General features: G+C 42.4%; 2 protein-coding genes and 1 long non-coding RNA gene across 12 annotated transcripts in view; 1 reads left to right on the forward strand and 2 right to left on the reverse strand.

Moving 5' to 3' along the window:
- Positions 1-2,160: 2,160 nt before the first annotated feature.
- Positions 2,161-6,387, reverse strand: YAE1 (YAE1 maturation factor of ABCE1). Its single transcript, XM_060632219.3, has 3 exons — positions 6,190-6,387; positions 4,544-4,665; positions 2,161-2,769 (listed from the first exon to the last, which is right to left on the reverse strand). Exons 1-3 carry the CDS (start codon positions 6,316-6,318, stop codon positions 2,340-2,342), a joined length of 681 nt encoding a protein of 226 aa, XP_060488202.2. The 5' UTR covers positions 6,319-6,387; the 3' UTR covers positions 2,161-2,339.
- On the forward strand, positions 6,363-65,188 carry LOC132679052 (uncharacterized). 3 transcript variants are annotated; one of them, XR_009609946.3, is made up of 5 exons: positions 6,363-6,436; positions 12,104-12,250; positions 33,892-34,197; positions 50,813-50,891; positions 64,700-65,188. It is a non-coding gene; the product is annotated as an uncharacterized LOC132679052 (long non-coding RNA). The 3 variants fall into 3 exon arrangements; XR_013554042.2 differs by having other exon boundaries at positions 33,892-34,029; XR_013554041.2 differs by lacking the exon at positions 6,363-6,436 and adding an exon at positions 7,089-7,200.
- A 37,369-nt stretch (positions 65,189-102,557) lies between these two features.
- The window catches only part of POU6F2 (POU class 6 homeobox 2), a 493,870-nt gene continuing 452,248 nt past the window's right edge, over positions 102,558-144,179 (reverse strand). For 2 of the 8 annotated variants that reach the window (XM_060632211.3, XM_078442580.2), the window contains exons 7-10: positions 132,957-133,163; positions 120,256-120,424; positions 111,038-111,206; positions 105,580-107,493 (exon numbers count right to left, since the gene is read on the reverse strand). In XM_060632211.3, the coding sequence (XP_060488194.3) occupies positions 106,989-107,493; positions 111,038-111,206; positions 120,256-120,424; positions 132,957-133,163 (1,050 nt within the window). In that variant the 3' untranslated portion in view covers positions 105,580-106,988. Of the gene's footprint in view, positions 103,303-104,395; positions 104,627-105,579; positions 107,494-111,037; positions 111,207-120,255; positions 120,425-132,956; positions 133,164-144,179 lie in introns of those variants that run through there. The other 6 variants (XM_078442581.2, XM_060632212.3, XM_078442582.2 and 3 more) reach the window with 5 other exon arrangements.

The raw sequence follows: 144,179 nt of genomic DNA on the forward strand, positions 1-144,179 counted from the left end.
CACGTTAAGGACTATTCCTATATATATCTGCATGTCCCTCTTAGATGGGAACGTAAAGCTTTACCTTTAATTTGGAGATGGGGGAGAATCCCAACTTGGATTTGTTTCAAAGCTTTTGTTTTGATGTACAAGCAGTGCTAAGGATATAGCTGAGATAAGGATGCAGGTAGGTAACTTCAGCTGCCCACTTCCTGCTTGTGTATCACAAACATTTTGGTGGCCTCAGCAGCTCTAGCAACTGAAATGTCCAAAAAGCAGAGTATTGTGGACTCTCCCTCCCATTAAAACAAACAAAAAAGCTCTGGGTATTTCAGCATCTAGAAATTATTTAAGGCGAAAATCCTGTTTGTAAGGAAGCCACACCACTCAGGCCTAATGTATGGGTTTTGGGCCTTGAGTGTCAGGCTGTGCCCACTCTGGGGCAGTCTTGCTTTACCATTATGGTTGGCTAGGGTCCTTCATGACAAAAACTGGCAGGCCTATAGCAGAGGTGTCAAAGCAAAACACATAATGCGAGCAAGGTTTCTTTCCCTTACTCACGTTCATTGAACACAGGTATAATAAGCATACCATTAATACTCCTCTGCAGTCCACAAACTTGTCTTTAAAAGGCAAAGCAATTTTAAGAGATGTTTTTGACCAACAGCCCCATCCACTCAGCTAATTCTCTTGATTTTCTTCTTTATGAACATCTGCACAAAAACACCATATTATCAATGGTGGCAAGGGGTGTTATCTTCAGAGAACCTTAGCAGGGTGAGCCCAGGTAAAATCTCAAGGTTTATTGCACTTGTGAAATTTTCACTCAGGGTGAGTTTCTTGAGAGGCATCATTAGGGATGGACATTTCATATCTAATATGCAGGGCAGAACAACACTTTCAGACTTAGAGACTGCTTATAATATTCCATGTGGATTTGAGATTTTGGCTGTATCCATAAACACAGAAAAGAATATGTAACAAGACAAATTAGTAAATCTCTGAAATAGTGTTTAATCTAGAGAGATATAAGCATTTTTTTTTAAAGGTGATGTCAAATGGCACTTATCATTTTTTTTTAAAGGTGATGTCAAATGGCACTTATCTTTAGCATGTTTTAGAAATCCTAAAACAGTATACGGTCTTTTTATTTTTAACTTACTATTATTATTTTTAAAAGATTTTAAGTAATCTCTACACCCAGTGTGGGGCTTGAACTCACCATCCCTAGGTCAAGAATCACATGCTCCTCTGAGCCAGCCAGACACCCCAGTATATGGTCTTCTGACTTCAAATTTGTTGCTTTAATTTCTCATGTTCTATGAACTTTCAGGAGGTGGTAAGATTTCAATAGAATATTTTATTAATCTCTTGAAAGATGTTGGATTCTCCATCTTAGTATGCCTGTCTTTTAGAGTAGATGCTAAATATAAATACTGCTGAAAAAGCAATTGAGGCCATTGACAAAGGGCAATTATTTGGATACCTTTGACGGCAGGCACCTCACACAACTTTGTGTTTTAGGCCAAGGAAGTGCTGAAAATTCCTTTCCTGATTTTATATGCTTAGGTCCTAGAGCAAAAGCTTGATCTAATTTTGTCTATGCTAGACAAAGAATATTGCTACGAGGTAATACAGAAGTCAGTGGTTTCAGTGTTTTACTACTATGTGAATATGTAAGACGAACTGCAGTTTAGAAATAATCTGGCACATTGCTGGATAACACAACTCCTAACTCATTAATACTTGGAAAAACTAAGTAGGTACTTTGAACGTGAAATGTATTTTGTATTTTCCATAGAATTGTACGTCCTTGCCTTTAACACAAAACTAAAATGAATTTTAGTAGTTTTTAAATCATCAGTATAAACATTTCTTCAGTTTCTTATACTTATAGCCTCTTAATTTCAATATATATATTTCTATACACCTATGTGTGGCTATTTACAGTGTTATCCACCAGGTTATTTAATGGTAACTTTGGTCTAATTAATTGGTGATACTGTCCTAATCACCTCATAGTGACAAGAGGAGAAAGAGCTAGGTCCTTACAAAATGCATTTGATTGTTGTTCACTTTTGCTAATGAGTCTGAAAATGCCTGATTTTGATCAGAAACTTGTTGCAACTAGAGTTTCTGAGTGTACCTTAAAGTACATAAAAATTACCAGTGACAAAGAAAAAAAGCTGTTATTACATTTAATAGTGTTAATTTTGAAGACATTTCAAACTTCCATGAAGGATAACCTACAAGTGATGTGTTCCATGTAGAAACCACTACAAATTTTGGTTAGTTTAAGAAACAAAGTGTTCCAACAAATGTTCTCAACATTACTTTCATTAGAAACACGAAGAGAATTTTTATAATTGTTTGAGGTGCTGTAATACGTCAAGTGATACTCCCAGCTGTTTGACCAAACTGGCTGTCTGTTCTAAAATCCATGTGAGGCTTGGGTTTTCAGAATGTGGCTGCTCTTGTATTCTACAACATTCTAGAGATGAACAATCTGCCTCACTAAGACTCTTGCCACAGTTTTTGTGAAGCTCAGCATTATTTTCACAGAGTCTTTCATCTTTACCTTCATCCATCTTTTTCTCAGCTGGAGCTACATGACCAAGGTCCATATCCTGAATAGAGTCCAACAAATCTACCACATGGGGCTGAGACGTGATTGATTTCAGATGTTTGAGCACATACTCTTCACACTGGCCAACTGCATCCAGAAGACTATGTATTTTACTGATCAGAGCCGAACCATTATCATGAAGGTGACACCAGGAGAGCAAAGCACTGAATGAAAATATAAACAAGAGTTAAACAGGAAAAAAAATGAACCAATCAGAGGCTTTTTGAATTTCTGATGCTAAACCCTACATGCTTCTTTTCCATATAACACCATGCAAAAAGAAATCAATAATGATGCAAGTCAGAATCAGGAAAGTAATGGTAAAATGGATTTTAAAATATATAAAGATATTATCTTTTGATAAAAATTAAACAACTGGGAGTAACCATTTAGAGTGCTTATAATTCCTAAGACCTCTTTCACAATTCCATCCACTTTTCTTGATTTTAGGTTTTCTCTTTGTGACTGTGTAGCTTCCACTTAAAAGGGATGCAACTCAGAGAAGAGATCACAAAACTTAGTTTCTCCTTTAAGGACATCCAACAGTTTCTGGACTAGTGATTCTCAGACTTGGATATCCATTAGAATCACCTGGGGGGCTCTTAAAACTGTCAAGGTCTAGGTCACATCCAAGACGAATGAAATCAGAGTCTCAAGCTTCCCAACTGATATCAAGGTGCAGCCAAGTTTGAAAACAATTGTTCCAACCATATAGGTGCTTCCCATCAAAACACTGCGGCGCAGGAAAAAAGTTCTGAGGCAACTTCTCTTTCCCAACTTTGTTATAGAATAGACCCTGTTTGTTGAGCTAACAACTTTCTTGAAGAAGGTTAAGAATTCTAGTCCTAACAAATATTTTTCTTTATTTTTCTAGTACAGACAGTACTTTTTGTTTTCTGAGATTTCAGATTGTTCAGGTAATCATGACATAAAATAATGGTTGTTGTGAAAAGTAGTCATGTTTTAAAAATGTAATCAATTGATGCAAAAGATTTAGCAATAAGTTTTCTGAGATTATAAAAGATTTAACTTGATGTAAAATGAGTACTTGATCATTTTCCCACCGTAGTAGACTCTAAATTCTGATATCTGATAGTTGAATTTTCTAAAAGCTCAAAAAATGAAATTTTTGTTTTGATGACTTATTTTCTACTCTTTTTAATTTTTTTTTTTTTTTTTTAAGAGAGAGAGCGGGGAGGGGCAGAGGGAGACAGAATCTTCAGCAGGCTCCATGCTCACTCCTGAACCTGATGTGGAGCTAGATCTCATGAGAGATCTTGACCTGAGCCAAAATCAAGAGTTGGCTGCTTAACCGACTGAGCCACCCAGGGGCCCCATTTTCTGCTCTTTTAAAAATTAGTGATTCTTTGAAAATTTTATGTTTTTTTTTTTTTTTTTTTTTCTATAGAGGACAATTTAAAAGGTATACAACGTCAGAGAAGACAAGCCTATCATGCTCCTAGCTCCATGTGCCATCTGACTACCTGGCCCTGACATATGCCATTATTACTATGGAATCGTGACAGGTATCCAATGCTCAGCACTAAGATAAACGGAATTATTTCCCTCTCTATTGCCAGTTATAATTCTCATCATGTAATTCTAGTCTAGAAGTCTGTCATATTGTGTTCTGCCACATGTGAAGATCTTTTAAATTGAGATACAGTTTAGTGGAAGTTCAGTAGCAAAAAATATCCACCTTCCTATCATTTCCTTGCAATAAAGGACCACACCTGACTCACATACTACAGTGGATGAAGTGATGATTTTTGACTTTTTGAAGGCAATATTATTCTATACTCTGCAGTACTCTTTTGTGGATTTAACACTAGGAAAAACACTTCAGTTCAAATACTTTATTTTTACCTACGACTTTTCAAAAGTCCTCCAGGAGTATTGAGGCTAAACTGACTCTCAGCATTTAAGTTACAAAATTACCTCAATGTTCCTCTGAGTTGCCCGTAGTTTATAATGACTTCTGCACCTTCCTTATAACCTTGATTGAAGCCTTGTTGAAGAGTAACTGCTTTGCCCGCATCTATTCCATCTCTGTAACCTTCCTAAAAATAAATAACGAAGAACTGTGGCTGTGATTAACACCACGTGAACCACTATAGGTTTCTCTAGAAAGTCATAGGACCAATTTAGAAAACTGATGAAACAGGCCTTCACTATTTACTATTTAACATAATGGTTCCACAACAAATGACACAGTCACACAACCAAAGCAGACAATGCTTCTCATAAAAGTTTATTATTGGCCTATCTCACTGCTGAAGTCTAGACTTACTTGGCACATTTAAAAATAATGATTCCTACACAGTTAAAAAAAAAAAAAAAACAAAACCCTATTAAAAATGGCTTCACAGGGGCGCCTGGGTGGCTCAGTCGGTTAAGCGTCCGACTTCAGCTCAGGTCACAATCTCGCGGTGAGTTCAAGCCCCGCGTCGAGCTCTGTGCTGACAGCTCAGAGCCTGGAGCCTGTTTCAGATTCTGTGTCTCCCTCTCTCTCTGACCCTCCCCCATTCATGCTCTGTCTCTCTCTGTCTCAAAAATAAATAATCGTTAAAAAAAAAAATTAAGAAAAAAAATGGCTTCACAGAAAGGAAACTGAGAGAGTTACATGTCTGACCCCTAGGCAGCCTTGACTGATGTGACAAGGCAGGGCGGTAAAGAAGTTATCAAAGGTCTTCAACAATGAACTCAACTGGGTTCGCAAAAAAATGAAAAGTGTGATTTTAGAAATTTTTCTTGATACCTAAATTCAAATAAACTGCAAACTCTCTGTGGGCAGGGATTTTGTCCAGCATCTTCAATGGTGCCACAGCGCTCAAAAGATGATCACGACTGACTGGTCCAGCCCACGCCTCACATAAAGCATTTCTGAAACTGGTAACAAGGTTGTTGGGCTAAGCAAACATTTTCCTGATACATTAAGGGCAGATCAGGGCGATTTAATGGTTGGCAATGATATTAGGTGGAAATCAAACTCGCCATGTGAACTAAGCTCTGAGTGCTCCAACTGGAAATTGGGGATGTGGTATTAAGCTTAGTTTCAGTGAATAATGAGGCAAATGAGATACGGGTAATTCACACCTAACAAATAAGAAACCAACTTCAGTATTCCCTCACCTAGCCACCAGTAGCTTCCCTTCATCGCTCTTAGTTATTCTTAAGTTCACTTTTTCCATATGTCTTGATTAATACCACTCCTAACTTTACGCTCTTCACCCCTTCAAGCAACCCAGGTAAAAAATGTCCTTTGACAGCCATAATTAGCAATAGTCAGTGTATACGTTTCTCCCCCACCTTCTCTGTGATCCTCATCAAAGTCCAGACCAAGTTTATTTTGGTCTGTTTCCAGCGTCTAACGCGCCCGGTGGTTTCACACGGCTTCAAGTAACCCCACTGGAAAATCCTAGCAGGACGCGGGCCGGAGTGGAAGGCAAGGGGGTGTGGAGGGCAGCGCCGGGCCAGGCTGCGACCACCGTGCCTCTACTCTCGAGACCCTGACTCCTGACAACTCCGCGCCCGTCTCCCCCACAACCCGGCACAGCTTCCCCGCTCCCGCCACGCAGCTTTACTTTGACTCGTCTCAGCATGTGGCTCTGCCATTCCCGCTGCACCAGGAGCGACTCGTCCGCTTCCTCGTCAAACACGTCCCCCTCTTCTCCGGGACCCTGGACCAAGGGAGTACTTTGAACCCACGACATCACCGAGGCAACCACCGCCGGAAGCGCCAGCAACTCCTTCCGGTCCGAGGGACCGGGCGAAGGCTGCGGGTCGTGCCTCAGCTGCTGCGCATGCGTGTGTGGTGTTGGGTGATGTCGGGTGAGTCCCGGTTGCCGCTTGTGCGTTTTGCGCTTGGGAGCTGGGGACTCCAGTGGACCCAGAGTGTCGGCGAGCGCCTGTGGTGGGCGAGGCAGATTCCTGCCTCGCGGGACCCGTCCGCTCTTGGCCTGTGCGGAGGGCAGCCAGGACGCTCAGTGAAACACTGGGTTCCCACTGCGGTCCCGACGGCGTTGTGGGTTTTGGAGCCCCGCGCGTCGGTAAAACCCTTGGAGGTGATTACTGGCCAAGGACTCTCTCACTTTCAGAAGCCTCCTCAGTACGTTGTAGGGATTTGACAGCCCAACGGTTTTTGTTAGAAGCAAAGGACAATAAGGGCCGAAAAATTAGCTAGTGCGGCCATTTTGGGATCATTACATATAAAGAGTACATTTATGAGACGAATACATCTCTCATGGATTCACGGTATCCTTCACTGGCTCGCGTTCCGTCTCGCGTGCCCTATTGGCTGGGTGAGGACGGAGACTTGTTTACGTAAACCCAGCACTGGCACGGTTCTGACACGTGGTAGATGGTGAAGCATCTAAGATGTTCGTGAATGAATGGGACACCAGTAGTTTTGTTTTTTGCGTGGCGATGTGGCACGATCATTTATTTAACGTATTGTGTGTGTGTGTGTGTGTGTGTGTGTGTGCGTGTGTGTGCGCCAGGCACCGTTGTACCTTTTGGGATACATCAGTGAACGATAGACAAAACTTTCCAGCTCTCGTCCGCCTTACATTCATGTAGAATGGACAGGATAAACAGTAAGCACTGTATAAGTAAATTACGTAGTTTGTTATAAGATCATAACAAAAGGAATTAAAAAAGGAATGAAAAGGAATTAAAAAAATAAGCAAAGTAAGGGGAACCATGAGCATGTGTCTGAGAGTGGGTGGTGGTTTAGGTTATAATTTGTAAATGCTCAGAATTTTGCATTTTATATATATGCATACATATATAATAATGTATAGTAATTTATATAACTTACTTGGTAGGTCCATGTATAAATATAGAATGTGTAAAAACATTCTATACTTGGCTACATAAAATACCTTAATAAACTTAAAATCCCAGACATTTTATCTGGGTCATATTATCTGATCATATTATCTGATCATAATCCAACAAAATTAGTAATAAATAATAAAAAAAAAGACTCCAAGAATTATAATAGTGGGCATTAGAAACACCTTTGTAAATAACATTTAGATCAAAGGGGAAATAAAAATTAAAATGACATACAGTAAGCAATTAAAAGCTGAACACTTCCTACCAGAAAACATAGGACCAAATGAAAGCTATACTGAAGCAATTCTATAGGCTTAAATATCTTTATTATTAAAGAAGAAAGAAAAAATACATAAATTTTGTTATATATCTTAATTAGGAACAAAACTAGTAAGAAAAGCAATTAAGATATCAGTTGGAATTAATAAAAGAGAAAATCCCCAAACTTACATAAATAAATCCTAAAGTTGGTTCTTTAAAGACACCAATAAGACAGATAACCTTTTTTTTTTAAAGTAAGCTTTACACCCAATGTGGGGCTTGAACTCACTACTTTGAGATCAAGAGTTGAATGCTCCAGGGACTGAGCCAGCCACCCACCCTCAGTAATCCTCTTTTGACCTTGATTTAAGGAAAAAAACAACAACAATACCAAAATTATACAAAAGAGAAAGGAGGCAATGATGCAGAAAGAAATTCCAGTGGTATACATTACTAACTGAAGTTCAAGAGCCACACATTTGAAAACCTAGGAGATGTTGAATGACTTTCTAATAAAAGTGACCCAGTAAGTAGAAAACAGGAAGAGACTAATTACCCTAGAAAAATTGGACATTAAACATCCGCTATAAAAAATAGCATGAAGACTTGACACACAGGCAAATGCCTTAAATCCTTTTTAATCTCTAAAGGACAATGGATAATTAAATATTTTTTACTCTCCTAGGGCAAAGAAAAAGAAATGCCCTGAATCATTTTATGAAGCCAGCCTTATAGTAACCTGATAAAGATAGTATAAAACAAAAAAACTAAAGTTCAAGTTAGCTTATGAATATTCAAAAGGGAATCCATTGCCTTATCAAAAGAATAATTCAAGATGTTTTATTCAAGAGAAGCAAACTGTTGCAATATTAGGAAATCTATAAGCATATTTCATTACATCAGTAGTTTAATGGAGAAAAGCCATATGCTATCTAAGCTGAAAAATCATTTGAAGGAATTTAACAAAATAAAATGGAAAGAAATTACATATTGACAGTTTATGAGAAATCCAACTGCTAGTCTAAACACTCAGATATTTCCTTTAAAGCAGAGAAAAGAAAGGCCATCTGGTGATCCCCATTGTTATTAATTCTTTTTTTTTTTTTATTACTTAACATTCTTTTGAAGACTAGTAAATGCAATAAGAGAGGTAAATAAAGTAACTTAAAAATGTTGGATAATAAGAGATGAAGTTATTTCTTTTTGTTGTTTATATAATTGTATACCCACAAAACCCAAAGGAATTCCATTAAAAACGACAGAATAGGGGAATTTGATAAGGCCTCTGGCTATAAGAAAAATAAACAGACCAACAGCCTCTTAATTTTCTGGCAATAACCATCTAAATGTAAATGAGATAAATATTGCACTTGCAATACTAACAAATACTGTTAGATATAGTATTTATATGTTTGCTTAGTATTTAGTACTTATTTAGTATTTATACATGCCAGGAATACATTTTACAAAATCAACTTTATATGAGGTATAATTTACATGCAGTAATATGCATACATTTTGAATGTAGAGTTTGATGAGTTTTGACAGATGTATACCCCTGTGTAACCACCACTGAATCAAGATACAGAAATTTCCATCACCCTAGGAAATTTCCTCATACTTCTTTGCAGTCAGCCCCTCACTCCTTGAGGCAACCTCTGATTAAATTTCTATCACTCCAAATTAGTTTTGCCAGTTTTGGAACTCGATAGAAATGGAATCATATATGTCCTTTTAAGTATTTGGCTCTTTGACTCAACATAGTGTTTTTGAGATTCATTCACGTGGTTACATGTACCAGTAGGTTGTTTTCATTTTATTGCCAAGTACTCTTTTCATTGTATGGATATACCAGAATTTGTTCCTTCACGTATTGTTTGGATTGTGTCCAGTTCTTGGCTATTGCGAATAAACCTGCTATGAACACTCTTGTACAAGCTCTTTTGTGTACAAGTTTTCATTTCTCCAGAGTGAGTGTGTAGAAGTGTAATTGTTGAGTCATATGGTAAATACAAATTTAACTTTATAAGAAACAACCAAACTGTTTTCCAAAGTGATTCTTCCATTTTATACTCCTACCAGCAATGTATGCAAATGTCAGTTACTCCACATCCTCTTCCTCACTTGGAATTGTCAGTCTTTTTAGCTCTTCTAATAGGTGTGTAGTGAGTGGTATCTTACTGTGCTTTTACTTCTTATTTTTCAGATGCCTTATGATATTGGACATCTCTTCATGTGCTTGTTTTCCATTTGCATATCTGTTTAAATGAAGTCTTTGTCCATCTAAAAAACAATTGGCTTGTCTTACTGTATTTCAAAGATTGTTCCATCCTTTGTCAGATACGTGAATGGCGAATATGTTCTTTGCATTAGTTACATTCACCAGGAGACAGCTGTGGAGACAGAGTTAGGAGTTCATGAAATGTACTGGGGGATAGGGAACACACTGCCCATGAAAGGTAAAAAGTGGAGGAGCCATGATTAGGCAGAGAAAGCCGATGCAAGGGGAGGCTGATCTGATCCCTGTGATAGGAAGGTCCCTAGGTAGATCTCACAGAGGTCTGGACAACATAAAAGGGAGTCAGGAGCAGAGGGCAAAGAGGAGTCTTTTGTTCGGTGCATAGGACCAGGCTTTGATACACCTGCCATGCTCAGTTATTGGCTGGGGGATGCCCTGGCAGAGTGTGACCTTGGCTGGAAGTCTGAGACATATGCTGTAGGTGCTTACTAACAGCTGGACGGTGACAGCTGTACTCCTTTGTCAAGAACCAGATGATCTTTCAAGGTCCTTTCAAGTGTGTGATTCAATTTTTTCAAAAATAGCTATTCCTTTTCTTTCTTTCTTTCTTTCTTTTTTTTAATGAACTGTAAATAACAATGACACCTCCTGCATAAATTTTGGTGTCACGATGTGAACTTACTCAAAGTATTTAGCAAACTTATCTTGCAGCTCCGTATCTCTTATATAAATACTCTGTGATGAGGTCAACCTCTAGGATTCACTCTATTCTTTTCCTGTTCTTTCTGCTTATCGTTCATCCTTGTCTTTTCTTTCAAAGCCTTCAACAATTCTTTTTTATGTCCTTCTATTTCTCATCTCTTGCTAAGTTTCATTCTTTATCTCAGTCTCCCACACTTTATTTGTGCCTTTGCAAACTGCTATTTTGTAGTTAGTGTAATAAACTTGTAAGAGGGCACAGACCTTTTCTCAGTTCCTCTTCCAAGTTTCTAGCATGCTGGCTTTCATCATGAAGTCTCTAGCAGCCAGCCAGCAGAACTCCTAATTTCCATATGCCTAGTGAAGTAGTTTTCCGCTTTTTCTTGTCCTTTCTAAACTTTTCATATGTTCTGCTATTCTCAGTGGTATTAAGTCCTTGGGTGCTGTCTTTTAATTGCTTATGTCAGGTTTGCTCTAAGGTGTATAATATGAAATAATATATTTAATAGTAATATGCAAAATCAAGTTGTTGTTAGTGGTGAAAATGATACGAGAGCATTCAATATATGGCTCCTAAAGAGAGAGCCTTGAATAAGGATAGTAGGGTAGTAGGTAGATCTGGGCAGAGTTGCCTTCTTTATTTCATTTACTTTATTTTATTTTTTTATAATGTTTATTTTGAGAGAGAGAGAGAGAGAGCGAGAGCAAGCAGGGGAGGGGCAGAGACAGAGGGAGACACAGGATCAGAAGCAGGCTCCAGGCTCTGACCTGTCAGCACAGAGCCTGACACGGGGCTTGAACCCATGAACCATGAGATCATGACCTGAGCCAAAGTTGGACCCCTAACCAACTGAGCCACCCAAGCGCTCCTCCTTTATTTTAAAGTATTGTGTCTATAGAAGACCCCAGTTATAATATAGCTGTTAAAGCTAAGAGGAAAATAATTTGTCCGATATAGAATGTTTGCTGAATATTACAAAGGATGAAGTGGAGATGTCAGACAGGAAACCTGATTGATCTTTCAAATGGCCTGTTGGTGGACAGCTATGTCTAATAGCATTTAAACATGTTCAAGTCAGTCTTATCTTTAAAAAAAGATCCTTTCTCAACTCCATACTGTCCTCTAGCTACTGCTCTATGCTTCCTTTTCCCTTTGAACTAAGTTTCTTGAGTCGGTGTCTCCACCTCTGCACCTTCCACTTGTGAACCCACTGCAATGTGGCTTCCAACCCCAGTGTTCCATTTAAAATGGGAGTAGGTGGGTAGGGGCAACTTCCACAATATTTTTACTGGTGACCCAAATCTCTCCTTCCAGCCCAGCTGTTCTCTACACGTCAGACCCATGTCTTCAACTGCCTGCAGGAGGCTACCTCCACTTAAATTTACTGTATTCATTTCAGTGCATTACATCTGAATTTATCTTTTTTTTTTTTTTTTTTTTTTTTTTTTTTTTCTTTCAGCGTTCTTCCTCTCCTTGTGTTTTCTGGCTCCTTGATGCTCAAACTGTGCTGCAGGCACTTGTGGCATCAGCATCACCTGGGAACTATTAGAAGTGTGGAGTTCCTGGTCCCATTCCAGACCTGTTGAGCTAGAATCTGCATTCTCAGGTGATTCACACGAGGAGTCAAGCTTGAGAGGCATTGCAACTCGTTGAATGGCCACCACTTCTGCTCATTCACCGTGTCATAAATATTTGCCCATTCTTCATTCTCACTGCCGCTTCCCTGGTTGAAGCTACTATCCCATCCTACCTGGATAATCTGACAGCTTCTAACTGGTCCTCCTGCCTCATGTTGTATCCCTCTTCCAATCTGTTCTCCCTAGTTACAGCATTCTTCCTAAAGCAAAATCTGGTAGGGCTGCCCCTCACTTAATTCCCTGCAAAACTTTCTGATTTCTCTTTAGAGACATGCCAGATGCCTTCATGTAGTCGGGCTCCTACTTCCCTGCCTGGTCTCATTTCTTGCCACCCAGTTTTCAGGCCTTTGCCAAATAATTTGTCCTCTGCCTAGGTATGTAGTCCATACCTTTGTCAAAGGCAACTTCTATTAGATATCACTTCCATTTGGAAGTTTTCTCTGATCTTCTAAGTCTGGGTTAGTTGTCCCTCTTACATGTGTTATAGTCTTTACGGCCTTATAAATGCCTAATTGTCTGCATTCCCTACTAAACTGTCAGCTATTTGAGTCAGGGACTGTGTGTCCCAGTTAACTAGTTTATCCTACTGCCTAGCATAATCCTTAATAAATATTTATTAAATGAATGAATGAAATTTCATTAAAAATTCTTCAAATATTTTACTCTAAGATATTACATATTCCAGTTGTAATTAGGTAGTAATAAACTTGTCTATAAATCCAGATTAAACAAGAATTTACTGAGATTGGGTTGTTAAAGGTAGAGCAGGCTAGGGGAGATACAGAAAGTTATGATAAAAAAATCACTTCATGGATTTTTAAAGTTTTACTTTCAATTAAAAAAAATTTTTTTTAATGTTTATTTATTTTTGAGAGAGACAGAGCATGAGCGAGGGAGGAGCAGATAGAGAGGGAGACACGGAATCTGAAGCAGGCTCCAGGCTCTGAGCTGTCAGCACAGAGCCTGATGCGGGGCTCAAACTCATGGACTATGAGATCATGACCTGAGCCAAAGTTGGATGCTTAACCAACTGAGCCACCCAGGTGCCCCGGTTTTACTTTCAATTTTATAACCATGTTTTTAACAGCCATTTATTCTAAAGTCTATATATTTAATTGGATTTGAGCATGCACAGTGAACTTTATGCTTCTTAGTCTTGTCCATACTTGTGTTTCTAGTTTTAACTTACCTCTTTGAGGTCTTCAGGTTTTGAGGTCTTCAGGTTTCCCAGTGATGACTTTTTTTTCCCTTTGCAATGTGTCTTTCATTAATAAATGTTTTTCTTTCTTTCTTTCTTTCTTTCTTTCTTTCTTTCTTCCTTTTATTTCAATTTAAATCCAAGTTAGTTAATATATAGTATAATAATAATTTCAGGAATAGAATTTAGTGATTCATCACTTATATGTAACACCTAGTGCCCATCCCAACACATTTCCTCCTTAATGCCCCTCACCCCTTTAGCCCTTCCCCCCACTCAACACCACACCAGCAACCCTTAGTTTGTTCTCTGTATTTAAGAATCTCTTATGGTTTGTCTCCCTCTGTGTTTTTATATTATTTTTGCTCCCCTTCCCTTATGTTCATCTGTTTTGTATCTTAAATTCCACATATGAATGAAATCATATATTTGTCTTTCTCTGACATTTGTCTTTTTCATCCCAGTGATGACTTTTGAGTGATATATTTTCTGAGTCTTATATATCTGATGATAACCTTGTCATCCCTGTTTCCTTTTTCATTGTATTTGTGTGTATTTCATTACCTGTTAGTTTTAACTTTTGGATCACTTTATTATAAGCTTGTCCCCTGAATAGATATGTCTTATATATGTATGTGTGCAACATACTGATGCATACCCTGTGTGTGTGTGTGTTTTGATATGATCTGAGATACACATGTCCTATATATGTATGTATATATGTTGTGATATGATCTGAGTTTTAACAGTGATATTTAGCCCATAAACATTTATTCACTTAGGCCATGTAGTAGAAGTCTAAGCCATATGGAAGAGAGCTTTATTTTCTCCTTTGATGAGAGGCAGAGTTGAGGGTAATGGGGTTCAGAGGATGAGGGAGCAACTCTTTGGAAACAATAGGATTGAGGAGATTCTATAGGCTGTCAAACAGCTTCTGATTTTAAGGAGAAGCGTCAGAGGAAGACAGGGTGGTGGTGGTAGCAGGGACCTCTGGCTTCAAGGGGTGTTCGCAAGAGGTAAAAGCAACTAGGTCTGACCTTTTTGGATCCAAATAAACATCTCTGGGGATTTTTAGGCACAGAAATACAGAAAAAGTTCAGCAGGGAAAGATTGGCAGTGATTCCAGTCAGGTTCGGTTATTAATAATTGTTTTCTCCACGCTGTGCCACACATTTAATGCAATAATTACTGAGGCAATTAGCGTGGTAGGCACTGTGATAGGTACTGGGACAGAGACAGATGGGGTTCACCTTCTTGCCTTCGTCCCACCTTGGTCTTCTCTTCCTTGCTTGTGGTTTCCTCTCTCTTTGGGAGGGGCCTAGCAGAGGCAGCATCTGTGCTTCCAGTTTTCCATCAGATACGGCTACTGGGCGAGTGAGGCTGCATCGCCCTGTACCTAAGCGACACCTGGCCTGTGGGGGCCACATAGCCTATTAAGACCCCGGTCTCAGTGGGATCACATTCCCTAGGGGTGATCTCTTGAGCCAGTTCCCTGTGCGTACACCTGGGAGTGAACAATTATGTGAAGGCTCTGCCTCTGTTCAGTGGGTTTGCCTAGAGGATTCTCACTTTCCATCCCCTTTGATGTAAGTGGAAAGACTGCATTTGGAATGAATTAGAGACTGCTCCCCATAGGAAATACCAAAGATACTGCTAATACTCACTATTGCTTGCTTTTTCTTCCATTTCTGGTTACCCACAATACTACACTTCCTAAATTGTTGGCACACAGGTGGGAGCCAAACATAACTAGTAAGTGGCAATGATACTCTTCACCCCCCAACTTAAGCTGTGTAAGCTCCTGCCTGAGCTGCAGCTCTTTCTTCCCCTGATGCAGCAATCATTAGTGCTTATGGATCAAGGTGGTGGAGAGGGAGGGAGCTTCCCTAGAGAACCGTTGGACCTATAGTAGACTCCGTGTATAGGGGAAGTGAACTTTAATTTGTTAAACTGCTAAGATTTAGGGGTGAGTTTTATGCCATGATAATTATATTTCAATTAAAAAGATTAACAATGGGGAAGAATGAAACTAAAAAAAATAGATAACACTTCTAAGTAAAACAGGAGATTGAAGGTCAGTTTTGAAGACAGTCTTTTATTGCATACATTTCACTTAAAGAATAAAACACATCATCAGTGTTTGGAGAGCATGGTGTCTCCAATAATGATATAACATTAGTGTTTATACCTTGCAACCAAGTTCAGCCATAAAGTTTATACTAAACAATGTCATTTCCAGATGACTAGCAGAATGAAAATGGAGACAGGGAGAAAAGTTTTAAAAGTGTGTTAAGTCGAAGCATGTACAAATGTAAGATTACAAACTGCTTCATACAAGTTAGGACATCAGAAATATTTTGTGGAATGTCATTTAAAGTTATATTCACTTGTACAGTTATTTATTATATAATTAAAGTCCAGTTGGTTAAAAAAAAGTATGGGTTCTGGTGTTATGGTGCCTAGGGCCAGGAAAGATCAGCTCTTACACTTTTTAGCTATATGGCCTTGGACTTCACTTTCTTATGCTGTATTTTTCTCATCCATAAAATTGTAAAATGTGCCATTCTTAGATACCACGAAAAAACAAATGCTGTGATCCAAACCACAGTGAGATACCACAAAATACCCACTAGATGACTATGATAAAAAAGTAACTGGGAGCAGAGTCGGATGAGCGTCCGGTGACGTCACGACCTGAACCAAAATCAAGAGTCAGATGTTTAATTGACTGAGCCACCCAGGTGCCCCCAGATTCTTAATTTAAGAGAACAAATGATGGTTACCAGAGGGGAGAGAATTGGGATGGGTTAAATAGGTGATGGGGGATTAAGGAATGCACATGTTGTGATGAGCACAGGGTGATGCATGGAATTGTTGAATCACTATATGGTACACCTGAAACTGATATAACACTGTATGTTAACTAACTGGAATTAAAATAAAAAAATATTTTTAAAAAATGGGCCGCTATAATTCAGGATGTTGACAGTAGTAGAGGTGGGGGCTGGCAGGAGCCATATTGGAAATCTCTGTACCTGCTGCTCAATTTTGGTGTGAACCTAAAACTACTCTAAAAAAAAAATATTATTATAAAAACCCGAGCAGCTTCTTACAAAAAGATTTAATTTTTAAGAGCATGGGAGGGGAGAGAAAAGAGGTGAAAACTTTTCCTTTTGATATGACCTTGTGCCTCAACTTTTGCTGGCCATTATAAAAACATGCAGTACAGAAGATTAGAACACTTAACCAAAGAAGATATACAAATGAAAAGATGCTCAGCATCATTAATCACTTGGGAAATGCAAATAAAAATCACAGTAAGACACCACCTTATTAGAATGGCTAATATTTACAACACTTAACATACAAAGTGCTGGTGAGACTGTGAAGGAACTGGAAGTCTTGAATGTTCCTGAATGATGTGAAGTGCTATAAAATTTTACAGCCGCTTAGTGAAACAGTTTGGCAGCTTTTAAAAAACTATCATATAACCCAGGCATTTCACTCCTAGATGCTTATGCAATAGAAATTAAAGCATATGTCTACACAAACACTTATAGATGAATGGTAATAGCAGGGTTTTTTTTTAAGTTTATTTATTTTGAGGGAGAGAGAGAGCATGTGTACAAGCAGGGGAGGGGCAGAGAGAAAGGGAGAGGGAGAATCTGAAGGAGGCTCTGCACTATCAGTGCAGAGCCAGATGCAGGCTCCATTTCAGGAACACTAAGATCGTGACCTGAACCGAAGTTCGACATTGAGTTGACTGAGCCACCAAGGTGCCCCAATAAGCTTTATTTCTTAGAGTAGTTTTAAGTTCACACCAAAATTGAGCAGAGGTACAGAAAATTCCTGTATAGCTCCTGCACCCCCCCCCCCCCCCCCCCCCCACCGCCAGCACCTCCACTATCAACCTTCTGAGCTGTAGTGGTATGTTTGTTATAACTGATGAATCTACATGAATGCATTATCACCCAGAATCCATATTTTACTTTGGGGTTCACTCTTGGTGTTGCAAATTATACGAATTTGGACAAATGTATGACGAGCATCCACTATGATAAAATAACATACAGGGTAGTTTCATACAATTAATCTCTGTTCTACCTGTTCATCCCTCCCTCTCTCTCTACTGGTCTGTTTACTATCTCTGTATGTGAGTCTTTTCCAGAATGTCATAAATTTGGAATCTATATATATAGCCTTTTCAGAGTGGCCTCTTTCACTTAGTTTCCTCCATGTCCTTTCATGGCTTTGTGGTTCATTTCTTTTGAGCACTGAATAATATTCCATTGCCTGGATGTACCAGGGTTTATTTACTCATTCACTTGCTGAAAGACATCTTGGTTGCTTCCAGTTTTTGACTATTATGAATAAAGCTGCTATAAACACCTGCATGCAGGTTTTGTGTGGAAATAGGTTTTTAATCATTTGGGCAAATCAAGGAGCATGATTGCCGGATCATATGGAAAGAGTATATTTAATTTCATGAGAAACCGTCAGTCTTCCAAAGTGGCTGAATCATTTTGAATTCCCACCAGCAATGAATGAGAGTTCCTGTTGCTCCACATCCTTGCCAGCATTTGGTGTTGTCAGTGTTTTGGATTTTTGTCATTCTAATAGATGTACAGTGGTTTCTCATTGTTGTTTCAATTTGCATTTCTTTGATGAAGATGTGGAACATCTTTTTGCATGTTTATTTGCCATTTGTATATTTCTTCTTTGGTATGGTGTCTATTCAGGTCTTCGCCCATTTTAAAAATCAGGTAATATGTTTTCTTACTGTTGGGTTTAAGAGTTCTTTGTATATTTTGAATAACAGTCCTTTAACAGATGTGTCTTTTGCAAATATTCTCTCCCAGTCTGTGTCTTATCTTCTCATTGTCTTGTCTGTATCTTTCTCAGAGTAGAAGTTTTTTTTAATGTATAATTTTTTATGTTTTAATTTTAATTCCAGTTAGTTAACATTCAGTGTTAGTTTCAGATGTATAATACAGTGATTCAACACTTCCATACTGCACCCTGTGCTCATCACAAGTGCACTCCTTAATCCCTGTCACCTATTTAACCCAACCCCTTACTCCCTCCCCTCTGGTAACTATCAGTTTGTTCTCTATAATTAAGAGTCTTATTTTTCCCCTTTGCTTATTTTGTTTCTTGAATTCCACATAGGAATGAGATCATATGGTATTTGTCTTCCTCTGACTGACTCATTTCGCTTAGCGTTATACTCTGTAACTCCAGCCGTCTCGTTGCGAATGGCAAGATTTCATTCTTTTTTACGACCGAGTATATATATACTTCTTTAGTTCATCAATTGATGGACATTTGGGCTGCTTCCGTATCTTGGCTATTATAAATAATGCTGCAATGTACATAGGGGTGCATGAATTAGTGTTCTTTTATTCTTTGGGTAAATACCCAGTAGTGTGATTGCTGGATCATAAGGTAGTTCTATTTTTAACTTTTTGAGGAAACTCCATACTGTTTTCTAGAATGGCCGCACTAGTTTGCACCTCCACCAACAGTGCACAAGTGTTCCTTTTCCTCCACATCCTCACCAAGACGAGTGGTTGTTGATTTTAGCCATTCTGACAGGTGTGAGGTGGTAACTCATTGTAGTTTTGACTTGTATTTCCCTGATAAGTGATGTTGAGCATCTTTTCATGTGTCTGTTAGGTGTCTTCTTTGAAGAAATGTCTATTTATGTCTTCTGCCCATTTTTAATTGGATTATTTGATTTTTGGGTGTTGAGTTTTATAAGTTCTTCATATATTTTGGATACTAACCTTTTATCAGATATGTCATTAGCAAATATCTTCTCCCATTCTGTAGGTTGCCTTTTAGTTTTGTTGATTCTTTCCTTAACTATGCAGAAGCTTTTATTTTGATGTAGTCCCAACAGTTTACTTTTGCTTTTGTTATCCTTGCCTCAGGAGACATATCTAGAATGAAATTGCTATGGCCAAGTCAGAGAAATTACTGCCTGTGTTCTCTTCAAGGATTTTTATGGTTTGAATTTATTTTTGTGTAAGTAAGTGGTCCAGATTCATTCTTTTGCATGTCACTGTCCAGTTTTCCCAACATCGTTTGTTGAAGAGACTATCTTTTTTCCATTGGATATTGTTTCCTGCTTTGTTGAAGATTAATTGTCCATGTAACTGTGGGTTTATTTCTGGGTTTCCAATATTGCTCTGTTGATCTGTCTATTTTTGTGCCAGTACCATACTGTTTTGATTACTGCAGCTTTAGAATTGAGATGCCTCCAGCTTTCCTTTTCAAGATTGGTTTAGCTATTCAGGGTCCTTTGTGGTTCTATGCAAACTTTAGGATTGTTTGTTCTAGTTCTGTGAAAAATGCTGTTGGCATTTTGATAGGGATAACATTAAATGTGTAGATTGCTTTGGGTAGTACAGACATTGTAACAATATTTATTCTTCCAATCCATGAGCATGGACTGTCTTTCCATTTCTTTGTGTCATCTTCGATTTCTTTCATCAGTGTTTTATATTTACAGTACAGGTCTTTTGTCTCTTTGGTTAGGTTTATTCTCAGGTAGCTTATTATTTTTGGTGTAATTGTAAATGAGATTATTTTCTTAATTTCTCTTTCGAAGAGCAGAAGTTTTTAATTTTAATAAAATCTAGCTTGTCAACTATTTTGTTTATGGGATCATGCTTTTGTGTTATATCTAAGAAGTCATCACTGTTCCCAGGGTCATATAGTCTTTCCTGCATATTGTCTTCTTATAGTTTTGCATTTTATATTTATGTCTGCAATGTATTTTGAGTTAATTTTAGTAAAGGGTCTAAGATTTGTTTTTAGATTCCTTTTTTTTCCCCATGTGGATGTCCAGTTGTTTCAACACCATTTGTTGTAAAGACTATATTTTTTTATTATATAGCTTTTGCTCCTTTGTCTAAGATCAGTTGACTGTATTTCTTTTTTTTTTAATGTTAATTTATTTTTGAGAGACAGAGAGAGACCAAGCACTAGCAGGAGAGGGGCAGAGAGAGAAGGGGACACAGAATCTGAAGCAGGCTCCAGGCTCTGAGCTGTCAGCACAGAGCCTGACATGGGGCTTGAACCCATCAACTGTGAGATCATGACATGAGCCAAAGTCAGATGCTTAACTGAGCCACCCAGGTGCCCTGACTATATTTCTATGGGTCTATTTTTGGGCTCTATATTTTGTTCCATTGACCTATTTGTCTATTCTTTTGCCAATACTACACTGTCTTGATTACTGTACCTTTATGGTATGTCTTTTTTTTTTTTAGTGCAAAATTAAGGAAAACATTTAATAATAACTCTATTAAGAGGTCATTGAGTTGGAAAGTTTGATTTTAAGGAATAGTTACATGAATTATATGACAATTTTCCTTGTTTCTTCCTTTTTTGATTCAGATATTTGTTACATTTAATCCAAATTTATTAACTATCATTCACAATACTAATCAAATATATTATCAGATTGTAACTTTGAAACAGAATTTTCTTTTTTTCGATTTTCTTTTTCTTTTTCTTTTTCGTCATGATAAATGTACTCTTTATTCCCCATCCCCTATTTCCTTCATCCCCCCACCCATCTCTCCTCTGGTAATCATCAGTTTGTTCTCTGTAGTTAAAAGTCTGTTTCTTGGTTTGTTTGTCTCTCTTTTTATTCCTTTGCTCATTTGTTTTGTTTCTTAAAGTCCACATATGAGTGAGATCATATAGTATTTGTCTTTCTCTGACTGACAGAGCATTATGCTCTCTAGCTCTATCCGTATTGTTGCAAATGGCAAGATTTCATTCTTTTTTATGGCTCAATAATATTTCATTATATGTATAATGAAATAATGAAATTATATATATATGTATGTATTTATATATATATATGTATGTATATATACATATATATGTATGTATATATACACATATATGTTATATATGTTATATGTATATGTATATGTATATGTATATGTATATGTATATGTATATTTATCTATCTCACCTCTTTATCCATTCTTCTGTTGATGGACACTTGGGCTGCTTCCGTAGTTTTGCTATTGTAAATAATGACTTAATAAACCTAGGGGTGCATGTACCCATTTGAATTTGTTTTTTTGTATTTTGGGGGTAAATACCTAGTAGTGTCATTACTGGATCATAGGGTATTTCTATTTTTAACTTTTTGAGAAAGTTTTCCACAGTGGCTGCACCAATTTGCATTCCCACCCACAGAACAAGAGGGTTACTTTTCCTCCACATCCTTGCCAACACTTGTTTTGTTTTGTTTTGTTTTGTTTTGTTTTATTTTGTTAATTCTAGCTATTCTGATAGTGTGATGTGATATCTCATTGTAGTTTTGATTTGCATGTCCCTGATGATGAATGATGTTGAACATCTTTTCATGTGTCTGTTGGCTATATGTATGTCTTCTTTAGAGAAATGTCTATTCATGTCTTCTGCCCACTTTCAAAGGATTATTCATTTTGGGGAGGTTATTGAGTTGTATCAGTTCTTTATGTATTTTGGATACTAACCCTTCATGGGATATGCACATATATGCTTTTGCAAATATCTTCTCCCATTCTGTAGGTTGCTTTTTTGTTTTATTGATTGTTTCCTTTGCTGTGCAGAAACTTTTTATTTTGATGTAGTTCCTATAACTTATTTTTGCTTTTGTTTCCCTTGCCTCAGGAGACATACCCAGAAAAATGTTGGTATGGCCAATGTCAGAGAGGATACTGCTTACTGCCTATGCTATCTTCAAGCATTTTTATGGTTTCAGGTCAAATTTAGGTCTTTAACCCATTTTCAGTTTATTTTTGTGTATGGTATAAGAAAGTGGTCCAGTTTCATTCTTTGCATATGGCTGTCCAGTTTTCCCAACACCATTTGTTGAAGAGACTTTTTCCCATTGTATATTCATTCCTCCTTTGTCAAACTTAATTGACCATATAATTGTGGGTTTATTTCTGGGTTTTCTGTACTATTCCATTGATCCATGTATCTACTTTTGTGACAGTACCATCCTGTTTCAATTACTCATTTTAATTAATTCATAAATGGAATATCTCTCCATTTATTTTGTTCTTTGATATCTTTGATTAGAGTTTTGTAGTTTTCTTTGTATATTTCATATACATATTTTGTTAGATTTATACCTAAACATTTCATTTTTTGGGTGTTAATGTAAATGGTAATTTACATTACCATAATTTGTATTTTTTTTTTTTCAACTTTTTTTTTTTTTTTTTTTGGGGGAGCTGAGAGAGACAGAGCATGAACGGGGAAGGGGCAGAGAGAGAGGGAGACACAGAATCGGAAACAGGCTCCAGGCTCCGAGCCATCAGCCCAGAGCCTGACGCGGGGCTCGAACTCACAGACCGCGAGATCGTGACCTGGCTGAAGTCGGACGCTTAACCGACTGCGCCACCCAGGCGCCCCCATAATTTGTATTTTAATTTACAATTGTTCATTGCTGGTATGTAAGAAAGTGATTGACTTTTGTATATTAACCGTGTATTCTGCAACCGTGCTATAATTGCATAGTACTTCCAGGAGTATTTTTATTGATTCTCTTTGCTAATATTGTGTATTAGAGTTCCAGAAATGATTTATCTTCTAACTGCAATTTTATGCCCTTCGGTCAACGTCTTCCCCCTCCCCTCCCCCCACTCACAACTCCTGGTAACCACCACTCTACTCTGTGTTTCTACAAGTTTAGAGTTTTTAGATTCCACATATATGTGGATTCACATATATGTGAATATATATGTATATTCATATCTTCTTTATTCATTCATCCATTGATGGATACTTAGGTTGTTTTCGTATCTTGGCTATTGTGTATAATACTACAGTAAACATGGGAATGTAGATATATCTTTGATATCCTGCTTTCCTTTTATTTGTATATATACTTAGAGGTGGGATTGCAGATTCTTTTGTAGTTCTATTTTTAATTTTTTGAGGAACCTCTATGCTGTTTTCTACAGTGGCTGAACCAATTTTCATTCTCACTGACAGTGCACAAGGGTTTCCTTCTCTCCACATCCTAGCCAACATTTGTTATCTCTTGCCTTTTTGATGATAACAATTCTAACAGGAATGAGATGATAACCTTATTATGGTTTTGGTTTGCATTTCTCTGGTGGTTAGTGATGTTGAGTATCTTTTTATGTACATATTGGCCATCTGTATGTCGTCTTTGGAAAAATGTCTATTCAGTTCCTCTGTCCATTTTTAAAGTCAGATTGTGTTTTCATTATAGAGTTGTATGCATTTTTTAACATATTCTGGATATTAACCCCTGTCAGATATATGGGTTGCAAGTATTTTCTCCTATTCCATAAATTGCCTTTTCATTTTGTTTGTTGTTTCTTTTCCAGTGTAGAAGCTTTTTAGTTGGATGTAGGCCTACTATTTGTTTTGCTTTTGTTGCTTGTGCTTTCAGTTTTATATCCAAAAAAATCATTGCCAAGGCCAGTGTAGAGATTTTCCCTCATGTTTTCCCCTAGGAGCTTCATAGTTTCAGGTCTTATGTTGCAGTATTTAATCCATTTTGAGTTAGTTTTTGTGAGTGGTGTGAGCTAGGGGTCCAATTTCATTTTTCTGCATGTGGTTATCTAGGTTTTCCAACACCATTTATTGAAAAGATTATTCTTTTTCTGTTCAGTGTTATTGGATCCCTTGTCAAATATTAGTTGACCATAGATACAGGAGTTTATTTCTGGGCTGTCTATTCTCTTCCACTGGTCTATTTGTCTATTTTTATGCCAGTAACATACTATTTTGATTACTATAGTTTTGTAATATAGTTTGAAATCAAGAAGTGTAATGCCTCCAGCTTTGTTCTTTATCATGATTGTTGACTATTTGAGGACTTTTGTAGTTCCGTGGAAATTTCAGGATTTTTAAAAATTTTTGTGGAAAGTGTCATTGGAATTTTGATAGTGGTTGCCTTGAACCTATGGATGGTTTTGGATAGTATGGACATTTTAACAATATGAATTTCTGATCCATGAACATGGGATGTCTTTCTATTTGTTTGTCTTCAATTTCACGTATCAAAATCTTGTAGTTTTGACTGTACAGACCTTTAAATTTATTTATCTATAAATTTATTTATAATTTATTTAAATTTATTTAAATTTATTTATAAATTTATTTATAAATAAATGAATTTAAATTTATTCCTAAGTATTTTATTGTTTTTGATGATATTATGAATGGGATTGTTTTCTTTATTTCTTTTTCAGGTATTTCATTGTGCATAGAAATGCAACTGATTTCTGTATGTTGATTTTATATCCTGCAACTTTACTTAATTCGTTAATTATTTCTAATAGTTTTTTGGTTGCATCTTTAGGATTTTCTCTATACAAGAATATATCATCTGCAAATAAAGACAGTTTTACTTCTTCCTTTACAATTTGAATGCCTTTAATTTCTTTATTTTGCCTGATTGTTGTAGCTAGGACTCCTAGTACTGTGTTGAAAAAGAGTGGTGATAGTGGGCACCCTTGTCTTTTTCTTGATCTTAGAGGAAAAGCTTTGTACTTTTCACTGTTGAGTATGATGTTGGCTGTGAGTTTGTTGTATACAGCCTTTATTGTGTTGAGTGTGTTCCTTCTATATCTAATTTGTGGAGGGTTTTTTTTTATCATGAAAATTGTTGTATTTTGTCAAATGCTTTCTCTGCATCTATTGAGATGATTAGATGATCTTTATTTTTCATTCTATTAATATAATGTGTCACATTTACTGATTTGCATATGATCATCCATCCTTGCATCCCAGAGATAAATCTCACTTGATCATGGTCTATAATCCTTTTAGTGTGCTGTTGAATTCAGTTTTGTTAATATTTTTTGAGAGTTTTTGCATATATATTCATCAAAGATATTGGTCAACAACTTTCTTTTCTCATAGCGTCCTTATCTGGCTTTGGTATTAGGATAATGCTGACTTTGTAAAATGATCTGGAAAGAGATACCCCCTCTCCAATTTTTTGGAACAGGATTTTTTTGAAAAGGATTGGTATTAATTCTTCTTTAACCGTTTGGTAGAATTCACCCGTGAAACCACTGGGTCGTGTACTTTTCTGTGTTGGGAGGTTTTTGATTACTGATTCAATGTCCTTACTCATTAATTGTTTAGATTTTTCATTTCTTCATGATTCAGTCTTTTAAAAAATGTTTATTTACTTATTTTTGAGAGAGAGATAGAGCGAGCTAGAGAGAAGCAGAGAGAGAGAGAGAGGGAGACAGAGAATCCCAAGCAGGTTCTACACTGTAGGCACAGGTCTCGAACCCATGAACAGTGAGATCATGACCTGAGCTGAAATCAAGAGTTGAATGCTTAACTGACTGAGCCACCCAGGCACCTCTCTTCATGATTCAGTTTTGATTAAGTGTGTATTTGTAGGAACTTACCCATTTATTAGATTTATTGGCATATAATTGTTCATAGTAGTCTTTTATGATCCTATGTATTTCTGTGGCATCAGTTGCACATCTCTTTCATTTCCAGTTTTATTTGTTTAAGTATTGTCTCTTTTTTTCTTAGTCTAGCTAAAGCTTTGTCAATTTTGTTTATCCTTTCCAAAAAAACCCCCATCTCTTAGTTTTGTTGATCTCTTCTATTTTTCTAATCTCTAAGCAGAGAGTTTATGCTCTGATTTTTGTTATTTCCTTCCTTCTGCTAACTGTGGGCTTAGGTTTTTCCTTTTCTAGCTCCTTGAGTGTAAAGTTGGGTTGCTTATTTGAGATCTTTCTTTTTTTAATATATGCATTTATTGCTATAGACTTCCTTCTAAGAACTGCTTTTGCAGCATCTCATAGGTTTTGGTATATTGTGTTTTCGTTTTCATTAGTTTAGAGGTATGTTTTAATTTCCTTTTTGATTTCTTCTTTGACCCACTGGTTGTTCAGGAGTATGTTGTTTAGTTTCCATTTGTGTGTAAATCTACTTGTTTCTCATAACCTCGATAGCCCTGTGGAGTACTGGCTAGAAATCAAGTAGAATGTCCCCAATACAAGTTTGCTTAATGTTTTTCTCTTAATTAGATTACAGTTAGGTGTTTTTGTTTTTGTTTTTGAAAGAGTACCACAGGGGTGAAATGCCTTTTTTATCACATCATATCAGGGCATAAATGATATCCATATGACATTATTGGTGATGTTAACATTTAGCATATGGTTAAGGTAGTGTTTTCCAGGTTTCTCCATGGTAAAAATATTATTTATTACCTGTATTCACCATTAACATGTAAGATCTATGAGAATAGAAATGCTATGTGGTTTATTTACTGCTGTATCCCCAGTGACTAGAGAAGTACATGGTCTTAGGGACTCAACGAATCTTTGTTGAATCAATAAATGGAAGCATGGATTAGATGACCCTTAGCTTCCCATTCTACTCAACTCCTTTTAAGAAATTGTTTTGACCATATTTGTGATTAGAGAGTCTTCTGTTTTGCTAACAGCAATTATATTAGGACATTTAGTCTATATACATGAAATGTAGTACACTGCATGCCACCAGTTACCCAAAATATTTGGGCATTAGTATATATTGGTTGACAGGTGGATTACTACAGGTGGCTTACTTGTATTTAATTTTGGCTTGAAAAGCCAGGGCAAGATTATCTAGGCCAACTTTGTCCAGGTTGGGATTTAGCACGTTGCATTTGAATGAGCTTAGGTTTTGGTAAGACCTAGATTTTTCAAATCTTATTTCTGCCACTTCTTAGCATTGTGTTTCTGGGCAAGTTATCTAGCTTCTTTGAATTTTCTCATCTCTGATATGGGAATAATTGTTCTTTTCTTATAGGTTGATATTAGGATTTAGTGAAGTCACATGGCAAGTGCCTACTTAGTGCCTGGCATTTTGCTCAATAAATACTGATTTGCCTACCTTTCCACAGTCTTCTGCAGCATATGGTTGAGTTAATTCTTCTGTCCTGTGACAGTCATGTTCTACAAAAGAACATCTTTTTTAAATTTTATTTATTTATTTAGTTCATTTTTGAGAGACAGAAAAAGACAGAGCATGAGCAGGGGAAGGGCAGAGAGAGAGGGAGACACAGAATCAGAAGCAGGCTCCAGGCTCCGAACTGTCAGCACAGAACCTGATGTGGGGCTTGAACCCACGAACCGTGAGATCATGACCTGAGCTGAAATTGGGATGCTTAACTGACTGAGCCACCTCGGTGCCCGCCCCCCCCCCCCCAAAACCAGTACAGACAATTTTATCTGGAAGATCAGTGCAGACAATTCCATTTCATTAAAAAGCTGATGATTTAATAATTTGCTTAGAAATGGGCTGTGGCTTCTATTATAAAATTTATCTGGCATAATGTACAAAGAACCACTATTTCCTCTGGCAAGAAAGCTGATGGAATATAAATACTTTACAAACATGCTCAGCACAGTTTACCTTCATGCAATACCTGCACCTTGAAGAAATACCGTATGCGGCCCTGCAGTGGATGTGGCTCAACATAAAATTTGTCACTTTCCAAGCACTTGAAATATTGCCCCATTTCTCACACCCCTGCACTGCACATGCTTATTTGGTAATGTCGGTCTGCCTCCTTATTTCAGTAGCTGAAGTGACATAGTCCTGTTTTATAATTTGCCAAGTGATTGAAGGTGGCAGGCAGGTCTGTATTATCCCAGTAACGTCACTGATTCCTAGTGCTTAAAGAAGAGAGGACAGTGAGCACTTAGCTTGAGGGTGATGTGTTCTGTGGGAACGTATATTCTTGGCAAGTTGTTTATGACTCTTTTTCTTCTGTACGGCCAGAAGAGCAGAAGAACATATTTCAAATTCTCATTGGCAAGGGCTCCCCGTTCTTTTATAAGGATTTGTAAAATTCCATCCCTTTGAATCTTGTTAGCAATCTTGGATATCCTCCAGGCTTTCTTTCATAAAGCTTTCAACACACAGAGCTGAGTGGGCTGGGCAGGGAACATGCATGTAAGAGTGTGTGCTTGTATGTGTGTGCGTGTATATTTATCTGAGCCTTCTTGATTGAAGTGTCAATATATGTTGCTTTCTGCTTTGAATTTACTACAGTAATAAAATGGAAGCATCTTCCTGCCTAGTGAAGTATAGCAGATAAGTCTCACCATTTATTTAGTGGAGTCAGCTTAATGTAGATCGGTGTTTAGGTCTTCCTTTTGGTTTGTTTCGTGTTTCTCTTCTTCAGGGCGTCTCATCAGCTGTTGAGTCTAGAGGGAAAGCATTTCCCTGTAGCTGTGATAGTTCTCCATATGGAGAGAGAAAGGGATCATGCTCAGCCTTCAGGGATGATAGGTGTCGTGGAATTTGCCACATTTCATTGTTTGAAAGTGTGTACATTTTTTTTTTTTGTCACTTCTTTTGGAAAGCATGAATCACCAAAGATTGGTGAGACAGTTTTCACTTCTTCCCAAATCATCAGACATTGGAGATGTCCATTATCTGATGGACATGTTTAACCACACAAATTGGTTTGTGGTCTGCAGGTTCAAAAAAGCACTTCATAATTGCTCTTAGAATTTGGCATGGCCTGAAGCTTTTGAGGTTTAGGAACAAATTACAGAAAAGCAATAGCCATCTTGCCAGGAGGAAAAGCCTCAGCGATTTCTTTTATTCTTTGTGGGTTGATTCAGATTCCAGTTTCTTTGGTCCTGTAAACTAGGATTCCGGGCAAAAATGAATTGGGTGGTAAGTACAAACAGGTTTGATTTCCCCATGAGTCCTGTAATGATTAATTTTATTGTCAACTTGATTGGGCTAAGGGATACCATGTAGCTGGTAAAACACTATTTTTGGATGTGTCTGTGAGGGTATCTCAGGAGAAATGAGATTTTTAAAAAAAATGTTTATTTATTTATTTTGGGAGAGAGAGTGAGCACAGGAGGGGCAGAGAGATTGGGGGAGAGAGAGAATCCCAAGCAGGCTCTGTGCTGTCAGTGCAGAGCCTGACATGGGGCTTGATCCCACAACCCTGGGATCATGGCCTGAGCTGAAATCAAGAGTCAGGTGCTCAACTGACTGAGCCACTCAGGCTCCCCAAGAAGAGATGAGATTTTGAATCAGTAGACTGATTAATGAGAATTCCCCTCATCACTGTGGATAAGCATCACCCAAACCACTGAGGGCCTAAATAAAATGAAAAGGCAGAGCAAAGGTAAATTTTCTTCCTGCTTGAGCTAAGATTTTCATCTTCTCCTTCCTTCAGATATTGGTACTCCTGAGCTTTTGAACTCAGACTGTGACTTATGCCATTGTTCCCCTGATACTCCCTTTGGGCTTGAACTGAATTACATTCCCCACTCTCCTAGTCATGTGACATCTTGGTCTGCATGGTCAAGGAAGCCAATTCCTACAATAAATCTTTTCTTTAAAATTTTTTTTAATGTTTATTTCTTTTTGAGAGATAGAGACAGAGCATGAGCAGGGGAGGGGCAGAGAGAGGGAGACACAGAATCAGAAGCAGGCTCCAGGCTCCAAGCTGTCAGCACAGAACCTGATGTGGGGCTCGAACCCACAAACCGTGAGATCATGACCCGTGCTGAAGTGGGTGCTTAACCGACTGAGCTACCCAGGCGCCCCCGATAAATCTCTTCTTACATCTCTTTCTCTATATATGTTTCTTATTGGTTCTGTTTCTCTGGAGAACCCTGACTAATACAAGCCCCATGTATAGAAAGGAACAGACCTTTTACTTCACATTTTCCACATGTTCACTTAGTAATTATTCTCTTGAAGCTGGTAGGTTTCATATAGCACTTTTGAGATTGATTGACTCATTCATGAAATCATTGTCTGAATACTAAGAGCCAAACACCAAGCCAAGCTGTGAATACAAAGATAATTCAACCATGGATCACAACATATCTCTCTGACTTGACTTCAAGCTTCTTGTCAGCAAAGGGTTTATAGTTTAGTAGGGAAAATAAATGATGAACATCAGAAAACCCTAATATAAGACAGAAAATGACATGTCATTAAAGCATACAGATAAAGAGAGATAGATATTAATTGTTCCAAAAGTAAGGAAAGATAATGTTTGGTGGAGGGATGTGGTAAGACTTTAAGGAAGCATTTGAGCTGGACTTCAAATTTATTGGAAAAGAAGACAAACACTCTAGGTGGTCAAAGGCACAGACATGGAAAGGCACAGGACACAGAACACAGACATTTCTTGTGGTGGTGGGCAGGGGAGATGAGAGGAGAAATGGACAATTTCATAGTTTAGTGCTTGTTTTGGATTTAAGATTCATGGATTTCTTGGAGTACTTCTGGGGGTCCAGGGAACACAGTTAAGGATAGGTGGTCCTTGGAGTACAGGGGTTAGGGTAGGGAGTCTGGGACTGTGTGGTATTTCTCACACCACTTCTGACAACAAATATGAGTCATTTTTCCTCACCAATTCTCTAATACTCTGACACCAACTGGGTGTCCAATTCAATTCAATTTGGATACCATCTACCTGGAGTTAGTGTCAAACCTCACAAATTAAAGGGCCCAGTTCTACAAGACTGTCCCTACTTCAGATGCCAGCTGCAAGTGGGATACCCAGGTGACCCACACTTCTGCCTGGCCAACTACGTATTTGAAGATTCCTATGACCATTCCCCCCCACCAAGTTTGATAATTTATTAGATGACTCACAGAACTCAGAAAAATTCTCTACTTACTATTACATTTTATTATAAAGGGTACAACTTAAGAAGAGCCAAATGGAAGAGACACATATGGCAAAGTATGGGACAAGGCTTGTGGAACTTCTTGTGCTCTCTCCAAATGCCTCTCAGCATACTGGTGTGCCTACCAACCCAAAAAGCTCTCTGAACTCTGTCATTTAGGGTTTTAAAAAAAATTTTATTTTATTTTATTTTTTTAGTTTATATCCAAGTTAGTTAGCATATAGTGCAACAATGATTTCAGGAGTAGATTCCTTAATGCTTCTTACCCATTTAGCCCATCCCCCCTCCCGCAACCCCTCCAGTAACCCTCTGTTTGTTCTCCATATTGAAGAGTCTCTTCTGGTTTGTCCCCCTCCCTGTTTTTATATTATTTTTGCTTCCTTTCCCTTGTGTGTTCATCTGTTCTGTGTCTTAAAGTCCTTATATGAGTGAAATCATATGATATTTGTCTTTCTCTGACTGACTAATTTCGCTTACCGTAATACCCTCCAGTTCCATCCACATAGTTGCAAATGCAAGATTTCATTCTTTTTGATTGTCGAGTAATACTCCATTGTGTGTGTGTATATATATATATATATATATATATATATATATATATATATATACCACATCTTCTTTATCCAGTCATCCATCGATGGACACTTGGGCTCTTTCCATACTTTGGCTATTGTTGATAGTGCTACTATAAACATGGGGGTGCATGTGCCCCTTTGAAACAGCACACCTGTATCCCTTGGATAAATACCTAGTAGTGCAATTGCTGGGTTGTAGGGTAGTTCTATTTTTAATTTTTTGAGGAACCTCCATTCTGTTGTCCAGAGTGGCTGCACCAGTTTGCATTCCCACCAGCAGTGCCAAAGAGATCCTCTTTCTCTGCATCCTCACCAACATCTGTTGTTGCCTGAGTTGTTAATGTTAGCCATTCTGACAGGTGTGAGATGGTATCTCATGGTGGTTTTGATTTGTATTTCCCTGATGATGAGTGATGTGGAGCATTTTTTCATGTGTCAGTTGGCTATCTGGATGTCTTCTTTGGAGAAGTGTCTATTCATGTCTTTTGCCCATTTCTCCCCTGGATTATTTGTTTTTTGGGTGTTGAGTTTGGTAAGTTCTTTATAGATTTAGGATACTAACCCTGTATCTGATATATTGTTTGCAAATATCTTCTCCCATTCCGTCAGTTGCTTTTTAGTTTTGCTGATTGTTTCCTTCGCTGTGCAGAAGTTTGTTGTTTTGATGAGGTCCCAATAGTTCATTTTTGCTTTGGTTTCCCTTGCCTCTGGAGATGTGTTGAGTAAGAAGTTGCTGTGGCCGAGGTCAAAGAGGTTTTTTCCCCGTTTTCTCCTTGAGGATTTTGATGGCTTCCTGTCTTACATTTAGATCTTTCATCCATTTTGAGTTTATTTTTGTGTATGGTGTAAGAAAGTGGTCCAGGTTCATTCTTCTGTGTGTCGCTGTCCAGTTTTCCCAGCACCACTTGCTGAAGAGACTGTCTTTATTCCATTGGATATTCTTTGCTGCTTTGTCAAAGATTAGTTGGCCATACGTTTGTGGGTCCATTTCTGGGTTCTCTATTCTGTTCAATTGATCTGTTGTCTGTTTTTGTGCCATATTTTTTTTTTTAACATTTATTTTTGAGAGATAGAGCAAGACAGAGCACATGTGGGGGAGGGGCAGAGAGAGACAGGGACACAGAATCCAAAGCAGGCTCCAGGCTCTGAGCTGTCAGCACAGAGCCGGATGTGGGGCTCGAACCTGCGGGGCTCGAAACTACGGAGCCTGAACCCATGGGACCGCAAGATCATGACCTGAGCAGAGGTAGGACGCTTAACCGACTGAGCCACCCAGGTACCCCTGTCATTTAGGGGTTTTTATGGAACTTTCATTACATAGGCACAATTGATTAACTGATTGGCCATGGGTGATTGAATTTAATCTTCAGCCCTTTTCTCCTCCCTGCAGGTTGGGGGGGGGGGGGCGGGTGAAGTTGAAAGTTCTAACCCTTTCATCATGTGGTTGGTTTTTCTAGTGTCCAGCTTCCACCATGAGCCACCTCATGAGCATACAAGAGACAATAGGGGCACCTGGGTGGCTCAGTCCGTTAATAGCTGGCTTCAGCTCAGGTTATGATCTCATGGTTCATGAGTTCGAGTCCCGCATCAGGCTCTATGCTGACAGCTCAGAGCCTGGAGCCTGCTTCAGATTCTGTGTCTCCCTCTCTCTCTGCCCCTGCCCTCCTCACACTCTGTCCCTCCATCTCTCTCTCAAAAATAAATAAACATTTAAAAAATGTATTTCTTCAAAAGACAGTAAATTCCAAGGATTTTAGGAGCTCTGTGCCAGGAATCAGGGACAAAGACCAAATATTTATTTTTTTTATCATACTACAGAGGCAGAAAGCATTTATTTCACAGTCTTGCCGAGGAGGACAGTGCCTAGAGCCGGCCTGGGTGAGGGGGGTGAGGGCAGCATGGAGCTCAGGTCTGAGGTAACAACAGGTAACACAGCTTGGATCAAGCCTGAGTGTGCTGCGGCTATGCTGGGATAGGATGAGGGCTTGTGCCAAGGCTGGGTGAAGCAGGGCAGAGTTGATGAGACCTTGCTAAAGACTGTTTTACAATGTGTGGTACTGTTGGCTCTGTCTAGAGATTTCTGGCTCTAACTTAGGGCAATTTGTAGAGAAAATGACTTTATGTTTCTGTTTTTTTCTTTTTAACAGATAATTCCTGTTATTGGAGTCATGCTCTCATGGAGAAAGGAAACTGGTTCCAATTTAGTGTCAGTTCCAGGATAATCATCCAGGGTAATCACTTTCTCTGCCTGGCTGAGGATGATCCATCTTGTGAAAGATCAAAGAGTAAATATCTATGTAGAAAGATCTGAAGAACATGTTGACAAGCTGGCTTGAATCATTTAAATTATTCGCACTTCTCTGTGGCTGGCAGAAGAACTTCTGCAGGCAAGAACATAGCCGAATGGCCCTAACAGTGAAATAGAGTGACTCAGGATTCCACAAAAGCTGAAGGTTGACTTTTTTCCTTTCCTGTTACAGATAGCTAAGGGTCAGTCCATGTGACATCCTTGAATGCTCCGAGGAGTCAATCTTAGAATCTGTCTTAGTCTGTTTGGGCTGCTAGAACAAAATACCACAGACCGGTGGCCTATAAACCACAGGAATTTATATCTCACAGTTCTGGAGATGGGAAGTTCCAGATTGGGGTGCCAGTCTGGTCATGCTCTGCAACTCTTCTGAGTTGCAGACTGGCAACTTCTCATTATGTTCTCATATGGCAGAAGGTGGGCAGGCAGCTCTTGGGGGCTTCTTTATTAAAGACACTAATTCCATTAGTGAGGGCTCAGCCCTCATGATCTAATCACCTCCTGAAGACCCCACCCCTACAACCATCACATGGGGTATTAGAATTTCAACATACAATTTTGGGGAGACATGTCTATTTAAACCATAGCAGAATATATTTTGCAAAGACACCCTAATGCCTTGAAAGATACAGAGCCTGGGGTCCCCTGGGTGTTTCAGTTGGTTGAGCATCTGACTCTTGATTTAGGCTCAGGTCATGATCACTGGGTTGTGGGATCGAGCCTGGTTTGGGGCTCTGTGCTGAGCATGGAGCCTACTTGGGATTCTCCCTCTGTCTCCCTGTGTCCCTCTCCCCGAGTCATGCTCTCTGTCTTTCTCTAAAATTAAAAAAGAAAAAGAAAAAAGAAAGATACAGAGCAGGACTAGGAGCATGCTTCTGGAGTAGCACAGCAAGAATGCTAAAATGGGAGAAAAAAGTTAACATTTCAAGAGCACTCACCATATGCTGGACCCCATGCTGGCTGTTTTACCTACATGATCTCTTAATTCTCCCAACAGCTCTGTGAGGTCAGCTTTACCCACTTCTATTTACAGATAAGGAAGCTGAGGTTCAGAGAAGTTAAATAACTTGTCTAAGTTCATTTGTCTTGTCTAAGGTCAATGTGATAGTCCATTTGACCACAAGCTATGCACTTTCCATACATAACAAAATAGTTGTGGGTACTAAAGTTCCAGAGACTGATTTTAGAGTTAGGAGTAATCTTGTAGTAAGTAGACAACTGTGTTAAACAGACTTAGACTTATTTTTAAGGATTACCCACTCCCATACCTCTACCAGGTGGTCTCCTGGTTTTGGCTTTACTTCCAGTCAAGGCAGAGCCCAAAGGGGCAGCAAATTGAGGACTGACTCCAAGGTTCACCTGCAAGAATGGAAAGATGAGAAAGGGAGAAAAGTCTGAAAAGATGAATGGAAAGAGAAGGACTAATCTCGTGAGAAATTTAGAATATTGTATCTGTGCAATAATTAGTTAATGTGGCTCAAGAATAGACTCATAGATGAATGGAAGGGAATGTATTTTTAAATTTTTAAAAATTTTTATTTTTTTAAAGTTTTTTTAATGTTTATTTATTTTTGAGAGAGAGAGAGAGACAGACAGACAGACAGAGCATGAGCTGGGGAGGGGCAGAGAGAGGGAGACACAGAATCCAAAGCAGGCTCCAGACTCTGAGCTGTCAGCACAGAGCCGGACACGGGGCTGGAACTCACAAACCGCAAGATCATGACCCGAGCCAAAGTTGGACACTTAACCGACTGAGCCACCCAGGCACCCCTAGAAGGGAATATATTTCTTTAAAAGCAAACTCCAAAAGTTAGTACACAATAAAGGAAGCATTTCAAGTCACTGAGAAAGATTTAGATAGCTACATATAAAAAATTAATGCAATCATGAATTTATGTCATGTCCAAATAAATCCCAGGTGCATTAGTGAGTGCATTGTGTTTAAAGAAGTGAAAATACTAGAAGAAAATTAAGATTAACATTTATCTGATTTCTGAGTGGGAAAGGGTATTCTAAGCATAAACTCCATAGGAGAAATCACAAAAGAAAAGATGGATAGATTTGACTGTATACAAATGTATGTAAAAAATATAAATAAAAATGTAAAATAATTGATAATTTGGGGAAACATTTGCAAGAAATATGACTAAGGGTGGATATATTTAATATATAATGTGTTCACTCAAATCAATAAGAAAAAATGTTAATGCCCTAAATTTAAAATGGGCCAAGTGTATGAAGAGATAGATTACTTGAAGAGAATTTACAAGTGACTAGTTAACATATATTTAAAAAGTTCATCGTCACTAGTAATCAAAGCAAAGGAAATGAAAAATTTTACTTAATCACTGAGAATTATCAGAAGTAAGGTTTAAACTTGGTGTGGGAAAATGTGGGCTCACATACTGCTGGTAGAGAGAAATTTGTCAACCCCCTTCACCGTAGCCCTATCTCTGACATTTGGGAGCCCAGCAAGAGAATATAAATGGAAGCTCATATGCTATTTATCTAAATACTTAAGTATGTAATTGTACTCAAAGGATATACATTTGAAAATCTCTCCATTACACATGTAAATTAAGCTAAATGTAAGAAATGGAAAATTAAAGTTATGTATTATATATGTTTTTAGAGAGTTATTTTCGTCTAAAATATTCAAAATTACTTTAAAATTTAAAGGCAAATGAGAGTTATAAATAATTACTATCAGAATTTTAGATAAGACTTATTTAAATAAATTTTAGTTTAATTTTAAGTGTTTAATTAAATATTAGCGGGGCGCCTGGGTGGCTCAGTCGGTTGAGCGGCCGACTTTGGCTCAGGTCATGATCTCGCGGTCCGTGAGTTCGAGCCCCGCGTCGGGCTCTGTGCTGACAGCTCGGAGCCTGGAGCCTGTTTCAGATTCTGTGTCTCCTTCTCTCTCTGACCCTCCCCCATTCATGCTCTGTCTCTCTCTGTCCCAAAAATAAATAAAACTTTAAAAAAAAAATATTAGCAAATGTTTTTATAAACATAAAGCTATTCAAAATTGTTCAGTATCAATGTCCAATGTCCGCTAACATAAAGAACTGTTATCACGCATCATGTATGTTATATCTTTACCTCCATAGAATCAAATGTAAGAGTAATATAAATTGATTAATATTGCAAAGTGCTCCTTCTCACTGCAAAGGGAACACCAGTTCTTGAGTATGTTAGGACTATACATCTAGCATGAAGGGAAATCAGAAAGTAGGCACACACACAGTACTACTAGCAAATGGTACTTTCTTTTCTAAGAAGCTGCTGCATTTATGTTGACAGGAAGGGCTTGTCAGGTTAATTTGTCTTCTCTTACCTATGTGCTTTCTACCTCTCCAGAGAAGTGTCCATCTCTGATGTGGCAGTGGCATAACTCATAAATCTTACGGGTATTCAGATGCAGTTACTTTTGTGTTTTAAGGACATCTGGCGAGAGAGGTGAAGTTGTGTGTCCCTGGGGCTGGAATAGTCTTATTCATGAAAGTGGGTGTTTAGGGTTATGGATAATGTTGTGTCCTGGGTCCTGATTGATTCTGGTACCCATATATTCTTTAATAAATGCACTGTGTGTGTGTGTGTGTGTGTGTGTGTGTGTGTGTGTGTGTTTGTGTTTGACATCGGTGGCCTTTTGATGTGTGGGCTTATGGTGGGATTTCTTGTTATTTGGGTCCAGAGGCAATTAGTACAATATACATCAAAAGCCTTGGAACTATGAAGACACTGCCATTACATCTTTGTTAGGCTAAGTTAGGGTTGGACAAAGGAATTATATAGGCTTTAACTCAGTGATTCCATTAAAAAAAAAAACTACCGTAAATAAATAATGAGCGAATACTAGAAAGCGTGGGCAAAGATTTGTATACCAAGTTGCTTATTATGACATTACTTAAAATGTTCAAGAAGAGGGGAATAGCTAAATACATTGTGATATCTATATAATGGAATACAATGCTAGGACTTTATAAACACGTGGGAAATACTTATGACTTAATGTTAAATGACAGTGTGAATTATATAAACGCCGATCTCAGTTAAGAGAACCATATGCGTAGAAGCAAAGACAGGAAGGAAAAGCATCAACATTTTGGTAGTGCTTATGTCTCTGAGTTGTGAGAATATGGTTAATTTATCTTCTTTTTTTTAAACTAGGCTCCATGCCCAGTGTGGGGCTTGAACTCACGACCCTGTGATCAAGAGTTGCACACTCTACTGACTGAGCCGGCCACTTGCCCCAATTAATTTAACCTTTTTTTTTTTAAATATACATTTTTTAACGTTTATTTATTTTTGAGACAGAGAGAGACAGAGCATGAACGGGGGAGGGGCAGAGAGAGAGGGAGACACAGAATCGGAAGCAGGCTCCAGGCTCCGAGCCATCAGCCCAGAGCCCGACGCGGGGCTCGAACTCACGGACTGCGAGATCATGACCTGAGTCGAAGTCGGACGCCTAACTAACTGAGCCACCCAGACGCCCCTAATTTATCTTTTTAAAAATATTTGTACTAATTTTCCTGGTTTACTATTATGGGCACATTATTTCAAAATGAAAGAAATAAAGCTACTTCAAAGAGAGAGCTTTAATGTTAGCATATAGCTTCACAAGTGCTGAATGTGAGCCTTAGACGCAATGCCTAATTCATAGTAGAACATGAAACCGAGTGTTAGTTCTTGCTAAAAAGGGGGATTTGGGATTATAATAAGGATTTTTTGTTAAGATTTTATTTTTAAACAATCTCTACACCCAATGTGGGTCTCTAACTTAACAATGCTGAGACCAAGAGTTGCGAGTTCTACTGACCGAGCCAGCAGGTGCCCTGATTACAAGGCTTTCTTATATATCTCTCTGATCAAATTAGTTTGCCACATTTTGGGTAAGCATTGGTTTTAATCAGGGCACACTACTTACACTGTTGTTTCTGTTAGGCTGTTTTCTGGAAATTCCTTTAGGTCTCCCAAAAAGAAAACAGTAAAAAAGATCTTTAGTCTGATAGGAGAATAATGGGGTAGGGATGCATGCAGATGGTAGAAAAGAGCTTTTTATGTTGGTTTGAAAATAATAAGGGTCCAAAATAGTTTTAAGTTTAGTGTCTGACTGAACCTCATAATTAGCTTTATTGACAGCCCTTTGCCTGTAACCACTGGATAAATACTATGTTACAATATGCAGAGTGAACCTGAGATCACAACACTCCTTTCTCCAACCCTCACTTAGCCTGACAACGTTGTAATGGCAATGTCTTCATTGTTTGTAGTTTGGTAGTATTTTGTTTCCTTCCAGGGCAAGACTGTGGAGAGGCAGCTTAACCTAGTAGTTGAGAACATAGGATTCAAGATATGTTATATGAAAAGAGGAAGTCTTAAGAGCAATATTTATATTCTGAACAATTTTTGAAAAAGAAACCGTTACCTCTTTTGTATATTGTATTAGGCAGTTTAGGTAAGGATATGCTGCAGTAACAAACATGCCACAAATCTCATTGGCTGTCAGTAGTAAAGTGAGTGGCTTACCCATCTTACATGCTGGCTGTGGGCTGACTATAGCTCTGTTTTACGTCTTCACTCTGGGATCCAGGTTGAAGGAGTATTCCCTTTCAGGGACATCACTATTCTCATGGCAAAGGAAAAAGAAGATGGTGGAAGCACATGATGGCTCTTACAGTTTGTGCTTGGAAGTGGAGCATACCTTTGGCCAAAAAAATACAACGAAGCCTGAGGTCTATGGGGTAGGAAGTATAATCTTTCCTGTGGTTTAGAGGGAGGGGCCACACATATTTTGAACAATAATTCATCCTACGTCAAATATGTATATAATTGTGTGTGTGTGTGTGTGTGTGTGTGTGTGTGTGTGTGTAAACAGTAAGAATTAGAGCATAAATCAATAAAATTGGAAGCAGGAAATCAATAGAGAAAATCACCAGACCTGTTATTAGTTAAGGCACACTATAGCTAGCTAGTAATAGAACTCCATAAAATACTTTTTGTACAGCTTCCTAAACATAAGCTTCATCAAAAATAATCTTTAGATAATTTAGACAAATGAAATGCTTGAGGAGGGTGTAGTTTTCAAATTGAACCAGTAAATTCATTTATAAAAGTACACAGGGAATCATGTGGAATGGTCTTGGATGAGCTAAGAGAAGTCAGGACTAATACACATTGTCAGGATGAGACAGTGAGACCCAGAGCCAGAAGTTCAGGCCCTAGACTGACAGCTCTTGTCCTTGGGCAGTCCCTTCACCTTTGTCCTGCTTCAGGTTTCTCAGTGAAAGTGTCTGCTCCACCTGATAGTGAAGACCTTTTCAACATAGCAAAGATAAAAATGCCTTGTAAACCTAAAAAAGATTGTAATTTAGGTTATGATCCAACTTTTGCCTTATTATTTTAGTTGAAAGTTTTTTCTTTTCTTCCCCCCCCCTCCTGCCTTAAGTCATGTGGCTATTTGCCTCAGCTCTTTAGAACACTTGCTATCATAGTCTAAGTATGGAAAATATCTTAGCAACAGCAGCTTCCCAGAGAAATCCTATTTGGGCACCAACATCTCTTGGGAAAGCAAAAAGGAGTAAATCTGAAGATTTATGTAGCAGCAGCATACCTTTGGGAAAAAAATTATTCAAGTATTCTAAAGTATTTGATATTATACACACCTGTGCTGTCCAGTATATTAACCACTAGTGGCATGTGTCCATTTAACTTTAAATTCATTAAAATTAATGAAGTTCAGTTCCTTGGTATGATCTGCACCAGCCCTCACCCACCTCAACTTCTGTGACTCACCCTCCCTCTTGGTTTTTTAGAACACGGAATGCACAGTCCTACCTCAGGGCCTTTGCCCATGCTGTTCCCCACCCCCTGAATTCTTCCTTCAGCTATTTTTATGGCCCACTCTCTCACTTCATTCAGGTTGAGGCTCAACGTCACTTCATCTGAGGAAGACTTTGTCTTTATTTCATTACATTTATCTTATGTAAGGTAAATTTGTAAAATACATTGTATGGTAGGTAGTGATAAATGATTAGGGGCAAATCAAGCAGGTAAAGGGGGAGAGGTTTTGTTTTGTTTTGCCTTTTAACAATTTTAAAGAGTCCAGGCTAATGTGACATCTTAGTAAAGAGTTAAGAAGGGGAAGAAGCGAGCCATGTAGATATTTGGGGAAAGAACATTTCAAGCAGGGAAGGCAACACAGACAGTGACCCCGGGGCAGGAGTGGGCCAGGCCTATTGGAGAGCTGACGAGCCATTACTAGCTGTGCTAGTTGTTGATTTGCCTGTGCCCTCCCCACACCTTTGTAAATATCCAGTGTACTCTACCCAATTACTCCTCGTGAGGGTGCCATCTGTTTCCTGCAGGGCCCTGATGGATACGAGTGAATCCATCCTGTTTGGGAAGGTTGTACAGTCTATAAAAAGAAATGCTGGATGAGTTCAGAGCAGGGGAAAAATCATTGTAGGATGAAGCATGTGAATCTTTGTGTCGACCTTGAAGGAAATACTGTAGAACCAAGTTATTTCTATGACCGTGCTTCTAAATTAATGATAGCCCTTCAGCCCCATGGCCTCAGCCAGAAATCTCTCTGGGTGTTATCTCGGATTCTTCCTTCTTCTTCACCCTAACAGCTAATTGATCACTAAATCCCATCTGATTTTCTAAATCTCCTTTGAATCATTCTTTCCATGTCTTTGTTATCCACCACTGGGTGCCTGCAGTAGCCTCCCTCTCTTACCCTTTCTCCAAAGTGACCTTTAGAGAATACAAAAATACAAATGCACTATCTTTCTGCTCCTTTAAAAACCTACTCATTAGCTCTCCCTGGTGTACAGGAGAGTGTCCATGTTCGTTGGCAGGCATTCCCAACCTCATCACCCACTAGTCCTCCTTTTGCACGCAGTGTTCAAACCATACTCGGTAACGTATGGTTTTTGTATGGTCATGCTTCCAGACTTTCGCATATGCCTCACCAGATGCCAGCAATGCCACTCCCCTGCCTTTGTCTACTAACTCCCTCCTGCCCTTTGGGACTCAGCTCGTGTCACCTCCTCAGGAAGTCATCTTTCAACAAGTATTTGTTGAGCCAGTCTGTGAAGGCACTGAACTGGGTGTTTTGTGTATAAAACATACGAGATCCTTGTTTTCCTAAAGATTTTGTCTAATCATTTTTAGAGTCATTGAACAAGGCAACCATTGGACCGAAATGGCTCTAATGTCTTGGCAGCCTACACAAACAAACTGAAACCCAAGCCAGAGTCAATTTCTGTAAATGCCTTACAGTTATGAAATTGAAACTTAAGAACAATAAATCACAACTAACCAGGCTTCCCTAAATAAGGCAACTCGGATTATAACCAAGCAGGTGATTTCTTTGCTGTTTCTGTGTCTTCTCGATGCTCTAAGTCTTTCCCTTAGCTTCTGACCTCTACCCAATTTTGGTTTGGCACTGCCTGAGTCAGATCAATAGTTGTTCCAATAAACTGTTCAAAAACTTAATGTATCTCAGTTTATCTTTTAGCATACTAATTGCTAACAGCATTTGTTTGGGAAGACAAACGCTAAACAGGGAAGCACAGATAAACATATAGCAAAAATCGTGTGAGTTGCCTTGAGGGAAAATCCAGAGAACAATGAAAGTGACCTTAGGGTGGGATGGGGATCCGCTGTAATAGAAGGCTGAGGAGGTGACAGTTAAGCTGATGCCTGAAAAATGACGAGCTAGCCAGGTAAGCCAGGTGACACTGTAGGGGGTCACTGAGAGGATTCAGGGCAGCATTTTGGACTGAAGGAACAAAAGGGAAGGAGTATGTAGGAAGGCTCTGAGAGAACCTGGTGCATTGTAGGAATTGAAAGCCGGTTAGTAATGGAGCTGGAATTTGGTGAGCCATGGAGAGTGGAAGAGGTGGAGGTGCAGAGGTAGCCAGGGCTAGACCTTGCATGACTGTGCGCCCAAACAGGAAAACAAACAAAAAAAAAGTTTGGATTTTAGTTGAATGCATAGCAAGTTCCCGAAGTTTCCTAAGCAGAGAAATGACCTGATTTCACTCATGGCTTAAACGGCTCACTCTGGCTACAATCTGGAGAATGGCTTGAAGGGAGGTCAAGAGTGAAAAGAGTAATGTTTCCCTCTTTGAATTAGGGGTCCCTCCTGTATATTCCTAGAGCATCTGGTGCTTCTGTCATACAGTAAGTGTTCAATGAATGTCTGTATTAAGGAAGGAAGTATCAGATCCAACTTTTCTCTCCAAGTCTCTAGCTCTCTTATCTGAAAGGAGAAAAAAAAAAGTCTCAACTAAGGAACTGTCCAGCTATAAAATTGGGTGACCATTTGCTGGAGAAGAAAGGACATTTTGGTGAGGCATCAGAGTAAGAGGTCTGAAGGAGATTGGCCCGAACAGGGTATGTGCTGGAGGTGGGGTGTGGACGGGAGATGAAGGGAGGCCCTCTTGACCAGAGTAGATGGTTGAGTAGCCATTTTTAATTACTGGAGTTCTTCTGGATTGTGGAAAAAAGTTCTAAATGTACGGAGAAAACAGCTGAATCTCCCCACATTCATCAAGGTGGAAACAAGGCTAATGTGCTCTTGGGCAGCCCACGCTCAGAGCCCACTCTGATTGCTCTACTTACATCAAGGAGCTGGCAAGCTCTTAACGCTCCACTGTTTGTGCAATGAGAATTTATACACCAGGCACCATAGCACAGTGAGATAAAAAGTATACCAAGTGGGGTGAATGAAATTAAAGATACATATGATAAGATAAATTTGGCATTTCATAAACTCATTTTGGGGAAGGGAGAACTCATTAGGCTGTGAAAATGAATCACAGGGAGAACAGGGTCCCACTGGCAGAGCATCACTCACTGCAGGGTAATTCTCTGGTTGTCGTGGGGCTCTGCGTAGAGGGTGGATTGATGATGATCCCTTCTTTATTGAGATTTTGGGCTCACATCTCATTTATGTTTATGCCTGCCAGATGGCAGAGCCTTTATTTGTCACTGCATTTCTTAGCCATTTCTTGATCTCTGAAGCTCGAGTGCAGAGATGCTCAAAATGGTACAGTAACTATGTCTGGGAAATGCATCGGTAAATACTTAGAGAAACAAATAATGCCGAAGGAAGGGGTTTATTCCACAGGATAATAGGGATGAGGTTAGGAAAAAGAAAGATGGATGTTCAATATCAAGGCAAAATACCCTGGCCATTCGACTTTGAGAATGACTTCCCAGGGGAGGCCGTGAAAATCCTGCTACTTGAGGCATTTGAGAATAGACTGGATTCTGGAGATTATCCTGTAGGGAGTCAGATGTACTCTGATCCAGGGAGTGAATGAAAATAGCCACAAAACCTACAAAATTGTCTTTTGTGGTTATGATTCTGGCAGCCCGGTCAGGTCTTGCTTTTTTGAATCCTTTGCTATAACCAGTATGCATTTACCCAGGCTGAACTGAAGAACTACAGTTTAGAATATGAGTCTTGGTGGGCTCCCATGTTCATGACCTGGCTGGCTAAGAGGCTGTGCTGTCTTACACATTGTCCTGGTTGATGTCCTCTCCTTCCCTGTGCTGTCCCCCCCTCCCCTCCTCTCTCTTCTCCTTCCCTTCTTTGCCCTCCCCTACTCTTCCCTGCTCTTCCTTCCTCTCCTCCCCTCCCTTTTGTATTCTCTTCTCAATAAAGGACATAGATTTTGGGAGACAAAGACTTGGACACCATTCCTCTGAGTCTTTCTGGTGTGTCTTTTGGATGCCTGCCCTCTGCTGCTCGCTGCACTGTGGTTTGGTGTTTAGAGGAGACTATGGGTCTATGTCTACCAGAGAGAGTGATTGTGAGACATGGGAATTGCTGAGGTCTGCTGGCCATTCCATAGTGGACAATCCCTGCAAAGCCTGCAGAATTTCAGTTAAAATCTGCTCCCTGCTCCTGCCCCAGCCTACCTAGAGATCTGCTAGGGATCTGAGTCTTCTGTTTTATAGCTATTGTTAAGGATTTGATGGAGGCGAGGTGAAGGAGGAAGGGTTTCATTCCCTAAGGACAGACTGAACTTGTCATTCAAGTTCAGCTGTAAGAGACTCTAGAGTAAAAATGTCAAAGGCTGAATGCTCATTCTTCTTTTTTCTCCTGATCAATTGTAATTGATCTACAAATACGTGTATTTGAGGAAAGTCTCTGAAACTGGAGCTGCGACAAGTTGCTGATGTGGTCACAGAACAGGGGTAAGTATAGGGGTCCAGGCAAGTCAGCAGGCTGGTAAGAAGGTTTGAGAGACATGTCCTTGGTGAATGCCATGATTCAGTGCCTTGTCACTATAAGCCATACATAGCCCAGCCCAGCCCAGCTCAGCCTTCCTAAATGTGTGTGATCATAAAGATCTGAGGAGCAGTCAACACAACAAATTGGAACCCGTTCAACGTTGTCTATTCATCTTTTATTGTGGGCTAGGCTCTGTGCTAGGTGTTGTAAGAAATACAAATACGAATAACACCCAGTTTGGGTTCTCAAAGAAAATACAACTAATAGGAAAAAACCAACACAAATGACCATAATAAAGGGCAGTGCCAGATAACCACTCTGGGCTGTTTTGTACACCAACAACCATTCTTTGGTTCTCCAGACACCAACTTGGTGTTCAATGATTCCATTCAATTCTGATACTACTTTGCATTAGTGCAGACCCTGCAGGCTAAAGGCTCCGTCCTACAATACTGCCTCCCACTTCATGTGTCAGTCATTAGTCCTGGGCCTCCCATAATTCTCACCTACCAGCTATAAATGGGGGGGGGGTCCCATGACCCCCCCTCCTTAGGTTTGGTAATATGGTAGACTGGCTCACAGAACTCGGGAACATATTTTACTTACATTTATTGATTTATTATAAAGGATACAAATGAATAGCCAGATGAAGAGGTATATAGGATGAGGTCTGAGGGGGTCTTAAGCACAGGAGCTTCTGTTACAGGGAGTTGGGGTACACCACCAAACCAGCACAGGGATATGCTCACCAACCCACATACTCTATGAACCCTGCCATTTACGGGTTTTATGGAGGCTTCACTACATACACACAAATGATTAAATCATTGACTCAGTCTCCAGTCCCTCTCCCCTTCCTGGAGTTTGAGGGTAGGGCTGAAAGTTCCTAGCTTCTAATCAAGGCTTGGTCATTCTGGAGACTGGTCCCCATCCTGGAGTGATCCAGGGGACCCCAACAGCCAGTCCTCTTATTAGCATGCAAAAGACTCTCATTGCTTTGGAGATTCCAAGGGTTTTAGGACCCAAGTACCAGAAACTGTGACAAAGGCTCAATATTTTTTATTATGCCACACCACCGTAAGGAAATTACATGGAAAGCATGTGTGACTTCAAAGAAGAAAGATCAGATCAGTTTTTCAAAGAAATTATATTGCGATATCACATAATGTGGAAGAACTTGGGTTCTGGATTTGATTTCTGGAGCAAATCTCATAGCTGCTTTTCTGCTTCTTCACTGGTGTCCTTAATCACAAAATGGAACAATGTCAGTTCCCCTGGAAAGAGTATAAGGGAACTCAGATCTCTTCCACTATGGGAACTTCCTGTGGCAGAGTGTTATTTTGCTTGTCTGTTCGGTCCTCTATAGAGCTCAACTACATCGTCTCCCCCCCCCCCCCCAGAAATCACAATAAGATGAGGAGATTACTGCTTGAAACTTGCAATCCCATTATCTGTCAGCCTATGAAAGATAAAAAGTGCCACTAGTGTATCCAGAAAGTCATTTTTCAGTAGCCATGGGTGACAAGAATTACATTTCTTTGCTAGGAGATCTTGATGCGGTGTATCATAAATATTCAGGTTCTGTAGACTTTTAAAAAAGATGTAATATCTCCTTTTTTGTATAACACTAGCTTCAAGGTCAGATCCAGGATGACTCAAAAACAGGAACTAGGAATTCTTATGCATGAGTGAAAAGCAGCAGTTGGGGAGTGGGCCGAAGGAGGTTGAGGAAGTAGAAACTGAAAAGTGAAGTAGGGGTTGGGGTATGGGTCTGGAAATCATATGCTGGGGTGGATTACCCTTAGACCCAGGCAGGTGGGCCTCTGCTCTGGCTTTAGCTTTCATGGGACTGGCTCTGGCCCTCCTCCGTCTGTGCCTTTCCCAGGGGATGAGAGGTCCAGGAGCCCAAGTGGTGTGTCCACCTACAGTCCATGCCCCCCTACTTCAAAACCATATTCTAGGTACCAGGGACACCAGAATTCCTTGCCCCAATGCTAAGGTCAATATAAATGTCTTTCCCAGGTCTGTCCTTTTGAGTGAGGGCTAATTATACCACCTGTGTACCCAAAGGGTGGCCAAGGAGTGGTGGTTTGGCAGGGGTCAGGGGAGACAGAAATAGGCTGGGTGAGCTGGGATGTCCATATGCATACGGAAAAGGTCTTTTATGATCTGAGTAGAGCTAGCAGAGAGAAAAGAGAAATGGGCGGGTTGTGGGCCAGGGGCTTCCATGTGTACTGTTGCCCTAGGCCTGCAAATGTGAGGGGCAGGCCTGTGGAGGAGTCCAGGCTTATAACTTCCCAAGCAAAAACAATGAATTTGCAAGTAGTTCCTGATAGAATTGAGTTGGCTTGCCCTTGTCCTAGATTCAATCTTAATTGTTTTTATCTCTATCTGCCATGTTGCTAATAGGGCAACTAGTTCATGGTAATAGCACTAGGACCTTCTAGTCCACAGCTATAGTCCTTGAGAGACAGGAGTAACTTTAAGAGAAAGACTGTCTGGTCTAGAATTTACGAGAACCCCACAATGTCCACACACCAAGAGGAAGGAGGCACTGTTCCTTTTGAACCTGACTCAGGAAAACTTTCGCAGAGGCTCTGGTATCAAATGCAGTCCTGTCCTGAGATCTGGCCCAGCCCTGTGCCTCAGAAGACTCTGCTGTTTGAGTGCCTTCCTTGAACTTTTCTTATTCACTGTCCAATGCTGGAGATAGGCAGGAGTCAGCAGTGCCATCCAGGTGGGACTCCTGGACCCTGTTGCAGGACCCATGTGGGCTCTGGTGCCTATTTCTCCCCTTTAGGACTTTCTTCCATCCTCTACTGCTCGTATAGGGTTGACCAGATGCTCCAGAAGATCCGAGCCTTGTGCCTGTGACGTTGTTCCAGGATTGGGACCAGGACCCAGACCTAGTTCCAGGAGGGTGGTCTGGAGATTGTATAGCTCCTGCTGACTTGTATTTCTTTCATGGGATCACCTGAAATTGGGCCACCAGATGTGCTAGTATGAAGATTTTGGTGACTTTAATTGCTTATATATGATTGTTTATATATTTGTCTGGGCCCCACATACCCTAGGGGCAGCCATGGTCACATACTTGTACAAATATCAATCTTTTCCCCAGTTTCCCTCCTAATTCTGCTGTCTCCTAAATCCCATAACAAGAACCCACATTCTCTGAAGAGCAGAAACCCAGAGGCAGAGGAGGAAGTTCCAAGTGGTTAATTCCGGTCTTCTCTGACAGAGATGACATAGCTTCTGGACTTCCAGCTGTGTGGAGTCTTGCCCTTAGTTTCCATGTAGGACAGTGGCCTGATTGAATCCTGCAGACAGGAAGATGAAGCGTGCCTCAAAAGTATTGGGGGGTAATTGGTAGGGGCTTCAAGGAGAATAATGTCACATCCCTGGCAGTGGCTAGAGGAGGAGGTGACTTGGAAAGGTTTTCTGTCAATAACATGAAGTTCCCAACACATTCTACCAGATCCAAAATGAACCCCTTCCCCACCAAAACCTCGGTTGTGTCTGCTCTGGGAAAGGACCTGTGGAAGAGACAAGATGAATACCTGAGAGATGATACCCCAGCTGCTGCTCATCCTGTTGAGAGCAGCAACTCACATTTACTGGGCACATGATATCTAGATATAGATATCTGGTTTAATCCTAGTGACAAAGTCTGGGGGGCGGGGGTAACTGTTATTATTTCCATCGTAGATAAGGAAACAGAGGCCAGGGTGTGAAAATAATTTGCCCAAGATCAGGTAGCTGGTTAGTGGTGGAGTCAGGATTTGAACCCAGGTCTATTCCACTGCTCCAGGCCTGTTCATGCTCAGACAGCCTTACTGCTAGGGTGCAGTGAGGAAGATCTCTCCTGCAAGAGAAAATCTGGGGGCCTCCCTGGGACTCAGAAGCGAGCTCTTGGATGGGCTCTTTTAGCTGTTTTTTAAAAAACCTTGAAGTACTTTCAGTGACCAATTTTTCATTCCGAGTCAGCAGCTTTGGATTACAACACACATCAGCTGCTCTTAAAAGGTTACTGAAAAAAGGGTGTGATGAAAAAAGGGTATTGACATCCCCTCCACTCCAAAAAAAAAAATTATATTATGGTTCTTTTCACCCAAGCACTTCAAAACCTTTCTAGAACACCTTGTGGGGAGTGCTATTATCACACTTTGCAGAGTAACAACTGACCATCTGGCCATGCTCATGCAGGAAACCAATGGCAGATCAAGTGTGATTTGGAGAAATGGAGCCAGGCTTAGGTCCCTCTCACAACTCAGACCCATCAACTGGGTACTCCATCCACTGTCATTGCAATTGGGCCACCCTGATCCAGGGGAATTTGGACTCTACATTGTCAGTACATTTCTTTTTAATTAGTTTATGTTTTTTAAAGGGAGTTTTTTAAACAAATTTTAATTATTTCTTTTTTTGCAGAGATTTGCGAAGGCTTTGAAGAATACGCGAAATAGGACTGGTTAGCGTACAAACATAAGGAAAGAAGTCAAACAAGAATAGGGAACAAAATGGAGTCTGTGAATGAGGCAAAATCAAACATGGCTGAAGTTGGGAGCTTGTTCTTCAGTGAGAGGCCAGAGCGGCCACATACTCCTCTAACTGCCCCCAGGGGGCGCTGTGCTCAGTAAGGTTTCCACTTAGGAACCTCTCTTCCATCACACACATTTCTCAATTTCATACTCAGAGCCTGGAATATCTGATTCGAATCTGGTTCTGAGTTAACTGTGGCTTTTGGATATGATCTAATGTTTCCTTATCTTCAAAAAAGACCTTCTTATATTATTCTGAGGAATACATGAGGGGACAAATGTAGAATACTTAGTGCAATGGTCTGAACGTTTGTGTCCCCGCACAATTCCTATGTTGAAACCCTAACCCCTAAGGTGATGGGCATTAGGAGGTGGGGCCTTGGGAGGTCATTAGGTTATGAGGCTGGAGCCCTCATGGATGGGATTAATGCCCCTATGAAAGGGGCCCCAGGGAGTTCTCACCCCTTCCCAGCCTCCCAAACTGTAAGAAATAAATTTCGCTTGTCTATAAGCTACCCAGTCTATGGTATTTGTTACAGCAGCCCAAATGGGTTAAGACACTTAGCATAGTATTTGCATCCTGCAGGCTCTTAGCAAGGTTTATATATTTCTCTCTCTCTTTCCCTTCTTCTGTTCTTCCTTCTTTCCTCTAGTTTTCTTTTTAAAAAAAGTTTATTTTGAGAGGAGGGGAGGGGCAGAGAGAGAGAGAAAATCCCAGGCAGGCTCTGTGTTCTCAGCACTATGTGGGGATTCAGGGCTCAGTCTCACGAACCATGAGATCATGACCTGAGCTGAAATCAAGAGTCAGACGCTTAACCGACTGAACCCCCCAGGTGCCCTACAAGTTTTCTTTTGAAACGTGATATATAATCAACTCGATTTTTCTTTTGGATTTTAAGTAAGTTTAGGTTACTTAGGCTAAGTAAGTAAATAAGTTTAAGTCAAATCTTAAACTGCTTCTCTAGGAGAGTACACAGGACGAACACATTTTCTGGAGGGAGTGGTATTGGAATCCCAAGGCGCTGGGCACGGCTCCTGAGGAAGGTAAGGCCCCAGGTGGTCGGTCCACTGTGGACAAAGCACAGGGCAGGGCGGGAAGACCCTGACAGTGTGGGTTGGGGGTGTCCAAAGGAGAGGTGTGAGTGTGTGAGTGTGGGTGTAGAATCACAGGGAGAAGCCGGCCCATAGCGCAAGACTTGCTGTTCACTCTAATTAAGAGCATCCTTCTCAAAACTCCTGGTGTTTGCTGACAACCGGAGGCTTTTTCCCCCTTCTCAGAAATTCCCTGAGGGAAATGTGGATCTAAGGGGAAAGTGTAAATAAAGGCTTCTTGGAGAAAGTCCCTCTTTCTTCGGGTGTGAAGGGCTCTCTGGGGTCCTGGTGCGAGCTCAGGGACTCTCATCCTCCTCCTCGCTTACCCCCCTCCTTCTTTTCTTTACTTCCTTCCTTCATCTTTGTTCTCGCTTCCTGGGGGCTGCACCCCAGCTGGGGCCCTCTCCCCGCACGTCCCTTCCCCAGGGCTCTTTCAGGATCCTTCTCATTTCTCGTCTTCCCTGTCATTTTTCTTCTTGGCCTTTCATCCAGAATAAGGGAAGCATGGTAGAAAGCATCTCTATTTCTCTTCTACTCATATTCTCGTAAACATCTCCAAGAGCCCGAGAAACGTCTGTTTCTTGGTCTCCTGTTTCTGGAAACCATTATTTATTTAACATGTTCCTACCACTTGGTGAGGCTCCTATTCTTCTGTGGAATATTCCCGCAGACTGGATTCCAGAGTCTGCTGTTTAGAAGCACTGTTGTTTCCTTGTTTCCTGTCACCGAACAATTGCCGGCTTCCTTCATGTGAGCAGAAGTGGAGAAAAACACCAGTGTGGCAAACCCGCACCAGACCCACAACCCCCCACCCCTGGGCTTGAACCTTGGTGGCCACGATGTGAGAGTGGTTTTAAAACTTAACGAAATGTTTACCTGAGCTATTCTTTCTATTCTTGTTAGTCATAGTCTTTATTTAAACATGTGGCTCCATTTTATTTATTTATTTTTAAACGTTTATTTATTTTTGAGACAGAGACAGAACGTGAACGCGGGAGGGTCAGAGAGAGAGAGGGAGACACAGAATCCGAAGCAGGCTCCAGACTCTGAGCTGTCAGTACAGAGCCCGACGCGGGGCTCAAACTTACGAACCGCAAGATCATGACCTGAGCCGAAGTCAGACGCCCAACCGACTGAGCCACCCAGGTGCCCCGTCCATTTTAACAAATAGAAGAGGAATTAGAGTCTAACTGGTTCCCAGTAATAGGGATGGACCTAGTTTATACTTTTAAATTATTTACAGCCTGCCAGTGCCCGTGGCTTTGGGTTATTGATGCTGCAATAGTTCCAGTTGGTGACAGAAGCCCTTTCCAGAAGACAGTGGCACTGTTAGCAGCAGAACTTGTGGCTGGCTCCTTCCAGCTCCCCCAAATTTCTGGGGCACAGAGAAGCATCACGCTGCCTTCAGCACAGCTCTTCCCTGGGAGACGCTGGAGGGACAGTCTGCTGCCTTTGCCAGACTCAGGCCATACTCTGCAAGTAAGTAGCTGTGCGCTTTGAACAAGTCACTTGACCTCTCTGAACACAGTTTCCTCCTTTCTACTCTAAAACGTGGAAAGAATACTTACAGGAAAAGTTGTGAGGAATAACCAAGAATTATACTTGAATGTGGAACTCACTTCCGGCACCTAGGAAATGTTTAAGGGGCGCCTGGGTGGCTCTGTCGGTTGAGTGTGGGACTTGCATTCAGGATGTGACCTCACAGTTCGTGAGTTCCAGCCCCGCATTGGGCTCTACGCTGTCAGCACAGAGCCACTGCAGATTCTCTGTCTCCCGCTCTCTCCGCCCCTCCCCTGCTTGCACTCTCTCTCAAAAATAATAAATGAATACTTAAAAAATTGTTAAGAAAATCTTTAATAAACAGTAGTGATGCCACAGATGGAGTACATTCAAAGTCACAGCCTTCCTCCAGCCCTAGGTGATGACAAGTGTTCCTAAGATTGTAAATCACAACACAGGGTGACTTAATCTGTATAGACCTGATTTCCCCCTGTCCTTTCATCACCTGACTTAGGTCGTTCATGACCTTCTCTCCTCTTTCAAAACATCGCTTGTATTTTCTTTGTTGCACACCAGTCTTGCTTTGGCCCAAGTCCTCATCTCCCGCCTGACTTATTGTCAAAGTCTGTCCCCACAATGGAATATTGTTTAGCCGTGAAAGGAAGGACATCTTGCCATCTGGGGCAACATGGCTGACCTAGAGGGCCGGTGAAATAAGTCAGACAGAGAAAGACAAATACCGTATGATTTCGCTCATATGTGGAATCTAAAAAACAAAACAAATGGACAAACAAAAAGAAACAGACCCATAAATACAGAGAACAAACTGGTGGTTGCCGGAGGTGAGAGGATGGGCAAAATGGGTGAAAAGGTGTGGGAGGTACAGGCTTCCTGTCATGGAATGAATAAGTCACGAGAAGTGCAGCATAGGGAGCATAGAAAATGGTGCTGTAATAGTGTTGTGTGGTGACAGAAGGTGCTATGCTTATAGTGAGCATAACATAAGGTACAGAGTAGTGGATTCACTGTCATACACCTGAAATGAATGTCACCCTGTGTGTCAACTCTACTTCAGGAAAAAAGTCTTTCCCCACCCTGCCCTCCATTTAATCTAAAAAAAAATTAAAAGTAACATCAATTGCTTTTTCTCACAAAAGATTCATTATGGAAAGTTGGAAAATAAAGAGAAGTTAAAAGGAAAAAAATACAAATAATCTGTCGACCTAGAGGTAGTGATTGCCTGTGATTTTTTCCTACGTATGCATAGATATATTTTGAACAAGAAAAGGAATCATAGTGCGCACGATGTTGTGCTACTTGCTTTTTTCACTTCAGAACACAGTCATCCTTTGGAGATTCTGTAGGTTCAGTTCCAGACCACTGCAATAAAGTGATTATTGCCATAGAGCAAGTCAAATGAACTTTTTGGTTTCCCAGTGCGTATAAAAGTTAGGTGTGCACTACACTGCAGTCACTTAAGTGTGCAATACTAGCATTGTGTCTAAAAGAACAATGTACATACCTCAATTAAAAATACTTCATTGCTGGGGCACCTGGCTGGCTCAGTTGGTTGAGTGTCCGACTTTGGCTTAGGTCATGATCCCACAGTTCGTGAGTTCGAGCCCTGCGTCAGGGTCCTTGCTGTCAGTGCAGAGCCCGCTTCAGATCCTCTGTCTCCCTCTCTCTGCCCCTCACCCATGTTCTCTTTCTCTCTCTCAAAAAATAAATAAACATTAAAAAAATACTTTATTGCTGAAAAATACTAGCCACCATCTGAGCTTTCAGCAAGTTGTAATGTGATCACAGATCACCATCAGAAATATAATAAGTAATAATAATTAAAAAGTCTGAAATACTACAAGAGTTACCAAAATGTGACATAGAGACAAAGTGAGCAAACGTTGTTGGAAAAAGGGTGCTGACATATTTGCTTCATGTAGGGTTGCCAGAAACTTTCATCTTATAAAAAACATGGTATCTGTGAAGCACAATCTGTGAAGTGCAATAAAATTGGGGGTAAGCCTGTGCGTCTACTGTTGTGTAACAAATTACCCCAAAACTTAGCAGCCTACAGCAGCAAACTTAATTTATCATCTCACGTGGTGTGAAGGGCGGGGGCCCCTAGGAATGTCTCAGCTGCTGGTTCAGGCTCAGAGTATCTCATAAGATTACAGTCAAGATCTCAATCAGGGCTTCAGTCACCTGAAGGCCTGGCTCGGATGGAAAGATCTGCTTTCAAGAAAACTCCTAAGGCTATCGACTAGAGGCCTTGGTTCCCTGCCATGTGGACTTTTTCCAGCATGGCAGCAGGCTTCCCCCCAGGGGAAGGAGAGAGTGATGTCACACTATGCATAGGAAAGAGAGCAGGAGCAGGGCAGACATCACACTGTTATTGTGGGCGAAGTTAGTTCCTTGTCTTGGAACTCATCTGACTTCCAGCGAATGAGATCTGTGACTCAGTTTTCCTGGTCAGACTGTAGTGTTGCCTTTTACATCCATCCTTTTTAAAAAGATAGCTTTTTGAGATATTATTCACCTACCATACAACTCACCCATTTAAAGTATACAATTCAGTGTTTTAGGATATTCGCAGTCACTACTACCTGGTTCCAGAACTTTTCAGTACTCCAAACAGAAAGCAGTCACTCCCCATTCTCTCCTCTTCCCACTTCCCTGGCCACCACTATCACCCTTTGGTCTCTATACTTGCCTGTTGGGACATTTTGTATAAATGGAACCATACAATATGTGGCCTTTTGTGTCTGACCTCTTTCACTTGTGAAAATGTTTTCAAGGGTCATCCATGTTATAGCATTTTCTTAATATTTTCTCTGTCTCTTTTTTTTTATATGCCTCTTTATTAAAAAGCAAAAACATCCGGAACCCCACATTGTGCAGTACCCAGAACATTAAGGGGTATTTAAGAAGCAGGCCTACTGTTCTCATCTGATGTATTTTTTAAAAATGTTTATTTATTTTGAGAGACAGAAAGAGAGCCAGAGAGAGAAAGAGAGAGAGACAGAGAGAGAGAGAGAGAGAGAGAGAGAATCCCAATGAGGCTCTGTGCTATCAGTGCAGAGCCTGATGTCAGACTCCATCCCACAAACTGTGAGATCATGACCTGAGTCGAAATCAAGTGTCGGACGCTTAGCTGACTGAACCACCCAGGTACCCCATATCTGGCTTATTTTTGTTGTCAGAATCAGTCAAGGTAAGGGCTGAGTTCTCATGACTGGACAGGCTGAAACCACATCTGGATTTTTTCCCCTCTGGAGACATCCCTCCCTCTGGGTCAGTGTCAGACCCTGTGCTCAGTGAGTGGCCCCGGTGAAGGATGCCCGTGTCAGAACAGTAGCCACTTTGGTCCAGGGAGAGCTCACAGACTCCCAGTTCTGCAAGGGCGAAGTTAGTTCCTTGTCTTGGAACTCATCTGACACCCAGCGAGTGAGGCCTGTGACTCGGTTTCCCTGGTCAGAGGGTAGTGCTGCCTTTTACATCCATTATTCCAGATCCGTGACAAAGAAGCCCCAGTTGGCTTAGGCAATACAAAGCCCAATGTCTCTGGAGCCCTCTTCCCTTGGATTTTGCAGAACTTTTCCTTTATTTAGTCCTCCTCTGATAAGTTTTTTCTTTTTACTGCTGAATAATATTCATTAAATGCATAACATTTGGTTTATCCATGCATCAGATGATGGACATTGGGTTGTTTGTACTTTGGGGCTGAAAGGCTTATGCTGCTGGGAACATTTATGTACATCTTTTTGTTGCGGACATTTATTTTCACTTCTCTTGGGTATATATATGGGGGAGGAATTGCTGGGTCATATGGTAACTCTATGTTTAACATTTTGGGGAACTGCCTGTTTTCCAAAGTGGCTGCACCATTTTATATTCCCATCAGCAGTGTATGAGGGTTCCAATTTTTCATACCCTTGGGCAATACTTATGAGCTCTGGTTTTCAGTATAGCCATCCTATGGGCATGAACCAGTGGTTTTGATTTACATTTCTCTCACGATTAATGACGTTAAACAACTTTTAATGTGTGTACGGGCCATTTTTCTTGAGAAATGTATCCTCAAATTCTTTGCCCATTTATAAATTTGGGCTGTTCTTTTTGTTATTGAGTTGTATGAATTTTTTTTAAAAATAATTATATATCCTGGATACAAGTTCCTTATCAGATATATGAATTGCAAATATTTTATCCTGTTCACATTCTCTTTTTTTAAATGGATAAAATTTATTTTTTATTTTTTAAATTAATTAGTTAATTTTTAAATCTACATCCTAGTTAGTTGGCATATCATGCAACAGTGATTTCAGGAGTAGATTCCTAATGCCCCTTACCCATTTAGCCCACCCCCCTCCTACCACCCTTCCAGCAACCCTCTGTTCGTTCTCCATGTTTAAGAGTCTCTTATGTTTTGTCCCCCTCCCTGTTTTTATATTCTTTTTGCTTCCCTTCCCTTACATTCATCTGTTTTGTCTCTTAAAGTCCTCATATATCCTTTGTCCCCCTCCCTGTTTTTATATTCTTTTTGCTTCCCTTCCCTTACATTCATCTGTTTTGTCTCTTAAAGTCCTCATATATCCTATTCACATTCTTTTTTTTTTAAATTTTTTTTTCAACGTTTTTTATTTATTTTTGGGACAGAGAGAGACAGAGCATGAACAGGGGAGGGGCAGAGAGAGAGGGAGACACAGAATCGGAAGCAGGCTGCAGGCTCTGAGCCATCAGCCCAGAGCCCGACGCGGGGCTCGAACTCACGGACCGCGAGATCGTGACCTGAGCTGAAGTCGGCCGCTTAACCGACTGAGCCACCCAGGCGCCCCTATCCTATTCACATTCTTAATGGTATTGGTTGCAGCAAGAAAACTTTGAACTTTAACGTAGTCCAAGCACACTGTCTTCCAGGTAGCCGCACACCCCCCTTCTGCCATATTTTATTGGGTAGAACGAGTGAAGTCCGGCCCACACTCAAGGGAGTAGTGGGGACCACGTTCTACCTTTTGAAGAGAGGAGAATAAACGAATCTGTGGACATATTTAAAAACTACCACATATGTTAATATTCATTTAAAATTTCACATTTAGGGGCTAGAAAATAAGAATATGCAGTCAAAGTGGGTGTCAACTGTGACTTCATCGTGTAATTGCTGTGTGATTTTGGAAAGACTGTTAGTTCAATGCTTGATGCCTCAGTTCTCTTAGCTGTAAAATGGGAATGATGATGTATGCCATTCACGCATTCCTAAAAAAACCCACGTTTTGCAAAGTCATGCACTAAAAGTAACAGGGCTGATGGGCATCCCAAATAAAACCTACGGGATTCTGTAATCAGAGTGCTAATGAAAGAGTACCAATCATAATGAAAGTACTAGCATGATTCCCAAATGGATCAACATGGTGGAAAACCTAGTGGTTCTGAAGCCTCGAAACCAGGCTTCACTTGCAGTAAAGAATGGCAGTTTGATACTTCCTCCCCTTTTTTTCAAAGTCTCTATTTATTGCTAAGCCTCCTCTTTGACTGTGAGAACGTTTGTCTCTGATCACTTTAAGGTATTAGCGTGCTGGGAAGAATCAGGCGTGGGCTGGCATCATGTGTTACAAACCCCACTCTCTATCATCAATTGTGTAAGAGCTAATTTGTGACAAAGAATCACAAGAATCCATCTCATCAGGTTTGGGGAAGATCACGTGGGAGACACATGTTAAACACCGAGAACAGTGCTGGCAGGCAGGAAGTGCTCCAAAGTTGTTTGGATTACATTCATTCTTGTTCAGACGATTCCTTCTTAGCTTGCCCCCTCCAGTACAGAACAATATACCCCTGGAGGACTTTTTTTCAGATGATGTATTTCTCATTATGAAATAGACAGAGCCCTCATTAATTTCTTTCAGACCTTGAGTCCTTGGGGGCGGGTTAAATGCAAGAGTTTGCAAACATGTAGTCACTTATAAAGTAAATTTGCATGTGTAATGCAGTCTGGCTTTAATATATGCGTTTTGCCATGCATGCGCTCAATTTTAGGAAAACGTACAATGATAAAACCCGTATATCAGCTTGAAGGTACACCCTGAGTTTGGAGTAGGTGTTTATGTTTTATTTTCAGACTGATAACATCAAGGCCCTGAGGTAATTCTGAAACTATCAGAGCTTCCTTATTGTCTTTTCTCAGGGAAGGATGGCTACTAACATCCCTATTTTACAGGGGTATTCTCAACTGAGGAAAGAAACAAACTTCATATTTTGAAAGACCTTTTGTTAGGGATAAAATTCAATTAGGGAAAGCTTGCCTTTAGGATTTTACTTACTCAAGTCACCATCTCTTTAATAATAAAACTGTATTTGTTAGATTTTCAAGTAACTGTTATTTGTGGCTCATAAAAGGCAATTCATTGATAATTTTCAGGAGCTACTATATCATAGACACTACAAATTCTCTTAAACCCCCATCTTCTGGGGCGCCTGGGTGGCGCAGTCGGTTAAGCGTCCGACTTTAGCCAGGTCACGATCTCGCGGTCCGTGAGTTCGAGCCCCGCGTCAGGCTCTGGGCTGATGGCTCGGAGCCTGGAGCCTGTTTCCGATTCTGTGTCTCCCTCTCTCTCTGCCCCTCCCCTGTTCATGCTCGGTCTCTCTCTGTCCCAAAAATAAAAATAAAAAACGTTGAAAAAAAAAATTTAAAAAAAAAAAAAAAAAACCCATCTTTTGAGTTCTTTTGGTATAACAGCCATGACAAGAAAAACAAGCTTGCTCTAGTGGTTACTGGTGCCATGCCCTGTTGAGTCACCAAGTGAACAGCAATGCTAACGTCCTTTCCTCTGAGCGTTACCCACACACATGAACTTGGCGCTGTGTTCATCAGACTTTTGTGAAGTTAGCACTTTTAAAAAGAAATTTATAAAGGGATTTTTCGTTGAATTGGATAAAGAGTGATTAGAGAAGTTAACACCAGGTGGCGTTAGAGGACTGAACTTGGAACTACTCCGCGCTCTTACCTGGGACTGAGACCAGGGCCATGCTCTTCGTTTAACCGTTTAACCGGTGGGTTAAAGGAAAGAAGGGCCAGCGTTGCCCCTACTGTGTCCCGTTACCAGCTGACGCTAAGGATTGCCCCCCATCACATTGTCTAGGTCCCTTCCGTGGAGAGTTGACGCTCCCTAAAGCTACGGAGCACATGGTAACTTTCCTGAGGTCTCCAGTGGCAAAAAATATTCACAGTTTTTCTAAAGGAAAATGAAAACAAATCTCACATGAAATTGCTTTTTGGAGTGGCTTCAGTCCTGCTCTCACCATTGGAGGTACCCAGGAATGTTGATTGGGCAAGGGTAGCAAGAGAAGAAGACAAGGTCCCCTGAAACTCCTTCCCCCGGGAGCAGACTAGGCAAAAGCAGTTTCATCTCTCCGTGCCCACACATGGCAGGGTGACTGGGATCAGAATTCCCACCAGCTCGGGCTTTATTATTTCATGCAACCCTCCTTTCCTAGGAGTCCCCAACGTGCTCAGAAGTGTTTTTTGCTAGGGCCGTTACCAGGAAAATAAAATCTCAGAACAGAGACTGTAGATTTAAAAATGGGAATAAGTGCCTTCCATTGAGCTTTCGAGGGGCCGGAAAGGAGAAGAGCAGGCGGTGAAGTAAAAAAGCTGTGCTACAAGGAAATGGAAATGCCAGCAGCCTGAAAAACAGAGGCTACCAGGTTAAAGAATGACAAATATTCTGGAAGGAGTCAGGTGCACAGAAAGAAGGTGCCCTGGGAGGTCCTGGAGGGTCTGTGGGAAGTGACTTTGGGGGTGAGATGGGGAAGGAGGGAAATCTGACATCTCCACCATCAGTGCTCTCTTTTCTGAAGTCTAGTCCACAAAAAGCGCAGACCCAGAGAGAAACATGTTGCTGATGGCTTGGTTGACGTGCATCCTTGTGGCGTGGTTATGGGCAGGCACTTCCTTAAAGGAATGTGCGTGTCACCAAGGGACATTACTTTGCACATTACTTTTGAACCAAGTAATTCACCAGCTTGTCTGGCCCGATCTAGCCTGGTATCCACATACGGTGTGCAGATGCTGTCGTTTTCTGCTCAGGCTCTTCTCTGGCTCTCAGGAGGGAGGCTGAGCATCGAACCTCCCACATGGGGTGAACCCTGAATACAGTAGCACCAGGAGCAGAGTTGTTGACTTGAAATGACTTATTCTTCTCTCCCTACCACACTTCCTCCTTGTTTCAAGGTCCTCTGTGAGACAAGGGAGAGGGGAAGGTGGTGGGAAGGGAGCCCTGTCTCGGCATCTTTAACTTAATTTTATTTTTTCAATTTTTAAAAATGTTTATTTATTTTTGAGAGAGAGAGAGAGAGACAGAGAGAGAGAGAGAGAGAGTGAGAGAGCACACACAAGTGCGTTAGGGGCAGAGAGAGAGGAAGGAAGCTCCAGGCTCTGAGCTGTCAGCACAGAGCCCGACGCAGGGCTCGAACTCACGAGCTGTGAGATCATGACCTGAGCCGGAGTCCGACGCTTAACAAACTGAGCCACCCAGGTGCCCCTTTAATTTAATTTTAATTTTTTTGCTTAGTATAACCCAGACAGCAGCTCATTCCTTGGCCAACAAAGAACAGCGTTTTCTCCTGGATCTTCTGTATTGGTTCCGTTTATCTCAGCATTCTTTGGAACTGTGATTTAGACATTTTGCTGCTAATTGAATTCAGCCTCTGGAAGCAGTAGGACCAGAGAAGGAATATTATTAGCTTTTTCAGGAGTTGATTCTAAGGTAAGAAATAGGATTAAGATAAACTTCTCTTCCTAACGACAACCAATGATTCTATAGGAAAACATATTTTTAAAAAATGTTTTATGTATATTTGAGAGAGAAAGAGAGAAAGAGCATGAGCAGGGGAGTGGCAGAGAAGATCCAAAGTGGGCTCCGTGCTGACAGCAGCGAGCCCCATGTGGGACTTGAACTCATGAACCGTGAGACCATGACCGAGCTGAAGTCGGATGCTCAACTAAGCCACCCAGGTGCTCCTATAGGAAAACATATATTACTTCACACTTCTGTGGTATCTTTCACTCAAGGCCTCAAAAGGATTCTATAAACATGTGCTCAGGTAGGCTGAAGTCTAAGAGAGTTCCGCCCCATTAGTTTAATTAACAGATGGCATTGTATAAGCTTAAGGTGTACAACACAATGATTTGATATATGCATGTATTACAAAATGATTACCACACTAAGTTTAGTTACTATGATAAGATTTAAGATGGGAAAATCATATAGAAAAACAAACTGAGGGGACACCTGGGTGACTCAGTTGGTTAAGCATCTGACTCTTGATTTCAGATCCAGTTATGATCTCATGGTTCGTGAGTTTGAGCCCCGCATTGGGCTCCGCACTGACCATGCAAAGCCTGCTTGGGATTCTCTTTTTCTCCCCCTCTCTTGCTCATAGTCTCTCTCTGTCAAAATAAATAAATACACTTAAAGAAAAAAAAAGAAAAATGAACTCAGTATTTGGAAACCAAAGTATGATTCTTGGCACGAATGATTTGCTGTGGTGCAATCTCTGTGGGTATCGATATCTCATGGACAAAATGAGTGTAAGGATTCCCCTTCCCTAGTCCATACTGGTACTTCCCTTTCTGATAAAGAGGAAGATGTTCCATTCTCTGTTTGGCTCGTGTTACCCCACCTCACTGGGGCCGGTGTTGTTCGGTGCTTCTGGTCACCGCAAGAGTCCCCGTCTCTCCAGTCCTTATGGACAGGAGCCTGTGGGTCTCCTCTCAGAGTGAATTTTCGAGGACAAACAGTAGGATGGGGGGGGGGACCCTATGCTAACCATCGGGACAATAGGCAGAGACACTTCTCTCCTGGTGATGCCTCAGGCTGTTATTTTTAGCAGAGTGAGCCCTTTCACTCTTTTGCACAATGGCTTCTGTTGACACAACTTACTATCTGGTGATTACAAAGAGATGCCATTATACCAGGCGACAGGGCAGTGACAGCACCCTGTGTGCGTTCTCCAGAGGTGGGTACCACCAGCCACCTTCTCTAAGTGCACGGGCTCAATAACCACGGCGTGGGCACAGGCACGCCACCCGGTCAGCCGGGAAAGATGATGCCACCCAGGCTTGTGTGGTGTCTGGGCAAAGCCACTGCAGACGGTGTTGAAAAGAGCATCTTTTATTCTCCTTTCAGAGATGACTTCCTTGTCTGTCAGTAAACTCTGAGCTCTCCTCCCTGAGGATATTGTGGGAAAGATGTGGTATCGAATATGAATTAGTATGAGACTAATGTGGATTAGTGTTGTACTACAAAACCACCTGGGTCTGGGACGAGATTTGGGGCTGGAAATTGGGCAGCGACTTATCGACGACTCCCAGGAACATCAGCCTCCTTCCTGTCCACTCGGACTCCAACAGGGCAGAGGCCCCAGCTCCTCTCCGCACACAGTGCCCAGCAGCAGTGTGCGCTCAGGATTAGAAGGTTCTCAGAAAACATTTAAGACATTGATTACCATCGAAGGGGCATTTTGATAGTTTGTATACACCATCCGGGTCTGTTAATAACTATAAAGTCTTAGGGCGCCTAGGTGGCTCAGTAGTTTAAGGGTCGGACTCTTGGTTTTGGCTCAGGTCATGATCTCACAGTTGGTGGGTTCAGGCCCAGCATCAGGCTCTGTGCTGTCAGTGCAGAGCCTACTTGGGATTCTCTCCCTCTCTCTCTGCCCCTCCCCTGCTCACTCTCTCTCTCTTTCTCAGAATAAATAAGTAAACATTAAAAAAAAACCTGTAAAGTCTTAAACATAATGTGTTATTAAAAAAGTGTCCACATTCGGGGCGCCTGGGGTGGCTCAGTCATTAAGCATCTGACTCTTGGTTTCAGCTCAGGTCTTGATCTCACATTTGGTGAGATCGAGCCCCACATCAGGCTCTGTGCTGACAGTGCATGGAGCCTGCTTGGGATTCTCTCTCTCCCTGTCTCTCTGCCCCTCCTCTGCTTGCCTCTCTCTCTCTCTCTCTCTCTCTAAATATAAATAAATAAACATTAAAAAAAATCTTTTAAAAAATCTCCATATTCAATGCGCCTGTGTGTGCAAACACCAGTGCTCACTTACTGTCACCCTGTTCATATTTTGTTTTAATGTTTTATCTATTTTGGAGAGGGAGAGAGAGACAAAGCATGAGCGGGGAAGGGCAGAGAGAGAGGGAGACACAGAATCCGAAGCAGGCTCCAGGCTCTGAGCTGTCAGCACAGAGCCCGACGTGGCTCTGGAATCCGTAAACTGTGAGATCATGACCTGAGCCGAAATCAAGAGTTGGATGCTTGGGGCGCCTGGGTGGCTCAGTCGGTTAAGTGTCCGACTTTGGCTCTGGTCATGATCTCGGAGTTCGTGGGTTCAAGCCCCACGTTGGGCTCTGTGCTGACAGCTCACAGCCTGGAGCCTGCTTTGGATTCTGTGTTTCCCTCTCTCTCTGCTCCTCCTCCACTCATACTCTGTCTTTCAAAAATGAACAAAAATTAAAAAAGAAAAAGAGTTGGACGCTTAACCAACTGAGCCACCCAGGTGCCCTGTTGTGCTATTTGTATTTTAATGAATGTATTTGTAATGGCAGGGGTTGTATGACAGATGCATTTTTCCTTCAGTCACGGGAAGCTTTTAAGGAGTCAGAAAATTTGAACTAATAGGGATAATGTTTTATGTAGTCCCTTAGTTCATTTGTTGAACACATAGCCAAAGGAGTTCATTGAAGTAAATGCTGCCGTTGAATTTTTAACAATGGCTACATAAATATGGGGCCATCTATAATCTTTATGCCTACAGGAGCCAGGAAAGTGATCTGTATAATTAACCCCATGATTGATCTGGTCTTTCAGCCATCAGGATGAAGAGTCTGATTTCCCACATAGAGTGGGATGTACCTGAGAAACTCAAGGTAGCTGAATATTTTCGTGGAGGAAAGCTTCTTTTGAAGGACTAAATAGGCATTCCTTTGACACAAATCCTTAAATTTCTCAGTTTATGCTGAAGAGTGGGGAGGCATGGGGAAACCATCTGGGATCTCAGACTGGTGATTCTGATTCCATGGTGAGGCAGGTAGAGTTCTGAGAGGGCCCTCCAGCTTGCACCCCGTGTGTAAACCCCTGCCCTTCAGTCTAGGCAGGGCCTGTGAGTATAGTGAGATGTCACTCCCTTGACTAGGTTATGTTATATGGCAAAGGTGGTGAGACACTCATCATGATGTTACCTTATCCATGACTTTGTCTCACCAGACTGGAGAGATTCAAAGCTAGGGAGATCTCCTGCTGCCTTGAGGAGGCAAACTGCTGTGTCTGGAAAAGGCTGCCTGGCAGGGAATAGCAGACAGCTTCTACGAGTTGGAATGGCCCCCAGCTGATGGCCAGCAAGAAGGCAAGGAACTGAATCTTCCCAACAACCAGTGAACTTGGAAAAGGACTCCAAGCTTCAGGTGAGATCACAGCCCCTCACAACACCTCGATTTTAGCCTGGTGAGACCCTGAACCGGGGGACCCAGCTAACCCTACCTCCTAATCCACAAAAAACTGAGATAACACACATGTGTGGTTTGAAACTGCTTCATTGGTGGTAATTTGTTATGCAGAGTTAGAAAACCAAAGAACTAGGTCTGGGCAGGGGGCAGCTGAGAATTTGCATCTGTGTTAAGTTCTCAGGTGACGCCCAGGCTGCTGGTCCAGGACCTGTCCTTTGAGAAACACTGTCATATTTCCTCTGGCAGCGGACTTAGTGGTGTCATGAATGGACATTCACCGTACCCTTCTGGAATATAACCAAGGTTAACCAGAAGGGATTGAGCAGTCTGTTTTAAGCCACAAATAAGTATAAGCAATATGGTTCAAGCCTTTAAGAATAATTTAAATGTGGCCAGCAACAATAAATACAAAATACAGTGTTAGAAAAGCCATTAGGATCAGGGCTTAGGAAATGAGGGTAGGGAAAATAATGTAAAGTGAGGCGTGACGTCGGCATGCAAGATGCATGCATCACTATTCATTCACGCCTCTGTAGCAAGAGAGACTTAACTATTAATTCCTGTTCCTCCTTTTGAGAATCATGTCCCATCTATACTACTTGTGAATGAACTTCCTATTATAACTATACCTCAATTAAAAAGTAAGTGAAGGGGCGCCTGGGTGGCTCAGTCAGTTAGACGTCCGACTTCAGCCCAGGTCACGATCTCGTGGTCGGTGAGTTTGAGCCCCACGTTGGGCTCTGGGCTGATGGCTCAGAGCCTGGAGCCTACTTCTGATTCTGTGTCTCCCTCTCTCTCTGCCCCTCCCCCGTTCATGCTCTGTCTCTCTCTGTCTCAAAAATGAATAAACGTTAAAAAAAAAAATTAAAAAAAAAAAAAGTAAGTGAAGATGTATGACATCACACAAGCTTTCCAGTTTCCGCCGTGATAGACAGTATGAAAGTTACGGAAGTTTTACTTTTGTAACTCTAGAAAATGTTGGCACATCCTCCAGCAGTACTGGGTATGGGTGGGTAATGGGTGTCCCTCCTTACTAGGCAGATAAATGGCTTCCATGTCTCTACCTCTGTGCGTCAGCTATCTTTGATGATTTTCTAACCCCTTCTGTGGCCAACAGCTCCCCTTCTCCACCTCTGTTCCTCTCCCGTCTTCACTTGTTTTTGTTGAGCAATTTTCTGAAGTGAAGAACATTCAGCTCCACGGAGGTTTTCCTAGTGGAAAACAGCCAGAGCCTTGCTTCACCCTGAGGCTGTTACTTCTCTCCTGGTAACCGTGGTGCCCCTGGTAGGATATAGGGCTTACTGCTGTGACTCTATTAGCTGAACCATCTGGATTGTTGTTGTTGTTTTATCTGACACTGTACCTATTGCCCAAATGTGAAGGCTCTGGTGTCTCCAGGCACTTCCATAGCACAGAAGATGTTTTATGTAGCCACGTCAAGCGACTCCAAGGGAAGAGTCTGGAACTTGGTTTTGAAACTATTTTGAACGTGGCTTGGTGTGATGTCTGTCCTGCTCAGGTCTGTTGGAAGCAGGGGCGGGACGCGGGAGTGAGTGCGTACCTGTGTGTTTGGATGTGTGAGTACGAGCAAATGTGTGTGAGTATGAGGCTAAGTGAACATGAGTGTGAGCAAGCATGTGTGTATGAGTGTGAGCACAAGTGAGTGTGTGCACGTATGTGTGTGTGTGTGTGTGTGTGGTGGGGGGGGCAGGAGGGTAATAGCAATCCTGCGTGTTGGGGAGCAGGTCTGCTTAGCATCGTGGAGTTGGTCATTCCTCTCGGACATGTCCTTGTTGTCCACACTCAAAGGCCTGTTTACCTAAGATATTTCATTCGGCCCTCTTGCAATGGTAACTTTATTTTTATAACTTTTTCTTTCCTTTTGGAGATTACCAATTCTTTTCTGCAGCTCCTACAGCAGCCAGAAGGTAAGAGTCTCCAGGCCTTCACCCCACTGTGGCACCCTCTGCTAGATCCGTGTCATTAAGAAATGACTTTACACACACCAGCTGCCTTTGCAGGGGCACATGGCTCCAACTCTGTGTTAGGCTAGTAATTTCATATGGTTTTTTTTTTTTTTTTTCTGGGTAGGATAAGAGGTAGAAGAGAGAAACTTCGTGCATTTTCCTTCCATTTAACCTGCATTGTCTCCCCCCATTCGTAAAGCTTTATAAACAAATAAAAACGTTGTGTTTGGAACCACTCCTGGGGGCCGGGGAATCACATACACACTTGTGAAACATGGGTGTGCTTCTTATGTGTGGCCCCTGTGAGGCGGCCGGAGTGCTTGTGAGGCCCTAAGCTTTGTAGACTAGGAAACGGGGGTGCCGAGGGGTGGCCAGCTTTCCAAGTTAGCGATGAGGACTCTGGTCTCCACGCCTGCATCCTCTTTACACAAGATTATAACCTAGATAAGCACACAGATGAAGGACGTAGCTCGGTATTTATATTCGAATTTAAAAATATGTATCGTGTCCTGGCAAATTTATTTGTTTAGTGATAGTGATTTGAAGACAAACAGGTGGTGGTTAATAGAGACTGTAAACTCTCCGGAGAAGCTTCGGGTTCTGGTAAGTCCAGCTCTCTCAAAGATGTATTCTCTGTAGGAGTCACCTCTCTGACAATGGCTCCTTGTCAGCACCGCTCCATGTTTGCCAAACTGTTGCCATGGAAATAGGTGATCAGCTGGCTGAGAATGATAGATACCTGAGTAGTGTGTGGGCTTTGGGTATGGATCTGAAGTTTGGGATGTTTGAATCTCTTTGTGAATCGATCTCATAAATGGCCCATTTATCCACGGGCACACCCTACTTTTAACCTTCAGCCTGATGTTAAGTGATCTTGCAACATTGATCCAAGATCAGCTCTGAGAGTTTCGCTTTGAGGAGACTGTCATTGGTGTGGCTGGGACTCAACCCAGAGACACGCACCATCTAGCACACGTCAGCTCCTTCAGAATGAGTGGTGTGGAGTGGAACAAGTCAGCTCAGTGATCCCTATGTGGACGTGGATGTGGTCCAGCCTGGGCGAACCAGCTGGGAACTGAGGGGAGAGAGGTGCTTGCCAGGTACCTAGGAAAAACTGAAGCATGGAGGACAATTCACCATCACAAAACCTGTGTGGGCTTTTAGCTCATAGCCTGTGATGCTGCTAACAACGCCACTGAGGCCATGTGGGGGAAGACTATGGAGGAGAACCAGCGTCCCACAGTACTCTCTTCGGGGCCAGCTTTCCTCAGCCGTGTTATGCCAAACGTTAGGATTTCTCAATATGTCAAGACTTTTCCAAGATCAAGGAAGTGTGACAAACGCTCCATAGAATGTTCTCATTATGAAATTCATAACGTCTATCGGCATACTAAAGGTTCTAGTCAAAATCAGGAGAATAGAGACCTAGTTACGTTGCTTAATTGACCACTTACTACACTTGCCTGACCATCAAAATGCCTTTAGCTCTTAGTTGGATTCTACAGCAAGAAGACCTACAGATATTCAGTGGGTGATCCTGCCCTTCCTGGTTTAGGTTTTTAATCCTGTGGTTTTCCTCTGGTTGTTCCTAGATGATTCTGGGGGAACACAGGAGTGAGGGCTAATTTCCATGTTTAAAAGAGCCAAAATACCCAAAACATACATTAACAGTGACAGTCACTGTTGTCTCTTTACCGTTTCAAGCTTAGAATGACTTAAATTTTGATGTACCTCTTCAGGCTCCATCAATTCAGAAGATGAGTAGCTATTCCAAAATCCTGGAAACTTGGATCTTTGCTATAAAATGCTATTCGAAGGCACCTGGGTGGTTCAGCTGGTTAAGCGTCTGACTCTTGATTTTGGCTCAGGTCACAATCTCACGGTTTGTGAGATCACGCCCCGAGTAGGACTCTGCACTGACACCCCAGAGCCTGCTTAGGATTTTCTCTCTCCCTCTCTCTCTGCTCTTCCCCTTCTTATACTCTCTCTCTTTATCAAAATTTTAAAAAATGCTATTCTAAAGGCTGAATAAAAGTATCAGGAAGAAATTATAAAGACCATTGTATAGATCAAGGACGAACATTTTAGTTGGGGAAAAAGCAATTTCTTTAAACCATTACATAAAATACAATCTAAATATTCTAATAGGGTTGTCTAATGCTCACTCAGGTCTAGTTCTCTTCTTTTAGGGCACACAGATGGATATTTCCCTCCCTATAGGTAGGTGGGTCCATGTGACTGATTCTGGCTAATGCACTGTGAATAGAAGTGACTTGTGTAATTTTCCAGCCAAAGCATTTAATTGCTGATGTGAAAACCTCCAGCTTTCTCTTCCTTTTCTGCTGTTTTTTGAGGCTTTATGTTCCAGATGATGATGCCTGGATTTTTGAGTCTCTGTGTGAAGGGCAGTGGCCTTGGAGAGTCACCTGTATTCACAGCTGAATGATATATACATATATATTTTTTCATTTTTGCCAATTTGAAAGGGGAAAAGGGTATCTTGCTATTGTTTTAATCTACATTTATTCTGTTATTAAAGGTTTTCTTCCAGTTGCAGTATCTGTTTCTCCAGAATAATGATTGCTGGTTTTTTTTTTAATTAGTTGGAGAGTTTCAAACTCACAACATTGCTATGCTTCCCCTACCTGATAGATAATTCAACTTCTGTCACTAAATATTTAGTTGTGTAGCAGGGTGTATTAGTCTGAGTTCTGATGAGAAGCAGATGTCAAGACAGGATTAAAAGTAGGATGACTTACTAGGGGAATCGTGTGAGAGAGAAGGCAGGAAAGGAGCTGGTTGAAGATGAGGGAGCCGTCAGACCACAGGGAAAATCTGATCCTGTGGGAAGAAGAGAAGGAGGGATGGTTGTATGCAAATGTCCTAGACCTCCTTGCAGTCTAAGGAAAGTTTAGCTCGGCTCTGTGGGTGCCCTTGAGCCAAAGCTGTTCTTTAGGGGGTCCCTGAATCTCCTAGGAGAGGCCTACCTAGGAATTAGCTGCTGTGCTAAGTTGTCGGCTGGAGCGCCCAAGGGAAGTGTGGCCTTGGCAAACACCGTGATGGATTTCAGAGCACAGCATCTGGGTCTTTGGGTCCATATGCTCCCATAGTGGAAGATTTGGGAGGCTAAGCTCTTAGGTGCCTGAGTTCTCATCCCCTCTGGGGGTTCTCCTCTAGCGGAGTAGGCTTCCTAGAATACTATTTGTAGGAGGAACTAACAAGCCTTCTGGAAGGGATGAAACTTCCCTTGTGAGGGGGGAGCAGATCTGAGTCAGGCCTCCTGCCCGCCTCTTGGCTCTGCCTTCTGGCTCAGTCCCATGAAGGGCAAGGAGGGTGGGAAGCTACAAATAACCACAAGAGGGGTGCCTGGGTGGCTCAGCCAGTTAAGCGCCTGACTCTTGATTTTGGCTCAGGTCACGATTTCACAGTTTGAGAGATCAAGCCCCACATTGGGCTCTGTGCTGATAGCATGGAATCTGCTTGGGATTCTCTCTCTCTCTTCTCTCTCTACCCCCTTCCCTGCTTTCTCTTTCCCTCCAAATAAATAAATAAACATAAAAAAAATAACAACCACAAGAGCCAGCTCCACTAAAATTTCTAAGACACAGGTAATGCTGTTCTCAGATTCTTCTAACAGAGTAACACACAAAGAAAGAAGAGAGGTAGTCTTCTCACCTGTGTCTCAAAATCCTGAACAATAGCCAGTACAGAGACCCTGGTGAGAAGTGGTGGTGGAAATAGGGAGCTACAGTGTTCGCAGGCAGGAATGGCATCCCTCTGACAGAGGGCTGTCAGAATAACAGAGGAAGTCTTGAATGGAGTGGGGGAGACACAGAGGAAGAGAGAAAGGAAAGTAACTCATGGTAGTCTCCTCAATGAGCCACATGCAGTAGCCCCTGAGAATTCTCAGAGATATTGTGGCTGGGTATTGGGAGATGTTCTGGGAGGCCAGTTGGGTAACTACTTTTTAAAAAAATGCTTATTTATTTTTGAAAGAGGGAGAGAGAGTAGGGGAAGAGCAGAGAGAGAGGGAGAGAGAGAATCCCAAGCAGACTCCACACTCTCAGCGCAGAGCCCAACACGGGGCTCAAACCCATGAACTGTGAGATCGTGGCCTGAGCCGAAATCAACAGTCAGACGGTTAACCAACTGAGCCACCCAGGGGCCTATGGATAACTGCTTTTATTTAGAACTGGAGTAGTTTTAGGATATTTCCCAAGGACTCTGTATCAGGCTGGGCAAAATTATGCTGTAGTAACATAACCCCCCGATACAGTGATTCAAGCCACAAAGGTTCACTTCTTGCTTGTATTACTGCCATAGTGGGTTGGCCAAGGAATTTCTCTTCATCATTGCCTCCCTCATTCCAGGACCATCTAAGAGAGCTGTCATTTCCTGGAACACTGTTGGTGTCCTGGCAGGGGGGAGAGAGAAAGGATTTGATGACGTGTAATTTGGCCCTAAAATCTTTTGCCTGGAAGCTTCACACATCATCAGCCCCCAACTAGTCATGTGACCCCCACCTGAGTTCAATGGGTTGGGTAGGATAGTCCCCCTACAGGGTGGGGAAGAGAGTGTTGGTCTGCAGGTCTACTGCAGTCCCCTTTTCCAGGGACTCCACCTCAGCCGTGTTCAGGCTTCAGGGGGAGGTAATAGGCAGCTGTTCCATAAATTAGTTTTCGGCACCCCTCCCTGCCTCTGCTGCACCAGGACAATCATGCCAAGCTTATTTTCACTTTCAGGATGTTGCTCTAGTCATTGCCTTTTCTGGGAAAACATTTCTCTCTGATGTTTGCAAGACCAGCTTTCTCTTGTTGCTTAGTCCACACATCTTCGGAAATGTCTTTCCCGGCTTCCTAATCCATGTGACCCTGGTCCCTCCACCCCAAGCTCTTCTTTTCACGTTACCATCTCCTCCTTTCTTTGTGGCACTATATTAATCAAAAAACACACCGTATCTGATAGTTTTTGTTTACTGCTCATTTATTTTCTGTATATCCTCACTAGAATGTAAGCTTTATATTTGTTGCCCTATGCTGTTTTCTGTTTTTGTTTTTTGTTTTTTGCCAGCCAGCTTCACAGGCTTTTGTGATGGGGTGGAAAGAGATCAGACTGGGGTTGGGAGGGAAGGGGAAGGAGCAAAAGCCAAAGCCTGCATGGATGGGGCAGGTCCCAAGATGACTTTGGAGTTGAGACAGGGAGGTGTATAGAGTGAGTGCTTTCAAAGGGCATAGGATGTGTGAGAATAAGAGGAAAAAAGAACAGGACTTTTAAAGAAGTGCTATTGAGTGTTAATTTTCCTTGAGAGATTCAAGAAAAGGTTAAACTACTCTTTAGTTATCTCGATTGCTGTAATGTGTGTATTTGGTCATGACACCCTATAGAAAAAGTAGCCTGGATTGCCCAACCAAGAGCTAGGCATTGGTAGGCCATCATCCTCTGCTGAAATTCTGGTTGTGTGTATCACCATCCGTAAAGGAAGTGCCTAGAATAACCCAGATAACTTTTGGGTCGCTATAACTGAACCAGGGTTTGAGGATTCTGAGCAACCCCTCACTCATGCTGCTCATGGGGCCAGAACAGTGCTCAGCACATGATGGGCACTGAAGAAAATGTCAACTCCTAGAGAAGCTGTGATGGTCAGGAGTCAGGTGGGGAGAGGGTGGTATCAGAGAGATGGGCTGGTGCTCTCCTCCATTCCCTTGATATTAGGCCAATGGGGAAATACTAGAAAGAGAAAATGGGGCAGGGGGAGGAGGAGGGAAAGGGAACCCTCTTGTTTGATTAATTTAAAACATTATTCCAAGACTTGTCCTTTTGGGAGAGTACACTGAGAAGAGAACATTGTGGGAAGTGACTGTTGAAATAGGAACAGAACACCTGGAACTACTCTTTCCCTACCATTTTAACTTATAAAGTTATAGGTTAATATGCTGTCCTATGAATTGTGAGTCTACTCAGGGCATTTCAGTAGTTAAGTGAGATGCCTCAGAGTCCTGCAAATGGGATATTCAAGAGAGAGCTTGACTGCGTGGATAGATCTCAGCCTGACAGCCCAATGATGAGGAAGCTCCTGCTTTGGCAGATGGCCAGGAGAAAGGGATTCCAAGCCTGAGTGTCCTTGATAATAGCATCTCATTAGTTGAGATTAAAGTTCTAAGAATCAAAACTTCTTGGTATCTTGCATTTGTGACCCTGGTTGGGATAGGCCTAAAGAAGAGGGGCTTTGTCTAACCTCATTCAAGCCCCAGCCCACTTTTTCCCAGTGATCTTGACCATAGGCAGCACATACACACCCTCTACAGATATTGTAGACCACTTTCGGGTAAAGAAATCAGGGTGTGTGTGTGGGTGGGAGGGGGTCCAAACTCTGATATAGTTTTCATGACCAGACATGAAAATAAGAGTAACATGTTGAACAGTTGAAGGAAAATTTTATTCTAAACTCTTTTTGAATAACAGCAAATCCTCAAGACATCCCTAGAATTAAGTATTTTTTGTCAATTATTTAGTAAGTGCCTAATTTGCTCTTGCTAGGGAAGAAAATTACATGTTGTTCCTAAATTATTAAACAATATTTTGATGGCATTGACAGAGCAAGTAGCAAGGTATTGACCAGTCACCCTGCTATAGGAAAACTCCAGTGCAGCTCTGTTTTCTCTTGCGAGGTGAAATTGAAGAGAAAAAAAGTCATTAACTCCTGCGAATGACATCTGCAAAGTCTGATGGAAAGTCACATAAAGTTCATTGTCCTTTATTAGACAAAGTGGAAGAGCCCACAAACTAATTCTTTTAAGAAATGCCTAAATGAACTTCAAAACTGAAATCCGATCATTGTTCAAAGTTTTGCTGTCCTGGCTTCTTCAGGGAACTTTGGTTTGGTGGTAAGATCTTACTCAAGGTTTTCTTTGTGGAATTTCATAATCCAGCCTTCTTTGCCTTTTAAATAAATCTCGACATCTTTCTCAGTGCCTAGCATGATGAATAGATGAATGATCTTTCTGGAAAGTTTTTTCCTTCCTTGTTGCGTCCTCTAAAGAGGATGAGTCTCGGGAGAAGAGAAAGTGAAAAATGGAGATTCATGCTAAATCCTGAAATTAACTCTTTCTTGACTCAATGAATTGCTCTAGCAGTTTGGTTTGGACTGTTGTATACACTGTCAAGTTGCTCTCTTCTGGGTCAGGAAGCTTCAGTGTTAAATGAATGAAGAGAGATGATGTTTTGGAAGAAGTTTTGACCCAAGACTGGAAGACCGAATCCCATCCCTCTCTGTACTGAGGAGCAGACAGAAGCATTACCTAGACACAGCCTGTCAAAATCAAAGAACATTTATTAGGAAAAAGGTGATTCTTTTATGGAACACCTATCAAGCACCTGTAATGTGCTAGGTACTTATATGTCATTGGTTGTCACATCAACCCTGTGAGATGACTATTATTTCAACCTGGCTTGTTGAGGAAGTTGGGACTTAAGAGACCCAGTAACTTGTTCAAACTTTCACAGGTAGGGAAAGGAATGGCGGATGGGCGGGAGAGCTTGGATTTGAATGCATTATCATTCACTTCAACTCACACCAAGCTCCCTTAGAAGTGCCCAATGAGAGAAGTAGTCACTCCATTTCAGGAGCTCACCGTATGGTTGGGAGGATGTGGAGAAGGGCTCAAAGTGCAGGGGGTGGGGGGTTAGGATGTCCTGAGCATCTACCATGAAGCAGCATTCAAGTCCATCCTTTTGAATCAAGACGTCTCAGATGGCTCATGGGCCAGAAAGTTAAGCTAAGCACGCTTAGGTAACTCTTCCAGGGGTCTCCCAATCAGATCTTGATCCCAGTTCAGTTTGATTCCAAACATTAAGCCTCCCTAGTGCTTCATGCTTCCACTTCCAGCAAAGGCCTCAAGGAACAGTGTATGTCAGTGTGCCTGGTGCTATTGAGATGGAGGGAAGGGAAAGGACACTGGCAAAGGGAAAGGAGTTGAGTGAATTAGAAGAGGTAGAACTCTCTGAGTCAAAATAGAGGTTGGAGTGATGTGCCAGGATTGGGACAATGTGGAATTCAGTTCTGACATCAGTTGTGTGACTGGTTTCCACAGCTGAGAAAGCATCATAGAGTGGTGTCTGTGTGTGTGTGTGTGTGTGTGTGTGTGTGTGTGTGCGCGTGTGTGTCTGTGTGTCTATGTGTCTGTGTGTCTTGTGTAGACTGGCTGGTGCATGCACAGCGGGCTCTGTGGTAGCTCTCTGGTGGCCTCCATGATCCCCGACTATCTGAGTGTGGCCAGCAAAGGAAAGGTGGGTGGGTTGATGGGTTCTCCTCATGGAGTTTTGGCTTTGTGCTATTCTTCCTGTTCTCCCCTTTTAGAGCTTACACCTTTGTAACCCATTATAAAACAGTGCTTAACATGAAACTCCAGACCAGAAAACATGATTCAAATAAATCAGTGACTTTTCCATAGGACATATTGGGGCACTCATTACTCAAGAGTGGGCAAGGACTTTCTTAAGACACATCCTTTCACCTTGCGAGTCCTAAAACTTGCACCTTCTCACTATATACTTTGGAAAGAATTCATTCCTTTTAGAGTGATTGAGGAGACTCTTTTGAGTTAGTTGAAGATATATCTTGAATATCTTCTTTCCCTTTTGACATTTTTTTGAGACTGGTTTGGTTTAATAGAAACAAAGCATATGTGTAAGCACTGTTATTTAGGCTGCCCGCAAACATTACTAGTCAGCCGAGAAGTTTGGCATCAAGTTACCTTAGAGCTGACAAAGTCAGAGGGGATATAATCATTGTTTTAAGTGACCATTTACTTTTCAAGATTGACCACATTGGAGACCCCACAGGACTTACTTCAAACACCTCTCCCTCAATGCATATACAAATACCACATCATCAGTGTGTTTGCAGAAGGGAATACCAGGAGCTCTGAGACCATGGTCTAAAAAATCTTCCTAATCACCTGTTGTTCAGAGAAGTCCTGTATGTTGTAGAAGACTTTCGAATTCTGGAGCCAGTGGATGGCCTGACCGAAGAATTTAAGTTTTCAGATTCTTTATTCAGTCCTTACATTTTGCTGTGCTAGGGCTAGCTATGTTTCTAGAATGTGGGAAGGTGATGTTCTGGAGTAGAAATAAAAGAGAGACTCTTAAGTTTATTTATTTTGACAGAGAGAGAGAAAGAGAGAGTGAGAGAGCAAGAAAGCAGGGAAGGGGCAGAGAGAGGGAGAAAGAATCTCAAGCAGGCCCCTCGCTGTCAGAATGGAGCCCAATGTGGGGCTTGAACTCATGAACCGCAAGATCAGGACCTGAGCTGAAACCAAGAGTCAGACATGCCTGACTGAGCCACTCAGGCACCCCTAAAAGAGAGACTTTCTGAGCCCTGGTATTGAGGATCCTGTATGAAAACGAAAATACTTTGGTATAATCAGTTACAATGCCAACTTCTTCAATCTTCATTTGCTTGGGGAAAGATTTCAGAGACTATGGTCTTCACTTCTGTTGTAACTGTTCTCTCACATCCAGAGAGGCTAGATATCGAGGGTTCTCTTTTCATTTGCTCAGAAGTCTTATATTTATTTTGTGTTAGTCCTAGCATACGTGTAACTGCGCACAAGAATAAACACGATTACCATGTGCTATTAGAACACGTTGGTGTTTAATGTGACTTCCCTCTTCCCAGTTGCAAGGCAGGGGTGGGGAAATGTTCTCACGTAGCTTTGCTTAGTCATCTAGTTTATTTATTCAGCTGTAGAATCATCCCCACCTTTTTAAAGAGTGCAGATTCATGCTATCATAATTGTACCCGGGGTCACTAATTTGGGGGCCCCAAGGGCTCCGGCTGCTGTAGCAAATTGAAATATGGAAATCAGATGCCTTATGTGGGACTGCGGGCCGTGTGCCATCCGTTGGGTGCTAGCATCTGTTTGATTCTCAGAGGTCCTCTTTTTCTCTGAACAGTGAGTATTGTCAACACGGGCTGTCGTCCAGAGAGCGAGCTGTTAGGCTGGAATAACACAGCGCTCTCAGGAGCATCTGGAGGACCGGAGACAGCACAGCAGTTTTGAAGCTTTTCTTTTTTTTTTAAATGCGGGTTGCGAGACAGCCTCCCGCCATCTCTCCCTACTTCCGAATAAGAGGATTCTAATGGAGTCACCATGGGTGATGAGGCTGAGCCCCGAGGTCCTCCCCTGCCAGGACTGTTTCCGCTGCCTGGTTGTTAGCTGTGTGGCTGCCGCCTTTGTCTTTGGTTTCTGCAGGGAAAGGCGTTCAAAGAAGGAGGTGAGCTTCACCTTGGTGATTCCTCTCCCAGCAAAATGAATACAAACATCTAATGTCATGACCCCCCTCCTGTTCCACACATTCAGCATGTTTGACACCGTTAACGGCCACAGTGCGGGCCCAGGGTACATCACAAGCAGATGAAAATGTCCTTTTGCCCTGGGAGATGAGCCTGTGTCGTGAGCAGGGGCAGGGGCAGGGGCACGGAGCTTTGGTGGAGATGCCACGGACACCATCAGTCCTTCAAGGTGTGTCTGTGAATGCCGGCATTACTGACATTCTCAGTGGGCTTCGCCTTCCTTTAATTTTTCCTGTCCCATTCCAAAAACCTAGCCAAGCAGAATGGAAAGCTTTGTTGTTTGAAAGCAACCCCTTGTCTTTCTGTTGGTTTTGCAGCGATGAGCTGATGGAGGGCGCTCAAGGGGGAGGAGAGAGGTGGGTGTCTTGTAGGGAAGATGGCAGAAAGCTGGGAGGATTGGGAATCCTGATGGTAAGCCTTGGAACTCCAAGGTTGGCAAGGTTTTCTGTCTTTAAGTGAAATAGAACCACCTGCTTTCGAGGACTCTGAGGCTCTCTGTGGTGATCCGTATGGACAGAGGAACAGAAGGGTGTCCCTGCACCTTTATTCTGTCAAAGCTCCTGGAGCCTTTCATCACCCTGGGCACGGAGAGACATTTCTAATGCTGATGGCCTTGGAATCAGATTTAATTTTATGGGAGGGAAATAAAGCGAGTGATATCTATGTGTATTCGAGTCTATGGAATGAAATTCATCCCTGCCGCAGATTTAACTGCACAAGTCAGGAAAGGCCCTGAAGACCAAAGACATTAGCACAAATGAAGAGTTGGAACTTGCCTCTTGCAAAAGTTTTTAGCTGAAGAAACCTGACAGACAGGAGAGGGAGGACTGTTACTTTGTGTGTGACAAAGACATTACATTGTCATTAATATTGCAGGTCACTGCTTTTGGGGGAAAATCTTTGTTTTATTTTAAGATTCTTAGTAGGGTTTATTCTGAGACTTAGAAAACTCAGGAGAGTTGGGCCTTCCAGACAAATGCATTTGCCTTGACGAAACACATTTGCAATAGCTCTCCAACAATGGCCTGGAGACTACTCCCAATTCACACTGGACTTTAAAAAAAAATATTTTTTTACCCTGTTTTGAAAATGGACCAGGTTTGGGGCACTAATTCACATTACTACCACACCCACTCTTTCTGCCCAGAGAGTGAGGAGAATGAATGGGTCAATCAGCTGACATATTTCCATCCAATTTCAAGGATAGAATGTGTTCATTTTCTGACTAATGGCATGTCATTTTGCAGAAGCCTTTGGTTGTGAATTAATCCTGGAATCAAAACAGATTTTCCGGGGAGCAATCTTCCATCAAGTATTGATTTTTTTACACTCATGGAGTCTGTACTCCCTAATTTAACCTGACAATGATTCTGCACAATGGCCTGGGAGCACCTTGGCAGCTCACTGAAGGAAGTTTTACTGTCTTTTCTTTCTGCAAAGTAGAAGGGAAAAACCCCACACCAGCTAGCCCAGTCAGTCACTGGGGGGCATTTATGACTTGATACTTTACTTCTGGCGATTTGGAATGGGCAGAAAGCTGCCTTCTAACTTTTAAAGAAGTGTTGGGAGAGAGAGCTTTGCCTTGCTGAGACTGTTCAAAGGAACATTTTTTTTTAAGCTGCCAATATAAAAGAAATTTTTAATATATCGTTCAGTCATGGCCAGTGTTTTCAAATGATGCCATCTTGCTGTGCCCACGAAACGTGAGGAAATGAGGAAGGATTTTCTGAAGAGGGGCTTTTGCTTCTGAATTTCAATAAACTTTTCTGTTCCTTTTTTCCCCTCTGTTTTCTCAAAGGTGCATTTAGATTTCCATACTGCTCGGTCCCTATTTGATTCTTGTGAACTCAGCAAAGATTTGTGAGCTGTGCTGGGTTTATAAAAGGGGCCTTAAAGAGCTGAATATGACATAGCCCCCCTACTTCAAGGAGCTTGTGGTTTGGAAAGTGTGGAAAAACAAGCACACTCCACCTGTGGCAGAGACTATAAACTATGAAAGGCATGGATGTGGGCCTATGGGATGTTGGGAATTTGAGGAAGATCAGAAAGAACTTTGTGGAAGAGAAAACGTTTAAGTTGGGCCTTGAAGGATGGTGTGACATAGACAGTTAATAAATGCTTACTTAATGTCTGGGTACTTCTCGTCATTTTCCATATTGCCTTGCAAGTGGGTTGGGACCATGTGACCAGTTCCGACCAATGGATTATTGAGCAGAAGAGACATGAGTCACTCTTATGTGGGGGCAATCATCCCTCCTCCATATGCCCTCTTCCACTGCCATGGTGACTGGGTAGAGGAGAACTTTGCTCTCCACAACAAGGACTTGTATGAGCAAAACCTAAATTTACATTACAAACCACCAAGAAATCAGGGTTTATTTGATATCACAGCATAGGTTAGCCAAATGAATACAGATGGGTAGGAAGGATTACTTAGTGAGACATGTCAAAATCCAGAGTGATACAGTTAGGAACGTTCATTCATAGATAAGAATTTTGATGGACTCCTGCTCTGAGCTCATAATAAAAAGGAAGTGCTTAAGTAGCTCACAGAAACCAATGGCAGGTTTTAAGTGAAGTTGAGTTATCTTATTCTTACAGAGAGATTTTTTTTGGAAGAGGACACATTTATTACAGATGGAAAATATAATCAATAAACTGAATAATACATTAAGCAGTATAGTGAGTCCCTGAGTCATGGGTATCCTAATAGATTAGTGTGGTTTGAAAGTCAGAGCCTCTGTACTCCACATCTCCAACCTGAATGAGAATAAAATTATCATTGGTCCATTAATTTAGCAGGTACCTGGAGTGACAGAAGAAATAGAAGTAGAATTTTGGTCCTTGAAGAACTTAGTTCTGGTTGGGGAAGCAAGATTCCAAGCACCGGATGAAAGAGGGAAGTGAAGAGGGCTCAGCAGGGGAAATAGCAGGTCAGAGGGGGATTTTTGGAAGCTGAGAGCTGGGTCCTGGAGGAAGTGGGTTATAGATAGTGGGTTATAGATAGCGGGTTATATAAGTGGTGGAAAGAAGGTGAACAGTCCCACTGGAGTGAGTGAAGGACTGAATGGCCTAGACCTCATGGATAGTTTGTCTGAAAGCAATCCCAAGTGCCCTAATCCAAGAAGAAGGAGGGAATGTAAATAAGGGAATTGTGGGAAATTTTCACTTCCTGGCGTTTCCCCAGTATCAGTTGTTTCTCGCTGACCTGGAGATCTTATAAAATGTGACACATGGTTGGCCATGACCATGCTACTCCTTGAAGAGTGGCCATCCTGCCTATTAGATTCGAGCCTTCTTTCTTTCTCCCCATTGGTTGTTACTGCCTGTGTCAGCCATAAAATTACACTACTAGGCCGACTACACATCTTAAAGAAACCAAAAAGATGGCCTTACCAGCACATTGTGTTCCCTCTGCTGCTGTGACCCTCATGAGCATGTTTCTTCATATGTAAAGAGAGAATTAAATTAAACGGGATTATTAATATAAAGCATTTAGTAAAGTATTGGCTTAGGGTTGATTTTACTAATTGGTAACATTATTATTGATAATCTATTGTTTCCATCATAAATCAGAATGCACTTGTGATCCTAGAGAACACTCCTTTGGTTGATGATAAGAAGTGAAAATGGACTTTGCCTTTTTTTTTTAATGTTTATTTTTGAGAGAGAAAGAGTGTGAGTGGGGGAGGGGCAGAGAGAGAGGGAGAGAAAGAATCCTAAGTAGGCTCTGTACTGTCAGTGCAGAACCCGATGCATAGCTCTATCTCATGAACCGTGAGATCATGACCTGAGCTGAACCCAAAAGTTGGACTTAACCGATGGATCTATCCAGGCACCCCCAAAATGGACTTTGTCTTAAATTATTTCAGGTCATGTTTTTTTCCCTATTAGAAATCCAAATTTCCAAACTGTTGAGAAAAAGCTATCACTAATATTTATGACTTTTAGAAATTCGTTTTTTTGCTTTTTCCTTTCTTATATTATCAAAGAAGCTGTTTCCGTGTGTTCCACAAATGAGAAATAAATATATGAATTCGTATTTAATAGTTTTTTGAAAATTCTCAATTTTCAAAAATGGGCAAGATATATCAATTACTATTTTGGAAATTCTCGGAGATTCCATCTTCCTGTCTTTGTGCCTTCAGTGTGGGAGATGGTCTAGCTCTCTCACCTCTGCCTTGTCTTAACAATGAAAGAAAGTTTTAATCACTATGCCTGATACTCTTGTCTTTTTGTTTGTTTGTTTCAGTTTAGCAACACAATGTTCAACTAAAAAAATAGATCAAGGGGCACCTGGGTGGCTCATTCGGTTAAGCGTCTGACTTTGGCTCAGGTCATGATTTCGAGGTTCGTGAGTTCAAGCCCTGTGTAGGGCTCTGTGCTGGCAGCTCAGAGCCTGGAGCCTGCTTCTGATTCTGTGGTTCCCTCTCTGTCTGCCCCTTCCCTGCTCGTGATCTGTCTCTCTGTGTCTCTCAAAAATGAATAAACATTAAAAAAAAATAGATCAAATGTTATTTGAGCAAGTAAACAGTTTAGAATGAGTTTTGAGGTGGTTAAACTACAGGTTGTAACAAATGGTCACATAAAATCCCTTGTATTTGAAACAGTGGTTGAAATGGCACATTTCAACAGCTTTACACAGATGTTGTTTTAAGGAAGAATTCTTTTTCTTTCTTACAAATTAAAGAAGACTTCTGCTTGGTTGAAATAGTGGCACTTTTTTCTTCCTTTTAACTCTTTTTTTTTTTTAAATCAAAGTGGGTCTGTACATTAGTGAAGTGCTCTAACGCCCTTCACTGTGTATAATCACAGAGTGCTCTATTACACGCAAGTGCCATACGGAGAGAAACAGACCTTTCCATGACTACAAATTTCAAACTTTCTCCCTTAAAAAACAAATAAACAAACATATCAGTGATTCTACTGCAATAAAGGTATTTAGATTTGAGTGAAACCACTTTCTGATTCTCAAAAGACGGTAAACTTTTATTATATTTGTGGTTTGAGCAGTGTTTGGAATCAGTTGCCAAAACAGCGAGAATAGCTAATGATTCCTCTGAGCCTACAAGGTGGGAGTAGTGTTTTGCAGGGCTGTAAGCACTGGTTATTATTATTTTATTTCTTTTCCCTTGACTCCCAGGTATGAGTGATTGTCAGAGAACACATATGACGTGTAATCTTCATTGCCCAGGTAGACCTCCATGTTGAGAAATTCTAGAAGCTTCTGAAACTCGTAAGTTTAAGTTTTGCTCTGTGTTTCCAGTAGAATGGATGGAGACCTTACACACATGATTCTGGGAATGGAGGCCCATGTTCTCAGATGAGAAGCAGTTTAAGAATGAGTTTACAGGGGCGCCTGGGTGGCTCAGTTGGTTAAGTAGCCGACTTCACCTCAGGTCATGATGGCACGGTTCGTGAGTTTGAGCCCCGTGTTGGGCTCTGTGCTGACAGCTCAGAGCCTGGAGCCTGCTTCGGATTCTGTGTCTCCCTCCTTCTCTGCCCCTCCCACACTCATGTTCTGTCTCTCTCTCTCTCTCAAAAATAAATAAACATTAAAAAAAATTTTAAATGACTTTACAACAAATACAATGTGGATCTTTGGGGGACAGATTCTGGGCATGGACTATTAGATAGGCATGGGTTTAATTTCTACCACCGACATTTTTTTGGGTAACTTACTTAAACTTGCTAAGCTTTATTTTTCTCATCTTTATAATGGAGGTAATAAAGCTTCTTTCATTGTCGTGAAAACTAAATACCCAGAAGTGCGTGCACACGTGCACACACACACACACACACACACACGCAATCTTTTGGTGAAGTACTTAGTTCAGTTCCTGGCAGGAAGTTAATACATAACAGCTATTATTTTTTATTATAGCTTATTAGTTTTGCCAAAACTTCTATTGTGGCACACAGGAGGAGGCCTTATAATCAGATAAAATACAAAAATCCAAACAGAGAGCTATGATTGCCTAAGATGTAGGCATCTCTTAAAGTAAGATGAAGAAAAACTATATTTCAGTTCCAGTTGGCCAGATTCCTTCTGTGGGCATAGGGGGCATTTAGGACAGAGACAATTTGACTTCAAGACCTCACTCTGAACACTCGCATGAAGTGCTCCTCATTGGTCATTGGTAGAATCCTGTTGCATTTAGACCGCTAAATAAAATCAAGTAGTGCGGGGGGGGGGGGGGGGCGCCTAAGTGGCTCAGTCCGTTGAGCGTCTGACTCTTGGTTTCAGCTCGGGTCATGATTCCACAGTCATGAAATCCAGCCTTGTGTTGGGCTCTGCACTGAGCCTGCATGAGATTCTCCCTCTCTCCTCCGTCTTCCCCCGACACCCTCACTCGTGCATGAGTGCTTTCTCTCTCTCAAAAAACAAAACAAAAACCCCCAAAACTCTTCAAAATCAAGTAGGAAAAACATGACATTCTATATTAAAGTTTGGGATCAATTGGATTGTGTGTGTTTTCAATGAATATAATCTCATTGTCAGAGGAATGAGTTTAAGTTTGGGTTTTAAGATCTTAAAACCCATTTAAAGTATATCAGTACATAGAGTTGATTTACATAGCTTAGAAAAAATGAAAAAAGGAAGAATCAAAGCTTTGTATTTTATTCTGATTTGGCTATTTATTTTTATGGTTTGAAAAGAACTTTAAAATGCGTTTTCTTTTTTTCCTAAATAGCCTCAGGATCTGTTTTGTTCACTTTAAAAGATTCATCTGTGCTCACTAAGTGGTAGTTAATGATCATTTGAAATATAAAAATTTAAAATCCTATGCAAAAAATATGTAGTCACACAATCGTACCAAACATTAAAAAAATTTTGCGGATGTTTACATGGGAACAAAGAGAGACATGAGCTCAGAAAATACACTTTAAGAAAACAAAACAGAGGGACACCTGGTGGCTCACTTGGTTAAGCTTAAGTGTCCGACTTCAGCTCAGGTCATGATCTCACAGCTTGTGAGTTCCAGCTCTGTGTCCGGCCCTGTCCTGACAGCTCAGAGCCTGGAGCCTGCTTTGGACTCTGTGTCCCCCTCTCTCTCCACCCCACCCCTGCTTGTGCTCTGTCTCTTTCTGTCTTTCAAAAATGAATAAATATTAAAAACAATTTTAAGAAAACAAAAAAGAACAGACCAAAAGATCTGGTTTTCAGCTTTTCACTATGTATAAAGTCCTATAATAGTAATCACACAATAAAACACCTTGTAGTTAGCAAGCCCCTAAGGTGTTTGCATTTTAATTTGGGGATTTGGATCCTGTCTTATTAAATAAAATTTACCTAACAAAATTTGGTTGACTTGAGCAAAATTTCTGATGCGCGATGGAAACACGAGAACCTTAAACGGTTAGAAAGCAAATCATCTTTGTGGATTTAATTGCCATTGACAGAAAAAGGCCACTGGGCTGGAAAGATAATCATCGTTCAGCCAAAAGGCATGATGTAGTCTGAAATTAAGGAAAAAAATTCTATTAAGTTAAAACAGCTGGAAAATGAAATCTAATAATGAAAATATTTAATTTGCATGATTTCCTTTATTTTTTGTTTTATTTTATTTTATTTTGGTCAGTGAACTTTCTCACTGCAAATGTGACATGTATGGTTACATATCACATGTCTAGGCCAGGTATAAGCTGATATTTATTGATAAATGTCACTCTTAAGAGAAAAAGTAATGGACCCACTGCTTTTAAGTTTATTGCATTTCCATACCAAGCCTTTTTTTTTTTTTTCCTGCCATGGCTTAAGAAGAACCCTAGTTCATTTTACATCCAGGCCCAGGAAAACCACCCACTGGGAATATATTTTGATCCAACAGTTCACTCTTAAAGGGATTCAGACAAGATCACGGCAAGTAAAACACCCTCTCCCTTCCTGAGTTGGACCTCAGCTCAGATGAAGTCATCTGTCCCTTCCAAACTGAAGCTGCCACCGTGGCTTGGTTTCGTGTTTGTGGAGCTGGCTGCTTCTTCTGTTTTCCTTGCTGCTTCCTCTCCCTTTCAGCCCTCAGCCCTCACGCTAGAGGGCCATGGCAGGTATGGCTTTTCTGGGTGGGCCATGTGATTAATACATGGTGAGGTGTTGATGTGGCCACGGCTTGAATTTGAGTAAGTTTTCCTTCTCCCCAGAGTTCTGAGCCTCTGTGCTGAAGACAGACACCATCTCCTGTATCCATATTCGTGGATCCAGATGAAGTCCGTGGGCCAATATTGGTTTAGCTATGAAGTCTATCATTCTCAAATCTCTTTTCTCTAGGAGACATCAAGTCTCCATAGCTAGGGGAGTCATTAATTTATCTACTTGTTCATTCATTTATTCATCTTGCTTTTATTAGGGGTTGGGCACTTGCACCTGTCACTGGAAATACAAAGATTATTATTTATAATTTTTTAAATGCTTTATTTATTTATTTATTTTGAGAAAGAGAGAGAGAGACAGCAAACACATACAAGGGAGGCAGGGGGAGAGAGGGAGAGAATCCCAAGCAGGCTCCTTGCTGTGAGCGTGGAGCCTGACATGGGGCTTGATCCCATGAACTGTGAGATCATGACCTGAGCCGAAACCAGGGGCTAGACACTTAATCAACTGAGCCATCCAGGTGCCCCAGAAAACACAAAGATTACTGAGAAGGAACCATTTTTAAAGGAAGACAATGGTGGTTTAGAATGAGTTTGGATTTTCTTTCAGTTTCCCTGAGATCAGGCTCCCTCAACTCAGATCTGCTCACTCGACCTTTGTTCTTTTTCATCAGCACGCCCTCCAACCCCTGATGGGTGCTCTAGCCTGTTCTCTCCCTCTCATTTCTGTCATTCCTGTTGCAGGAATGCAGGTGCAGAATCTGGGCTTAGTGTTTGGAAATGAGGTAAGAAATTGTGGAAGACTATATCTCATGGCCTGTATGGAAGAGGCAAATGCAGCACCCAGAGGTGGGGTCACCTGGGTCACTCCAGCTCCACATCCCCTTTTTCATTAGACCCGGAAGCCCCTCAAAGAGCCCCACAACTATTTCAGGGGTTACAGAGCATCTTTTATGTGCTCAGGGACATGTTCACTCTGTCGGGGTTTTCTGTAATGCCCCTGGGCACCGTGGGTTTCCACCAGTGGCCCCAGCAGGTGGCTGCTGCTGTACCGCCATATTTCCCCATTTTTATTTCTTTCTTGCTTGTATACAGACAAGTATTCAGGAGCTGGCTTAAGCATACATCTGAATGATAGCCACCTCGCTGTTCTCAGAATCCCTAGAATGCTCTACTGGCTAAGGATCTGTTACTAGGTCAACATCACTGTGCCTTGAATCTTGAATTGGATCTTGAAGGCACCTGTAGATCCCACTGTCTTTCGCCTCACCCTACTGAATAGTCTCACACCCTGCCATGGACACAACCTGAGTCCCCATGTCAGCAGACCTCACAGAACCGTCTTGTCTTAGCTCCCCCAATATGTCCATGCAGCCCAGAACATGGCAGCCAGAAAATAAGACTTAAGTCAAAATCCATGCCAAGAAAATTTTAGGACAGCAGCCTAGAGGCTGGAAAACGTGCCAGACTAAGGAAAGTTGCAAAATAGCTGAAAGTTACAAAATTCCACTCATTTCTCCACGGAGACTAGAGACTTTAGATTGAAATGGTAGCATCCAGCATCTGCCTGTAATTTTTCCAGCAGCATTGGGCTGCCCAGGAAGAAAAGAAAGGTTTGAATTGAATCAGGGTTGAGGATGAGCAGGCCTGGTAGGGCGTGGTGATCCAGAGCGTGAGGGGACTGAGAAAGTTTGTGACATCGTTGTTGGAATGATGGATTGGGAAGGTCAGCAGGGTGGCACCAAGAAAGAAGGGGAATCTGGGGAGTTGGTAGGGTTATGTGTTTAGCAAGCATCTATTGATCACTGATGATGTGCCAGGCAGGTACAAGCACAAGTTCTGGGAAAGTAGCCCTTGAAAAGTTGATGGGCTTGTTGGAAAGGTAGGTCAGTATGTAGTATAGCGTGCTAACTGCTCCGATGATCCAGAAGGCAGGGGAGTACAGAGGAGACTCATTTAACTTTATTTTGGAAGATTGGTTGGAGGAAATTCCACCTACCTGGAGATGAGGTAAGCAAGAAGGAGTTAGCCACTGAGAGGAAAATGTGCTCCCAGGCAAGGGAGGAGCTCAGGTGAAGGCTGGAAGATAAGAGAGAAAGAGGGTGGCAAGATGAGTGCAGGATGGCTGGGGCATGAAAGATTGCACAAGAGTCATGATGCATGAGGTTGAGTGGTAGAGAGGACCTACATCAGGAAAGGTCATGTGGCCTCTTAGGATACTTGCAGCACTATGTACCCAGCCTGGTCCCTTCCCTTCTACCCTGACCCCCACTAAACTGCCTCACCATCATGGGTAAAGTCCAGAATCCAAGTCTGGGTGATGCTAACTGTGCTTCCTCAGCCGTAGTTGGTTAGACCACCAAGATCATAGGCTTGCATATTCACAGAGGAACATGGAAAGCTGGCTGAGAGAGAGAGAGAGAGAGAAAGAGAGACACTGAGAGATGGGGGAAGGAAGAGATTTATTGAGTAGCTAGCTGCCCGGTTTTCCAAGTGCTTGTAATAAGTAACAAAGCTTGTGCCCCTTGTAATTAATTCCCCCTTTTTGAACTCAGTATAGCTCAAATGCGTAACTGTTTCTTGAAACTAGAGGAGCTTTGGATTGGGCTCACCAGGGAGGGAATATAAAATGAGAGGAAAGGGCCCCGGGCAGAACTCTGGAACAGCAATAAGGATAGAGTTGTTTTATGTTTCAAATAGTCAATAACAGACTTTTCTTCCTTTTTTTTTTTTTTTAATTTTTTAATGTTTATTTACTTTTGAGAGAGAGAAAGAGAGACAGAGCTCGAGAGGGGAAGGGCCAGAGAGAGAGGAGGACATAGAATCTGAAGCAGGCTCCAGGCTCCGAGCTGTCAGCACAGAGCCCAATGCGGGGCTCAAACTCACCAACCGTGAGGTCATATCCTGAGCCAAAGTTGGACGGTTAACCGACTGAGCCACCCTGGTGCCCCAATAACAGACTTCTCTAATCTCAGCTGTGGTTTCCTTAGCTGTACAATGACTTCCAAGCTTACTGAGTTCAGGGGTCAGCAAACTATGGCTGATGGGCCAAGTCCAGGCCACCCCTTGTTTTTGTTAACAAAGTTTTATTGGAACAGAGACATTCACATGTTGTCTATGGCTGCTTTGACCCTACAACAGCAGAATTACATAGTTGTAACAGAGACAATATGGCCTACAAGACCGGATCTATTTCCTGTATGTCCTTTTGTGGAAGTTTGCCGACCCTTGATCTAGTTGATTCCTCTCAGTTCCATGAGCCACGCCCACAAGTCTTTTCTAGGCACACTTCTTAGATTTTCTGTAATTCTTTGCCTTTTTGTCCCCACTCCAGTTCTTTCTTTCGCTCATCCTAACAGTTCAGCCCCTTGAGTTTGTCAGGTGTGGATGGAAGATCCACACTTTGTCTCTATGGACTGAGATATTCTAACAGAAAGGATTTTCTGCACACCACACCCTTGGTTGAACCTTTCCTCTGAGATGCTTGAACCCATTCAAAGGTTGTAAAATTTTTTTAATGTTTATTTATTTTTGAGAGAGACAGAGAGACAGAGCACGAGTGGAGGAGGGGCAGAGACAGAGAGGGAGACACAGAATCTGAAACAGGCTCCAGGCTCTGAACTATCAGCACAGAGCTGGACATGGGGCTGGAACTCGGGACAGTGAGACCATGACCTGAGCTGAAGTTGGACTCCCAGCCAACTGAGCCACCCAGGTGCCTTTAAAGTTTTTGACAATGGTTCATAGTAGTGACCCTTTAAAGGGGTGCCTGGGTGGCTCAGTTGGCCGAAGTGTCCGACTTCGGCTCAGGTCATGAGGCTCAGGTCATGATCTCACGGTTCACGAGTTAGAGCCCCCCGTTGGGCTCTGTGCTGACAGCTTAGAGCCTAGCGCCTGCTTTGGATTCCATGTCTCTCTCTCTCTGCCCCTCCCCTGCTTGTGCTGTCTCTTTCTCTCTTTCAAACATTTTTGAAATGTTTATTCATTATAAACGTTAAAAAAATAATGAAAAAAAAACTTTAAAAGGCTGAGTCTTATTTGCCCTTATTAGTCAGAGGCCACCTCACTTTTCTCTTTTCCCAGTTGGGGTTGAATGGCTTTCTTCTTTCAGCCTACAAGTCCCTGAATTTCCAGACTCTTACCTGTCTCATTCTTACTGGCACCCTGCAGATACTTTCCTGAACTTATCTTTTTCTTCTGGTACCTTGTCAACAGCTGCCAGCAACAGCCAACACGTCTACTAATGCTCTGTTTTCCAGCCATCTCCCTAGAGCTGCAAGTCCATGAAGAACATTATTTACCTTCCAAGCAATCACAGGTGACATTTTACCCATGGTTCACCACCTCATGCCGTGTATCATCTTCGTAGCCTCCAATAACCGGTTCCTCAATGCACTAATTACTTATTAGCCAGTGATATATACTTTTTAAATTATAAATTTATTTGTTTATTTTGAGAGATGGAGAGAGAAAGAGGCAGAGAGAGAGGGAGAGAGAAAATCACAAGCAGGTTCTGCACCATCAGCGCAGAGCCCAATGTGGGGCTTACACTCATGGAACCGTGAGATCATGACCTGAGCCGAAACCAAGAGTCGGACGCTTAACCTACTGAGCCACTCAGGCCCCACCCCCCCCAACCAGGGGTACTTTTTAAAGTATTTATTATGGTGGCGCCTCACTTCCAGGTACTGCCAAAGCCTATCCATCAAAAGCCACCAGAAACACTCCTATAGTCTAACAAAATTCACTCCATTCCCTTGCTGCAGCAGCAGCAAGGGAAGCCGCATAGTAGGGGCACCACGGGTGGGTGTCTGGGGACGAGGAGTCAGGGGAGACTTGCTATAGGACTTGGGTTTGTGCGGAGTGATGTCAGGGAGGGTTTAAGGAAGTGAGGCTCATTCTCGATTGGGTGCTTTTGGGAAATGGGGAGCGGCAGTTCAGTGATTGAGAATCTCGCCAATTTTTATCTAGGAGATGAGAAAACAAAGTGGGGCTAAGGTTGTCACTGGCAAGGAAGCGGTGGTCACTTGTGTGCGGGAGTCTTGAGGACTGTCCATTAGGACGTCCAGGACATCCAGGAAGGACAACGGGACCCAAACAAAAAAGAGCTGCTGCTGCTGAACAGGTGCTTTCCAGGGCTGAGAAAACTTTTTCCTTTTGCTTTCTGAGCAAACCTTGTTCAGACGACCTTCAGTGCATGGCATCAAGTCTACCTTTTAATATGCATTAAAAAAAAAAAAGCCTCTTGAGTGGCAAGAGGAAACCTTTGGGACAAGGAACATCTACCTCTTTATGTTGCTTAATGTTACTGTCATAGAGGTGCCCAGAGACCTTGGCAGTGAGTGCATTTCTATAAATCTTAAAAATCAATCAGCTGATCAATATGTAGGGAGGGCTGGTAGATGTGCCCACTTAAAGCACTAAATGCCTGGTCCAGCTTGGCCTTCCACATTATTGAGGAGACATTGATAAACTGGGGATATGCAAAGGATCATAAAGATGACCCTCGTTTCTCCCTCTCCTCCCTACTCTTTTCAAAATCATGCATTTTGCAGTCAGCTGGGATCGAGGGAATTGAATATGCACATTTTGAAGGAAAGAAACCACTGATGCGTCTATAAATACTGAGGAATATAATAACGGAAGGAAAAGGGACAAGTTATTGACTGTCGTTAAAAGTACAGCAAAGAATAATGGGCCTCCTCGGAATGAGGGAAACTTTTCAGTTATGATGGATCCAACTTCTAATGTGGGGGAGTGGGGTGTGGGGAGAGGTCTGCAGACAGAGGCCCCTCTCTGGGTGTTCAGAGCCAAGCAGATGAAAACCAAAAGGGTTTAGTGAACAGATAGGGCTGTCTCCAGCAGGGACTTTCTCTGGCCCCGGTGGTTTGTTTTCTCAGCCCTAACATCTAAAATTTGGTTTTTAAAAATTTTACCTTGTGAGTCCCGTTTGTTTTTTTCCTCTTTATGTTGATCCTTTTGGTCCGTTGAATGCGTACTCGTGTTACTCATTGCGATGCCTTTCCTTGCAACTGTCTCTCACTGGTGTGGATGTCAGGTGATTTGAACACTTTGACTCCCCTAGAAAGAAATGCTTCGTTTAGTCCCTTTCTTGGACCAAGTTGCTTATCATGGTTCTTTGCAAAGCTCATGACTAAGAACAGTTGGTCAGTCATATTTTCTTTGTGCAGGAAAGATTCGAAAAAGAAATATGGCTACATTTATCCTGGGACCTTAAAAAGAGCAGCATTTATATACAAAAAACAAACGCAGCAAAAACCAGACTATCCCTCGCCATAGCCTCCTTATTCTCCTGCTGCTGCCAAAGATCAAAAACCTCTGGGCTTCTCCTTTGGAATTGTCCTTGGAGCTCATTTAGAAACCACACCAGCAAAGTGGTCTCATTACTTATTAATCGCATCTTTCTATTTGACCTAAAATTATATTACCTAACACTGTCACCCATCTTATTTCGCTCAATCTGCTTCATATAGCTTTATGTACAGGATGGCATCAGGATGATATTCAAAGTATTTTACAACGCAAGCCACTCAGAACAGAGGCTGATTATGATCCACAGTTCTACCTGCCGTGGTAGAGAGCCTCTGAATATCAATTCTGCTCTGTGTTATTCCAAAATACTTGTTGAAATAAAAATACCCTATTTATGGTGAACTTTGATATTTATCTGACTTTCCAGTGTCCAATCCTAACTGCTCAACTGGGGGGATTCCCCATGGTGTGTTGTCTTCATGGTGTAGTGTGTGGGGCCTGGCCTCTCACTCTTGATAGTAAAAAGCCTAAGGCTTTTTCTCTCCCCACCCCCTGGCTTTCAGTCATGAGGCAGAGTTCTGACCTATTAGCTACTCTCTTGAGCAAATCCAAACAAGACAAAGGTATTTTAGCGTTCATTCAAGATAGAGGCAACATCAGAGTTCTGGGTGATGACATCCAAGAATGGTGGAGAAAGTATGTTTAGAGAGGCTGGTGCTACAAAAAGATAGTTGTGCTTTCCATTTCTTAGTCCTCAAGAGACAGATCCGGTACATTTTCCTCTCCGGATCACCCAGGCACACGTCCATTCTCTGAGGTCTTAATTCCCTCTCTACGAATCCCCTCTTTTTATCTAAGAAAGCAGAGGTGATTTCTGCAACTTGTGGCCAAAGGCATCCACTTAGAATCTCCAAAAAGCTGGCCTCAGACTTTGAGAGCAAGCAAGTATTTTTGTTAAATGGCAGAATCATGGGGAGAAATACCTTGGTGGGCCGAGATGTGGGCCCAAACCAATGAGATGCAATGAAGCAGGTATGCTGGTAAAATGCTCCATTTGGATTGAAAACATAAATATTTTCACATGGTGGAAGTATTTCATTTATCGGTACATTATGTGGCAGTGTTCTGTGGTTTTATTGTAGCCTGAAGTTCAATGTGACGTGACTATCATCCTCAGGGATAAGAAGGTGGCTTTAGGAGCCTTGGATTTGGTTCTCTGCATTTTTACCTTATGAACCCAAAATAATTTTTAGAAAGTTCAATCAACTCTTCCCTTCTATTATGATTTTTCTAGCTCTAATAACCTTTATAAAATTTTTAAAAAATTTTTGAAAGAACTATTTAAATCCCTTAAGATTATTTAATACTATTATATAACCTTCCCTTTTGAAATGAAAGCAATATTACAAGGAGCATTACAAATAGAGAAGAAAACCCCTCACTTGTACATCAGACTTCTCTTCAGATAACGCAAGCAAGAAGCAAGTGGAGTGAAATATTTAAAGTGTTGGAAGACAGAGGCCACCAACCTAGAATTCTGTATCCAGTGAAATTATCTTTCAAAAGCAAAGAAGAAACACAGACTTTCTCAGACAACAAAAAATGGAGGGAGTTCGTTGTCAAGAGACCTGTGCTGAAAGAGATGTGGAAATAATTCTTCTGAGAGAAGGAATTTAATATATGTCAGAGACAAAGGTCTACATAAAGCAAGGGCATTATAGAAGGAACAAATGGTGGTAAGATGAAACATTTCATTTTTCTTATTCTTTTTTTTTTAATTTTAGAGAGAGAGAACACACACGCATACAAGCAGGGGAGGGGGAAAGGGAGAGAAAGAGAGAGAATCTTAAGAAGGTTCCACCTCAGTACAGAACCTGATGTTGGGCTTGACCTCATGACCATGAGATCATGACAAGACTTGAAATCAAGTGCCGGGCACTCAACTGACTAAGCCACCCAGGCTTACTCTTTTTTTTTTTTTTTATTTCCTTTCTTTTAAAAAATGTTTATTTATTTTTGAAAGAGAGCGAGAGAGAGAGTGAGCAAGGGAGAGGCAGAGAGAGGGGAACAGAGGACCCAAAGCAGGCTCTGTGCTGACAGCAGACAGCCTGATGTGGGGCTCAAACTCATGTACCATGAGATTGTGACCTGAGCTGAAGTCAGATGCTTAACTGATTGAGCCACCTAGGCGCCCCTGTGTTTCTTATTCTTAGTTGATCTAACAGATAATAGTTGGTTCAAAATAATAATGACAATGTATTTAGTCATTACAGCTTACATGTAAGTGAATGACAGCAATATTATAGAGAACAGCAGGGAAGGATAGGGAATATTCTGTTCGAGAATACTTGGACAGCTCCAGGAGGCAGTATGCCATCATTTGAAAGTGGACTTGGGTTAATTGTAAATGTGTACTGCAAACTCTAGGGCAACCACTAAAAAAATAAATAAAGAAGTGTAATTGATATGCTGAGACAGGGGAGAAAGGGAATCATATAAGATGCTCAAGTAAACCAGTGAAGGCAGAAAAAAAAAAAGGGGAGGGGAAGACAAGAAAAGAAACAAGGAACAAGGGCAATGAATAGAAGCCGTTACAAATATGGTAAATATTAATCTAACTACATCAATAATTCCTTTATATATGAATGGTCTAAATACACCAACAAGTGTATCAGTGTTTTCAATCCATCATAGTAAAATGTGCAGGTCCTCCCTCCTCCTTTTCTTGATAAAGACTTTATTATAAACGCTGATGGCACTGGTATTATAAAGTTGGGGAAGGAAACTGAATTAGAAGAGAATTAGGGAAGACACTGAGCTGGGCTTGAGATGCCAGGTGCTGGGAGACATCAGGTCAATACATTTCCCATATATCGCAGGCCAGTACCTTTTGTTTTCCCCGTGTAACGTGGGGGTCCCCAAGGACCATAGCCACTAAAGGATCAGCTTGGTGGTGATATTGTACTTGACCTCAGTCAATGTTCGTTGAGCACTTAGTGTATATTCAGTGTAGGTACTTGATATTAAAAAATGAATGGGGCACTGTTTCTGCAATCACAGTGTTGGGCAGGTGAACATATCACCAGATTACTTAAATAATGAGCAGCAAGTTCCCGGATTTCATAATTTATGAGTTGTCTAGTTATTATATTCAGAGGCCAAAACCCAAGAGTGTTTAGATAGATTTTGCTTGGTCCCTATATATTTAAATTAAAAAAAAAATTGTTGCTGATATTTATAAGTTAGGATAATTCACATAAAAATAAGGGCTTTCAGCTTTTCTGGAAAAACTGGAAGGACTGCCGATGCTGGCCCTGCTTTCCCACACAGTGATGAGAGGCCAGAGCTGAGGCAAGGTTATGTCCTTTAGATAAGGCACGTGTTCTCCAGCCCATCACACTCCATACCACATCGTATCATCCCTGACATTGAAGCCAAGTGTCAGTTCCTTTTTATCCTTCTTCTTATACTGTTCTCCTGGGTTCATTTTACTCATACACTTTACTTCTCAGCACTGTAAATATTTGAGTTTATGACCTCTATTATAACTGTAATTCTCGTGAAAAGCAACATATGAATGAGAACCAAATGAGTAGTATTTTGTTTAATCACCAATATTAAAGGGAAGTCTGTTCATGCCTGTTGTTCTTAACAGCATTCCCTTCAAAATGCCCCCCTGATGTGTAACCAAAGTAGACATTTATCATCAGCAGGCCTCCAAACCATCCTTCCCATCTCTCTCTGCTCAGGTCTGGAGAGGAAGGCTGGGCCATTTTGGTATGATTTATCGTAGTTTGGCTGAAAAAGTTCAACATCTGTTGGTATTTAGGGCATTCATCGTCTCTCAGGCTGGCCATGTGCCTCCTCTCTCTGAGAGGTCTGAGGTGGACACTGGTGGTGAGCATCGGGGGCTGAAGGAAGTGCACTGTCAGCCCCAGGGTTTGTTCTTGCAATGTGGGTGATCCTGCTGTGTTTTTTCACCATGAAACTGGAAGGGCAAAAAAAGACATGGTGGCAGGCATTGGGAGGGAAAATCATGCTGGGAAGAAACAGAAGTGTCACAAAAGGTATGCCCACGCATTCCATGGGCATCTAGGTTCGGGAGAACCTGAATTTTGTTGGTGGGCTTGGAGGATATTTCAGTACGGCCTTGACAAGTAGGCCTTAAAGCCTAGACAGACCTGGTCTCTTATCTTCATTGTTCCAGTGACTAGCCGTGAGACTCAGGGCTTGAGACAGCCTCTCTCTGCTTTAGTTTCCTTTTCTCCAAAAGGGAAAAACTAGTAGTATCTTATATTTGATGTGTGTGTGTTGGGGTGTGTGTTGTCAAATTAGATGGCAGGGAATGGGTTTGATGGGTTTAAGTTATCTTTCTGTGCTGTTATAGCCTAGACTGGTTCTCCATTGGGCGCGTGTGTATAATGTTTGATGTGAACGTGATATGGTCACCCAAAGTGTTGATATGGTTTGGACTTATATGGAGAGGAAACCATTTTTTTTTTTTTTTTTTTTTTTAACGTAAGGCAGAAGTTCTCAACCTAAGAAGGAATTCATGATGTTCGGCACTACAGTCCTGCTAATACCTGGGGATGCATGTCTCCATGACTAGAACCTACTTTTCTTCACTAGTACCTCTTGCCTGGTTAGTAAAGCCTGTGTGGAAACAGTCTCAGGCATCACATCTCCTGGACAACCAGGGGGCTGTTGTGTTTTCCTCTAAGGTGAGCTGTGTGATGGGTCTAACGAAAATTTTGGGAGAATAATTCCTGAGTTTGGGCGACTCATGCAGCTGTGGTGCTTCATAGAGATGGGATTTCAAGCTACATGAGTTCCATTTTTGATTTCCTGATTTGCCCTCTGTCTCTGTAGTTCAAGATAATCACATTAGGCAGCTCATAAATGTTAAAATAGACCAATAAAAAGATAAACAGTTGAACTATAATATGCTGACAATGGAAACTCTTTGTTTCTTGGGATTTTCTGATTTTTCTTCCACAAACACAGATTACTTATAAAATACAAGGTGTCAGCAAGAAAAACTGAAAGCAAAACCAAGCAAAAATGTTTCCCAATTGATCTCTCTTCCTTTGTCTGTAGTCACGATGTGGTCTAAGTGACCAGAACCACAGGATCCAAAGTAGACTCATCTGAGGCCCAGTGATCCACTTCGATGAGGCATTAGTTGGAGAGTTTAGTCAGTTGGGATGTAAGTAAGTCTTGATGGATCTTCCTCTATGAGAACATTTATTAGTAGCATAAGTAAGTGTAGGCAAGGCTGCAAATCTCAGATAAGAGGGCGCAATTTGGAAATGAGGACGTAATACATACATATAGTAGGAATCTAAGACATGCCTGTCTCCTTTCTGCTTTTATCCAGCATCATAATAAGAGCATCTGGAAGGGGCATCAGTAATATGGTTCACTACTAATGTTATTGCATGTGGGTCTCTTACTCTTTCACTGAAGTTCAGGTTTTGAAGCTACTTCAGTTCTGGATCTGTGTAATTATACTGGCTTCCTTACCATCGCCTGTGTGCAAATAGCCAAACATTCTAGAAACATCACCATATTCAGAGATAATGCCCTAATGACCTTGATAATGAAGCCCACTGACACATACAAAGGCTGCCACACAGATGCCAGACTGTACTAGTACAAATAAAGCAATGAAGAGAGTGGGCCTTGTTCCTAAATGACAACCCATCAGGTCTGCTGAAGCTAGAAGCACTTGACAGTTGGGAGCACAACCAAAATTCTTAAGGGTGACATGGGAGTATCAAAGAAAAATTCTGGAGTGGACTTGCTGGTCCAGGCCAGCTTCCTGTTTCTACGCTTATTTCATGTTCTTCACTTGCTGATGAGATTAGTCAAACAACCTGAAGGATTTAGAAACTTTCTCTTTTGCTTTTCAGTTGGTTTCAACCCATCTGCCTTTGGAACAATTGGAAGTCTGTATTTTTACGAGGAGCCCGTGACTCTTGGTGATGTTGGAATCGTATGACATATACAGTCATTTCTAACTTCCATTTATGTATCTTTTACTATTTCTGCCAAGCAGGAATCTTTCAGGCTACATTCACCTAAATCATGGTGGACTTGGTAATTAGATAATTGGAATTTATCTTCAACAGCAGCCTTTCCTGAACTATACCATATGTCAAATACTGTACTTTACACAGGCATCAGACACCATTTCACAGGAGTTCAATGTGTATCCACCTCGGTGAATACTCTAATTCCTAATATATTTAAATGCCAGCCGTACTCATGAACTCTGAGTTCTTGGTCAAGCCCATTAATTTTATGATACTTAGTTCTCATCTCTAAAATAGAAACTCCTACACGTCCAAGGGCTTATGTTAGGAGCAAATAAAAAAAAAAGTACAGTAGTCCCCTCTTATCCATGGTGTCGCTTTTCGTGGTTTCCGTTACCCATGGTTAACCAGCCTGGAAGCAGATGATCTTCCTTCTGATGTATCTTCAGAAAATCAGTAGTAGCTCAATGCTGTGTCACAATGCCTACGTCGTTCACCTCACATCATCTCATCACTAGGCATTTGATCAGGTCTCCTCATCACAAGAAGAAGGATGTGTACCGTACAGTAAGACATTTTGAGAGAGAGACCACATTCATATAACTTTTATTACAGCATATTGCTATAATTGTTCCTCTTTATTATTAGTTATCGTTACTAATCTCTTACTGTGCCTAGTTTGTACATTAAACTTTATCATCACTGTGTATTATAGGAAAAGACAGAGTATATATAGGGTTCAGTACTGTCCATAGCTTCAGGTATCCACTGGGGATCTTGGACCATCTCCCTTGTGCATAAGGGGGGGGACTGCTGTACATGAAAGAACTTTAAAAATTATACAGATATAAAATTACCGTTACAGGAACGTCTGCCACATACAAATGACAACTGGCTAAAAGAATATATTGCCAAACTCCAAGTCCACAGGTAAGCCAAATCCGTAGGTCATTCAGAGGTCTCTGGCAGTGATTTTGTAACATGTAAGTGGTGACCGATAAACATGCAAGCTCAGTACACGTACGCTGAAAGCAGCCCAGTGCCTGGCACATGGTGGAAATCCAGTAGCAATTTTGTGGAATTGAACAGAATTGAGCCTTAAAGAATGGGTAGAAGTTGGATAGGTTAACAGTGCAGTGGATGGATGTCCCAAGCAGAAGCACAGAATGTTCCTTGGGTAGCGAAGAAATTTTAGGAAGTTTGGTTTGAGAATTGATGAGAGGTGAGGCTAAAGAAGTAAATAAGGGCCAGGTCATGAAAGGGCCAGCTGTGCTGGAGTTTCGTGTTCATTCAGAAGGCAATGGTTAGCATAGGGAAGATTTTAAGAGAGAAATAGGTTCATGTTGGCCTTTTAGAATGATATCTTGGGGGGCAAGTATAGGATGGGTAGAGAGACCAGGAGGAGCATGTCAAGGTGGTCCAGGTGAGAGGTGGGCAGGTTTGAACTAAGTAGTGGCAGTAGGGGATGGAGACCAGGAGACAGAGTGTGGAAAACTGACATGACTGCAGCCATTTAAAAACAGACCAGGAGGGGCGCCTGGGTGGCGCAGTCGGTTAAGCGTCCGACTTCAGCCAGGTCACGATCTCGCGGTCCGTGAGTTCGAGCCCCGCGTCGGGCTCTGGGCTGATGGCTCAGAGCCTGGAGCCTGCTTCCGATTCTGTGTCTCCCTCTCTCTCTGCCCCTCCCCCGTTCATGCTCTGTCTCTCTCTGTCCCAAAAATAAAAAAAAAAAAAACAAAAAAAAAAACCAAAAAAACAAACCAGGAGTGGCGGCTGCAGAGAAATGGTCTTACCTGTCTTTGTTTGGACTGGGCAAAACGGCAATTGTTTATTTTTATTTTTTTATTTTTTCCAATATATGAAATTTATTGTCAAATTGGTTTCCATACAACACCAAGTGCTCATCCCAAAAGGTGCCCTCCTCAATACCCATCACCCACCCTCCCCTCCCTCCCACCCCCCATCAACCCTCAGTTTGTTTTCAGTTTTTAAGAGTCTCTTATGCTTTGGCTCTCTCCCACTCTAACCTCTTTTTTTTTTCTTCCCCTCCCCCATGGGTTTCTGTTAAGTTTCTCAGGATCCACATAAGAGTGAAAACATATGGTATCTGTCTTTCCCTGTATGGCTTATTTCACTTAGCATAACACTCTCCAGTTCCATCCACGTTGCTACAAAGGGCCATATTTCATTCTTTCTCATTGAAAACGGCAATTGTTTAAACAATTGCTTGAGAAGTCGGTGCGAGTATGGACCTCCTGATCACAAGGCTGATGGTTGTGGACTTTCTGAAGACAGAGTGTTTAACCCAGAGCAGCTTAGCCTGTTAACACCTATAGAAAAGCTTTCTCTCCCCCTCAACTCATGTAACTGTCCCTCTTCCTTCTCCTTATGATAACCCCTTGCTTCCTTCCATCCTACAAGCAGGACGCTATTTGGGTTTCCACCTGAATCTTTTCTCCCTGAATTGCAATTCTTTGATGCCAAATAAGTGCTCGTTTGCCTCTTACTGTGGCTCTTCATTTTCGGGTTAACAGAGTCAAAAGGAATTCATGAGGCACAATTGCCAGGATTTGTGGTGACTTGGAGATGTGTATGTGGGTGTGTACAGGGGTCAAGGATGACTTCTAGACCTCTGCTTTGGATCGCTGATGGGTGGAGCCATTAACAAGGATAAAGGGGCGCTTGGGTGGCTCAGTTGGTTGAGCGTCTGGCTCTTGATTTGGGCTCAGATCATGATCTCCCAAACTGTGAAATGAAGCCCCACTTCGGGCTCTGTGCTAACAGTGAAGAATCTGCTTGGGATTCTCTCTCTCCTTCTCTCTCTGCCTCTCCCCGGCTCATGTGTGAGCACACATGCTCTTTCTCTCTCTCAAAATAAATAAACAAAACAAAACAAAACAAAACAAAACAAAATAAGTGGAGATAGATGAAGATAGATGGAGAGAGCCCATAAAGAAGAATGTAAATTATGTCCACAATCCGCTTTAAGAAAACACAGTGATGTTTCATATGTTCTAGATAGATTTTCACCTAATACATAGAAAACCTCCACAGGTGTCTTCTTTTTCCCTTGGCCATGGCTTTCTCTTGGTAGTGCCGATAAGCAGAAAGGTTCTCAAGGGCTGTTTGCTTAGACTCCTTTCAAAGGGAGGAATGATGGAGAAGGAACCCAGACCTGTGTGAGTTAATGAGGAGCTGGTTTCATCTGCTTTGTGACAGCTTGCTCCTGAACTCTTTCCAACTACGGATTTTTGATTAACTTCATCAACTATTGTCCTGCTACACTTGCCGCTGAACAGATGACACGTATATGGTTGGCTTAGTGGAAAATTGTATTGGGACAGCCTTTGGAGCCTTTTAAAACAGGTATTGGTGATTGTCTTGGAACTCGGGCTATTTCTGCCCGTTCATTTACTGGTTTCAAATCAGCTTCAGAACTGTGTTTCATCATTTAGATTCTGAAATTTATTTGTGAAATATTACAACACAAGAAACCTGGAGTGATTCTAAGTTTCTTAAAGACAAGGATTCATTTTGTTTATTTCTGCGTGTCCACAACAAAAAGTTTCTGGCACATAGGAAGTGTTTAGCAGGTATTTGTGGAGTATGGAATGACTGAATGTAAGTGGTGGGGATCTTATTTTATGTTCATCTTTTTGTTTTCTATTTTATTAGATTTTATTATAAGACTTATAATAGGTAAAGTATATTAATAAAGTGATTCAGATATATAGTTACAAAGAAATTATATTTATATCAGTGGTTGTTGCCCAAATATTGTATTATTGGTGCTGGAATGTCCTTATTAAGCATGGAGACAATTATGACTTTTTAAGTTGATATTTTCCTGGTCTTTCTCTTCGGCCCAGCATGACGGTAGAACCCAACTTTGCCGAACGTGCCAATGTTGGTAGGTGGAAACTAGTAGATTTTTATTGTGACAGTTGAAATAATTGTGTCCCTTCAGTATATTAAGCATTTCTATAATGAACAAAAGACAACCCCATTTATTTTTATATCTTGGCTACTGTGAATAATGCTGTAATGAAGATGGAAGTCCAGGTACCTCTTTGACATATTTTATTTTTAATTTGAGTATAGTTGAGATTGCTATCTTTTTAAAGGTATATTATCAAACATATTTTATAATAATAGGCTTAATTATAGGCACGACCTTTGCTCAGAGTATTTTAAATGGAAAGAAAGCTTGACAACGACTATATTTTGTCTTTCACTGCCCACGAAGGCAGAAGTATCAGCATTTTTTTTGCTCCTCTTAAAAATCCATCTCGGAGCTTCCTGGCCACTTTCCTTGCCTATTTATAATGTACGGACACTCCGATTTTTGGTTCTTTTGCTTGCCCTGAAGCACTTCTATCAATCACAAGATGAAGTTGATGTATGGACCTCCATGTAGCATAAGAAATGTTTGCTGAAGGTCATTAAAGATATGCAGATTGTGATTCTAATTAAAAATATTTTTTTTAGCTGGTATTTTGACAAGATATACCCACCTTCCTTTTGATTTAGTAAATTACAAAACAACATTAATTCACGTTAAACTGAATCAGGAGCATATTCTAAATGCCAAAATTTTCTAGAACATGCACTGACAGACATTGCTTAAGAGCAGAATCCTCTATAATACGTGACACACAGCTGGGTGTTAGTAGGAGACTGGGGTGGCTGCGGGTTTTGTCTGCCTACTATATAGTTTCCGTCTTCTGTCTTCAGGGTCTTGTGGAGACTTCCTCCTTCATCCTTGGGGTCCTGCAGGGTTGTTATCACATGGACCCCCCCCCCCCCCCCCCCCCCCCGCCAATAGACAGGAAGGGTCTGTGACCCTGAGTGGCCGATTCAAGTACCTCATTCCCCAGCACAACTCCTCATTTAGAGACAGGCGCACAAGACTCAACATCTGGGGTCTCCGTCGGAGAAGGAAGCCGAGCAGGGCAAGCCGATGAGCTGCTTGGAACCACTGTATCCAGCTGTGCTCCTGGTCGGGTCAAAACAGCATGATCTCTTTTTGTTTCTGCAAGTTTAAGTTGGATTTCTGTAACCTGCAACCAACGGAGTCCTAATTTATCTAGTATTTTATTGGAAAGTTGAAACAATCATGACATTAACCGGTCTGCCTGGATTCCCTTCCTCTTCTTAACAGCTACCATTACAACACACGCTCATTTACATGCTTGCAATTTAAATGACATATCTGAGTTGAAGACACGCTTAGCCTAGAAGCTCATGTCAAACAATTCTTTATTTTTTATGGTACAAATTAAAAGTGACAGATCTGAAGCTGTTAAGAAATACACAAAGTGCAGCTTTACTGACCATACAGATATTGCTCTAGATTAAGTACAGTTTCGTCAGGTTTGTTTTTTTTTTTTTTTTTTTTTTTTTTTTTTTTTAACATTAAGCAACCTGTGCAGATAAATCAGCTTTGGTTTCAATGTCAGAGCAAGTAAGGAGCTTTTAAATATCCAGTTTGGCTTCTTGGTCACAAGTCCATCATGTCAACTTCTCATCATGATGATTTTTTCAAAACAACCCAGTCGGTTTTCCTGCCCTCCTTCCTGCTGCCTGCCCCATGCATGGAGAGGCAGCTCTCTGTGGTGCCTCATCAGTGACCCTGGTGACCAGTCTAGATCACAGCACGTAGGACAAAAACAAAAAAAAATCACTTTCTTAACAACAAATAAACAAATGTGCCTCACATAATTTCAAGTTGAAGACAAGCAAACCACGTGACGAAAAGCTCATTACAAAATGTTATCCAAACAGATTTTACAGTCAAACATTGAAATGAAAATCAATTTCCTTTTTCTCCATTTTTTTTTAAGCTTGGTCATTAACTGGGTACAAGTAGAGTGCTGAGGTAAAACATTGATGAACAGTTTGTATTTCTTTTTTTTTTTCTTAAAATAGGAACAGTTTAGTATTGCAAGATTGTCAGCAACATTTAAGCCATATCTATACAATGTGCATATACCTACAAATACTGAGCTTTGGTCCAGCGTAGAGAAGATGAGCAAAGGCATTTTGCAATTTCTTTTTGGTTATAGCTTGAGTTCTTTGATACGCCTCTACTTGGTTTTCTTTTTTCCTAGCTCCTTTTGCTGTTTTGTTCTCTCTTTTGTGGGGGGTGTGTGTGTGTGTTGTGTGTGTGTGCGTGTGTATGGTGTGATTACAACATATAGAAACCAAAACCTTGCAAATGCAATTAAAACTCTCAGCGGTTCAAAATGGTTTTTTTGGTTGAAAAAGAAGAAAAAAGCCCACAAACAAGTGTGAAATATAACATTGGTCATTTTTCGTTCTCATCAAACCATGAAGGAAATGAAGCTGACCGTGATTTAGGAATATGTAAGAAAAATATTGAAGCTTGGAATACAATCACATGTGCCTGGAGTGGCTTTTATTTTTTGTTAGTGGCAACCTTAACCTTCAGTTCATGGGAACATAAAAGACGCTTAAGTGCTGTTGGCATATGAAGTTGTTTACAAGTGGAAATAAGAAATGTCATAATAAAAATTAAGCAGTAGGTGAGGTCCCGAAGACTTACAAGTCACACAATATAATTTATATTCCTAAGAATTTGTTCAGGCACCTTTTTATGCCTTGTAGCAAAAAATTCATCTGTAAAAAATTAATATAAGAAGCATTACAACACCTTATAAATAATTTATAAAACAATACAAAATTATAAAACTATAAAAAAAATCACTGCACATGAATGGTTTTACGACTGTGGGATGAATATATTTCTTTTTTATTCCACTCTGGAAGATCACTTTTATTTTTTATTTTCACTGTCCTAGTTATCCCCTCCCAATTATAGATCTCCGAACGGAGCAGGCCTTATGCAGCAGCTGCTGGCATATGTTTACACATTTAACATCCGTTATATGTCCTCTTGTTAACTTCTCTTCCTGGGGAGCTTTTCTTGACGGAATTTGGAGCAGGTCCTAGGAGAATACAAAATCTGTTTAATTGATACGTTTTTGGATTTCTGGGTTGTTGGTGTTTGTGCGGTGGATTTGGTGGTGGCGAAATGGGTGCCGTGATGTCGTTGGCATTGAAGATCAAGTTAGCCGTGGTCCATTAGCCGTGGTCCAGTTAGCATCAGACTGGTCCAGTGGAAACACCTTCACAGGCGAATGATGCCACTGGCGGGATTTCTTTCTGAGTTTCCTTGCTGGTGGCCTCCTGACTGCTGCGTGAATCATGAGCCGTCTGGGAGGGGGGTGGGGTGGAGACGCTCATACCATTGCACTGACATCACCAGCCGAGGGGCCGACAGAAGAAACTCAAACTCCCACGGGGGAGGGAGTGTGTTAGGGAAAGAAGATAACATTTCTCTTCAGTCGGGCAACTTGAGGGTTTTTTTTTTTCTTTCATAATTTACTTCTACAGAGCACATGAGTGTGATTAGTAATTAACTATTCAGGAACATTTGCATCTATACGGTGTGCACATCGGTGGTTCTCTTTGCCAGCTCCTTTGACTGAACACATTTTGCCTATACCTGCGGGATCCGGGTGTCCACCTGTCCAGCCATCCTCGCCTCTCACCCTTTCCTTCTGGCCTACTAGGTTATTTCGGCCCACCGATCTTTTGAGTAAGTTATTTTGAAAAATGAAATAATCCCCTAGCTCTAATGGTGAAGGCTATTCTGCTGTGTTAGACAAGCCGCTTCTAGATTTTTTTCCTTCTAGTGGAGGCACTTGATTGCTACAACTTCTTTTCCCCTCAAGAACCCAGCCCCCAATTCCAATTGTTTAAATTTGTCTTCTAACTTTCCGCTCTATTTGTATATCCCAGGAACAACTGCCCCCCCCCCCCCCGAAAAGAGTCTGCCATCCCTACTGGAATGAAAATAGTAGCAGAAAAGATGGGATTTACAGGATACATGATGGCCTTTAATGATCCAGTCACGATCCCTTTCTTTTTGGCCTGTTTTCTTTGTGTGTGTGCATATGGGTGTGTGCATGCTATGTGTGTGTTTTGACTGAAATCTTGAGACATTTCTTTGGCTATCAGACCTCTGAGAGAAATTGCTTTGCACAGAAGCATAACATAGATGTAAGTATTGAACCAAATGTGCAGTTTATGTTTATATTACAAAATTGGTTTTGGTCAGGTCTCCATGTACGTGGCCAACAGACTGAGAAAAATCCCAAGCTCTGGTGTGGACAGTGAGTACAATTATAGCTTATGCCAGTGTTGACAGTTCATCGAGCAAAGCCCTCGTTATTTTGGAGTCTCTCCTGCATTTCACCGGGATCTGAGTGGAAAGGACACGGTTCCCACTCTGTGGCCCTCCAGCAGACCCTGGAGGCCACATGTGAGGGAGATGGAGAAATGGAGGAAAAATGAGAAATGCGGGCTCCATTTTCTTTTCTCAAACCCACAAGTCATAGTGAGAAGAAAGCAATGAATGCTTTGGCACACGATCCAGGATGTCGCCCCCTCCCCCCCCCCAAAAAAACCCCCACAAACAAAAAGAGAAAAGAACGCCCCACCCCCAATGAAAACCAACAGTGAGCCTCACATAATGGCTTCAACGATGGCACCCACACCACAGGTGGGGACAGAGATGGGTAAGATGGGAGAAATCAGGCTTCTTATTTTTCCTTTAAGTACAAATGTAAAAATTCCTAACGCAACTTTACACGCAGAGAAGAGTAGACCAACGATCGCGTTTGCAATGCCGTGTTTCTGACTTTGGTTAATAGGTTTCATAGTGAAATCAGCACTTAGAACCTGAAAGAATGCAGTCCCTAGTCCCTCCTCCAGGTGGCAGGCTTGTATTCGCTTTGAACAGATAAAAGTTTTTGTTGGTTTTTTTTTGTTTGTTTTTTTGTTTTTGTTTCTGTTTTTGTTTTTTTGTGGTTTTTTTTTTTTTGGTTTAGTTGTTTTTCTTTTTCCTTAAAATGTGTTCACATTTTCATAATGTACAGAAAAAGGTATGTGGTTATTTGGTTTGCTTAAAGTCCGTTAAAAAATTGGCTTTGGGGGGAGATGGGTGGGGGAGGGGACTATCCTACCGCACACACCTGCGGCGCGGTGTGTGCCTTGTTTAAAAATTTTCAAAAATTGTTTTTTTTTTCTTTTTGGAAAACCAACGGACACGTATAAACCATTCCGTCCACTTGGTAGTCTCCTTAGTCCTTTACTTACAAGGGTGATGACTGGAGCTAGTTTTCAATTTTATTTTCAATTTATTGTTATTATTATTAATTATTATTCTCAATTATGGTCTGTGGAGTCCAAAGGGTGGAGTTTCGTTTCTGTGGGTTTTGCTTCTGATTCTGGGCGGGCGTCTCTTTAGGAGTTTTCTTCCAGAGAGTCTGTTAAGGGCTCCAGAGGGACGGCCGTGGCCGGCTCGTGCTGTTTTAAGCGTTTAATTGTGTTCTTCAGGGCTTGCCTCTTATTGCAGAACCAAACTCTAACTACCTCCCGGTCATAGTTCAGCTTCTCGGCAATTTCGGTCATTTCCTGCCCAGAGGGGTGTGTGTTCTTCTCAAAGTGGGCATTGAGGATCTCAAGGGCCTGGGGTGTGAAGGAGGTGCGCCGCTTGCGCTTTTTGGACGGTTCGCTCCCGATAAACTCGGTCAGGTTCTGCATACCTGCTCGATGGCGGGCCTCAGCCTCAGCCATCCACCGCTCAAGCACCGGCTTGATCTTCTGGGCACTTTTAGGGGTGATGTCCAGCTTTTCAAACCTGGCAGGATACAAAAGGCCAGGGTTCAGTTTGGCTGTCAGACTGCTAGCTATAGTGTTCTCTTGGGCTTCCTGTGGTAGGAAAAAGTGGCTTCTCAGGATGGTGTGTCTGGGGGGAGAATTGAGAAAGAACAGTCTTACACTGAGTCCTCTGCCAGGGTGGGCCTCCTGCCTGCCTGCCTGCCTGACTGCCTGGCAGAGCGAATTCACTCCAGATTAGCAGCCAGCTCAAGTAGCCGACCCCGCTCAAGCCAGCGCGCCCCCCTCCCCGCATGCTTCATGCCCCCATGCAGCCCGCACAGCCACGCGGATGGGGGTGAGGAAGGGTGCAGACCACAGGACACACGAGCCATCATGATGGGAACAGACACAACTCGCAGATCTTTTTCCCCCCGTGCACCCTGGACAGCTGAGCTTTCACGCGGATCGTGCCGGCCGCATTTCCCCCTCCTCAGAATCCTCAAGGCAAAAATGAACACCAGGCAGCGGCATCCGAGACGACAGCTGCCGTGGCCTTCCATTTGAAATGATTCTTTTTAGGTTTCACGTTTCATTTTCCTTAAACTCCTCCCACCGACTCGGTTAGGCAAATGTTATAGCTGTTCCTTACCACAGTCGGTGATGGCAACTGGAACGCGTTTCTTTTACGGCTTTCTTTTCATCTCTGCATATGTCTTATTTTAATCTCTCTCTCTCTCTCTCTCTCTCTCTCTCTCTCTGTCTCTCCCTTCCCCTCGCCCCTTCTCTGTCTCAGGTAACCAACAATTTGCACCATATGTAAGTTAACAACATGTGCCCCTTTCAGGTGAAACACAGCCCATGGCTACTTTACTGTTGGACTCAAACAGCCGGACACCTTGTAATTGCTACGAACACCCCCCTCCCCGGATGTGCTAAGGCCACGTCGTGCCTTTTGAACGCTGTCCAGTGTAATGGTGTGCTTTTGCACCAGGGCATCAAGCTGTGTTTAATGTGGGATATCTGCACACTGTACTTGAATGATATCATTTTCTGTAAATGAGCTCTTCTATGTATCAACTGCCATCAGCACTCCTCTGCTACACTGATTTTTAAAAAATGGGAAGCATCTTGGATGAAATTATATAGAGTGTTTTAAGAGGTCATCATGGTGGCAAATCAGACTCACTCTCAATGAGAGATACCAAAGGACCACTTGCTTTTATTTGCTTGTTTGTTCTACATCCAAATTCACAGCCCTCCAGCATGACAACTTGGGATACACAGATCCTCTCTTGGATCCTCTCTGGCTACACTCTTTTTAAGTGGTCAGTGTGTTGAAAGACAACCGTCTGACTGCAGAGCCCATCTTATTACAATAGTCTGTTCTCATAGAGCTAAAATGAACCTGTGTTGGCCAGTCAGAGTATGTTCTATAAGGACGCTTGCAGAAGAAAACAAAAGGATAGTCTTCTTTTATGGGCCATAATCTTATCTTTGACAGTGAATTTTAGATATTGTGATAGCAGGCAAACAGTGTCAAGGTTTAATTGGATTTCCATAGCATGGCCTTCCATGTATGGTTCGAGGAGTTATTTATTTATTTAAAAAACAAAACAAAACAAAACAAAACAAAAAAACACCAACCAACTTCCACTACTGATCAAAGGGGGAAGAGGTACGTTTTGCTTTTAATGTAAAAGGAACTAATCATCTAATATCATTTGATGAGCTTGGCCCCTGAGGCACGCTCCCCCCTGGAGCTCCAATTGCCGTGGTAATTTGCCACATACCACATTTTACCATCATTCACCATGAAAGCCCCAGAGTTTAAACTCTTGATGGCGTGACAACAGGCTCTAGGGATAAAGCTTGCATTTGGGATGCAGGGACACACCTGGGGTGCCCAGTGTGTTGGTGGTGTTTCCTCCTCTGTGTCTCTGACCAGGAGGGGCTCATCAAAGCCATGCCTGGGAGTCAGTGTAGCTCGTGACACCTGGGTGAGCAGGCTCAAATGCAGATTCCTTCCCACCTCTTAAAATGAACCTGAATTGTTCCAATGTCAGATCATGGTCTCTTTCAAGACTTTCATTTTTTTTCTCTTGGTAGTTAGCTTCTAGAACTGGCTCACCAAAACACTAGGAGCTAGAGAAAGGCTGTAAAGTCAAGGCATCTGACATATTCTGTTATCCAGTGAATTCCAGGGGTCTCTCTCTCTCTTTTTCATCAGCCATGGCTTTCTTGGCTTCCCCTGGGGAAGACTTTAGAAATCAATGTATTTGATTGGGAATGCCCTAGGCACACTATGTGCTCTGGTGGAAAACATTAGATGGCACTTAAACCAATAAAAGGAAATCACGTTTTAGGACTAAAAATAAGCCAAAGAGGACGTTAGCAAAAATAACAAATTGCAACAACTTAAAAACCTGTAGCTGCCTTTATCGCGGGGCCGTCAAGATGAAACAAAATTAATGTTTCCCGACAGGGAGCCACAGTATTCATATCATTGATGCCGCTTGTTAGTGTTGATGTTTCTGTACATGTTGTTTGGAATAACATATACAAGCCTTGAAACAAATTTCCCAGCAGTAGTAGTATCCTTGTATAGACTGAATAAAGGTTATTTTCTACAGGGAGGTATCTTATAAGAAAAAACAGTAGGGGAGACCATAGAAGTGAGAGGATCCTATGGCGCTTTTTGTATTTAACAACAATCAATGGGTTTTATGGAAAATCATTGAGCAAAATGTGAGCTGCAAGCTACTACCCCATACTGATGTTATTTATAACCTTAGTCTTAAACTGCAGGAAAAGTACACTTCCGTCCTTTGGGGAATACATTAAAAGTATAAAGAGCAGATAAAAAGACAGCATTTCATGGATCACCAAGAACAAAATCCACTTAAATGAGTTTAGAGTTGGTTTCTTGGCTTTTCCTGATGGAGGAGGACTCATAAGGCATTGCCCAAGAGGAAAAAGCTCTTACAGAAGTGCCTTTGTTACCTCATGCATAAACATGGGATTAGCGAGACACACACATGCATGCACGGGGTCTGCTTCTGGCGGCTTGACCCAGATCAACTTGAACACAACCAAGGCTGGATGCTTGTCATTTATGTATGTATTTATTTTGGAGGGGTGGGGACAGGTGAGGCCAGATTCTCACTACCCCTGCCTGTGCCACGTAAAGCAGCGGCTTCTTTGAAAAATGTGCTTTTAGAGTTGTGTCTGGGAAGGCAATGCTACTGCATTCCTCGGCGGTCATGAGACAGTTAATTTTCTTTTTAAGGTGTATTTTCTTGGAAGAATCCTGAGAGCCATCCCTGGGCAGAAATGGTGGGAACGGCAGCTTTATGACATTCGCTCAGGACGCCTGTCTGCAGACAGGAGACCGTGGCTCTCAGCCTCACAGGAGGGTGGGGAGGTCCAGAAGGAAGCTCCTGGCCCGAGGTGGGGTACTTCCAATGAGACCGCCTTCTTTGTGAGTTGACAGGAGTTATCAAGCCAGGACCCCAAATCTGCTTCAGCACCTTCGTTTCCATCAGTGTCACCAGTTCCAACATGTAAGCGCCCCAAACTCAGTCCCCATACTCTACCCCTCCAGCTCTGCCCACCCGAAGAAGAAAAGCTGAGCCATGAGGACAAACGAGGCCCAGGCCGGCCAGGAGAGGTGACAGCATGTGGGCACGGGTTACCTGCAGATGGCCGACTGGCTGTACGCGGGGCCCTCTGTAGCACTGAGAGCCTGTCCCACCTGAGTCTGGGTCAGGCCAAGGGACAGGCGCCGGATTTTAAAAGCTTTGGCAAATTCTCGGATCTCCTCCAGATTAACCCCATCCACCTCACCCGCTGCCGTTTGAGGATCTGTGGAGATGTTTTTAAAAATAGGATCAATACGTCAACACACATCCAAGTAATATCTGTTTATCACGGCTTCTAAGAAAGTGGCTCTCTTTGATAGCAGAGTGGTGGGGAAACCAACATTGTCCAGTGTTCCCTGTGTGTCCCATGTGAGGCACCCAAGATCCCATCTTCGAGCCATCACACCTCCACAAATCATCCTTCGGATGTTTCTTGCCCGGAAAAATACCCCGGGAAGCTCACACCGCCGCTTTCACAATACAAGAGCATGCTCCCTTGGGGTTCACAAGTAACAGTCAGGGCAGGAAGGTACTAGCTATGGGATGCAACTCCATTTTGCCCATAAAGATGTTCAAATATTGTGTGAAACTATAAACATGGAAAGGCTTCAATTTGAAATGTCTTAATTGGATTCTTTAGGGCTAAAAATTGCCCTTGGAAAAAATAGTATTTTGTGTTTTTCCTTCACCGGATCACCACTGCTGTCAGGCTAACAGATGGTAATGCTGTCTAATTTCTTATGTTCACATTAGCCCCTCAGAAGACCATGCTTATGAAGCTGTGAGACGAATATTATCTTTTTTTTGTTCTCCGATAGCAGTTTACTGACATGATGCCTTTGTCCCTTAAAAGGGCACATGATAAAAAATGCCTACTGCAAGAAGACTCCTTTGGTGCCGGAGAACGCGGTCAATTTAGGACTTATCAAGGGAAATGACACAACAGCTGGAGAATGAACCCCCCCTTCCCGCTACTGATCCCCAGATAAATGATAAATGAAAGCGAACGCCAGGCTGGAGACAGCATGGGTTGGGGATAGGGGAAGATTTCAAAGTGCTGCTCGATCCTGCCTGGAGCGAAGCCGCTCTCCCCGCCAGCTGACTCTATTGTTCTCCACCTCATTCCTTGGACATAGGTGAAAAGTTTTTCTCTTCCTCTTTCTGCACAATAATCCATCAATTTCAGTAAATTCAAGCACTTGTCAAGGGACTGTGGTGGACTAGATTAGTCTTCTGGGCTCAGGGCTACAGAAACTCCTGTTCTCATGAAGAGAAATAAACATTTGCATTTCAAGGGCCAATTTTTCAAAGACTTTTAAATAAACATGCTAATATCTGCGGGGGGCTTGGAGCTTTGGGTACAGATGGTCATTACAGGGGAAATGGACTCTGTCGATAGAATCAGCAATATAGGTATGCACCGTACCTTCTTTATGTTCACATTTGAAAAACCCCTGTAGAATTTTTACGTGTTGTTCGTCATAATTTTGTTCAAGGAAAGATTGAAAAGTGGTACAAGGTACAAGCACGATGGACAGTCTCTAAGTATTTCTTAAGTGACTCCTGGGAGTCCTAATGAGTGTTAAGAGGGAGCTAGAGAAACAGGAGGGGAGTTGCGGTCTCTAAGGACTTTATAGTCTGTAGGGGGTTGGGACTTAATATTATGAATGAGAAACAATTGGAGAAAAAGACCAGGCTGAGTATAATCAAGAACTATTGGTGTGACCCCTGCCGCAGAATTTACAGAGAAGGGAGAGGTGGTAGGAGGGAGGATTCATCTGGGTCATGCCCAATGGGCAGCTTTCAGAGAATGAAGGGGCCATATTCTGGGGAGGTGGGCACAGAATGCAGGCAAGAGCATTGGCCTTTATGGGCTGGGGAGCTCGTGCTAGGAGCGGAGAACATTTTCAGTGTAGGACATTGAAGATCTATGTCCCTGGGCAGGGGCAGAGGGTGACTATACAAATCTTGCTTTTTCTCCCTGGTTAAAGAAAAGGCTTGTTTGGGTTGTCCTCGGGAGATGCTGCCCTCTGGATCTTAAGTCCCATCAGCACCGCAGCCTGGAGCGACTCCGAGGGTTTGCTAAGGACTCTGGGAAGCCAAGTCCACACACCCAGCAGCCTGGAGCCTCTTCTCTCATTTCTTCATTTAAACATTCCTAGAGCAGAAGTTGCAAATGAGCAGCTTGCACATCAAACTCAGCTTTCCTAGAGCTTACGGTTTTTTGGAATTGCCAACATTTAAACATTGGGAGATTGCTAAAGAAAAAAAAAACCACCTCTATGGTTTATGTTCATTTGAATAGAAGTTTGGCTGCTCCAGTCTCCGTTTGCACTTAACTTGGGAACAGTCAGCTAGAACTGATTCTGGCTGCCCTGAGAGCCCCTCCTCCTCATCTGCAGCCCTCCTTAGACCCGCTGCCTGGCTCAGCCGGTTTTGTGACTCTGCTGCGTTTAGAGTGTGCATTCCCAGCAGGGTGGAAATTGGTTCTGGCGTGGGGGTGGGGGGAAGGTGGAAGAGTCTTAGATTGGACAATAGTTGTGGCCGCCCCAAGGGCCGTGGTACATAAACAGAACAGATGTGCAGTATATCTGTGATATTAACGGTCCACGGAGGAAGGAGGGCAACTAGGACAGAAAAGCACAAATGCTGGAGCGGGGGGAGGTCCCTGGGTGGCTCAGTTGGTTAAGCGACCAACTTTAATTTCGGCTCAGGTCACAATCTCCTGGTTTGTGAGTTCTAGCCCCGCATGGAGCTCTCTGCTGTGAGTGCAGAGCCCATTTTGGATCCTCTGTCCCCGTCTCCGTCTGCCCCTCCCCCACTTGCAGCCCCCCCCCCCCTTCTCAAAAATAAATATTCATTTTTATATTTAAATAGGGTGGGAAGTGAAGGTTCAAAACCAAGGGTGGAAAATAGGAAGCTGGAAACTTTCCTTGTAACAATGTGACCTTTAGGATGGTGCTTTTCTTAAAAGGTGACTAGGGGTCACCTGATGGGGCCCAGGACATGCATGTTGAACAAGTACCACAGGTGATTCTGATGCAGGGGATCCACGGAGCCCACAGACAGGGGCCTTCTCTCTGTTTCTGGCCTGCCCGCATCTGGGCATCTTGCCCTCTGCACACAGCTATCTTCTCTTGACCCCTTTACCATCATTATTCACCAGATGCCACTACCTTCCCACCTGTGTAAGAGTGACCAGCCACAAAAGCCCTGTGAGGGGGGGCCCCTGGGTAGGTGCCCCATCCTCGCGCTCCCCTGACACCCCCCCCCCCCCCACCATTTAGTGTAGTCTGGAGTTAGAGAGAAGAGTTTTCCCCTGAGCAAAGCTAAGTAGTCCTTGTGGGAAGTATATTTGTTGCCCTATATTGGCTCCATCTTTAGATGGACAGGAATCAATGGAGTGAGGCAGCACGTGAGGGGCGGGCCTTTAACCGGCAAGAGTATGGAGCTTCAGCCCCTGGCCCTGGGCCAACACCAGATTTAGCTTGGTGGTGCCGGGCAGGTTTGTGACTTGGGTTGCAATTTTATGTAAATGCATTCTATCTTATTTCTTCCCTTCCCCTGCTGCCTTTCATGCTTATGTTTCTTTACTGGTTCCTTGAGACCGGCAACTAAATCTATGTGTGTGCCAGATTACTGCCAATGACCGGAGTTGAACAGAAAGCTATGAACTCTTGCTCCTGGGCCCCGAGCGATGTTGTGCCGATTCTCAAAACCTTCGCTGTAAAGCTCAGAGACGTGAGCACCTGCCCCGCCGAGCCCAGTGTCTTCCGTGGGGCTCCAAACACGCTCTCATCACACCAGGAGGCTGAGCTCCTTCCTTCTGTCACACACATTTCCACTCTAGTCTTTTTCTGGTTCTACTTCTAGGGCTGATGAGCTAGGAATGGTGAAATTGAAACTGCATGATGGTCTGTTGGATAAAGGCCCAGGGAGAGGAAATCAGTTATCTCCTTGTTTGTGTACTTTGTTAATTGCTGGAGATGGGCTACCTGATTTTCTCCGTATTACTGTTCTTACCCATAAAATCAGATGGTAAAATAAATTATTACAGTTTTTTTCCATGGGTCAAGTCTATGAAGGTCTCCCCATCCAAAGGAGGGGCCACCCTGGGACAAAAATGTGGGACTTGTTTTCACACTTTGGGAGAATTCACTAGATGGTGTCTGTAAGGTGTCTTGAATTAATAAAAAAAAGGATTTTTTTTTTGGATCCTAAAGTTTCTATCTTAAACTCTTGAGGATTCCCACCCCCTGGTCCACCGTTGGAACAGTTCACCTTCCTTAAGGGGTATATACTTTTCTATTTGAGAAGGGAAAACAAGAGGAATGTGGTAAATGGAAGCTTCCCTGGAATGTCACTTCAGCTGTCAGCCTGGCTCAGAGGCTGACATTCCATCCTGGGATAGGTCTGGCTTTCCCTCGTCTAGTCCCCTGGCCCTAAGAGGTTGGGTTAATTTCAAGGATGAATCTGAGGCCACCTTGATGGCCACCCCTCTGAGGGGCCTCTCAGATCCCTCCCAGGTGGATTCAGCACTCGAGCAACTCAGTCTGGGCCTTCTCTGCACTGAAGAGGAAGAGGAACCTTTCATAGAAGTTGGCTCAGGTTTGGGGCGCCTGGGTGGCTCAGTAGGATAAGCGTCCGACTTCGGCTCACGTCGTGATCTCGTGGTCCGTGAGTTCGAGCCCCACGTCGGGCTCTGTGCCGACAGCCCAGAGCCTGGAGCCTGCTTTGGATTCTGTCTCCTTCTCTCTCTGCCCCTCCCCGGTTGTGCTCTCTCTGTCTCTCTGTCTCTCTGTCTCTCAAAACTTACATAAATAAATGTAAAAACAAATTAAAAAAAAAAGAAGTTTGCTTGGGTTGAGTCAACCCAATATATTAAGTACAGGGTCAGAAAGCAACAGTAGTAATTGCCAGGGTCCACCCTGAGTCTCACCCTTTGCTATGGAGGAGCCAGAAGATTAACCTCTATAGAGATTAACTGGCCTAGAGATTGAGAATAAACTGGCATTGAAAATTGGCAGTGATTCCTAAGTGTAATGATGATGTTTCCCAAATCGAATCTGGGATGCAAAGGCTGAAGAGCACAAGATTTTTATGGGAACTAAATGCAAATTGGGTGAAAACAGACCTGTTCTGCAGACCCTGGTTGTAGGGTCACTGGGTCCATACTGAACTGAGTGCTAAGGATGGACCAGCAGAGATGTTTTGTCTTGCTTTTAAACTTTAGCTCCCTCCACCAGTTAATGTGGACATCAGCGAAAGGGGCTGCTGACTGGGTTGAACAGCCACCGTCTATCAGCATCATGCTTTCACAACCTCTGCTTGTGGGATTTTTATATACAAGATATGCAACTTTAAAGAAGCTGCCAAGTATGAATTAACTGTCTTATGTAAACATCCATCTGGTTCTTAATGTTATTCTCACAGCGGATAATGGGCATATTTACCAAATATTTCTGAGAAATAAACCATTTGAGAATGTGCAAGGTAATGTGGGGGAACAGTTTAATATGCAATATGGTGACTTCATTGTGGAAAATGGTGTGAATTGTGATCATGGGAATCAGGGGTGCCTACAAGCCATCACCATACGTCCTTATGTTCCCTTTATGGTTTATTTTTTTATGGGATTAGCCCGTAGTCCTTTGCTGTCTAAAAATCAAGTTTGCAGGCCAGGGCTTCAAAACATGTGTACTGTAAAACAAAACAAAACCAAACTCCGCAAAGAATAAAAAGACCGAAATGTACCTATTTTTAAACAGTATTGTGTAAATCTTGAGCCAATTTGGGACATTTGTCAAGTCATTTGTTTGACTCTGTTAGACTTTCCAAAAGCCCTGCTTATAGACTGTATTTACATCTGATGACTGTGGAGAACAAGCAAGGTTTAACACAGGATAAGCTGTATAGGTCCCGTGAACAGATACCGTGCAGATGTTCTGAGCTCAGATGTGGTGTTCTTTGCACACGAAGATCCTGTGATCATTGCTAAGGCATTCACTCTGTATTCTTTTGCCTGGAGTGGGGAAGATTTTTGGGTGATTTTTGGTTCTGTTTTATCTAGAACAATGGCAAGTTGCCAGCACTATGGTGACAATCTTTGACCGTGATGGGGGAGGGTTCATTGACCAAGGTTTTGACCATAGGTTCAAATCCAGTTTGACTTGGTTCATACAATGGCCTTAATCTCTTGGAGGGATTTGCTGATTAACCATCAAACTCAATTCAAGGATTATTAACTCTAGCAAGTCCTTCTGTTCTGTCTCAACCTCTAAAACTTAGTTAACTCTCTATTATATTGCCATAGTCCCTATTCACGCGTCGATCGTAGCTTTCATTTATCTTTATTGTACCTGCATTTCTTTGTTACCAGTTCATGACCTCCCTCAGTGCAGGGAGCACATCTTGCTTATTTTTGCTTTCTTGATTTCTATTGCTGTGCTTGGTATATACATGGTGCTCAATACGTGTTTTTATATTTAAGTTGACAGCCTCTGATTAAAACACCCTTTTATTCTCCTGTAATTTAACCTGCATAACAACTACATCTGAACGGGGTTGGGTCTTCCCAAATTATCCTATCTGCAGATTTGGTGAAGTTTCATCTCAGACAAAAGTAATTTAAAATGGGTAGTTCATGCTTGAATATAAATTTCAAAATATGCATAATGTCTAGCTTAGGGAAAAGCTTGTGCTTCAATTGTGAGGCATGGGTCCAGGCTTTTTAAAAGTTATTTGAAGACTATTTAGGTGATCGGATATATATTGTCGTTCAAATTTCACTGGATAAAATTTATGTGTAAACATCTTATTTTTTAAGGCAGCTGTACTGTGTAGCATGTGTATGGCCCATTGAGTCAGACTATTTGGGTTATCATCCTGGCCATGCCACCCATTGGATTGGTCACACCAAGTGCCACAGTCTTACAACCAAGACTGAATGTTGTCCCTCTGACAGTAGATGGCCAAGATGGGTTGTAGTTTCAGGATCTATTTGATGTCAGTTACAAGATCTGAAAATGAGGATTTCTATTACCTTGTTATGAATATTAAAATGAAGTTCAGAGTGTTGAAAGTGCTTGGAAAGCCCTACTTTACAAATGAAGTCTTAAACAGAGATTTCCTGGGGTAATCAGCATTAGAGAAATGCTCCGTGTATCATTCATTGTGTAGTTGGGTTTTGAGACAGAAAGAAATTAATTAGACAACATGCTCAAAATCCATAGCAATTGTAAACCCGTTACTGAGGCTCTCATATATCTGCCAGAGAAGACTCATCATTTAGGCTCTGCATATGAGTTTGGAGTTTCCTGCCTCAACTGCCTATGGCAAAGGAGTCTCTATTTCCATTCTTTATATTTCATATCAAGATATGTAATATGGGTCACTTATACACCTAGAACTTACATGTCCCATTGGCAACTGTACAACTGAAATTCCATCTGTCCCATGAAGTAGCTCTATTACTGATTTCTGAAAAAGGCTAATCCTTTCCCTCCCAGTTTGAGACAAGTGACTAGAGAGAATCCAGAGTCATCCATCCGTCTGTCTGTGTGTTCATCCATTCGTTCACTTCTCTAGTCTTCTAATGTGACTGTCTACATTATGTAAAATCCTGTATTTGCGGGGTGGTTTGTACTTTACTGTATCATATTTAACGTATTTCTTCTCTAGAAGATGTTTGGTCTCAGTTCTTTTTCTTTCAGGACCAAAGCTTAATAGCCTATCCTAAAGTTATGACCTTGATGCTATTTACAAGTAGAGTATTTTGCGTAAACTTAGGTGGAATATCGACTTTGAATGACGCTGAAATCTTGTCTGGCAACACTGTGATGAGGAGTGTCTTTATTGGGGAAAATCTGGCTATAATTAGATTAATTGTATCTATGATTTTATTCAAGTAAGACTGGAGTTTCTGGCCCAAACGACAGCGTTTGTATATTTAAATATTTAAAAATAACTGGTTGATGGTAAACTCTGTGTGTATCCCGAAACTCTGTTTGATGTTGACCCATATTTGAGACCAAGAGCCTCCAGGCTAGTCCCCTGAAGTTCCTGGGCATTTTATTATCTCCCCATAATTCCTCATTTTCTCCTCCATATAATTCTCCATATAATCATCCATATAATTGAATATATATATGTATGCATATACATACATATATTTATATATATATATATGTATGCATATACATACATATATTCATACATATATTCTTTTTTGGGGGGGGAAGGATTGCTTGTATGGGGAGGGCATGGAAACCCTCTATTTTGCTTTGCATTACAGATGATATGTGAGGATCCCCACTGTTCCTATTATGACAAGTCATTTATGACACTTGACCAAACACAGATACTCACATGTGTCCTTATTTTATGCACAGATGTCTATGCAGTGCTTTAGCCCTTTAAACCTATAATTACTAGATTTTCGGCTCCTGGAGAATTATAATCTAAGTGTGCATTCTGTGATTTTTTAATATATGAGTAAAAATTGTATGAAAGGTGAACATCTAACATCAAATCGGGCCATGGTCCCTTTCATCTTAGTAAGTTTCGATTTGCATGTGATCCATACGCCGTCTTTACCTGGGGCCAAATACCATTTCTAAAAATTATATGTATATATGTGGAAGCTGACTTGCAGGCTTATTTTATTTTATGAATGGTTGTTCAGAGATTTCTCATCCGATTCTGGTCCATGCAGCTTCCCCCACATGCCACTGGAGCCAGTTCAGTGTGCACACACACCCGCCCGCCCACAGGCACGCTCTCTTTTATTTCCTCTGACACCTACAAATAGGATGGCAGGTGACTTCAAACACACAGAAAAGCAGCTTGACCTGCTGGCTGAGCGCCTGTTGTTGGTTATTTCAGTTCTGAGCTCTGTGGCTCACACCCTGCAAGCTGATCAGTTTCTCCCTTCTGAAGTGGCAGGACTGACTCAGCACATCAGAAAGCACTTGAGGTGGAAATCAGCCCCTACGTGTGCACATCGAGGTGGGTGTGCTTTGGGGGAGCCCTCTGGCCCCGGGCATGGACCTTATTCCAGCATTGGCCTAGGAGGGCCAGGAAATTCCTCTTTGATGTTGAAAGAGCAAGAGAAAGAGGGAGGGACGGAGGGAGGGAGGGGGGCAGAGAGAAAGAAGGAGGGGACCGAGAGAGAGAGAGAGAGAGAGAGAGAGAGAGAGAAAGAAAACGGAAGGCATTGCAGATAGGCAACAAGAAGGCCACCATGATTTAACCGAGCCAGAAAGGATACTTACTGCTGACTAACTGGCCCACGCTCAAAGCTGAAGAAGAGGAGGATGAGGAGGAAGAAGAGGAAGCCTGCCGGACTGGGCTTTGAGACATGGATGCTTGGCTGTGAGCCAGGTGCAGAAGGCTGCTTTGGGAGGCTGCTTGACCCACTGACGTCTGGGAGGGTTGGTGGAGCTACATGGGAGGGGGGGGATGTAAAAAAAATACACACATGAGTGAAAAATCAGAGGGGGGGGCGGAAATGCCAGGGAATAGAAGTTTCGTCTGGGGTTGAATTGTTATTTCCAAGAATATATACTTCTCAGGAACAGTGTAAACTCCACACAACAGGCAGGATTTTTTTTTTTTTTTGTATATAATATGTTGCTGCTTGCTTGACAGGCATTTTATTAGTAATCTTAAATATATTATTAATTCCCTACTTGGCTTGCTGGAGCACCCAATTTTCTACATTTCTCGACCAAGGCGTGTGGCTGGACTCTTTTTGCCTGTTCACACAATTACAGAGCACTTGACAGGTTTCTTTCTCAAGTATGTACAGATGAAATACAATGCTCACAATGACCTCGGAGTGTGGAACTTGGTCTTAAAGGTGTGGCTGCGCTCAACCATTTTGTCTTACGTAACTGGTATTTTTAGGAAAGTTCCCATTTAGGCTGAGTGTGAACTGACTACGGGGACTTTCTGCTCCCCCGGATCAAAGAGTCTGGCTGGGAAAAACGTTCTCTGATGTCCTATAGGAAACTGAGAGAAGCTAGGGCGGCCAGGACAAAAATATCTAGTAATATTTGTAGCTTTCAGTTGTCACTTTCTTACTCCATGCCACCCTGTGTTAAGGACTTTCATGCCCTTGCTCATATCAGCCTGTGAAGTGGGTGTTGTTTTGACCTCTCTTTTGCAGACAAAGAAGCCGGAGCTCTGAGAGGTTAAAGGGTTTTTATACATTCATCCAGTAGGTGTGGAGGAGCTGGTATCTGGACACATGAAGCCTGACCCTGGGGCTCAAGCTTTTAGTCACAAGGCCACAAGCAAGAATTAACCTAATTTTCAGAATTTAGTGTGCCTGGAGAAAGGCTGTCTTTATGTCCATTTATTCATGACTCCTTTACAGCTCATCAAAGGCCGGTGGTTCTGAGCAGTGAGAGAAGTCCAGCCGAGGAGAGGAAGGTTAGAGGAAAGGGAAATGATTGCAGGTACCAGGTCCCCTTGGAGACCCAGGAGGGGTCTCTCTCCTTGCGGGTGTTGCCTCCTAGAAAGCAGACACTCAGAGCAGCTCAAGATCCTAGACAGGTGCACCATCAGCCTCAGCCACTGCCCTCTTTGTGGTGGGAGATAGCACTTCTTGGTTTACAAACTGCCTTCATGGCCATCATCACATGCACAGAAGTGTAGCAGAGTTTTTATAAAAGGAAGTCAGGCTGGGAGTAGAATCAGGTCAGGCCCCAATCTTCGACCGCCTTCTCAGTATCTGATAGCCAGCCTGGGACATTTCAGATTGACATTTGTCACTGCTTTCCCTGTGTGTGTGTGTGTGTGTGTGTGTGTGTGTGTGTATGCATTCAGTTTTTCATTCAATTTTATCAAGATCTAATTTATACATGGTGAAATTTGCCCATTTCAAGCATACAGCTTGATGAGTTTTATCAAATAGGTACATCTGTAAAACCACCATCACATCAAGATATAGAACCTTCCATCCCATCATTCCGTAAAGTTCCCTAATCCCCTTTGCAATCAGTTTCCCCCCAGTGCCCAGTTCTAGACAACCACTGTCCCACTTTCTGTCACAACGGACTCATTTGGCATGATTCTAAAAATGGGATCATACAGTATGTACCCTTTTTTTTTAACCTGGGTTTTTTTGCTTGGATACTGTTTTTAAGGTTCATTTCATTGCATGTGTCAGCAGCATTGTCTCTTCGTATCACCGAGTAGTAGGTATAGTATATATTGGTAGTGTATGTATCTATATTTATATGGATGTCTCTGCCACAAGTTCTTTATCCATTCATCTGTGGATGGACATTTGTGTTGTTGCCAGTTTGGGGCTATTGTGAATAAAGCGGTCATAAACATTTATGTACAAGTCTTTGTGCATACTTGTGTTTTCGTTTCTCTTATGTAAATACCTAGGAGTGGAACTATGGAAGTTATCGCCTCATACTATACATACATGTTGAACTTTTTAAAGAAAGCACCAACCTGATTTCCAATGGTTGTAGCACGTCATATTCCCACAAGCAATATATGAAAATTCCAGCTGCTCTATATCCTTGCCAACGCTTGGGATTTGTCAGTCTTTTAAATCCCCTAATGTGTTTGTAACCATCAGTTAATGTGTTACCTTCAAAGAACTGTTACTAAGGTGCTACTTTGGACATGTGCCTAAAGAGCTATTTCCCCTTCTGGTCCCTCATGGTGATGCTCTGGCTCCCTGGATTCACATGACATCCCTATGCAGCAGCTATGCCTAGCACGAAGATGAGGAGTAAATGCCTGGCCCAAGATCATGGGGTCTGGAACACATTAGAATCCAGGCTATCACTCATAGCTCATGGCTCTTTCCACGATGCCATTCTGTCCCCCATCAGAATTGCTTGCAGTTACATTTCAAGTGAACATCCTTATTGTTACTGAATTGTGCTAAGTGGAGACTGGATTGTGAACAAAGATAGTCATAATTGACATGGAACCCAAATTAATATGCATCAAGCATCTGCCCAAAGTAATTAGCCAATCTGCTGAGCACATAATCAACAATTGAATCCAGTAACTTTTATTCTGTAGGGACACATATTAAAGATGAAATCTATTTTTAATTTGCTTAATAAAATGTGATGGATATTTGCATGTCAGTCTACCCCTTCTAACTTATTGAGTTGTCCTTCCAAATATTGTTACTTGACAAAAGCTTTTCACAGTTTTGAGTCACTGAATCATGAGATAGTCTTCTGTCTTTACCATTCCATCAATATTTTATTGGCCCTGGGTGTGGTAAAGCACCATCAAGGAACTGGGTAAGACAATAATCAATTAATTTTTTTCTTTCTCAGGCACAACTCAGAGAGAAAAAAATTAGTGGGCTGCAATCTCACGAAGGAGTCAAAAAGCTCCTTTTTTGACTAGGGCTTATGCATTAAGCTATGCAGGAGAAGAAATTCAGGAAGAAAATTAAATAGTTCTTTTAAGAGCTCGTTCTATGCCCACACAGAGAATGAGATGAATCTAAGATATCTAAGAATCTAACAAAGATATATTTCTTCCAAAGTAAATAAGCACTTTTAAAAGACACCGGGGTTCTGTTTTCCCTCCAAAGTTCAACCAGACAGTATGGAAAAACTAATAAAAATCCTGAAAAGTTCTTACTTGTCAAGAATCAAGATTATATAAGCAGTAGCGTCTTTAATGGAACCCACATATCTCATTCCAGTGGCCAGTGTAAACATGTATCTGTTAATTCTAGAATCACTTGTAAGCCCATGGGGGTCCTGGGTGGCTCAGTCGGTTAAGCGTCCAACTTCGGCTCAGGTCACAACCTCATCATTCATGGGTTCGAGCCCCGTGTTGGGCTCTGTGCTGACAGCTCAGAGCCTGGAGCCTGCTTTAGATTCTGTGTCTCTCTCTCTGCCCCTCCCCTGCTCCCTCTCTCTCTCAAAAATAAATACACATTAAAAAAAAATTAGAATCACCTGTAAGTCCAGATAGGATAGCCTTTTGTACATACCAAAATGAGCCCAGAGATTGACCCTCTTTTACAACTTCTTCCCTCAGAAAAAGAGGATGGTAGAGGGACCACCTCTGTTACTTCCCATCCCTAAAATTGTAATTCTTCCAGGTAAGTGACCAAAAAATAACCTTATCTGTGATATTCTTAGTTTAGTGATTTTGATGCATTAATCTTTAGAAATATTGTGGTTAAACTATATGTATCAAATAAGAAAAGGGAAAGCAGAGATTTAAGCCACTTCATGAAACAACTCTGGGATTCAATATAAAACCTTAATGGACTTTACATACGCAGCATTAGAAAAATGTTATTTAATGAGATTTAATGATGTTGTTTTTCAGACACTGACTTAAATCTGAAAATCATGCATTACTTGTAGCGCATAATTGGCAAAAGAAATAGGTGTATAAATGCCTCAAACATGACTGGCCATAAAAATTGGAATAGTTTAAAAAAAACATTGGAATAGTTTCCCAAAAGAAAGTGCAGGGAATTAGGGACAAGCTAGAAGCCTGAAGGAAAAACTATTCCTTTCCCTTCCTGGAGAGAAAGGGAAACGTAAGAAGCTTTCATGAAGGCCAGTGTTTGGTTCTATTGTCTTGCTCTTGAGAGTCTGACTATATGGATACCATATGGCTACCATTTATGGGATACTTCTCACGTGTCTTTGCATATACTTTTAAATCTTGGCATTAGCCCTCTTCATTCGGTATCGGTGTTGTCATTACAGAAGAAGCAACAGACTTAAAAAGGCCGCATGGCCTACCTGGGGTCATACGGCAGGTATAAGCGGGCTTTGAAGCCAAGGAAGTCTGACCCACGCACCAGCCCTCCTTCCTGTAGGCACGCGGCCACCCTACTGTCTACCACTGCAGACAGTGATGAGTCAGGGAGACAGCAGGCAGCTCTAGCTGGGCGGCATGGAAGCAAATGAGATGTGCTCAAATTGGTCACGGTGAACCACACCGGGAGAGCTGAACCACACCGGGAGAGCTGATCAGCTCAAATGTAGACGGTGATCTATCATTTTGAACATATCTGTTTTGTTCAATATGACAATGTATTTTTTGAGTTCAGGATTCTTTTCTACAGGTCCCGAAGTATTTAAAATGTCATATTTTTAAAGGAAACATGGTAGTCATAGGTGGCGAGAGCATGATGATTTTGGTGTAGTTTGGGGCACATCTCAAGTGGAGTTGCCTACAGACTGTCCTTTGCCTGATCAGTCCCGCTTATCTGTACTACCCGAAAGTTACTTTACTCAGTCAGTATCATGTTCATCTGACCATATTTTCTATATATTCACTTTACCCTCACTTCACTGCCTAAAGGGGCTGGAATTTATTTCCATCTAAGTTCCAATAATCACTTTCTTGCCTTTTATTGAGCTGTATGTAAGTCAGATGTAAGTAGGCTGTGTTATGGGCTGAAATGTGTCCCACCCCAAATTCATGTGCTAAAGTCCTAACCTCCAGTATCTCAGAATGTGACTATAATTGGAGATCAGTTCTTCAACGAGGTAATTAACTTAAAATGAGGTCAGTAGGGCGGGGCTTCATCCAGTGTGACTGGTGTCCTTAAAAGAAGAGATTAGGACACAGACTGGTATACAGGGAAGCCCATGTGAGGACACAGGATGCTAAAGGACACCTGCAAGCCAAGGAGAGAGGCCTCAGGAGAAGGCATCTGTGCTGACGGAGTGACCTTGGGCTTCTAGCTTCCAGAGCCGTGAGACCATAAATTTCACCCTCTCTCTCTGTGGCCCTTTGTTATGGCAGCCCAAGCAGTCTCGTACAGGCTGAGAGCACAGACTCAACAAAAAAGGAGAGGGAAGGGGGCAGTTGATATTAGCCCGGGGCTTTGCATTACCTGGGGAATGAGGAAGGAACGTCCATCTTGCACAGGAAATGACACACAGGAAAGAACAGGATTCCTGTTGCCTTTCAGAGGCGGCCTTTGTGGGTTTGTTTGTGTTGGTTGGAATTGCTGGGTGTTTAATGTATTCAGCAAAAGTAAATTCAAGTATAAGCACGCTTCCCAGACTTTCTTGTTTTCTGTGCCACTGGTCCCCATATAGCTTCCATGTGTCGCACAGTCTATCCTCAATAACGTTTTAGTTCCTGGAATAAAGCACCTTCTAATTAAATCCACAATTGCCATAAAAATAAGTGGAGGTGACAAGTGTCTTGGAAAATGGAATGAAGTGTAGAATGTGCTAGACAAGTTGGAAAAATGAATGCATATAAACAGTAAAATTCAAATGGGATTAAATAGAGATTAACTTGGGGGAAAGAAAATCTCTCCAATTACGCCAAGGCAAAATGGAGCAGGTCTGGCCTTTTACAAATGGGAGGGAGCCATAATGAACCACAGGCTAAATCCCCATGTGGTACAATGAGAACGTGAACAGAACCCCAAGGGTTCTGGCAGAAGCGAGAGCATGTAGGGGGACTTCATGATTCTCCCTCCCCGCGCTGGTTGGCATTTTTCCAAGTGTGTGCTGTGTACCTTATAATAGTTTGAAGAGAAATTAAGTCAGTGGGTCTCAAGATTTAGCTTTTGTCAGAATCACCTGGAAGGGCTGTTAAAACACAGATCATGCACCCCCACCCTCGCCCAGAGTGTCTGATGCATTCCGTCTGGGATGGGGCTCAAGAATTTGCATTTCTAACAAGTTCCCAGGTGATGCTGATGGTTGGGGGACCACACGAGGTTTTGGAAGGAGCTTCTCTTCGAAAAAGGGTAAAGGAAGTGGATTTATTATGTCCAGGGAAGAGAAGCCAGAGCCCAGATTTAGTAAGAACCTTCAAGAATGAGGAGGACGTAATGTATGCCTGAGTGTTACTGAGGAGCTCACTCTACTGTGGGTAGGACAGGAGCTCCGGTGTTAGATGTGCGAAGATTTAGGGTTTACATCAGGTCAGGCTAACTTGAAACATTTTGAGGGCCTGAAACCTGACATTCAGTGGAGATTTGAATTATCTTTTGGAAAGTTTGAAAAAAGCAGAAAGGGAGCTATCCTTTTGGTAGGGTCCTGGAGACTCTCTGGATTTTCCTTCTAGTTCTCTCTGTGACCTTGAAACAGCTCTTTAACCTAAGCAGGAAGAAGCCCAGATATTAGACTCCTTCAGACACTTCCTGTCTGCAAGAGAGTTGAGTACAGTGGGCTCAAGAAAGAGGGCTGATAGCAGCGTCCCTCACACCAGGCCCTGTGAGGCTGGGAGGAGGTGTGGAGGGCAGGATGGGGGCAAGATTTAGGGGAGACATCCAGACACAGGCAGGGAAGGCCACCATGGTCCTAAAACAAGCCTGAGACACACAACCGGGGCTCTTCAGAGACAGAGCAGGGCAGCAAATGAGGGACTAGATGTAGTTGAGATAATAAGGTGAGAGAGTGCTGCCAGAGGAAGGTGCTGACATTCTGGAGAGAGATGAATAGAGAAGGCAGTGCTGTGTGGAAGCTCTTCTCAAGCTTGCCTAGAGGCGTTAACATGGAACATACTGGAAACTGACAGAACACACGGAATTGGAAAGGCACAGAAGGGCCTGAGCTGGGCCACTCTGGAAGCATGGCTCTGGGATGCTGGAGAGGAAAACTCCATTAATTGGGCAGCAATTAAACTTAACACAATTGACTGAGCACCCACCACGGGCAGAGTCTGGAATGAGGCCGCCATTCTGGCTCCTGCCTTTCAGGTACAGAGTCCTAACAACAGCACAGCTGATGAAAATGAATAGAGCAGGGGGAAAGCAGAGCTGAGGGAACAATGCAGGGAAGCTTTGAGAAGGAGGCATCCTGGATGGAGGGATGGTGGCTGGAGCTCTCCAGAGGGAGAAGGTGGGAAAGGCATTCCAGGCCAGGGCACAGCATGTGCAGAGAGCTTGTTGGCTGGGCTTGACAGGGAGTGACAAGGGGAGACCAGAAGGACGAGATGCCCAGTTGTGTGGCTGGAAGGTCAAAGGGCTGTTTTGTGTTGGAGTCACTGATACGCATTTCATCCATCTAGGAAAACGCCACCCTGGTAGGTGGAAATGCCTCATTTATGTCTCATTCTGGGTGGTTCCAAGAAAAAAAAAAATTGGGAACCACGGATTCAGGCAGGGGCTAGGAAGAGTGGTTGATTTTCAAAAACAGGTAAGGGAGTACATGTTGTATTTACTTGGGAAAAAAAAAAATGGATGGATTTGGATAATCAGATGGCATTCTGGAGAGTCAATTTATTTTATTTTTATTAACAAATTTTTTTATGTTTATTTATTTTTGAGAGAGAGACAGAGCATGAGTAGGGAAGGGGTGTAGAGAGAGGGAGACACAGAATCCAAAGCAGGCTCCAGGTTCTGAGCTGTCAACACAGAGCCCGACGTGGGACTCGAACCCTCGAACTGAGAGATCATGACCTGAGCTGAAGTCGGATGCTTAACCAACTGCGCCACCCAAGCGCCTCAGGGAGTCAATTTAAATGAATTACTTTCTTTTGGTTTCCTGTTAACACCAAGATTACTTTTTGAGGAGAAATTGAGTGTTTTCATAGATGGCAGTCTCCAAGCATTATAGCTATGGCATTTAATTTCTGGAAAATTTCCCTGCTTTGATTTTCCAAATTGCAACATTGTTTTTTTCTTTCAAATGTCTCCCACTACCTTCTGCTGGAATTTAGTCAAGGGAAGAATAAATATACACAAAAATGACGTCTGTGCTGCTTATGGAGAAGTTATGAGTTCACGGTCACAGGGTAGGAAGGGCAACCTGGGGGATCTGGGACACTCTCCCTTTGGTGGGAGAGTTTACCATAATTCACCAGCGCTGCAGGGTCCCATGGAGGGAACAAAAGGTTACTTTCAAGCTCCACCAAATATTTGTATTAAGTAGTTTCTTTTTTTTTTTTTTATGCACAGAAACATACTTCCATCTTTCTGTCTCTTCTTTTATCTAGTCTTTTTCTGAATTTTATTTTCTTGAACTGCTCCCCAAGAATCTCTGATGTGATTCTGTGAAGGTTATATGTAGGGCTGTCGAATCTTGGTATATTTTTAAAAAATATTTTGTTTGCATTTCAGATGGTCACTTTGCAGGATCTCAATCTTTTATCATTGGAATAAAGCATGATCAGGAGCAGTTGATGGGCGACTCTTAGATCTTCAGGTTCCTTTAGTTAATGGTAGGCAGATGTTAAAATGAAATTGAAGATGCAATTATTTTTATTAAATTAAAACAGATCACCCCAGGTTGTCTGGTCCAAGGGCCGTGTGCTTCACTCCACTGAAGTGAACTCCCTTCTGAGTGTTGAGTCAGGGAACTTTCTGTTCCTGTAATTTATGGCGTATTTTACTGTTGGAACCATGCTCTTGTGAGATCAAGCATTTGTCATAAATCACATGAAAAAATAAATTGAGAAACTTCTCTACTGTATGATAGAAATCCTTTATTTTTTAGTGGTTGTCTGTATTATATTTCTTCAATGTAAAGGGTTATATTTAAAGAAAAAATTGAAGACCACTATCCTTATACCTCCAGCTCTGAGCTTTTTACTTTTGGACTCTTGGGCATTTTATGATCTGCTATCCTCAGAATCCCAGCTTTTACATCCAGGACTCAGACTAGTGCACCTCCTGTCAATTCACCCAACTTGTTAACTTTACTATATGCTCCAAGGTGTTTCAAATTGTTTCAGAGCTGATGCCAAGAAGAAAGAGTAGTAGTCCTGCATTTATTTCTACCATTTCCTGATATTTCTGACCAGGTTCACCATTGGTTCCCTTGATCTTTCTGGGATTAGACTAGACCACTGGCACTTGCCCAGGGAGTGCCTGCGGTGACTTGGGGAGATTCCGGACGGTTCGGATGTCACTCTTTTCCAGCTGTGCTCATGTGTTCTCTCCATATGCACATACATGAGGGAGGCATGTGTATGTACGTCGAGGACAGTCCGGATCTCTGGGATGTTGGTTGTAACTGATACAAATTGGATTTGCAAGGCATCCCCTCCACACACAAGGGCCTGGCTGTTTCTTCCCAATGGCTAGGTCTCCAATTCTACAGTGAAGAAGATGGTCATGGTGGTTAGACCAGCAGAGGACAAGATGATCCCATAGCGAAAATGAAGTTTGTTCTAGGGACCAACAGGTGTGGTGTGAGAATGTTCCTGAGGTGCATCTGTGCTCATGAGAGGGACTGTGGCAAGGGATCAATGACATTTACTTTGGGCAAGGAGTGGAGGAATGGCGCCATCATTTGCCATTTCTTGGCTATGTCCTTCTCCTGGATTAAAACTGCATTGCCTCAAATCTAGGGCTGCAATTGTATGTAACTGGTAGAGTCTATCACTGAAACACGCTCCTCTGACATCCAAGGTGAGGATGAGAGCTACTTTGTATTAAATGTTAATGATTTATAATTAATTCATCACCTTCGTGGCAATTTACAACTTGGCTTTGCTGACAGGAATAGTTGTTAGCAGATTGTATGAAAAGAGGCCAATCTCCTTTCTCCCCCTAGAGATAACTTTAGCATAGTTTTGAACAGATAGAAATAGGTCTTAAAAAGCCAATAAAATGTAGAGGCTCTTGGCTTATCTGGGGACCTATGTAGAAGGTAGAGGATCCAATGGCACCTTGTAGATGTTACGTAAAATAAATAAACTAGCTGAGAGATCTCGGGAGTGGGGAGAAGGGAAGGAAGTTCTCAGTGATATATTTGGCAGGGACTGTACCAGTGCCTGTGGTTAAGCTGAGGAAAAAGGGGGGGTTGGGAAACTTGCCCCCACTTCCGCCCAGCAGTGATTTAGATTTGGAGGCAGAACCAAAGGGCATGAGACCAGAGTCTCTGTCTCTGGGAAGTGAGTTCACACCTGGCTTGGTTTTTCCTGGCGTTTGCCCCTCAGTGGACGAGGTCTCCTTGCCAGACACGCTCATAGATCCCCTTGCTACTCTCTCATGGCACTTACTGTGGATCTTAGGTACATATTTGTGCGAGTCTTTGATGAATGTCCATCTTCCTCGCTAGATCATGAACTCCATGAAGGAAAGGCTCATGTTATCTGTCATGTCGACCAGCCCAGCTTCCAGGTACGGTGCCTGACAAATAGCAGGTGGTCCATAACTATATATATCAACAGATTTTTAAAAATCTTTATTGAACAAGCAAATGGATTTTCCAAGCATAACCTTTGAGTGCCACCAAGAACGGGATGTACCTGTGGTTGGATCAGAAGCCAAATGGCCGAGGTCTCTGGAGAGAGACTTTTACTTTGTTGCAGATGAATGATGAAGAATTTATCAGTGCTTTCTCCTTCCTTTTTCCTTTGAATTTTATTTCCTTGCTAGATGCTTTGCATTGTACGGTTTTCCAACAACTCCCAAGGCCATCTACTCAGTCTTGCACCCACTGGGAGTATTCGTCTTCCCCTCCCACCACCTTTCTTTTGTTAGCGCATCCTCCAACTGCACATCTGGATCTTAGCCTTGCCCAACTTGTGCTTCTTCACTCCCCCAGCTGCTTGTTTCAAAATGTTTCAAATAGAGTGGATTCAGACTTTAAAATGGTACAACAAAGATACAGAGGGATTAAGGTATCTCCGTTGCTTTGCCTGATTTCATCCCTGTAGCATTCGACACTGCGACCACTGCCTACTTTTTAAACGCTCTTGGATGCTAGATTGTTACGCTCGGATTCCTCTCCTGCTTTTTCAGCCACCTTTTCTACCTCTCCCTCCATCTTCCCTACCTTAAAAGCTGATGTCTCCCAAAGTGACTCCTTTGCTTTGTCTTTCTTTCTTCTCTTGCCCCTCATGCTCTCCTTATCTTCCTTCTCTTGTCATGGTTTCTCTGGATGTTGGATTTGTTTTCAGCTACAATGTATGCACTCGTGACTCTCAGATGCTGTCCCGGGCGCTACTATAATCCAGACCCTTATTTCAGCTACCAGTACGTGCTTTCATAAATTCTTCTTTGTGTTTTGCTGTCGCCTCCTAAGTGGCTTGTTTGCAATAGACGTTTCATCACTACAGCTCAACCTCCATCTGCTACCAGAGTTGTCTTCTTGAAAAATAAAGCTGAGCATATCATTCCTCTCTTTAAATACCTTGGACAGATTCCCGGGGCTGCAGGGTAAATGATCATCACCATCCTCGTGACTATGTAAGTGCTCATGGTGGGCCAGGCACTAACCACTATGTTGATTCATTTAGTCCTCACAAAATGCTCTGTGAGATAGGTACCGGTTATGTCCATTTTACAGATGAGGAAACGGGGGGCACAACGACGGTGCGTGATGTGTTCAAGATCACACAGAGACAAAGGCCATCCTCTTCAGCTTGATCATGGAGCCCTTTCCATGACTGCCCTCAGCCTGCCCCTGTGCTCCAATCACATGAGCCTTTCTTCTGTCTCCCAACCTCTATCCTCCTTCATCTTTCCCTGCCTTTGGGCCTGCTGTTCCCGTGGCCTGGAATGTTGTGATCCCATTATTTACCTGGGTAACTCCTACTCCGTCTTTGTCCATCGATAGTCACTCCCCAAACCATTTTCTCTGTGAGAACTCAAAACTCTTTGGACAAAGCTGTGTGTCACTCCCACTTCTGTGTATTGTACACACCTGTCCTGTTACAGGACGTTCTCTGCTTTAGTGCACGATGGAGTGATTTTTTTTTTTCATTTACAGTTAGGACATAAATGGTCTTGGCTCCTTCTTGACCCCTTTTAAAAACTGAAAATTACGTATCACAAATGTCCAAGCAAGAACACATCCCTATTGAATTTTAGGCCACTGTCTCTGTTTATAATTTAACAGATTTGTATTTTCAGATTAGAGAGCTACTTAGTCCTTACCCATATTCACTAAGGATGAAAAAAGAGCGCCTTGCCTTTTAAAATCATTGAGATGGCAGGATCAGGGATTCCATATTTTGTGATTTAAAAATGACTCTTCCATTGACTGAGACCAAACAGAAGATGAGTGGGAAGGAGATGTGGAGCGGTTACCTGCTGGCCGGGCTTGATGGGTGAGAGCGTGATGCCCTGGGTGTTGATCACTGGCAGGATCTGGTTCCCGATGACCGTGGCAATGATCTGGCCCTGGGCGTTGGTCAGGAGCTGGGGGGTGATGGGCTGCACTTGCAGGCCTTGAGTGCCACTCGCTGCTTGGCTCGATGGCCCCGGGTTCGGCATCAGAGGTATGGTCCCAATAATCTGCAAGAGACAGGCCCAAAGGTGAGGCGCTGGGCTCTGCCCTGAGTCTGCGCATGCAACCGAAGACGATTCACGCCCTGCTTTCTGCAGGTGGCTCCTGAGAGCAAATTCAGAGACTGTGAACACATCTGGAGATGTGGGTAGGGAAGCCAGTGCAGGGCATGAGCGTCTGCGGGAGGGATGAGCACACGAGTGAAGTGCATGAGAAGGGAGGGGGAAGCATCTTATTAAAAGTAAAATCAAGCTGCAGTGAGGGCATAAACCTGGGATTTCTGCCAGGGGCAGCAAGATGTCTACTTTGTCTTAGAACCAGATAGAAGATGGACATCTCATGGCAACCAAGGCCCTCGTCTGACTGGGGAGCCACATTCCCTAACCCACAGGAGCACCTCAAACACACACCCTTTCCTCTGCCTCACTCTCCTCTATTCTACCAACACCCTGCTCCTCGCTCAAAGTCCCTGACATCCCAACCGGAACTGGGGCGTCGGCATCCTGGTGCTCATGATGGTCAAGAGCCTAGGTTCTGGGGTCAGGGAGACAGGATTCCATTGCCAGCTGTGCCGCCTACCAGCTCAGTCCAAGAGCCTCAGCTTTCTGAAGGCTTGAGAGAACTGGAATCATAAACAAATGTTTGAAACTCTTAAAATAGAGTTGACATGACAACTGAGGACAGAAATTTTGAAAACGTGCATTTGAAACAATGGGTTTGACACTGGGTCCTCAGGGTTAGAGTTTCAAGGCTCCGGTGGCCGGTGGCAGAGGTTTCTTGTTGCATCTGGTAGCTTCTGGCTTCAGTGAAGGGATGGTGTGGAGTGTCCAGCAGGAGGGGCCCGGCTGGACCCAGTCACTGTGCTAAGGACAAAGGGAGCAGCGGGCAGGGCAGCAAATGTGCAGCGCGTCTCTGAGGCCTGGAAACGTAGATCACAGTTGTGTGTTGCTAGGGACAAATTTAATCCTTGCAAAACGAAAATATGATCGATGTTTCCCCAGCTTATGGACTCTCCTGGGGGAGTCACGGAACCGGTGGTTGGATGCTTCCTCCTGCACAGCACAGGATCTTTTGAGTCACCTTGCAGGGTCTCCTCCCAGATGTGAACTGTGGTAACGTGGCCTGGGGGCCACCAGGACATATTAATAATACTGTCCCAGGAAGTGCTCTCATGTATATGGTTTCATTCATTCCACATTCTTACAACAGCTATGAAGTGGGCATCAGTCCCGCCCCCTTTAAGTGGATAAGACCACGGAGGCTACCTGTCACCTGATGGAAGAGTTTGTAAGTGACAGAGCTGGAGTCCAGGTCCGGCTGACCCCCGGATGCTTGGTCTTCCATTATGTCACCTGGCGCCCACCACATGGAGGACACGGGAGGGGACCCGCTTGTCAGGGAGGGCACTGTGTACCGTTTGCAATTTTCCTCCAGGCAATAGGCTGCCTGTGGTCTGAGTTTATAAATGATTCTGTTTCCTGCCCACACTGTACTCCAAGAGGGCTTCGGACATAGGTTCTTAGTAAATGTCTTCGGAATGAATGGTGTCTAGACTCAGCTACCTTCGGGATCCCGGATGCAGCGAGGACCCCGGAAGAGCCTCAAGCCCGCACCGTTCAGTGACAGAGATGATGACGGAGAAACTGCCCCTCCCCACTGGCCGTTGTTCCCACCGCCAAAGCCCCTGTGGGGCAGCACCACCGGAGCTGCTGTGTGAATCCTAAGTATCGGTGGCAGTTGTCTTACTACCAGTGAAGATCCAGTAGGTACTTGGAGAGCGAGAGAGGTGCGCAGGTCCCTGGGGAGCCTGCCGCTCCAGAGTCTCACGGAGCGCAGCACCTGCAACGTCCTGCCCGCAGCATGGCCCTGAACGTGCCCTATCAGTGCTGCAAGGTCAGGTCCGCATCAGTCCTTTAGAGCACATGAGTGCCTTCTTGATGAGTGGTCTTGCACTGAGCAGCTCAGAATTCACAGGCTGTTCCTCTGACCCCACGGGCCCCCTGTCCCGCACCTGCGCTCACCTGTCCCCTCTGACTTCCCCGTGTCTTAGGCCTGAGAAGCCCCACCCCACGGGATCGGCCTCGCTGGAAGGCCTGTGGAAGCCGGATGCTTCCATTCAGGGGGCAGGGCTCTATTTTAGGCAGGATGTCACCGTGTTGAGGAGCCAGTGTGCATCTAAGCCGGGAGAAGGCTTGGGAGCGAGGCGCGGCACCTGACAGCTGCAGAGCACACAGAGGCTGGGAGGCATTGTGCCCCGAGAAGATTGACACCAGTCTGTGCTCGCCTCGCGGTAATGAGCCGCTTTGCCTGCTTTCCTGGTGGAAAGAAGAAAGGCGAATGCAAACGACTCCCCCAGCCTTTCCCCTGAGTGCAGCCTCGCTCCCAATACCGTGTTCGACATTACTAAAACATGGTGTCACTGGCGTCTCCTCCCCACCGGCTCCTCTCTCTCGTGAGCCCCAGCATCACTTGCTGAGGGTAGGGCACACTAGTGGCCGAGCCAGAGGGATCTGGAACTGCATGACTGCGAGGACCTTTAATAAGGAGGGTTTGGCTGCCAGGTGGGGGGCGGGGGTGGGCAGCGTTCTGTGAAGCCATGGGTTTCTCGTTTTTGTTCCCCTTGCAGGGGCGCTGGGGCGACCATCTCAGCATGTCAAAAACTTGGCAGTGCATTGTGGGAGTTTTTCCCTAAGTTTATTTATTTTGAAAAAGAGAGAGAGAGAGCATATGAGCAGGGGAGGGGGAGAGAGAGAATCCCAAGCAGGCACCACACTGTCAGCACAGAGCCCTCTGAGGGGCTCCAACCCACTAACCGTGAGATCATGACCTGGGCCGAAATCAAGAGTCAGACGCTTAACCAACTGAGCCACCCAGGTGCCCCGTCATGGCGAGTTTTCTAATATTCCCCAGTGCACTACCACATGCTGATTTTAACTATCTCCCATTCATGGTGGGTAGAGAGGATCACACACTGTGTCGTCTAAAAATTCCCAGACGTGCCTATTCTGCTTGGGTTGGCTCCGATTCCTCTCGGCGTTTCCACAGATCTCACCCAGATGCCACCTGGGATCCTGACTCCAGAGAGATCTCCATAAGGAAGCCAGAGACGCCTAAGCAGCCATGGTGTGAGGCTTTTGGCCCTTGCCCAAAACTGGCGGTTTTACTTGTAGAAATTGTACTTTAAATTAAGGGCCTTTTGCTAGTCAAGGGAAATATCCATATCTGCATGTATGCCAAGTGAATCCAGAAATTAAAACTGATGTTTGGTGTTAGGGGAGCTCTGACTCGAGGGCAAAGAGAGAGAGGATGCTTCTGAGACATGCGAGGCCCTAAGACCAGCCTTTCGAGTTTGAGCTTCTGGCTCCCAGTGCTAAGGATTTCCTGATGGAAGGATGTGTCACTGAGCCAACGAGGCCAGCAGGCTGCGACTCCTGAGCAAGGCATCAATTGCACAAGAGAACTTCCAGCTCTCCTAGCAGATGCTGAAGACTCTGGTGGCACAAACTAACAGGTGTGGACCCTTCTCTACCTAGAGTGTGGTGTCATACACCATGGAGGACACCAAGAAGATACAGTTGGGGGCAGAGGAGGAAGCAAGAAGACAGGTACATCACATGCCAAGATTCTAACAATTCGACAGAGAAATGATATGTGCCACAAAGTGGCAGGGACTATCCAATAAGAATCTCTGTATCCAGGGGGCACCTGGGTGGCTCAGTCGGTGAAGCATCTGACTCTTGATTTTGGCTTAGGTCATAATCTCACTGTTCGTGAGTTCAAGCCGTGGGTTGGGCTCTGCGCTGACAGCGTGGAGCCTGCTTGGGATTCTCTGTTTCCCTCTTTGTCTGTCCCTCCCTGAGCGCTCTCTCTCTCTCTCTCTCTCTCTCAAAATAAATCAATAAAGTAAGAAAAAAAAGAATCTCTTGGGGCACCTGGGTGGCTCAGTCCATTAAGCATCTGACTTTGGCTTAGGTCATTGATCTCACGGTTCGTGAGTTCAAGCCCCGCATCGGGCTCTGCGCTGACAGCTCGGAGCCTGGAACCTGCTTCGGATTCTATGTCTCCCTCTGTCTCTCTGCCCCTCCCCTACTCACGCTCTGTCTCTGTCTCTGTCTCTCTCTCTCTCAAAAATAAAAATAAACATAAAAAAATATTAAAAAAAAGACTCTATATATCCCTCTGGTGGGTGCTCAAAGAACTATTAGGAATGAATGAGTGATATCAGAGGAAAAACGATGAGAGTGGTCAGGAAGACATGATGGAAGAAATGGGGGTGGGGCAGAGTCTTGAGGGTTGGGTGGGATTTGGCAAAGTGGAGAACCTACTCCAAACAAGAGACCAGCTGGAGGTGAGAAACATGGGGGATGAGGCATTGACTAGTTTTCAAGCAAGAGGGTTGAAACAGTGGAGCAGGGACAGGTTGCCAGGGAAGGGTCCAATTCCTGGGTCAGGGGCTTCAGTGATGGTTTTCGAGGGGTGGGGAGGAACACAAAGGTGTGGAGAGAATGGACTGAAGTGGCGAGAGACTATGGACCACAGATCAGTTGCTACGCTGCTATCGTAGGTGTCCAAGTGCGACGCAAAATGCCCCCATGAATCCTTGACGTGGGGGTGGCTGGATTCGTGGACTTCCACCTCAATTCAAAAAGCATGGCCTACTTTATGCCTAGGTTGCAACATTAGAAATTTGTGAGTGAAGTTATGGCCCCATCAATCCCACAGCAAACAGCTCAGGCATCGTTTGCGATGATCCCCGATGTCTTTGCCCCTGCTCTCACAGTAATGACTCATCTCTGATGAATGCTCTAACCAGGCCGAGGCCCTTACTGGTACTGGAATGATAAGTTTCGACCTAAAGGAGTTCTGCCCTCTCTGACAGGGGACTTATTTGGTGGTTGCTGCTCATGTCCCCTTGGCTTTCTCCTTAGAGGAGTTGGGAGCATAAACCAAAACTGAGAATAAAGCCTGTGTCACAAGACCACCTAAAAAATATCGTTAAGATGGCCACTGGTGTAAAACAGCACGTGTATCCCTGTTTCCGTAAAAATTGGGGTGGCTTACACACAACAGTGACTGTTGTTAATTCAGCCACAATTCTGACTTTAGCCATCATAAAGATGATCTTGGGACTGTAGCAAATCTCAGCAATTCAGGGTCACCACGTTACATTACCGTGCCCTTATGGACTTCAGGTTGGCTGAGGTACTCAGTAGGGATGGATTTGAACTGATGGAGGGTAACATGCCCTGAATTTATTCGCTGCCCGCATGTAGTGTCATCAGCAGCAGCTGAGGGTGGAATCACAGAAGCCCCGGGCACCCAGACAAGTCGTCTGATGGGCCACATGTCGTAATTGTCTATGACACGCTGTTAAACTCTGCGACGGAGAATGTGTTTGCAGATGTCAAATTGACAAGTAATTTTGTTGCTCATATCTTTAAGAAGAGGAAATCCGTCAACGTTGTAAATCGGTGACTTTCTCAGCATCTCCAATCCATCAGCAGAGACAATCCTTTGCCAAATATTTGTGTAACCTCAGCACTTTTTGGTCAAGAGGCTTTTGTTAACACCAGCATTGAACAAAGAGCACCGGAGAGCGAGGGAGCTGGTGTGAGCGATCCCCAGGACGGAAACAGCCCATCATCTTCCCCTTCTTTCTGGCCTGGCAACAGCCATTCTGTCTCTTTCTTTAAGGGATGGTTTTGTCTTTATACAACACATTGAGTTTAGTCTCACTGTGCTCCTGTTGTAAGGTTAAACCCACTTAGAATTATTCTGGCAGCTCTGGTTAGGATGCTAATTCCAGGACAAGTAGGAGAATACAATGATTCCCCAAACAAAATTGATTTTTCCAAGATGCAAACTCATGCCTCCCGGCATTTGGTTCTGTCCAAGATGGGGAAAAAGAGAGGTGTGGATGTTGAGAGGAGCTTTAGCAGAGAACCTGAACCAGAGAATGAGAAAGGCATGAAGGGAAGCCGATGAGCTTCAGTAGAGGAAGACACTTCAACCAAAGACAATTGGATTTAATCTTGCAGGCAACACCAATCAGTTGGCCATGGCTTCCTCGAACTCTGAAGGTTCTAAGGTTCAGGAAAAAAACAGCATCACCAGTGATTAACAATGTCTGGCTTGGGTATGGGCATAGGGAATGGCAATGTGTCTCAAAGTGGCATCGTTGAAGTCCAGGATGTGAGACAAATTATCTTAGACCGATGTGAAAAAAAAATGGCTGACACGTAGTTCTTTAATGAACAACTCTGAAAAAGAATTTAAGGTGTACATTTGGACACTTGTGTTATGGGTATTGAGAGGTGCTCCACCCCTGGGAAGACCTACCTACCCACTGTTTCCCACTGTCAGTTAGGATTAGGATCCCTCCTGGATGCTCTACTATTGGTTTTCAACTTTGGAAACACACTCAGACAAGAGTGAAGAATTTGAGGTGTCAGGATCATTCAGTCACATTAAGAGAAGGATAATTTGCATGAAACCTGATACTGCAAAGATAGCAATGACAGCAATAAAAACAATCCTCTCCTCTAAAATCTTAATAGCCATTGAAGGTGATTCTCCTTAATAGAATTTAGGATATGCATAGAGAGGAATAAAATTCCCCACTGGCCAGGTTCAAGCCCAGGCTTTGCCACTAACCAGCGGGATATTGTTGGTAAATTACTTCACCTCCTAGAACCTCAGGATAGTCATCTGTTAAATGAGAATAATAATGTCCACTTTGTGAGGGTATTATGAGGACTAAATAGGGTAATGTACACAAATCACCATATACTACTTGACTGACCAAATAGGTGTTCGATAAATGTTCATTCACAACTTGATTTTGCTTACGTGCCTGTGTGGTAACTCCTGGCATTTGCACTAATTTGTGTAAGCTCCTTTGTATTTTTCTGCATATTGATTTCACCATGAAAGCAGTTTATCATGAGGAACAGAAGACAGTAGTTTAATAGAATGCTAAGTTGGAAGTTTCCATAGAAGCACCAACGTTCAGTAGATGTTGCATTCTCAAGGAGGGACCAGACTAGTATGCTGAAAACCAGCCAGACAGTTCCAGATCTCAGAGGACAGACGCAGAAAAGTTTGGAAATCCTGCGTGTCTTCCTCACTCCCGGGCATGGGGCATGGGGAGTTTCTTCTCACCTCCAGGTTAACAAAGGTGGCTGAGTAAATATTGTCCCCTCAGGTTTGGGGAACATACACCTGAGGATTCTAAAGGTGAGAGGCTGTGTCTTTGGAGCAGAGGAGGGAAGAGAGAAAAAGACAGAAGAGTGAGGAAGAGGAAGGAAGAGAAAGGAGAGCGATGAGAGAGAGACAGAGACAGAGAGAAACACAGAGAGAGCTACAGAGAGAGAGGGCTGTGCTGCATTGGCACTTGCTATCCTCCCACCGAGAGCAGGCAAAGATGTGTGAGTGTTTCCCTGGACCCATTATCACCGGTCTGAGCCATTTAAAATCCTGTCCTGCAGGACCCCCTGGGGAACATGTACTGGGACAGCATCACAGAGATAGCCTCGAAGAGTGGACTGGAGAAAACTAATCCCTGACAGGGGAGTGTGCAGCTGGAGGAAAACACATTGCCTATAGCCGTGTGCCCTTGGAAGGTTCCAGCTGGGCCTCAGAAGACCTCACGAGACTGCTGGCTTGAGCCATCTGTTGGCCCAGAGAGCAGAGGCCTTCTCACGACAGTTCACTTAAAAAAAGGCCATTTTTATGTCCATCTGTCTGCTTCCCACCTCAGCCTGTCAGGAACAGAGCCAGCTGAAGAGAGGAGAATCATTCCAACAGGGAAAGACAGAGGGACCAGATTACAGTCACCGTAGAAGACTGCGTTTCCCTGAGTGCCTAAGAGAAGTAGTGGGGCAAGAGCCTGCATGTAAATCCAAGGGGACGGGATGGCCTGTGGCCACCGAGAAGGTTGACAGAGACAGTGAGAGGCTCTGATGCTTATATCGTTCTGTCCTCTTTCCCCAACTTTGTGGGAAGGGGGTGGATACCGTCAATCATGTGACGAAGAGATCCTGCTCTCCCACCCTTTCAGGCTATCTCAGCCCTGAATGTGTGAGGGGCACGTGTGAGAAGAATGTACTGTCTCTTTGGTTTTCTTCCAGTTTTAGCATTTAGGGCCTATGGTTAAGTGGTTTTGTATAAATTGAACATGACCTGGGACGGCCGGGTGGCTCAGTTGGTTGAGCATTGACTTTGGCTCAGGTCATGATCTTATGGTTTGTGAGTTCAAGCCCCACGTCAGGCTCTGCGATGACAGTGCAGAGCCTGCTTGGGATTCTCTCTCTCTCTCTCTCTCTCTCTCTCTCTCTCTCTCTTTCCCACTTTCTCTGCCCCTCCCCCACTTGTGCATATGCACGTGCTCTCTCTCCTTATCTCTCTCAAAATAAACTTAAAAAAAAATAAACACGACTTAATCATGACTACTAGCGAGTATTTTCTAAGCCATTCCTATCTATAATTTTAAAAACAGGTAAAGATACGAACTGCCTTTACCTTAACCATTAAGGGTGAATAATTAGGGGACACAGGACTTTGTTAACTAAGAATGCTTGGAAGGGAAAGGAGAAATGAAGGCAAGAAAGAGATTTGGGAGAGAAGAGAGGATTTATCAAGCTACTCACGGGAGGATTTAAAATTGTGAGCAGAATAGACACTTTCCCATAAACTATGAATTCAGTTTAGTTCGGGGAGGTAGTTGCCTCTAGGTGTAACATTAAGTGTGGAAGTTTCCACCCACTTGAAAACGGAAACTATTGCCAGGCCTTTGCTGCTGAAATTCTACTGAAGCTTTTGAAAACCTAAAAACAACCGCAGGGAAATCCAGTGCCCACCAAAGGAGAAAACAGTAATATACCAAACACAAGGGAAGGTCAGAAGAGTCAGGAGGAGTTTTGACATAGTCTTTTGGCAGTATCTTAGCAAGATTATTCTCATCAGCGATCAGCGGTATTTATAAGGTACGATAAAGATGTGCATTATGGGTCTCCATTTGTTCTCTTCTCTTTAATTAGCACAAGCCTACCCCAAACTCCCAAGCCCACTCTCAAACACTGTCTTTAATTGTGAAGACAGAAGAAATCTAATGGCTAGGCCTTTGTTTTCCAATTCCAAATGATAAGGCAGGGGGGAAAAGGATCCCACTCGATCCTAATGATCTAAGACAGGAAAAATCATGTCAATTCCAAAGATGTCTTATAGGAATGATTTGCTTATAGAGCACGGCTGGAACCCTGGTTATGCGGCCCAGTAGCAGCAAACATTGTGGAAGACTCCACATCTCAGAGAGCTGACAGGTCTCCCAGGTAAGAGTCAACTCAGTTGATACAATGATCATTCTTATTGGACCTGAATCCTTCTTGAGTCCTTTGGCAAAACGAAGTTAGCAGCCGCAGCCACGTTCTGAACTGTTGACAGTTCCTATTATAGTAACACTACAACTGAATCTGGCACACTCCATACTCTGAATGCAGGTGTGGTGGGGTTTTTTGTTGTTGTTGTTGTGAATTTTTCATTTTAAGATGCATTGTAATACCTGTTCTTGCATATTTTACTGTAAATGTGGCATTACAATTTTTTGTAAGTTTATTTATTTTTGAGACAGAGAGAGACACACACAGAGTGTGAGCAGGGGAGGGACAGTGAAGGGGAGACACAGAATCGGAAGCAGGCTCTGGGCTCTGAGCTGTCAGCACAGAGCCCGACGCGGGGCTCAAACCCACAGACCGTGAGATCATGACCTGAGCCAAAGGTGGATGCTTAACCAACTGAGTCACCTAGGCACCTCTAAATGTGACATTTTCTATTTCTCTTTTATTTGGGTTCCCACTCAAGCATTAGGAAACATTGACAGAATACTAATTTTGATCCAGAGTATAATCAAAAGACTAAATTAAACGTGCACAAGATGATCGTATGTTGAGATAAGAACTAAGTGGAGTCATTGGAATTGCCAGTATGGATTATTCCTGCAGTGACTGGTGGGCAGGGCTCAGTGTCCAGGAAATGAATCCTTTTCTCGAACTTAGTATAGGTGTCCACCTTCAACCCAAGTTTTCAAATTGTATCTGCATGATAGATTTATTCTACTCTACTAAATGATAGATATAGGTAAGCTCTGGATTCTTTGGGAGTTCTTTATTTCTCCATGGTGTTGTTTTTCCTCTACCACTCTACGTTTACTTAACTAGAAGGAGGCATGAGGAAGACAAAAGAGGAGAGAGTCAATTTTGCAAGATATTAGCTCAAGGTTTGATTGAGCATGATGTGGAATCAAAAGTGGACTGGCTTTATCTATGACTGGAAAGAAAAACCCAGTGATACAGAAAAGGTTCTCCCAGAAAAGCCCAAATAAAAAGACTCTTCAGCACTAGATGCCATTTTCCTTAGGCAAGGGAAGTGAAATTTGGAGAGATTCTTTTGGAAATGGACATTGAACTTGCCACTTTAGTTCATGACCATTCCTTGGAAATTTATCACTTATGGTTAGTATATACTCAAAGGCTTTGAGTAAATGAGTTTGGGTGTTCATACAAATATTAATATTTTACATATTGAAAGTATATTTGTATGAAGAGATAATACAGACATATTGGCCACATTCACTGTCAAAAAGAGTGGAGTATGGGGGGTAACTGTAGATGATTCTAGCAAAGGGATAAAAGCTCTTCAACTTTGTCTGGAAAAGCCAGGCAATTGAACATTTCTGCTTTACTCTGAATGGCTTCAAAATTAAGGGTGTTGTTTTATTCATGGATTTGCTTCATGCACAAACTGATCCCTTACATATCCACTCGCTCACTCACTCGCACACTCTGCAAATCGTTTCGGGGGCCCGCTGTGTGCCCAGCACTAGGTCATACCACCTGTTGTCAGGTAGAAGACCGGGATATCACCCAGCCATCTGAATTTGTGAAAATCCTTTCTTTTTGGATTAACAAGAACGTTCTGTAAATCTTGCTGCCTCTGGCACCAGCAACCTGCCAATGAGGAAGAAAGCC

Source organism: Panthera onca, chromosome A2 (assembly GCF_046562875.1).
Source record: "Panthera onca isolate mPanOnc1 chromosome A2, mPanOnc1 haplotype 2, whole genome shotgun sequence".
Taxonomy (NCBI): Eukaryota; Metazoa; Chordata; class Mammalia; order Carnivora; family Felidae; genus Panthera; species Panthera onca.

Excerpts from the sequence above, each read along its gene's own strand:
- YAE1 (XM_060632219.3), bottom strand. The coding sequence starts at position 6,318 with ATGTCGTGGGTTCAAAGTACTCCCTTGGTCCAGGGTCCCGGAGAAGAG. Across the intron at positions 4,666-6,189 it reads ACATGCTGAGACGAGTCAAA|GAAGGTTACAGAGATGGAAT; the intron begins GTAAAGCTGCGT and ends ATTTATTTTTAG. Across the intron at positions 2,770-4,543 it reads CAACTCAGAGGAACATTGAG|TGCTTTGCTCTCCTGGTGTC; the intron begins GTAATTTTGTAA and ends ATTTTCATTCAG.